Consider the following 138,019-nt stretch of genomic DNA (forward strand, 5'->3'; position numbering starts at 1 on the left):
GTCAGACACACACACACTTTCTCACAGAAATGGAGTCCTTCTCAGGAATTAATACAATAGTCAAGGCTCTACCTTGTGGGAGACCTCTGAGGGCATAAATGCCCGTCCTGTGTTCTACTGTGTGAGACCTGGGTACAGATACTTCTCTGTTACCACTCTGGGACGGAGCAAGGGACAGAAAATGAGACACACAGACACTCAACTCCAGCATCAGATTACTGAGCAATTTTTTGGGATTTCTAAAGATTTTTCAACGCCCATAATTGGTCATTGAGCTGATGAGCACCCAGATAGCTCTATAATCAGGAGGCCTGACTCGTCTGAAGCGTTTAGAAATGTAAATGTTGTATATAGATTCCAACAGATTCAGATTCTATCACCAAAACCTCTGTGTATACATGGGTGCAGGATTTATTGGTACTGTCTGCAGGTAGAATCCAACAAGATGCACCTTTCATAAATCATTTATTTTCTTTCTTTTTCCTTGTGCACATTTACTTTTTATCTTAACCGTCTAATATCCACTATACTAACCACTATATATACTAATAGTGTATATATAGTGTATATAGTACATCACATATTACATAAGTATATAATGTTTTTCTATGAATTGGCACTGTCGTGTCCGTCCAACCTAATTATTTTATGTGCTGCAAGGGCCATGTTTTGTGGAGAGATAATACGATAGTTCCCTTTGTTGCATATTAGACCCACAGTGGTGTTGATATTGTCTTACCAGATACACTGAAGCTGACCTGCTGGCACCTTCCATCTGCTGCAGGGAGGAGAGATCTTGGCAGGATGGTGACTCTGGCCATTTTCAACTGCAGGACATCTGCAACTCTCATACGGAAGTCATATCTAAGCGAAGATACATACAGTTTAAAACTTTGTATTCAGACAAAATAGACTTATGTGCATAATTCATTTCCAGTACAATTAGAAGCATTGGATGTTTATTTACTATTACCTAATGATAACTTCCCTCTTGCTGCGTTAATGTCAAAATGTCCCCCTTTGTGGGACAGATAAAAGAATTATCTAATCTTATTTTATCTTATCCTTTTATTATGACTCCGGATGGAGAGCTATCGAAGAAATCACTGAGTTATTATCACTAAGGGAGAGGCCCTTTCTGTCAGGGAACATTGTAGGCTTATTGGATGTTTCACTCATGTGGCTAAAAGTTGTGCTATGCTAATGGTTTAGATATTTTTTGAATGGTGAGGGAAATATTCCTTAATAAATTAGATCGAAAACAAGGATGGGACCATGACATTATTTCCTTTTTTATGTTTGTCCATTATTCATATTATATCTTTTTTAATTCTTTTGTTTTATGGACTCACAGTGGTGGAATTTTACTTAGTGAATATAATTTTAATTAGTATCCTGATTACACTTTTCCTACTTCCTCAATTTGTTATATCAGTGACAGTCATAGTTTGATGTTATTTAAAATTTAGGATTTATAAAAATATAAACTGTAAGGTGAGAAAAACTCTACACTCATAATGGAAAATGGGCTATACCTAAAAAATGCTGTCCCAAGAGATAATATAAATTATTTGGGGTCACTGGAGTATAGGTATAGAACCAATGTATGAAGCTAAAAAGTATTTAAAGGAAAACAGAGGACAAATGTAATCATAAATATAGACATCTTATGTTAAAGCCATCAAGCCTGAGTTCAAACAATATAAAGCAAGTTTTGTTCAGACAATTTAGTTGAAATCAAATTCTGGTGAGTTGATCGTTATTCCACTCACCTGCTGAAGACAGTCACTTTGGGAAAGATCTGCTCTGCTGCAGGGGATTCTGGGAGGATATCCGTGCATGCGATGGTGCTGTCTCCACTCTTCAGCACCAGAGATCTGTGGACCACTAAAAACAACAAAAACTCTACTAAAGCAGGAGCTTCTACAGCACATTTGTCATCGTGTCACGAGAAACAGCTCTCTTAGTGTGGTACCTGTGTTGTCTCCATGGAGCTGGATGATACTGTCTGTGAAGAGCTGACTCTCAGTCAGCCGGACTGGGCCGTGCCTTGCGGATATCTCCCCTACCACACAGCTCAGAGGGTTTTCTAATGAACATCTGGAGTCCTGAAGAGCACAAAAGAGAAGTGATTGTGGTTATGCATATTTCCTAATAATCAAAAGGTTTCTGTGAGAAATGCATCTCTCTTCCTGAAATGCTTGAAATGTTATCCTATTGTATGTATTAAACTTTAATACATATGCCAACTAAGTACTTGTAAATCCTTTAATTATTAAAAGATTTTCAAGAATTTGTACAAATTCTTACTTTGGAATAAGGTGTTTCATTTCTAAACCACATAATAATTTATAAAACTCTTTGTAGAAGTGCAAGTACATTTATAAATAACATTACCATGAGAGTCTTGTGCACTGCAAGAAAAAACATTTCTGTTAAGAAACTTCTGTCAAGTTCTCCGGGTGATGAAAGCACTTAATATTATAAACTGTAAATTGCTTTAATGGTGAATTAGGTAATAAGGCCTTCACATACAGTTAGTCATGTTCCAAGAGCTGCTATTTAAGTTTAGCACTTTTATCGTAGATTTTTTTTTGTTTAAGATCACTGGAAGAAATATATTGGTACACAAAAACTAAATAGTTTCGTAAATATTCCCCCAGATGTATAGAACAACAATAATCATCTCTGATTAAGATTTATTGAGCAGCTTCGGTAGGAAAATGTCTGTATCAGTCACTTCTAGAGTCCGATAATGAAAGAGGAGCAGATCTAGAAGTGTGTGGACTCACCATTGATGTCATGTTGAAGGGATTGTAAGTGTCCCCCACATCTCTGCACTGGCTCCCTGAACGGTGACTTGTGATAAACAGGGAGGCCACAGTCGTCTGCAGGAAGGGTTAAAGTGTTAGGGTTTGTTACTTGGCACTGGACCTCAAACACTCATTTTGAATCCACTCTAAATCCTGTTCTCGTTGTCCAAAACAAGGGAATCAAATTTCAGGAAACATCAATCAACCTGCAACATATTATTTGTCCACCCACATGCATGATCTCTTGTCCTCAGATTTCAGGGCACTAGTTACACACTTTGTCCTAAAGTACGCAAACTCAACACCTTTCTTTTGTCACTCCCTGGCACTATAGATGTGGATTTTTTTGTGTTGTGAGAGTTTCTCTTCTCCTGAGACAGCATGGCGTCTACATGGCAGCAGTTCTGGGTGCCAAATGAATGTCACATGATCTCTCTACCTGATCACTTTCCATGTAATTCCTTTCCAAGCTTTTATTTTTCAAATGGGTTTAGGCTGCTAGTTCTACATGCTAATGTAGTTTTATAGTGAATTTTGACTTTTGACATTAGTCTGTATGTCTTTATGACTCTGTACCCACATCTCGTCTTGATGATTGAAGGGTCACATCCAGAGTGATATCACTGCTACTCCCATCAGGAAACATCTGCTGGCGCTGAAAGTGACAAACATATATATTAGCAGGCGAATAGAAGGATTCAAATGAAAGTTGATCGCAATATCCTCATAGAAAAGAACTCAGAAATGGATCAATGTTTCCACTGAAATATGTGTGTTGCGTACTTCCAGCATTACTACACTCCCCCTGTGACTTTCTGCTTTATCTGATTGAGCAAAATCACGATTATATATTTTTTCCCCAAATAAAATGGCTCTTTTTTTAGATATCATGAGCTCTCCACTACATCTATATCCATAGATGTAGTGGAGAGCTCAGTATGGGGCATCTGGAGGGCAGCTGACGAAGACAGCTGTTCCCCGGTGAGCCTCCTAGTTCAGGCAGCCTGGAGGGTTCACTAGCCGTAGCAGACATACGCTCTGCCAAATTAATGATCTCTCCCATGCTAAACGTAGCTCTCTGATGCAAGCTGCCATGGCCATAAATATTCACTGCCTGTCCAGTACAAAGAAAATACTCTGTCATGTTTTTGTGGCAGCTTGACCCCCAGTTAGTTAGTAGGAAAGAAAACCTTGTAAGTTGAGGTGATGAATACACAACCTTTCAAATTTCATTGCATAATGTCAGAAGTGAATTGTCACCATTTACGCACAAATAAAAAAGCTTCAGTGGCCAATTTCAGTTATAAAATGGACATTTTTGTCAAACCAGAAATCAGTGAAGCACAACTAAATCAACTGGGAATGGGGAAACCTTGGGGCCTTTTGAAAGACATTCCATCCATGAAGGAATCTACCTAACTGACAATGGAAGAGAGAAAGTGGCAGATGACAGACAGAGGGCACAGCTAATGGTGTGCGAAAGCCGCGTCAGAGGACGAAGAAAAGTTCGAGGTCAAGTGTGGAAAAGGGGACATTTGGCACGAAACTGCCCTGAGAACAGGCTGACTGACCAGTGGAGGAGCTGAGGAAAAGGAAAGACTCATCTAGGTTTGACGCAGGAACGGACGTGAGAGATCACCCATAGATCAGGCATGTGAGACCCCTGACACACACACACACACACACACACACACACACACAAACACACAAAGCTCTGACCCAACAAAGGGTTTCATAAGGTTGTGAGCATCTTGAATATGCTTATCAGTGAAGAAATCAAAAACCCACTGCCCTTAAATCTATAAACAACAATCCCATAAAGGAAGCTAGGACACACAGCACAGATATACATCTCACGTTGCAGACTTTGACTTTAAAAACAGGTTTGACAGGTTGCACAGGGCTGATAGTATAATATATAATTATTAAATATGCATTCCATACTTTTGATTTGCCCGCTAATGGCCTGGATTTAAAATTGCCACGATTTTTGCCTCCACATGATGAAATTTCCAGATCTTTAATTATGTACTTATTCCACACATTTGTCAGATGTGTCTAAACAGACAGACACACAAAAGGACACAATCTCTTGTCTGAAGTGCCAGCTATAGGCTTGCGTACCTCAGTCCGCTGTGAAGGCCATCATCATTTACCCCTGAACCGGCACGCAGAAATGCACTTCCTGTGTGAACAGCCAGGTGTATGCTCAAACGAGAATTGCACTACAACCTCCTTTTGGTTCATGTATAAAAGTAGATGTCAAGACACTACCGTATGAAGATGCGCATCTTTCGGTCTTTTTGATAACAATCAAAAACCCGTTGAAAAAAATTAGTGGATTCAGAAGTTGAAACGCTGGAGTGGTTTTACTTTGATACGGGTTTGGGAACTGATGTAAATCAATTGTGTCATAGAGAGATAAACGTTGTGGTTCACAGCAGAATAAACAGAGCAAAGGATCTGTATAGTAAAGTGTGTTTATATTTCTTTTGTAAATGTAAACATAAATGTACCCATTGCAATTAGTGGAAAATACTTCTTACCAGTCGGACTGTCCCTGTTACTGCACCGTTAAATACAGCCTTGGCAGTAGTCCATTGTCCTTCTGTGTCTCTTTCAGCTGAGATGTCAGCACACCTCATTCTGCAGAGGGAGAATAGATTCATGCACACGAACAGGGAAAGACAAAAAAAAACACTAAAAGGTAAGCAAAACACATTCAAATCCTGCAGGGTTAACCATGAGGATTTTCTTTAAGTCACAATATTTTGTTGAATCATTAATGAATGGGAAGACTATCTAACATGAGGGTGATGTGACTCATTGTCTGTGATAACTTACACCTGAAAGGCCCTCAGCAGACTGGCCAAGTCTGCTACTGTGCCAGTGGGTCCCTCAGGATGGTGAATGTTGGCTAGAATTATGCAATTTTTTGTATGTTGTTCTCATCTTATTTAAGGCACATTGAATTAACAAAATCGAAATGTATGTTCTAGGGAAGGTCTAGTCAGTGGCTACAGCATGTTAGTCGCATTTCTTACCCTTTAATCTTACAATATGACTTCTGGTCATCCTGTATGTCTTTCCCCATCTATTTTACCACCTTCTTCTCATTTTGACTGACTTTGTTTCTTTCTTTCCAGCACAAACAAGTTCTCACCTTGATCCATTGGCATAGTGAACCACCAGTGACCTTCCAACTATGCTGTAGGGTCCACTTAATTGCACATCAGGGTCCTCATATAGAGCCTCAGACTGGCTGAGACCATTCAGCATCCCAAACTTCCCACTGATGTCCCCAACTTCATATTGGTCAATAGTTCCAGTTCCTGGTGTGGGAGAGTTTGATACATTCCAAGCTAATGGGTTGAAGTGGCCCATGATGTTTGCATTGGAGCAGGGCTGTGAACTGCCAGGTTTGATGGGCAGTATATGAACATGGTAGCCCCCAGCTAAGGAGTTCAGGCTCATCAGGGATACATTGATAGTCGTGGGGCCCTGTGGGACAGCTTGAGAGAACTGAACCTGGCCGCTGGACATCCCCGGGCCAAACCAGCCATCCAAACTAGCTTTGTGTACCCGCACCATTGTAACGTTAGTGCAAGCAATCCTTGGCCCTCCTCTCTCTGCTTGATGGATGACTACAGAACGACCAATCATGCCTGATCTAGACAACCAGGAGGTGACATCAGTGAAGAAGTTTTTTGCTTCCACTCCACCCACTCTGGTGCTGAGGTTGATGGGGCTGTGTTTGTTAGAAAAGTCTGCCACCTCACAGGAGAAAGGATTGGATGGGGAGCAGTGGAATCTATAACTGCCGTCTCCTGTGTTGATGTTAAAGGGGTTCCAGTGTCCTTCTGTTGTGCTGCAATGCCTTTCGTCATCATCCCTCTCTGAGCTAATTGGGTAGGTGTGAACATGCCAATTATGGTTCCTGGTTGGTGTCAGTGTTTGATTTCCATACGACACATCCACAAAGATGGATACGTCAGACAGGGGGTTGTTCTTCAGTTGGGTGAACAAGATCTCACCAATCACAGGGCCCTGAAATCTGGCTCTGGCAATTGTCACAGCGCCAGGATAGCTGACGCTGGCGCAAACATACCTGGCACCATCTGTTTGGTGAATTACAACAGAGCGACCTACAATACTGTTCTGTCCAAACAGAGGGAGGTTGAAGTCTGTGAAAACCACATTTGTCTCATTTTTACCTGCAAGGGACATGTGCTTGGCGCTTAGGTCACCAATCTCATACTTATCATGTGTGGACCCAGGAACTTTGGGGTATGTTGGGTCATTAGTCTTGACTTTAAATGGGTTCCAGTGGCCACCCACATTATAATTCGAACACAGCCTCGGTGAGGGGACAGGAAAAAGGTGGACATGGTAAGGGCCAACTCTGCTCTGTAAGTTAGTCAGGTTCACCCTCAGCTCTGTCGCATCAAAACAGGAAGACTGGCGGAAGCTGAAGTATCCTTTGATTCCTCTCATATTTACAACAGCAGTCACCTGTTTCTCTGGCACATCATAAATAGGAGCACACTCGTAACTTGATCCCATTCGGAGGAGAAGAAAGCCAGGTCTGTTTTTGAGGCTGGTCTCATTCAGACGGGACTTCTCTGATTGCAAAGGCGTCCCGACCTTTACTACACCCAAATTGGTCAAAGTCGAGGCCTCTAAGCTTCCTAGTAGAACATTGCAGGTTGCAGCGGTGCTTGTAGATCCAAAGAGAGTTATGGTGGTTTTTGAGGCATTGACCTGTCCGATTGTAACAAGGTCTGCAAGAAGCCTTGGGTTGGTCTCTCCTTTGTTGAGGCGGATGTACACATTACCAGCAATAGGTCCAGAGAACCTTGCCTGACGAGTCAAGAATGTTTGCCCTTGACTTACAACTGTGCATACTTTAGTGCCGTTACATGTCTGCAATGTCAAGGAGTGGTCATCCAGATTTGGACTTTGTTCAAAGAGTTGTGACACATTAATGGTGGAGCTTGAGGCAGGATCAGCGGTGAAGGTAAAAATGCTGGAGCCGATATTTGCCTCAGAGCAAGGCTGAGCAAAATGTCCGTACATGACAGGGAACTCACTGAGGGAAAAGTTAATTGTACCACAGGATCCAGCTCCAGACACAGTGACAGTGGCTGTCTGGGAGGTGGAGTTAAACTGAACCAGTCCTGTGACTCCTCGCATGTTCAGAGGGGCCCGAAACTGAACACAGGAGATGGAATCTGAAAAGGACAACAAGGAGTAGGTGATGATAATCATATGTTCTTACACTGCTTAATGCACATTCCACCTCAACAAACACAGCTGATACTTAATATGTTCACATTACAAAATAGTTAAATAACTAGAGCAGTTGTTTCTGTTAAGGAAAGGTTCTCGTATTGAGTGAAAAAGACATTCACAAGTCCCCTGTAGACGTGATTCAAATATATTTCAAATAACAAAATGACAAACTTACAAATATAATTTGTGTCCAACAGAGATTTTACACCAAAACTAATGAATTGACTATGGTTAAAAATATGTTAATAGATCAACTCTTTCTCCCCCATATTTTTCCTGTCAAAAGTTTGATATTGGACACAACTCATTAAACTGAAAAGTCCATTCTTAGTGTGTTTGTACTGGATGATTAAAGTTTTCCAGATTATGAATTTTGGACCCTCCTTCAGTACATACATTTTAACATCAAAATATAAGCAAAACAAATTTTTGAGTCAAGAATACTTCAGAGGTTGGAGATATTTACATGGACTCTCAGTCTCCACTTTAACTCTTTGTTACAGTGCATAAATGTCACACTGCATCAAGGGTGGATGTTAATCATATCAATCAGCGTGATCATAATTTCTTCGGAAGTGTTTTTCCTCTGAGAGAAAAGCAAACTCCAACGCCCTAACACACACAAACAAACATACAAATGCTTGCGTACACACAGACTCTCACAAACCCACACACACAAGTACAGATTATATGTTTAAGGAAGTATCTTTAATTCCCTTTTAACTAGTGCTCCATAAATGAAATTAATGCAAACAACTATGTTTTTAATTCAGGTTGTGACTTGTCATGCAGACACTGAGTAAGCCCTTCTTTGGAACAGAAAATCCTGCGACTGATTGGTTGGTTATTACCCTGTTATTCAAATGTGACAGATTCTGAAAGCATGATTGGCATGGCAGTTTTATCCATGTAGTTCTGAAATGGTGTACAACCATATTGGCTGGTTATTAACCTTTAATTAAAATGTGACAGATTCTGAAAGCATGATTATCATGGCAGTTCTGTCCATGCAGTTCTGGGCATGGGTGTGGTTTCTCCTCTGCTGTCCGTCCTGCCTGAAATATTTTGCCGATCCGATCATCATTTATCTTGCCAATCTGTTCAATAGCAAACCCGCTTAACTTATTAACCTGGGTTTCGTTCTCAGCTAATTGCTAGCTGATCCCTCAGGGAGAGCACTAACATGACGCTGTGTCTTGAGACTACCACCTGGACAACCAGACACTCTGCCTAGCCCTCAGAAGCCAGGGAGATATATGCTTGGTCAACACGAGTAATCCTTCAGAGAGGTAAACAAAGTCACTTCCCTGTCTCATAAATCGACTATGATGTGGTATTACATTACATTACATTATTACATTACTTTTCATTTAGCCGACGCTTTTATCCAAAGCGACTTACAATAAGTGCATTCAAACCCGAAGGTACATACCTAGGACGACAAGAATAAAGAAAGTACAATTTCTACAAAATAAAGCAAAACTACAAAGTGCTATAAGTAAGTGCCATTTAAGTGCTACTAAAGTGTTAGTTTCAAAAGTTGTTAGTTTTTTTTTTTTTTATTCAAGGTAAAGTCGGAAGAGGTATGTTTTTAGTTTTCGACAGAAGATTTGTAGACTTTCAGATGTCAGGATGTCAATGGGGAGCTCATTCCACCATTTAGGAGCCAGGACGGCAAACAGTCGTGTTTTTGATGAGTGTTTAGCTCGCAGTGAAGGAGCAACGAGCCGATTAGCCGAAGCAGAGCGGAGTGAACGGGGTGGGGTGTAACGTTTGACCATGTCCTGGATGTAGACTGGACCTGATCCATTCACAGCATGGTACACAAGTACTAGTGTTTTGAACTGGATGCGTGCAGCCACTGGTAACCAGTGAAGGGAGCGGAGGAGAGGAGGAGAGGAGTAGTGTGAGTGAATTTCGGTTGGTTAAAAACCAGTCGAGCTGCTGCATTCTGGATGAGCTGCAAAGGTCGGATGGCAGTAGCAGGTAGATCACAAGCCAAGTCACTAGACAAGTTATTTTCACTCTTGATTACACTTAACGTTAGGTTCCAGGAGAGACTGCAGCAGTGAAAGATAAGATCTTTCGGTATCTCGAAATCTCCCCAGCTCTGCCAGACCCTCACCGGTACTGCCCTTTCCTCAGCTTCTCCATCTCCAGCTGCTGCTCCAATGGAGCTCATGCAGCTGAACAGACCCGCAGACTCGAGGAGGGCCTGTGTTTCCACTGTGGTGGTTCTGGTCATGTACTGTTAAACTGAACACTTCGTTTACACTCCCAGCTTCACCAGTCTCAGTTGGCCTTCTGTTTCAGACATCCGTACACTTGTTCAGTTTCCAGGCTGAATAATTGCAAATGTCCAGTCTCTGGTGCTCATGAAAGCTTTTTAGATCTCAAGCTAGTCAGGCAGTCTGCCTTTAAGACCCCCCCGCTTTCCACCCCCACAAAGGCAAGCTTAAATGTCTCACAACCATCAACCCGAACTGAGCCTCTCCATGTTTTATAAACTCAGTATCATCATGAAAAAAAAAAAATTCCACATCATGCTGTCCTGAATCTTCCTTGGCTTCAGACCCACAACCCAGTTGAAAATTAACAGACCGGTAAGGCAGGAGCTCCTTCTGTTCTACACTCAGCAAATCCTCGTTCTCCATTCAGCACACGGCAGCACCAGAACCTTACAGTGCTACTACGAGATAGTATTTGATAGTTTTGGCTCAATACATTTTTGTACGTTGTCTATGCCTTTTTTCTGTCTGCTGACCTCCAGTGTTTTCGCCTGCCTGTATGCCCTGCCTTAATAAACCTGTTGTCTGTCAACCTCCTGTTATATAAATGTTTTTCCTGCCAATTTTTCCATCATCAAACATGCTGTACCTGTTTTAACTTATTACACATTACAGCGTTTTCTTAGTCGTGCGTTTGGGTCCAGTCCCTGTACAGACCATAATAGATAGTTGTCATTCTTGCACACAACCTTAATCCATCTTGATTCCCAACAAGGTAAAGATGGTAAGATTTACTTACATTTAATCCAGGGAATTACAGATGCAGAAGAAATGGTGTACTACCGGATTGGCTTGATATTGCCCATAACCAGGCCATGCTAATTCATTCTTTCAGATAGTTGTAAGCCTTCTCACAACAGAGTTAGATTCTCAGAGGGAGATGTAAACCATTAAGGTTTCAACCCTAACACTGATCTGCTGGTGTTAGCTCTGTCAAATCTGTCTCAGAACTAGTTAAACATTGCAAAAAAAACTATCAGCCATTGTCCAAGTGCTATTGAGTAAGTTAGAGTCCACTGGTTTTCCCCTTCAGACATAAAACAAGAGAGAGTAGCTGGTGGCACTAACAAACACAACACTGGACGGAGCAATAATTGTGGAAATAACTGCTGGGAGAAGAAAACCTACACACTCTCTGTCCTCTGTGGCACATGGTTAAATATGGGTACATGCATAAATAATGACACGTGAATCATCCTTGCTGTCAACGTGGCACCATCAGCAAAGTAAAAGTTTGCAAAATACTCACGTAGTAAAGGAAACACCAGGGCAGTTGTCAGAAGGCACATGTTGCAGATGTGTGTGTGTGTGTGTGGGGGGGAAGAATCAAAACCTCACTGCAGGCATGTAAATCCGGACTGATGGCGAAGGTGAGGGAAAAAACACAGCTGAGATGCAGAAGCCTGTTTGCTCTCAGTGAAGAAGTTCAATGACGGCAAAAGGACGGTGTGTGTGTGAGGTTGTTTCTGTGTCCTTGGTTTTCAAATGTGTGCAGCCTCCCCTGTGCCTCTGTTTGTCAGCTGCACTCTGTCTGTGTCTGGCTGTGATTGGTTAAAAGGGCCAGTCTGAGTCATGTGCCAGAGCAGGAGGGAGGCAGGAGGAATATTTGGGTGCCCCAGATGAGTGGCGGTGGTCTGCCGGCCTCCGGTGTGGTTTTAGTGTTAATGTATTCTGCTGGGCTCAGTCACAGCACTATGCAGAGGAAGCATTTGGTGGTCGTGCTCAGAGAACACATGTAGCATATTCAATAGAAATTGACAAGTTTTAATTCATATTTTTGGGCGATCAAGATAAAAGTAAACTTCCTTAGTTGTTGGCATTACTTTATGCTTTATGCTTAGTAAGATAGTATTTGAATTATCTAATCGTATTCATACAATAAAGACGAAAGTGAGATGGACTCCATGCAGCTCAATATTGCTAAAATGCATTGGTAATATTTTTTATTCAATGCTTTATATGATTCAATTTCAATGTCTTTTAATCCTATTTACTATCCTATTTTTGGTGTGCACTTAATACAGATTACAGAACAATAAACAGAGGAAATCTAGACATAAAATCACAATCAAATGTTCATTGAAAACATGAAAATATTATAAATAGATAAACCTATTCAAAACTGCAATGGCACTCAGCAAAACGCATATCTCCACCCGGGATGAACAGTCCCTTAAATTCCATCTATTCACCCAATTGCTCACCCAATAAAGATCTTTACATTATTTATAGAGAATTTCCATTAAATGTTATTAAATATTTAAAAAGCGCCCCTACCTTCGATACTTAAGAAATTGTGAAATAACATTCCTGGATGCTGCAAAAAATTAACTGATTCCTCATTTGCCTATACCCCACCCCTCCACCAAGTTTCTCGACACACAAAGATCTTGATGCAACTTGTTGCCGCTTGATCGAATTTAAGGGGACTTTGCTCTGAGGTATGCCCTCTGCTGAATGCCGTCCTAGTTTTAGCATAGTCCTGCTAACAGAAAAACAACCTAACAGACAAACAGCAAAGAAAACATAACCTCCTTGGTGGGGGTCATAGAAAAACAGCAGTCAATCATTGTGTGTACATATGGGTGTCCTTGGTGCTATCAAGAAGAAATAAGGTGACCAGAATGAACCTTGTAGCCTCACAGCTGCATGTTTCAGCTGCATGTTGTGGCTCTTAGAAAATCATTGTGCTTCCGAGATCCATTTACTTTCTCCCTTTTCGACCCTGTTTAAACCTCTTTCTATTCTTAGAGTATCCCTCAACAGCCCTTGTGACAGAGGTGAGGAAAATGGAGGAGTAAAAATAGTAACTTATCCAAGAATAGCCGCCCAATGGCCCATCACTGTGAGCTATTTGTTGCAGGCCACGCAGCTATTTACACATATTGGAGGACCAGCGAAGTGGGTGGAGTGCTTCACTTGGCTCCTTTAGATCTGATTGCGGCAGGAGCTGGAATCATGACGTAGCTGTGTCTCTGTCCGTGCAAGTGCACACAAGTTTGCCATTTGCACACATATAAATGCAGACAACTGGTGGTGACTGCTTAACACTGGGACCAGTAGAAACAGAGCAGAGACATTATATAGTAGGCTGTTTTCTCACTGAGGGGGACTGCTCATTACGCAGGGTTAGCTTGAGTGTCTTAGAATTCAAAGATTTTATATAATAACTTTTAAATAACCAGTATATTTTATAAAAAATAAACACATACTGGAAGAACTAACGGAAATACTTTGAAAATCTGACGTATCGCCTTGATTGACACCAGTCACTGTATTGCCATGTATCTTGAATTAAGGGTTAACAGGTTAACATTCCCAGTCCTTGCGTTACAAGCGTATTTGGGCCAGATACTGAACCTGAAATGCATTACGTTGTGGACCATCCTCAGGTCATCTCAAACAGCCCCCCCTTCTGTCACCAGAATCAAAACTAAACACGGAGAAGCCCCGGTCAATTTCTATGCACCACATTTGTTTGAATAAACCTCCGTAGAACTACAAGTCCACCAGAAATGATAGTTCATTCAAATAAACTCTGAAGAGTTTCCTGTTTGCCATTGCCTTTTATTAGATAAGGAAACAACTAATTCTATTCTGAGTTTAAACAATGACTGTTCACTTGGGTCGTTTGAATCGCTCCTGTTGTCTGCAGTCTGCCTTATCAGCACCAGAGGGAGCTCCTGCTCTATCATTTCCAGGCCTTTCCACCACATTATTGTGTTATTGAGTTACTTCCTGGGGTGCCCTCTGACCACATGTTATCCATACAACCTGTTGCGTCCTGAGAAATAAGCTGGCAACATGTATAATCCTTCTTCTCGGTGCTGGGATCTTCTTTGAATGCAGGGAAAATCAAAATAAGTCATTTCAGATGTCTTAGCAAGCCAGATTTATTGAAGGCCTCAGGAACAAGCCAGATTCTCTCATACTCAATTGTTCTCCTCCCAGCATCTCATTCATATGAAGCAGACTCTGCTGATCAGGCCTCCTGGCAGCTTAAGTGTCTGTTCTTCACTTCAAAGTTTTGACAGTTTGCTTCTGCCGCTGGGGTGGGGACAGTGCTTTTCCTGTGATCAGGCCCAGACCTACAATTTTTCTTGCAAACATTCCACAGCTGGGCAAAATGTATGATGCTGAAAAAATGCAACTACAATGTTTGTTGCACTTGTAGATGACTATGTTTTCACTATTTTAACCTGTTCATTCCAGACAAGCCCTGTACAGTACTCAGTACCGTCCTATTATTCAGTATTAATAATGAATGCCTTTTATACAGACTGTCTGTATTTTCGATCATGTACACTAAAGCCAAGCCCCAAATGTATTTCTGTAAAATCTGATGCACACAGATTAACACAGTTCCAGTTCAGACTAAAGAACAAGGAAATTGTCAGAATAAAATTATTCAATGAACAAAAAAGTTTTCCACAACACAATTAAAGCAATAAGCGTCATTAAAGGGCCGTTGCACCTTTCAGGAGGGATGGTGTGCATTTTACACAAGCACCTTTAAGGACACCAGATGGAGGCAGAGCAGCACATATGCACAAGTCATATTTGACATTTCTCTTCATACTACACTTACATTGAGCCTGAACCGAATAAGTCTGAGCACAAATCTACAATAGCGTGTTACACTTGCTATGACAATAAACAACCTATAGATTATACTAAGCAGTGACCAGTACTATTTAGGTTGGGGCCTGTTTGGACATTTAGTCTCATTTTATATTATTGCATGCATTGTTCTGTTAATAATATAAAGGACATCATGTAAAGTACTTTATTGTACATGTAGGCTGCATGTTGATTGATAGATGTCGCAGCTGTACAGTGAAATATAGAATGAGCTATGTGCGGTGAACCCGTTGGATCATGTGTGATCCTTCTCTCAGAATTAGGACAATCATAAATAAAACACATGACGTGCAACCAGCCTGAGTCACGTGTGCCCAGCCTGAAGCAGCGAGGGATTTGGTAAATGGTGAGCCTCCGGTTTCAGTGAAGGGGATCGCATTTCCTGCCACATTGTGAGCCACTTGTCAACCCCCCTCAGTAGATCTACACAGCATGCGCTCTGCTGAGCCAGCCTGCAGGGGGCGAGTGAGCACCGTCAGCAGCGTGTGTGCATCAGCGAAAGTGTCCGGACACACCGGAACCATTGAGTTCAGAGGGACAGACGCGGTCCGGGGACACCTGTGTGTCTGCAGGTCATTCAGCGCCTCACTCGGATCATCCTCCCTCCAGGTATCTATCTTCGTCTTTACATGTCACAGCCTGTAGTTGTTGTTGTTGTTGTTGTTGTTTCACAGACACGTCTCGTCGGTGTGTTGCTCTGAGGCTGCTGCGCAGCATGGTCTGCAGAGAATGGGATCTCCCGTGCTTCACGCGGTAAATGTAATGTGACGTTGTAGCCATGTGACCAGAAACCCCGCCACACATCCAAGCTGATGGGATCTTACTAAGATGTTTAGATTATTGTGGATGTGAAGTTATGTGCACATTGCACGAGTTAGTAACGACATGTAAACAACAAACATATCAGACAAATGCTTTTGCTCTCATATTTAATCATATTGGGTCATTTACAACGTAATACTACTACTGTAGGTGTAGGCTACAGCAGCATATTCACTTTCACTCATTTAGTTTTAATTATTTATGTTGTTTTTGTCTTTAATATGCTATAGGGTTAGGTCCCTTGGCAGGAGGTCAAAGTTCAAGTTCACTTACCGCAGAGCAGGCGCTGCATCTGATCACGTTGGTCACATATTCTGGCTACCCTGCGAGAAATGGATTCTCAATCTGTCTTATTTAACAGATCTTTAATGTCTTACTGAACCCTACGTTTATTTTAAATTTAATTTTTAGATCAGATAAGATAATCCTTTATTAGTCCCACAGTGGGTTGGCTGGTTACTGTAACAATAATTAATACAGTTAACTCAAAATATATGAACGCATAACCTTAAGGATATATCTTGATTTAGATCTTACTTTTTGCAGCTGCTTGTCATAATAATATGTAGTAAATTCAACAGAACATTTTTTTCTGTGTATGTATTGCAGCAGGTTTTAGTGCTCTCATGACCTGTGGAGAAAAAGCACACAGTTTTATTAATGTGTTTGACTTTATTGTGTTGTTTTACTCATGCAGTTTCTCACACAATTTAATGCGATTCATATTTTTAAAGAAGATCTCCAAGTCTAACTCAAAGAGGCTCTTAAAAACATGAGTTGAAAATTATAGAAAAGGATTTTAGTTGAGGGTTTCTTTTATGAACTGTAGCCTGAAAAACGATGCAGGTTAATTAGTTCTCTGGCAAAAGTGCCCAAGTGACAAATTATATATAATCATTAATTTTAATTATTTGTATTGTGGAGTGTCAGCTGATGCTGCTTACATATGGATGGCAACAGAAAACTGAAGTAAGCAGCAGTTATAATAATCACTGGGATTATAATAACTTCACTTAGTAAAACTTGTGCCAGATCAATGAGGAAAGCTGGAGTGAAACTACATTTCATTATTTTAGCTGGATGACTCCTTCCCCTGCTAATAACTGGCTTAAGTGTTTTTAGCTGGTTTATTCAGTTGCAGTGGTTCTTGCTCAGTGTGTGTAAATAGCTCTGTCCTTAATAAAACTTGAACTGTTAAATGGACTACAGCTGCTTTACACTTCTCACTTCCTGCCAGTCTCTGAAATGTTCCTTTTTTTCCTTTCTTTCCTTCAGGTTCTGCAGGTCAGAACTCTGGTAGACATTGTATTAGAGATTGGAATTGCACATGACAGGCCCTTTGGATTGCCCTTAAAAGCTTTACAAGCTCTGTTCCCTGCCTTGCCCTTTTCAGTTTATCTCCTCTTGTGTGCAATATAAGGTTTTTGTGTGTGTAAAAGGTCTGCAAATGTCTAACATCTGCAGTAATAAGTAGTTCCTCTCAGCCACAGAAATCACTGGTCCTGAAGTTCCTGAACCGCCTCTTCAGTAATCCGGGGACTATACTTCTGATTCGTGAAGTCATTTGTCATCAGAATGCTCAACATTTGCACGAATTATGTCACCTCCCGACAAAATTCTAGTACAGTGGAATCGGCTTATATTGATCATCTTTGTCCACGGATGAAATTTATCACTGTAAGCTTCTGTATGATAGTCCTGGAACTTGAGGAAAAGGTAACAGCGCTGCACACAGCTGGAGGAGATGCTGGGGCACAGAATTCAATTTAGATAGGGCTGAGCAGATGCTAATCTGTGGTTTCGACTCACTCTGTCTCTCCGAGCAGTTCTCTCTCTTCTCTTTTCTCTCCCCTAACGAATGGTTTCATAATAACGACCCAAAGCACGATTGAGCCCAGTCAATATTAAGATGGGTGCCAAGACACAGCAAGTATATAGTCCTTTTTGGTCGGGGAGTAGATTGACGGTCTCATAACGGAGCTGCAGTGACCCGTTGAGTGGCTCTGTCTGCATGGACTGTTAATGAGGCGTGTCCATAGTAGGACGTGATTGCCTGAAAAACTTCTCAACAATATAATATTTGAGGACATTTTTTTTGCAATGATAGAGGAGCTTCTTCTGTTGCAAGTGTGTTAAAGGCAGCTCACAACTTGTAGCTTCTTAATTAATGGTTTTTATACGAAAAGTAAAATAAGATGTTTCTTACACTAACTTTTTATTACATAGCACACAACACGCATATTGAAATGGACGTGTGTGTGTGTGTGTGAGAGCCTGAAGCCATTCAACACACAGTGAAGTTGAACCTGTCCAGAGGACAGAGATGACTTCATCATTACCTCACCCTGCTCTGCTAGAGGACTTAAAAACATGTGGCTCCACTCTCCCTGCACACGGCAGATTGATTGAGCCTTGGATTCCAATGTTTTCCCTTTGTTAGAGGAGGACGTGTGTGTTTGTGCGCAACCAGGCTTGATTTTATTATGCTGGATTTTCTCGTCTCTCCCCGGGCTTTGGCCTCATCTGTCATTTATTTAGTTTGCCTCTGCATGTAGCTCTGGGGTTTGGTCAGACAGGACCGAGGGCCTGTTGAGCTGAACGGGATTGTACCCATCAGCTTGTGTGTACCTGTCTGTTCCACCCAACGACACCAGATGAAAAACTCAACAGGAATAAAGATTTTATTTACTGTGATTTATGCAACTATATGATCCAGTGGGACACAGGCTCTCCTATTGAGAGTTGAGAATGATCAGAAGACTAATTCCACTCGCATGCCTAAGGGCCGCTGCCAGAATTGAGATTTTATTACCCTTGTAGAAAGTCAGGCCAGTCAAACTAGCTGGCCGCTTGCTGTAGCTTCACATTAACGTAGCCGAGTGTGACATCAATATTCTCATTTAACTCGGGACGAGAAACCGAGTAAGCATTTCTTTCAAAATGTCAACTTAAACGTAATCTCGAAATTCAAGTTTGCCTTGAGGAAATTAGAAAGACAAACGATTCAAGTTGGATGTTTTTCCAGGAAGTGATACCGAAGCAAATTAAATGAAATCCTCCTCCTGTTTTCTGATACGCCCATTGAGCTGAAATAAAAAAAAAAAGCTTTCTAACTATAGACCTGAGGTTTGGGTATCTAATGGCAAATGTAAGGCAATTTGTTAGGAGCTGAGGCATGGTCACACATTGCAGCAAATTGAATCACTGTGCTTTATAAATATTTAGGTTTGGTTGCTTGTTGATGTAGAGTCTCAAAGGGCTAGTTGGATTTTTGCCAAAATGCTACCCGGACGGGATCATGCCTGTGTTAGTCAGCCCCGATCATGAGAGGTATATAAAAGATGGGCAACATGACGGCTCCCTAAAGTGAAGTAAAATGTCTTGATCCCCCCCCGGGTGGCTGACGCTACTAGACTGACTCTGGTTGGTATCGGGGACATTTGGGCTGGAAGTGGAGACGTGTCGTCCATCTTATTTACAGTCTGTGCTCACAATTCTTCTATAGCTTCATTAAAAGATTTTGGACTGAGCTTTTTACTCCTTCTGGTAGTGTAGGGATCTTTTAGGGATTGTACATCATTTCAATAAATTAAAGCTTTCTGTTAAGTTTCCTAACTGCTTTATAGCTGTTGGGAAACACGCTTGTTAGCAGGGGCGGTAATGGAGCAATTTCTTTTTAGAGTTTATGCATCATCAACTCCGGTCCTTAATATAAAAGTTTTATTCTCCAACAGAGGAGTTCAAATTGAAATACAACGCACAATTACAATGCGGCAAATTAGTTACAGTAGCTTCCTGGCTTTTTTAATGACGGTTCTGTTAAAGGTCAGCACTGTCATACCAGCTTGATCAGGACAACAGTGCAGATTACAATTGACCAAGTTTGAACTCAACACCAAGCACCGAATTTAGATTGAACTTTTACATGATTCCTCCTGTTTATGTGCTTTGTCTGTTTGGCTCTATCCAGTTCGGTTTGCCCCCACATTCTGACAACGTGCCATTGAGCTGTGCGGCTGATCTCCAACTTCAGCGTTTCATTTTTTGATGCTCTGACTGATGGAGTCAGATGAAACTGAAGTGTCTATTGTGCACGCACAGTCATGCTGCTGTTGGATGCGATACATGTGTGGGCCGAGTGTTTAGATTCCACAGTTGTTTGGTTGTCAGAGCCAGACGCCCCAGCCGGGTGGGGTTAGAATAACTTTATAATACACTTGTGGGTGGATGTATTACTGAAAGCATCCGGCCCCACATGGAGCACAGCTGACTGTCCAGCCGTCCATATGTGTGTCCATACGCCATCCATACGTGTGTCTGTTTGAGCTCATAACATGTTTGTGTTGACACAGGCCTTTCTGTGTTTGTGCATGAGGGGGCAGTCCCTGGCGGAGCATCAGCCCCGTCCAGCAGGGGGGCGTCCCCTTGCAGCGAGAAGGCGTTTGCATAGATATTAAGAGTGGTGTAGCCATGGTAACGGGGTCAGCCTCTGACCATGGGAGGAGGAGAGGAGCCAAGTTTTGGGCCAAATGAGCTTTTGAGGCAGACAGCGCCTCTTTGATCCCCGTGGTCGGCACCTTATTAAACTGTCGCTCTGAGAGTTAAACGTTAGAGATGGTGAAAGTTCAGAGCAGACATGGGAACATGGACTCCCCCGGACAATTACACCTCTAATGTTGGGGAGCGTTCGTGAATGATGAGACAGAATCGGTTTCGGGTTTATGAACTTGATAAGGAAATTCTGTCGTGTGAGACGACAAATGATCTCGTCTTTTAGCATTAGATAGCTATGATCCAAAATGCAGCAGATACATGAAGCTTTAAATCCCTGTTCAGTCATCACAGTTAATTGTGAATCTTACAGTGGACCGACTGATGAAATGCTGCCGTTGTGACCGGAGAACGGCTCTGATTTGGAATGCTATTCTGCCTGGGCTGAGTGCCAGTCATGAGAGCGAGTGTGCAGCCACTGTTTGTGAATTGGGGGGGGTGGGGGGGGGGGGGGGGGCTTCCCGACACTCTGCCCCGAGGGTCTGCATTAATATGGAGATTATATTAGAAATCTTCCAGGTCACCTCATCTGTCCAATTAACAGACTGTCATTTTGAATATTCCCTGTCAAAGTGCAAATGCCATTGGGGTTTGGATTCATTAGACAGTGTTTAAATCATTGTTCTTGGAACAGTGTGTTCATGTATGGTTCAATTATAGCTGTGTGTGTGTGTGTGTGTGTCTGTGTGTGTTTGTGTACACGTGTTTATGTGTGAGTGGCCATGTGAGCAGATTCCTATGGATTCCTTTATCATAAGTGTTGATCCCCTTCCTGTTTGGGTGGGGATCTGCAAAGGACGTACTGGCTATTTCTGAACGTGTGTGTGTGTGTGTGTGTGTGTGTGTGTTGTGGGGACCTAAATCTGCTTAGGCCCTCACATTTGGGGATTTGTCTGTCTTATGTGGACAAAAAGCAAGTCCCCAGAAGTTGAAGACGTGTTTTAAGGTTAGAGAATGAACCAGTTATTGGTGCGTGCATGTGCATGCCCTCGTGGGCACCACAGCTGAATACATTCTCTCCTTTCCTCACTATTGCTCTGCTGTTTTATTACCCTGCTATAAAAGTCCTACTTAAAAACGTAACTCTTCCATACATGCACACACAGACACATTAAACCTCACGGTTGGGCTCTGAATCCTGCTGTGACATTCAGCTCTGACGCTGAGCTTTGTTAACTCCCTGTGACTTTCACTGAGGACCTCCTTTGTTTTGTAATTGTTTAGAAAGATATACATCACTCTGTAACCAACCTTCTGTGTAATCATCATGCTGGTTTGCGTTGTGCGTTTTCTAAAGGGAGACACACACACTGGAGTTCGACTTCACCAACTATGGACACAACATGATGGTGGCCGTACTGGGCTAGTGAAAAGCATTCTGGGTAATGACATTTAAATTGTAGTATAACCAAAGTTTTGCACCGATTACTTACTTGGTAGGTCAACCACCAGCGGGGTTATTTTTTTATTTCTCTCAGTTTGCAACAGTTTTAACTTCTGTATTTGACTGTAGATGTTTAATTGTTTGTATATCAAATACCTACTGAGGTGTTTGAGGTCACAGAATGTGTCGTGGAGAAACAAGGTCAGAATAATACGACACAAATGTATGAAGATTTGACCTCAGTAATAATAATTGTCACATTATTTTACATCAGTGGATGCATTTCCTTTATTAACTCACCTTTCATACGGTGGCAGCAGTAATTTAACCCTGAGTAATTATAGATTAGATTCATACTGTCTATAATTCAATAGAAACGGTTTATTGTTCTGCTCTATGACAGAGTCTTGTGGTTGTACTGGAGAGGAGAAAACCTTATCATCAAAATATAAAGTCTCCTTATATTTAGGTCTCTAACTAATGATCGTTATCAATTATTAGGTTTGTAAAACACCAGAAAATGAAATGAGAAGTGTAGAACACCGACCACAAGCAGAAGCAAGATGATTGTGATTAAATGTCTCATTTTGTTGGTGAAAAAGTTAAAATACCAAATATCTTATATTTACTACAATGTAAAACCAAGGAAAACATGGTTAATTGTCTCATTTAAAAACCTGGATCATGGAAAGTTCGGCCTATTTGCCTTGAAAAAATACTTTGAAAATAGTAGGAGCAGATTAATTTTATTTTTACATGTTCATCGTTGCAATTCTACTTGCATACACATACCATTTTACTTACACACGGGACTAAGTGTAAGTTATAGTTGAATCCAGCGAATGTAAATGTGTGTGTGTTTGTGTATATGTGCATATATGATCTGTTGTTGGCCTTGTGTCCCCAGGAAACGCACTTTATTGCCTCACTGACCAAACACTTACATTTACCACATCATCTGCCACTGTTTTAACAGGCACACCCATGCCTCGGTTCCTGTTTGTGGACACGCAAACACACACACACACACACACACACACACACACACAAATATACGCCGTGGCATTGTCACATCACACACCCAGTAACAAATCACAGTTGGCTGCCCTGAGGCTCGCTGACTGTGTCCTGGTGTTAATGTGGGAATGTACTGTGCTGGGCTCCTCTGTTGTCTCGTCTCTAACTGGGTCAACTTGTGAAGTAAACATCTACTCTCCTCCTCGATTCGGCTCGGATAAAACGCTGAGTCAGCACTGCTGAGTGTTGTTGTGTTTTGGTGGTTATTTGTTGTTCTGAGTTATGGTTTCTTATTGATTGACCAAGCTTTACTTAAATATATGGTGTTGAAGGTGTTGATTTGATATAATGCGGAATTTCTTTTTATAAATCAGTGCAGCTGTTTACATCGGAGACAATTGAAGTAGATTGGACTGTGGTGTTTTGGTTCTTGGGCTTACCAGAGGTAACTTTTCAGTCAGTCGTGTGTTATGTGTCTATAACGTGTGTGTGTCTGTGTTTTTAGCATGGTGACTGGTCATGGTAACAGGATGTATTTAAAGCCACAGTACATGGGTAAATGGTTGGGGAGAGGGAGCTATGTGTGTGGGGACATTAGAGCCACTGGGCCAACATCGAGCTAATCCACAGTTTGTTTACGTCTTCGTCCTGCTGGATCCGGAATAGTCTTGTTGTCCTTTTATGCTGTTATTGAGTTACAAATGTGACCTCTTATCTATGCATCCAGAAATACCACTCCCCACACGATGCATACAAGAAGGCTCCAGAGTAAACCTGTAAGATATGAGGAATATCTATAACTGTCACACGGCGAAACGGCCCTGCCTTTAAAGGAAAGCTTCTCCCTCAAATATTTGAGTCCTGTGAAAAATCCAAACGTATTCTACCAATCAGCTCATTAGATTCATCATAGCTTTAATTCCAAGTTCCTATTTAAGTCTTAAGGCATAGTGGGAGAAAGATGTGTTCTGATGTGATGATGATTTATTTATACTAAATCCAAATAGGTTATTCTGGTAGAAAAGGTAGATGTGAGTGTGAATATCAGGCCGATTTGACAGGCGTGAGTTCATTCACTTGAACTCAATTTTAGTCACAGTGGGGGTTTCCCATTTCTTACACATTTCAGAGAGGGACATTTTTGAACTCATGTTCCAGTTCTGAACTCCTGACATCAGCTGCTTCTATACTTCATCAAGTGGAAATTCAATCCATTTTCCCTTCAAGCCAATAAATAGATTCTCATGACAAATACAGTCTCCACCTTATCAGTTCCCCCTCTTGAATGGACGCCTACATGCAGGCACTCACCGAGTTTCCACTGAGGATGTATCTGGTCGGAGCCAGGGAGAGATACCGTGTCAGTTGTGTGTGTAGTGTCGTGCCACACGTCTCGGACTCATGTCGCAGGATGGGAAGTATGGGACGGCCATATTTCCTTTAACTCAGCAGAGGAAATCACTGGATCGGACCCCATCTGTTGTTCTGTCCCTCCAGGACGGTCACTGATTCACTCTGAGTGGGAAGTTAGACAAACACAGCATGCAGCACAAGGTCATGTGATATGGCAGCCAGGCATGTTTCTGTGGCCTTCATGGGCCAATGACACAATGTGGTGCTTCAAGAACAATTGTTTACGACTCTGACAAGTGATGTCAGTCATCTTGTTGGTAAAGGGCGTGTTATGGTGTTTCCTAAAGATTAAGTCATGGGTTTGGGACATAACAACAAGAGGAGAACATTACACACTCTATTTGTTCTTGCTTGAAAGTTCGATTGTGGACGCCTTAAAACTCATCAGCTTGCCCACCCCCACTTGTGGTATCACTTTATAACCCATCTCTTCACATTCAGCTATTTATTGATACATCTCTTTTTCATTGATTTTGAACATCATGTTACTATTTTCATTAGCAGAGCAAAACTGTAGCACTCGATTAATAGACTTACATTGTAGTGATAAACATGTAGAGTTTCTGTGATGGTGTTGAGGTTCTTCTGGTTTCTGGTTCGTTTATTTACAAATTCTCTGGCATCTCTGTTTACTTCGGAACAATGGCGAGGAATGTGTTGGACGCTGATAGACAATAAAGACGTTGTCCGTCGTACTTATTATTTCTTGAAAAGAGTCATGAGACTTGTTAACTGTGACTTTTCAGCAAGCAGTTCTCTTAATTCATACTTTATGATTCCCGAGATTGAAATTAAACTGTATTCTCCGATACTTTGCCATGAGCACCAAATGCTGGTCAGACCTGCCAGTTTGTGGGCTGGAAAACAATGGTCCACATTTAAAGATACATTAGTCTCACATTAGCCTTTTTCAGTTGTTTGGATTGACCAAAATCCATTCAAACAGATTAAGTCTTATCTTACTTTCCCCTTTTCTCTGAAATATCTTAATTCAGGGAATTTTAAAAAGTGTCATAGTTGGAATAGCTGTGTATGTAGTAGATATTATATTTTTCCAACCATTTTGGCAGCATAGTTTGATTTTGCATGTTTCAACTACAGCATTTGGCTAATATCACATTGTTAAACACCTTGTATCTTCACAAGACCCTGACTCTGTAACAGCTCCCGAGACGCTGCTGTACGGCTCAGCCTGACTAATAACCTCCCCAAAGAGGAGTGTGCCTGTTGGGCTTAATAGTGTATCACATTTTTAAAGTTGTTATTAGTAATGAAAACAAAAGTGAGTGGGGATGTGTCTAGGCTAGTTATGTCAGATACTCTGCTTAAACTCATCCTTCAGCGGCCCTGTTAATTCAGCTGTGTGGTTGATATGTTCAGAAAGGCTTTCTAGAGAGCGGCCTGCTGCCAAAAATGAACACAGATCAACCTAAGAGAAAGTGACTCATCTCAAAAGAACAATTTATATCTTTCTTGACTGTTGAATGCTTGTCTTGTCTTGTGTTATGATTGTCTGTATATTGGTGATCAAATGAAGCTGTAAACTCTTACAAAACATGGAGTTTAATTGCTCTCCCCAAGTCCTGCAGGTTACGTTGATTGGTAACTCTGAATTTGAATGTAAGCATAGAGGGACATTTGTTTTCTTTTTGCGTCTTTTCGTGTGTTAGAAGTGTCATCATCCCCCTCAAACATTTGATTCAACAGTTACACTTTGGAAAAATATCTGGATACATGTAGTGCTGCAAATGGTTTTGTGTGGGTTTTAATGGGTGGGATTCGCCTTCTTAAATGAGATTGTTTGTAATATGAAGTGTTCACTGCTATTTTGTTTTGTGTAATGGATAAGTCACTTCCCCAAAAATCTAGTTTGAACGAATTTGACCCGACACGCAGTTCATTCTAATAAACTCAAATGCCACAACTCAACTCAGGAAGAGATAATTATGATTGAATACTAAAGAAATGAAACAAATTATCTCTCAAACTGAAATGAGAATATTGTGCATCAAGGCTTCTCTAGATCAGTTTTCTGTTCACATAATTGAATTATATCAATAGCGGAATATTTAAAAATATATTTAACACAGGGTTCTGTCACCTCTGTGAGTGTGATGATACTGGTTCCATGTGTGATTACTTGGATAAATAGGTTCATTTTCACACCTGACTAACATTTTACAAAATGACATCTGCAGATGTTTCCAGCTCAATGAGCACAGTCGGCCATCTGCTCTGATGCTGATGTATAACAGATTTTAACACATGCCAGCATGTTCTTTAGGACGAATCATTTATTTTGCGTCTCTGGCTACAGTTTGACCTCTCATGTTAACTTGGCCTTCCTATCCCTGCCTTCCCCCGGGTCTCGGCCATCTCAAATAACTGACATCCACTAATTCAGTTCCAAAGGCACAAATCAGCTCAGCAGCACTGAAAGGACCAGCTATTATCCCCTTAATAACTCTGAGTTAAGTGAATCTCCAAACACTCAAACCATCAGAGAACGACTGGACACTGCAGCTCTCACGTTGTCTCACTTAACCTGTTTGACAGAATCACAGTAATGAAATGTCGGGATTGTTTTGTAACTGTGGCAAAATAAGCAAAGTCAACTCTTATTTTGTCCTAGGGCTTTTCTTTTATAATGTTACACATCAAGCCAAAAGTCAAAGACTTTGAGGTGCTGCCTTTTCATTTAAAGTGACCTCCCCTCCCCTGGTAAGGCTAACGTGATGAGGCTAAAGGGGGACGTGTTATGTGACTGGAGAAGTCACATCCACTGAGTCAATTCACCGAGGCCACCGCAGCGGTCAGCTCAAAGGTTGTTATGTAACTGTGCTGGTTTTCCTTGTCTCTCTGCATCTCGCCCAAAGTAAAAATTATCACTGTGTCAAGTCCAGTGTCCAACTTAGTAAATGACTTGAGGTGCAGTTCATTTTGGTGGTTCCCATTGCTCTGGTTAGAGGTGTTGCTGACAGTGAGCTCGGTCTTTAGACCAAATTTCAGGGTAGGTAATGACACTGCCCTTGACTTTTGTCCCAGTGCCTGCTGATCTTGGAATGTCTCCATCTTTCTGTGCGTATTCTGCTTAATGTAAATGCTTTATTTCCTACACTAAGGCAATTTTTAAAAGAGTGATTTTATTCTATGACACTCAGAGATTTTATTCTATTTATACTAAATAAGTATAATTACAGCTGAAAGTATTAGAAGTTTCAGGGAGAGGTAGGGACTGAATCATAGAACCATTTGATAATTGAAACACATCTGAAATCAAGGCTCCATTTCTACTTGATCAAAGGACAGTTTTGATAATGTAATGGTTCCAGGAAAAAGGTTTTATTTTCTTTCTTTGTTCAAAAGTGTAGTCTTCCATTAAAAGGGATAATTTCTTCATTCCATGATCTGACTGCAGCAGCTGCACTCAAATGTCCATTGAGGCTGGTTTAATAGTAAAAGGACTCTGTAAGAAGTAAAGCAAAAATACAATACCTGATGTTGTATTGTTTTCTGAGTTCATCATGTCACTGAAGTCTTAGAGCAGAAATCAGAGAGAAGAGGTTTCGCGATCACACAGACTCGACCTGAAGCACAGGACATTTGTGCAGCAACAGTATCTGAGTGCAAACAGTTTTCAGTAGGGGCAGAGTGAGTTTTTCACATGAGCGGGGGCTACTTGATAGAGAGGGCCAGGATTTGAGGGAAAGCTTTTACAAAATCTGTACGTGAAGTAAAGACAAAATGAAAGACAGTTCTCTCGGTAGGAAATGGGCAACACTCCTGAGATAGAAACCTAAAGCTGAGATTTGAGTATATTTGTTGTCACTAAAATGAATCACTGGATTTCTCTCCCAGGCCTTCACAGATGAGCATGAACAGTGATCTGCAGCTTCTTATTGCTTTATATATGGCTAGACAGGTCTGTGCTGTGGAAGAATGCAGACTTTCTGTCAACAAGCTTTTCTCATTGTCATTGCACACCAGAGAACTCAAGGGAATTTCATTTCTCTTTCTCCACTAAGAAAACATTCCCGGCAGATTCAGCAGGTAGTTTTAATTTCCTTTTTATTCAGTCAACCCGGACAGAGACGTGTTTCCAGAACGGCTGGTTCTGGGGTTTTTCACAATTCAGGTGTTCTACAACCTCTCGCACAACTCCCAGAGGTAGAACACTTACAATTGTACCTGCTGTTACATAAGGTATCAGCTTTTTACCGTTCTACTAATTACAAACCAATGTGTCCGGTGGTTTCAAACTAGGTATACATCTCATACAAACCGGTTCTGACTGGGCATAACCGAACCCTCACATTCATGGTTGCGCCGGTTGTTCTCTCAACATATTGTTCAATAATTGATTTAGAGGTAAATTTGGAATATTTTGACGTGCTATTCTGGGCCAATCTCAAAATTCCCGGTGGCCAATAACAATGGAATGCAGGCGTAGCACCCTCAGCAATAACACACATCACATGCTATCAATAGCCCTCATGTTCTCCTACACTGAGCTGTGCTCCCTGGTGTTGACACAGTTGGTGTTTGTGCGGATGACATAGATGGCTGTCAAGGGCAGATCGCCTGCTGCGCCGTGTAGCCGCTAGTACAGTGTATCCACTAGATTGAGGCCCAGCTCAATCTCAAACTGCAGACCGCTGTGACCAAGAACACACATGTAGAGGCCTCAAGAGAATTCACCCAGTGCGAATACACACACACGTACTAGGTAGTAATTGAACCACATCCAGAGATGTCAGAGGCTCCTGTATTATGGGGACCGTAGGGACATCATAATGAAAACATATGCACCACTTGAGGTTTTCTCCCTGAAAATGGTTCATAGCAAATGTAGAGGGGCATTTAACATGTCCTTTTGTAAGGATCTGGTAAGTTCCAAGGTCTACTGTATCTCAAAATAGGGCAGCTGGTTTGTAATTTGGGCTGCGTACTCAAAAAAAGATGTAAAGTAACATAAATCCATGTTAGGCACCTCTTAGAAATGAAGCCTGTCCTAACCCTAATCCTATAAATGAAACAGACCCCAAAAGTCAGCTTATAACGAACCACAGTTATGGTTACATATAATTGTGAAGCAACCTCAAACTGTGACCGATTTCTTCACCTAAGACACTTAATATGGCAGAGAGCTGTCCTGGTGAGCTGCTGCAGGCCTCAGAAGACTTGGATGCAGAGAGTAACAACATGTTTGTGTCTGTTTTTGTCCTAGTTGTCGAGACATCATTAACTCAAACAGTCCCTCGGGAGGTAAGACTTTTGCATCAACAAGCACCATTTCAGCTCTTGCTCAAGCTATTGAAACACCTGCTCATTGCATCAGTAGAATATTTCTGTCTGGAGTATTATTTATGCCGTAACACTCATAGTAGATGGGAATGAAAATAAAAAAAGATCTGCAATGTAGTGTCGACTGAAGTGGAAAGTTTTGGGCTGCCAAGCGATCGCCTCCACCTCCACACTCCTTATGGGTTTTTTCAAGGACTCAAAATGTACATGGTCAGTGCTACGCTCACAAACAGCCTCTGGCCAGACTTCCTAATGTCTTATATATATATATAATATGTATTTTTTATACTTTAAAAAGACAAGAGTGACAGCACTCAATCTATAGTTCCATCTGTTTGTCAATCTGTAGAAAAGGCTGAGATCACTTTCCTATTCATTTTAATGGAGAAAAAACAACAAGTCACCTTTCTTCTACCCAGAAAATTGGGACTATCCCTTTCTCCACCTTCCAAGTCTTTGTAGTCACACATCACTGTTTTCAGCTTTGCTTTATGTCAATTGTTCCAGCGCTGGTTCATGTGAAGAGCTTTTTGCTGAACGGGCCACAGCTGCCAGACGTTATTTCCACTTTTTGATAAATGGATCTCCTCTTCTTTCTTGCACATTATTTTGAAAACCTATACCAACTAAACAGAGATAATCTAATTTGCTGCAGCAGTTTCTGCTCTATGTAACAGTCATGCATTCGTGAGTTTGGCAACTTTCGAGGTGTGGTTCTGATTTCTTCTTTCTTTTCCCCTCTTTAATACGTCACTGCTTGACTGTCCGTTCTTGTTGTGTTTCATATTTTGTGTCTCAACCGTGTCAGTATGTTAACTTTTAGCTGTCAAGGAGTTTTAAACTTTTCAAATATCAAAGTAAATTGCAAATTAGATTAATTTTCAAAAAGAAAAACAGATTCTTGTTTTGCGCATTTTGTCAGTTTTTCTTCAGTGATTTGGATATATATGTTGAAAGACAGCATTTTTGATATATATGGTCAACAGACATATTGTGTGACATGTGTGACAAATGGTACAGATATTTCATTTCCAAGATACATATGACTCATTGTATTGCTGTTTGTAGTGTCTTGCTTTGTAGTGCCTTGCTTATACATGTTAAGAAGTTAGTTTCCTGCTTCTGTTTAGAGTCATAATCCAAAACTCATCTAAAGATACCTGGTGGAAGCTTGTTTCTTCTTCATCTTTCTTGAGGACCATCATAACCAAAAAGCACAAAAAACGTCTTGAAGCGAGTGAATGTCTCCAGAAGGCAGGGTACAGCACCATTTTGAGCTTTTCTATTCTCCTTTAAGTTCATTTTAGAGTTTTTAGAGTATGCAGGAGGCATACTCAGATGCCAAGTAAAGTATCTTTGCAGTATTTTGCTTTGGATGTTGTGAAATGTGTTGTAAGACGCAAGAATGCACATTGAGGAGGGTCGTCTCTGTCGATCCATCCTCTCTTTTCCATCTCTGTTACTTGTTATCTGCCTCCTCTCACAGGTCTTATCTTTCCCTCCCACTCTCCCTCGCTCCCTGTCAGATACTTTCAGTGCATCTCTCTCATCCGCTCAGTCCCAGTTTGGCAAATCACCGAGGTCCAGAGCTCGTGAGGTCATGGAGGGGAAACATTGCAGCTGTGCTCGCTGACGTGTCTCATAATGTGTCAAATACCTCTCGCAGTCCTGCTGCAGTCTGAGCGGGGCGACAGTCCTTCTCATATCTGGGCTCTTCATCACTGCATGGGACCATTTGAGCATTAACCGGGTTTGTCTTCTTTATTACTGCAGCTTTGGCTGGTAGGTAATATTGTGCTTTCTATCTAGATCAGTATGTTGAACAATGGTACTGCTGCAGCCTTATTAGGAATTTCGGACTTATTAGTCTTTAAAGGGACAGTTCACTGAAAAATGAAAATTCACTCATTATTTACTCAGCACGATGACGATGGAGGGGCGGTTGTCTTTGAGTCCACAAGACACTTGAGGAGTATCAGGGGTAAACGGTGTTGCAGCCAAGATGACCCTTCTTCTAAAATAATGTAAAAAAACACAACTTGCCTCATACTGTTCGTTTGGTGTGATCCAAGTGTCTGCAAGCCCCGACATTCATATTTGGCTCGGAACGGCGTCATTTACACCATGTTTTAAGTAGGGTTGGGTACCGAGAAACCTCTGGGTCGGCTTGGAAAGACTGGGGGCGAAGGTGGCACGATGACCACGCCGAGAAAGGTTTCACAAAAGCGTTTGCTTTTGGAGGGGACTAAGGCGGGCCGAAGCCTTGCCTGCGACAGCCCCAGCCGCGGAGATACGGGGGGTCTCCGTGTGATGGAAGCGAACCTCAGTCTTCGATTGGCTCAGGCACCGAAGTCAGAGTCACGAGTCAGCGTGTGTGTGTTTTGTATTTATTTTTATTTATTTAAGTATAGTGTCAACTTTTGTTAACAGTTCATATATTATTCATAGTTTTAAGGTAAAAAGTGTTTTGTATTTATTATATCATAATCTTCTTCTATCAAAACAGGTCATATATTAGGCAATGAAAAAAAAAAGGCTTTCTTAAATGTCGTCAAGCATCGTTTCTTTTTAGTAAAGTATCGGATCAGGCACCGGTATCGTTTTTAAAGTATCGGTTTAGGCACCGGTATCGGATAAAAACCAAACGATACCCATCCCTAGTTTTAAGCCTAAATGTCCTCTGATGTCCTCCTCGGAGGCACCTTCACGTTCTCATGGACACACCAGAAAACTGCACACACATCCAATGGCATGCTTGGAGTTTGCATCCCTACGTCTGCTAGCATCGCTACTTCCGGTAGTGGACTTTATATAGTGGTGAGTAGATAATAGTGGTAACGATATAAATAGCTGCGTCTTTTCATTTAACATCGAGGACCGAAAACTGATAAACATTGGCTCCATTAAGTATTTGCTCTAAAATGTTCTTATGCACTCAACATCTGCCCTGATCAACAAATTTGAACTTTGTGTTTTTATTATATTGTATATCGTAATTGTTTATTGACGTAGTAAATCAGACAATTTCTTAAAGGGTGAGTTTAGATTTTATTACACTCAGTCTAAGCTTGTTTGAAAACTGTCAGGGATCTGCCGCAGGATTCCTACTTGAGCTGTCAGCTTTGTTTGGATGTGTTTGCCATTTAGAGTGCAAACGACGGCAATGACATCTGGATAATCTCCTAGTGGTCCATTTATAGATTACACCATAATAGAAAGTGGATTAACAGCTGCTGATGTGAATCCCTTAATGAGTTTCATGGTGCTTTCTGTTATTTCATTTGTGCTGGTAGCAGGAGTACAGAAGTGAGGTGCACTGTTGAAATGAATTAGTCATATTAAGCCTTTTGATTTGTGTGGACTTTTAATAGTTATATTGAAACACAAGCGGTTTTCGGATATTAACTCCGGAAAATGTGTTACTGGACATTTGGGAAACAGGTTGACATCTTTGTGTTTGTCTTCTACGTGTATCACAGCTCGGTTTTATCTTGAGATATTCGTACTCAGTTTCAAATATGTCATATGTTAGAAACAAATTCAATAAGTCCTCTCTGTTGCTGTGATTTTCCAGACCTTTTCCAGCTGTAGTCTCACATGCGCTCACTTGGACATTTTCTGGATATTTAACTTGGGGCCTGGCAGGAAAAGAAAAGTTTAAAAAAATTGTCCAGACCAATAGATTCAGACGTTTACATTCTCACATTCCCAATAATACTGGTTAGGCTGAACCAAACACTAAACGTGAGCCACAAAACCAAAAAACTGCAATGTTCTATAGCGCTGAGGGGAACGGGTGATCATTCTGTAGGTTTGTCTCTAGAAGTGACTCCTTCACATCATACAGTCAACAATATAGTTTAAAAAGATCTCAAAACATAACAAGTCACTTTACTTTCTCTTTCTGTCCAGCAGGCTAACAATTCCTGTAAACGTGTCTCATGTGATTTAAGTCGGGGAGAGTTGTCGAAGGTCAGGGAGTGAAACGCTTGGCGTCTCATGAAGTGTGTCCATGTAACCAGATAACGAAGACAGAAGCCGAGGGAGGAAAGTAGAGGAGGTGTTCCTGAGGCTTTTGATGGTGTCAGCACGAGGAGATCTGAAAGAAAAGTTGAGAAGAATCCAGAAATACAAGAGAGGAGACCAGAGGTTTAAAGCACATATGACTGCAAAACCATTTACTGGAGTCAGAAAGCTCGGGTCAAAACTTTCCATTGGTCATTTTCCTTTTTTTTTTCTTTTTCTTCTGTACAACGTCTGTTCTCCTCCTGCTTTCCTCTGCCCATCTTTTTCAACTCTTTTACATTTCCTTTGCCCAGCAAGGCTGTAAGGAGCCTGGTCCTGATCTCATGCACCTTGTTGAAATCAGTGTTAATTTTGGCAGCTATTTTTGATTTAGTCTTAGTCTTTTGACGAAAATCCATATTAGTTTTAGTCACATTTAGTCATTTTTATCCTTCTTAGTTTTAGTCTAGTTTTCGTCGACGAAAACTCAGAACATTTTAGTCTAGTTTTAGTCACATTTAATAGCCACATTAAACTCCTTTTCTATAAAAAACATATAACTGCAGCCTAATAGCTTAAAAATATATATTTAATTTTAAATGTGAAAATAAAAAGGGAGAGCAGGTAAGACTGGAGGCGAACAAAGAAACTGCAGCTCGGTAGAAACCAACTGCAGCTTCTGCTCTGATCAAGAAGCTGCGGCTGATCTCTTTGAAGTTTTTATACTAAAAAATTGTAACATATTTAGTAGACTTGTACACTTACATCATCCCCAATTTTTTCAACAATGCTCAAACTCCGCTTTGCTCGTCTCTACTAGAACCTCTGGAACAAGTGACGGCTCTCGAAGGAAAAACCAGTTATCCAGGCTGGTCCGGCTGTTTTTTCCCTCCACTCTATTTTTTTATTGGTCACTTTTATTGGAATAATATTATTTATTTCCGTTTGCTATGCAACCTATATGAAAAACTTAAATACATGACATCAACATCATTTACTTCTTAGTCACGTCTGGTAGATTTTCAATGGCAATGGTGGTGAAGACAAAAAACTCCCATGATCCCACGCTGCTTCATGATGTCATCAATCTAGATTGTATTACATTTTTTCGAGAGAGGCATAAAAGTTAATAAAAGGATTGACACATTTTTGGGGATTTTCTAAATCCTGCTTGTTATTCTGGCAGTTGAAATTGAATGCAACGTTTAAATGTCCATCTCAGTCTGGCAGGAAATAACAGCAGATTACAAAAGAGATCTTCTCTTGTTCAGCCTTTTATATTGTTGTACACAACAATCAAATAATATCTTAATGATTTCAAAGGTTGACGTGATCAATCCATCCTCTTTTTATTACACCACCCTCTGAGAACCTGCATCATTTATCTGAACAAGTTTTCCGACTGGTCCATTTCCTTTTATGATGGTCTGGAGACTCAGACCTGCCACCAGTCTCTTCCCTGTGAAAATGCAGCTTTTCAAACCCCCAGGCGGCCATCAGCTTCTCTGTGTTCGATACTTGGTGCAGTTAATCGACTCTGTGATCGTAGACACTGCACTGACTCTGCACTTGACTTGCCGTCTGCCGTCTATGCCGCTTTCATTCGGATGACATCACAGTTGCTCTTATCTCAATGCTAATCCAGAACAAACGTCGGCTGCCCACAGATCAGCCTCTATATAAACACACATGTCACTTCAAAATGACACTCATTTTCTATTCAAGTATTTTTCCAGTTAGTTTACATTGTGGTGGCATTGTAATCGCTGGCAGGATAAGGTTTTTCTCTCCGTGAACAAAATGCTACATTTGATAATGGTTGTGTGGTTTTCAAGAAGGTTTTGGAAACGATGCAAAACACACAATTTTCACACCAGAGCCCGGGGTTTGCATCCAGATTACCATCAGTGGTTGGATTGATGTAACAAAAGCACTGTGGTTAAAGGGGAAAGTCGTGCTCTGTTCATTGTGCTTGAAGTCACTGTGAAAGTTCTTCTCTATTAAACAAGTGAACACTCTTAGCCAAACCTTAACCATGTACCGTTAGTGCCTAAACATCACCTTGAAAAACTTTTATACTTCAACATTTGATGTTTTGGGAGGAAAACAAATACGTTGTCGGTGGTCATTATCTTCTTTATCAAAGATTTTTGAACTTTAACAACATAACATCTTTACTATAGTAGAAAACATAATGCAGTCGCAATTTCATGACCTGTATTTGTACACAAGCGTAGTTTTCATGAGACAGGGTAGCACACAATAGTGGAGCTTTTTGACATCCCCCAGAAACGGGGATGGGGGAACTTACTTTGGTCTTTGGTTTGAAATCGACCAGCGTGAAGATGATATTTCAATTCAATTGCACTAAATCACCAAAGACATAATCTCAATGTACTTAACATAGAGTGGAGAATAGTTAATGATTACTGTCCTCTTCAGTCAGCATTTTTTTTAATCTTACTGTAAATGTATAAGAACTGAAATAAAAATACAAAGTCTACAAATGCACAGACAATATCGACCTAACCTGATTGAAGAGCTATTATCCACCACCATTAAAAATAACGTCAGTGGTTGTTGTTTTAACCACATGATATTTTGATGCAGAGACATAAGATAATCAGTATCTTTGTTTCTGTAAACCCTGTTTAATTCCAGACAGAGAGTAGCCTGAGCAGAACTGATACTTAATGACCCTCTATCCCAGTTTGATGACTCTCAGTCTGCAGGCACTCTCTGTCCATTTGAATGTTTCCTCCTTCTTCCTGGGAAGCCACAGAGCAGTTGGATTTCTTCTGGGGTTTTTTGGACATTTTTAATCGTTTGTGTAGATATGTTTCTTTTGGATACATTTGGAAGGGAGGGTCCTCCAAAACTTGAAAGACGGCTGCATACCTCGTTTATACAGTAACGGCCATTCATCTCTGAGTCTGACAGGTATTTGTCTTTGTCAAACACAAGTCACTGTGATGACGTGCAAACTGGCGCCAGCTTAGAGACGACCCTGCAGGGCAAAGAAGATTTGAATAAGAAAACCTTTTACTGCAGAGATGAGGAGCTGGTGGCGGATACAGTTATAGAAACATAACAAGTCCTGGAGGCGTACACGCACAGAGATGGATCGTATAAAGGGTGGAAACAATAAAAGGCCTGCAGTTCTCCGACTTTCAGGGAGATGTCTTTGTTGTAAATCATAGACACTCCTGTGCACATCCACCGTGCAATGACGTCCAGCCCAACCCTGCTGCATGACATGGGTTGAGTTAATTACAAGTTTGTTCCTGTTACTCCTGTCGGTCTTGTCAAATCTATTGATTCAAGTCTTAACATCTTGACGGAACAAACCTGGTGAAGCTGATTTAATTGAGATATTTGGTTCGGTCGGTATAAAAAAACAAAACATTGTGGTTAGACCGAGATGATAATGGAAAGGTTCCCACTCTCTCTCTCTCTCTCTCTCTCTCTCTCTCTCTCTCTCTCTCTCTCTCTCTCTCTCTCTCTCTCTCTCTCTCTCTCTCTCTCTCTCTCTCTCTCTCTCTCTCTCTCTCTCTCTCTCTCTCTCTCTGCAGACCTGGAAATACACACACATATACACACACACATGCGCACACACATTAATCAAAAAGGGTCTTTCCAACATCTGTCGTCTACTTATTTGTAGTTATAAAACAGTTTTTATTATAATCAGTGTGGGTGTGTCCCTGATTAATAACAGCCGTCTCGTCTGTGACTCATCAACAGCTGGAGGAGGGGTTTTGTTTATGTACGTTTGTGTGGGTGTGGGTGTGGGTGTGTGTGTGTGTGTGTGTGTGTGTGTGTGTGTAAGACTGATTGCAGATGTTGTGTATGTGTTTTGTGTTTTACGGCCGTATCTGATGAGAGTTGCTGGACTTTGTTTATAGTTGTGTCAGGATGGAAGCGAGCGCTCTGGTCTAGTCGGTGAGATCGTATATCTTTAGCGTTCTGGCTGTATGCTTTTGCGGTGGAGGTCGTGCTCGACTCTGGTTCTGAGCCACATGATGGGTCTTTTAATGGTTTGGTGCATCCCAGCCAACTGCAGAGTGGCTGCTGTCTGTGGCCACAGGTTGACCACGTACACACATGTACAGTATTTAAAGAGACTGCACTCATGTAGACGATCTCTTCACTTTCCCTACTTTTACATATTTAGTCAAGTGCACATGACATATAGACACCGAAGACTCAACTCACTCAACAGCTCAAACACGTTTCACTTTCAGCTCTGGTGGCCTGTGGGCCTTTGTAGTGCTGCGAGGCCACAAAGGACAGCTTTGTGTTCTGGGAGGCTGGGAAAGTTGGACTGAAACACGCCGCACACACACATGCCCTGTTGCTCTCTCTCACTCACGTGCACGGACACGCACACTTTGGCACTGTCAAAGCCAGTGCACAGTTCTGCCCGGCTCAATAGGCTGATTCATTTGAGCCTCCTCATGACACCAGAAGAGAAAATGCAGTTGCAGTTGAGGGAGGACGAGGAGATGAGGAGGAGCGTTGCAGCTCAGGGATCTGCAACTCAAGTCTGACGTGACCTGACACTGGTCGGGTCAGTCTTAAAGGAAAACACCCACCTGAATTTTTTTTTTCATTTTCTCCTCTCCTGATTTTATATGAATGTCCATCAAGGCATCTGGGCTGAAACAGTAGAACTAACAGCATTAGTGTCATCTGTGGATAAAGTACAAGTGGCTTTTTGCTTGATCAGGAAAATAAAGCTGGTAACTTTACTCATATGTAAGTTAGAGCCCAATTGATAAGGATGATACTAAAGCTTGATATTTTACAGTTTAACCATAAACTTAATGATAAATAACTTCTTATAAATAAAACACGACCAAATGCTTAGGCCTTTAATAAAGAAAATACACTTTTTGATGTGAATTGTAAACATAACCCAACAGATCTTTCTTGCATTTCTTTAAAATAAGTTTTCCTCTCGGCAAACAAATACCAAAACCGATATATATGTGGTAACTCATTCCAGAGTGAATCAATCTGACTCTACTTGTTTTAATCATCTCATGTTTTCATTTTATAAATGTTGATAAATGATTCACACACCTGGAACTCTAGGAATCCCGAACCAGGGCTAAGTATTTATCTCCATTGTGGCTCAGTTCTGGTCAGAGGATCTCCATTTATAATTTCATTAGTGTCATCATAGTCGCCATAAAAGTCCACAATACAAACATAGTAACTCATTGACTCTCTGCTTCGTCCCAAAAACTGAAAACTTAGAGGGGTCTGACAGCCTGCATTACACAGAGTTATTCAAAATGGAGCCACACAGTGATGTCAAAATATTTTCACTCTTTAGTCATTCTGTCCCGATGCAGAAAAACACTCCAAAAGTGTCCATACCCCTTTTGTTTCCAATAGCACATCCCACATTAAATGGATTTTCTCTGTGGGAGAGATTTGCAGTTATTTTTTTAGCAGATTGTTTTTATGTAATGTCACCGTCACTGGGTCTGGCAGCCGGCAGTGGAAATGTGCGCTGGTGTGCAGTGGGTGTTGTAAGTAACGATGCTTGGCAGCGACCTGTGTTTGTCTGGGTCTCTCGCTCCGTGTGGAAGAGGTGCACTCCTCCCCCCCCCCCCACCCCCGAATATGTCTAAGATTTACTGCATGTTTTAACTGCTCCCTCCGGAACGCACTGGGAGATTAGGTTGGATGTTCATACTGTCGAAAGCAGATGACTCTTTGTTCCCGCTAACCCCGATTCAATTATCGCAGGAGCTGCCGTCTTGTTCTTCTAGGGGGATGGTTTACACGTGTTCAGCTGATCTCAAGTCACTTTCAAACAACGTGCCCTTGTCACCGTTCTCCCAGTTTAGATTATTCAATTTAAGGTAGCCCTGGAAACACGCTCTCAGTCCCAGTGTGCATCTTGACCGTAATGAGCACCTCCTGACCTCGCTCCAGACACCGACTCATTAGCTGAAACACTATGTTTATCTCTTGTCACATGGGGTTACAGTCAACAAGGGGAGTTGCAGACCACCCCCACCACACCCCACACACGTAGGCTCTGAGTCGCGACACCCCCTTGACTCTTGGCGCGTTGGGTTGGGGGGGGGGGGGGGGTGTCGCCCCAGGACACGAGTCGACTGAAATCAGGGACCAAACAATGGAAAAACAAGGCCATTTGTCAGGTTCACTTATCACAGTTACTCATGCTTGTTCAGTAAATTGCTGTGAACCTATCACAGGCTCCTCAGAAGGTCCAATCTCCAGAGTTGTGAAGTGAGTTTTTCCAACATTAAAGTGTTAAAAAAAAACATGGACCCTGTCAGACCTTCACTTCTCTCTACTCCTCTGCAGGTGAATCCCAGCTCTTCCTCTGGGGTTTTCAGGGGATTTGAACTCGCGTCAGCAGCTACGTCTTCTGCTCTTTGCAGGGGGTAGAATGGGCTTATTTACTCTGCATGCAGAGGGTTGGAGCCACAGCAGAGAGCTTTTGTTTTGCACCATTTAATCTGTTTTTTAGGCACATTATGGTCTTTTTCATTATAATATATGCAGGCAAATTAAAAGACAGTTCTTGTATTGTTGTTTTATTGTTGATGCTCCAGTTGTGTGGTTATTGTGTTATTTTTTTAGGTTCCTTGTTGTGTACTTTGTTGTTTTTGATTAAGGAAAGCTGCATTTTTGTCAGTTGGATCAGAGAGAAGAGCATTTTTTGTGGTTTGAGAGGAGACACACGACAATTAAAATGGACGCAGTGTCAGCATGAACTTGGTCCAAATAGTCAGGATCAAAAACACTCTGCCGACTCAATGCTTAATAAAACGCTGCTCTTGCATCTCTGAACTTAGTGTTGACAGGGAAAATTGTGTGTCTGCTTGGGCACTGTCAGCTGTTTTGTTGAATTAGTGTTAAGATGCCAACTTTGTGTTGCCTCGAACTCTCTTTGAGATCTCTCATTGTAAATGTCAGTATAACATGTCAGACAGTTACAGCATTCTATTTTCATGTCGCAGTGGATGTTTAATCCTCTCTGACGTAACTGTCCCCCCCCCCCCCACCGTCCCCTTCTTTACCGAACGGTTGCTCTGATGACACTTGGTCAAACATGAGAGGAGAGAGAAGAATGTCTGTTGTTGTTTTGTGGTTAATATCCACACCACTACATTTAGTTTTAAAATGCATCACTGTTTACACCCGCTGTCCACACGACTCCAGACTTTGTGAGCACCTAAAATGGAGATGTTTTATTTTGAACCCTGAGAAAACAAAAGCCCCTTTTCCACTTATCAAAAAACTCCCACTAACACCCGGCGTGGGAATGGATAAATTCAACATGCACTCTCAGGTCTAATGACTTTGCTGTAAACACAGGTTCTTATCGCCTCCGGCTCAGATCAGCATAGTGATGGTAACATGACCCCCGGCTGAATTTACTACTTTCCTCTTCTCTATCTTGATTGTCTTGACACTGCACCTTTCCCGCTGCAGAATGATTTTCTCAGTTTCAGGCGCTTCATGTTCAATGTCACAAAAGCACCAGGGTGAAAAAGGGGGAACTCTTCAAAAAGGAGTTAATCCCCTTTTTTGCAGGTTTACCAGCATTTAAAGAATATCCTGTTTATACCTGCAGATTTTGGTTTAAATATGTTTAAGTAATATTCCACCTAATAGCTGGTCCAAGGAAATAACCCCCTGATCTTATTTGTCACCATTGTTGATGAAGTCATATCTACAGCTGCTGATATTCAGCCTCAGCTCGTGTCAGTGTCCATCACATCATACATGCAAACTCGTTGCTGTGCAGTTGCTTAGTCTGTGGTTTTGAGATGACCAACATTATGTCTGAATCTATTAGTGGAAGGAGACTGCATGGCACACAAGCACGTGATGATTTGTTGATTCATGTGTACACACACAGAATTAACAAGCTGCAGATTCACATCTCTACACTGACTTTAAGACCCACTCTGCTCCACACACACCATATAATTACCCACCGGCGTGGGTGCTTTTTAACATGCACTATACATGCAGCATTTACCATTCACAAAGTGCACTCCGCCATCTTTATCTGCTTAAAGGTGGCATTGTAGAAAGTTACATCTAGCAGTCTCACTCATAAATAATCTAGACATGCATCCCTTTTTAACCCGTGGTGAGTGCCGGGCCCCTGCACATTTCACTCAGATATGTGCTAATGTTAGACCGGGCCTCCAGATCCAGCTCTGCTGCAGGAGGCCAGAGGTCGAGGTTTATTCTGGGACAGGTATGAACTGTCGCCGGGAGCTGGAGGGATGAGGTCCTGGTTCCTATGTGTGTAATGAATGCATGTGTGCGGTGTTTGCATCTGAAGTGGCATCATGACGGTGAGCTCCATGCAGGAGGACTACAGAGGTTTGTGGTTTTTCTGCAAGCTCGGGACATTAAATCTTGTTTTTGTAGGGCTGCAATAATTGATTATATTGATTTACTAGTGAAGCCAAAGATGGTTTGCCCGTGTGTTCTTGTAGTACATATTCTGTAACTTTAAAGTCACAAAAAAGCTGCAAAATAATGTCATCACCTCCTTTCTTTCTTTGTTTTGGGTAACCCTCCATGTTCAATGGTCACAGGTTTGTGATTTTTCAATTTCAAATGACTCTGGAAAACGCAAAAACTTCACAGTTTCCAATGTGAGAGACTCACTGTCCCCTGACCTGATGAGGGATTGTTGCTGTCATCATGTATACCCAAATGCAATATTCACGAACTTTATTGACATTGTGGAAGCGCAACAAAATGTCTGGAGTTTAGCTTTCACACATGAACAATGCAGCAGGAGATTCTCCGCTCAGCCACGTCCACAACAAGACAGAAATCCCTAGTGGACTCAGGTGAGGGACAGAAGGCAGACGCGAGCTAGCATATTGATTTCAGCGATGGCTTGTTTTTGTTTATGGCACATCAACTTTGGTGTTGGGCCCGTACTACCAGATGCTCTCTTAACATCATTGTTAGTGTTTTCTACGTGTGTGGCTCTGTGTTGTCGGAGGATCTCCTGCTGTGTTCTCACTGGCTCCTTCGGACATTCTGCAGAGTTTTGTACCTGAGCGATGGCCAGAGAAACTCCGAAGAAACTCTGGAGGCGCTCACTGTCGGACATTTCCAAATGTCTCCAAGGGTGTTCTGGAGTTCAGTGCATGTCTGACAGCAGCTTTAGAAATCCACAGCCGGGGAGACGGTAGTTTGGCTGAACTGCATATCCCCATAATCCCTCTCTCTGAGCTTGAATAATTGATTCTGAATTGATTTGGGCTCAGCTGGCTCACTTGCTTTTGGGCAGTACCATGTGTTTTTGCATCCTGTAATTGTTGACAGCCTTGTTTCTCTGCTGGTCAGCAATAAAGCCAAGCTTTAATCCTTCACATGGAAACATTTTTCAAGAAAGTGGCAATTAAAATTTCATTTGGATTTTTTTTTTTGCCCTCACTGACCATAAATTGCAGACACAAGTTATGTCATCCGATGCCCCATTTTTAATTCCTCTAAACATGTCTCTGTGAAAACTGAGGCCTCTTGCAAAATCTTCTTACAAGCCGCTTAAAACCCGCCACTTAAATAATGTCCATAAAACACTTCAGTGAGGCAGCATGGCTTTCAATAAAGCTGCTTTCGGACATGCACTGAATGTGTAACCGCAAATGTCCGAGTGAGACTCTCCACAGGTTCTGCAGACTTTCTCAGAAAGCGGCTGCTCCACATTTAGCCTGAATAATGTAGATGATTTGAGGCTGAAAGCGTCTGTGCAGAGAATCTCCTGCTGCGTTGTGCATGTGTGAAAGAAAAACTCTGGTGAAACTCCATAGCCAAATATTCCGGATTTTACCTGCAGGTCAACGGCTTAAGAAGTCATGAAGGGAAGGAGGCGAGCCGATGACCCTCTTGTCAGACCCAGTTACATCAAGTGAAATTTAGCAACAACAATTTTAAGTGTAGGCGATTTGGGATTAGAATTAAAAGTTTGGTCTCAAAACGAAAGGAGGAAGAGGGGTGGTGGTGGCTGAAAGGGTTTGAGGAGAGATTGGGTGGAGGAAAAGAAAGTAAAAGACAGTGACGGAGGGAGTAAGTCCAGAAAGCTTCAGTCGAGGAGACTTTTTCTTCTACCCCGAGTCGTCACTTTGCTGTGAAGGATGAGCCAATCAATAAGCTGTTTGTTAACATAATATCACTGAAGCTCTCGGGGGGGGCAAAAGACCCTGTCATCTCACCCCTGCGTGTGTGAATTTAAATTAGGTTCACCCCTCCCCCTTCCCCCCTTCAACCCTCCACCACCACAATCAGCAGCCAGTGAGTTCACAGTTCCCTCTCTCTCTCTCTCTCTGTCTCTCTGTCTCTCTCTCTGTCTCTCTCTCTCTCTCTCTCTCTCTCTCTCTCTGCGGGCTGTTGGTCTGCGTCCCCTGCTGCAGATAAGTTGTGCTCTCTCTGTCAGTGTTGCTTCGCCCCTCGTTCTGCACAGACGAAGCACAGCGGCTCCTCCTGATTCAGTGAGTGAAAGAGAGAGCAAAGAGGAGGAGCGTGGAGGAAGGAGGGCAGCGACAGTTTTCACACTGCTCCAGTGAGAGAGGCGTGTTAGAGCGAGGGCGACGGACGGAGGGGCAGAGGAGCTCGCTGCAGTGCAGGTGGATCTCAGCCGTGTGGTGGAGAGGACGACTCAGAGGCTCGCAGTCTGACTCGGATCGTCGGTTCAGCAGGTTTGTGCTGCGGCTTATTTAATAAGGAGAGCTGATTGTTTGATTATTGTGCGTGCGTGTGTGTGTGACTGATATAATGGATGCAGTGTTCTCCACAATCCAGACTGTTATCTCACTACTTTCATTGCCTCTGTGCAGCTGCCACATTTTCCCGGAGCTGCAACACTAAGTAAAAGTACACAAATCTGTGGGGATCACATGCATGTTCTCCAGGCCGAGGCATAGATTGGGTTATTTCTTTTTTGGGGTGGTTTTATTTGCTGCATGTGCAAAATGTTCAGGCCAAATGAGAAAGTTTTACGCCGCGAATAGGGAACGGAAGACTTTCTTCTTTTGGTTTGCTTCGTGCTAAATGAAATACCAGAGGCCCTTTTCCCTCCTTTCAGATCAAGGGTTCTTTTACCATGGAGAAGAATAGAGCTGGGAGCCGTGAATGGGCCCGGGATGGCTCTCTGTGTGCAGAGGAGAGGTGCCGCCCTCTCAAGTGTCAGGCATGCTCGGTGGGGAGGGGGTGGGGTATTGCGGCGGGGGTGTGTGCTAGGTTTATTTCATGCGTCTGGGCCACATCAATGTGTGACGTGCTACCTGCGTTTAATTCTCCCCATGTTTTAAAATGAGCGTTAAGAGTTAAGTATTTTAGTTTCTCCCCCGTCCAGTGACTCCTGTTCCACTATTTACCCCCCTGAGGGAAGGGAGGATACGTCAGGCACTTTAGTCGATCTGTCTTTTCACAGGTGTCTGTTTACTCAGGACGGACCACAGAGAGGAGACGATTCTATTTCTGACCGTTGTTTTCTGGGTGTTCCTATCGAAGGCCTCCTCTCATGGCATGCTGATAGGAAACTGTGGTTGGGTTACTTGTTTGATTCTGCTGCTCACAGTTCATTTCGTTTTTATGCTGCTTGAAGGGTTTTGCATAATCAAGGATATGGGTTCCATTTCTCGAAGGTTTTCCTTTACTTCTTTAATCTTGGTGCAAGATCTAGAGCAGAAGTTTACACCATTGCAGCCAAATCAGCTGCGATCTCAACAGAATCTTGGTGCCCATCAGCCATTGTCTGAAGACGGATAAGGCTCTGTGGACAACGGGTAACTCAGTCCTCCGCCTCACACTGTGTACAGTCGGACGAGTCCAGCCAGGTTGATGTTTGACCACAGAAAACACATCAGCGATACTCTTTGTAGGTGTTTTAGCTCTACGGTGACATTTTGGCTAATCTCTTTCAACATCTATCTCTATATGCACGCAGATATAAACATGACTCACTGTTTCTCTGACAGCAAATGTTTGAATCATCTGTTCGATCAGGATTGTAATAGGAAGGAGATATGAGTTAAAGCTTAATCTGGTTTTTTCAAGCAGAGCCTGCAGTCCTAGGGTGCAGTAACAACACAGAACACTGGGCTGTAATTAGTAAACAAAGCTTCAAAATGTCTGTTTTTGGTCCATATAGAAATAACTCTCATATAATATAACAATTGTTGTTTTGGTGTCGTCTCCCTCCCTGTCCTCTGACTTTATCTACTGATGAGATCAGCTACACAACCTTTTAGCCACAGGCGAACAGATCCTGACTTGCTGTCACGTTGGTTTTCTCTGTGCTGACGGATTCACCGCGGTGACACCTGCGTCCATGCTGCTGTCCCCTGAGGACAGTGACCCCCTTAAATCCGTCCCCCTGTGTTGTGGCAGTACATTTTCCTTTGTCTTTACCAAGCTACACTTTCCTCTCCTGTTTGTTTCCTCATTACAGCTGTACGTTGGAGGACATTGGATCTAGTCACCAGCCAATAGTTCATTGCTCACTAATTCTGATGAGTTAATGAAATGCACCACCTGTACTTTCGCTATGTGTTACTCTTGCGCTGCAGATGTGAAACCAAAGAGCATTCTGTGTTGTAACTCAGCAGTGCAGTACGCTGATTCCATGGTGCTGGTTGACATGGTGATGGCCTTGGTCCTCTAACAGATCCTGAAATGGCTCATGGCAAATATTTGTCCCGAGATCTTTAACAGAGAGATCTCTTGCAGAGAAGCAATAAAGCGGGGGGACTTTTGCAGAGAGCCTTGTTTGGTCTTCATCTTTTTGGCCATTCTCTGAGGTTTTCTCATTGTTTCAGGAATGACTCAGTGGGCCGGCTCCTCGGAGAGAATTGCTGCTTCCAGCCGAATGATTTGCAGCCCTGCTGGCCTCGATTTCCTCTCCCAGGGAGATGTTTGTATCTCTCTGAATTCAACACCGCATGCCCGCCCTCGGGGTCAAGGTCTGAGATGCATCGTTGTGGCGAATGAAGATAGATTTCTCAGCGTCACATGTGACTTATCGCTCATCGAACTTGCACGCGTAATTCGATAACATTTTAGAAGTGGCCAAAGGAAGTAAGTTTCCCCCACATGCAGAGTCTGAGGAGGGGAGCACAGAGCACTTCCATGGTGAAGTATGGTCCCTCTTTCTCAATCAACCCCAGTGACCTAAGCACCTCTCCAACTCTTCTCCTTATGTTTCCACTTAAGGAGGGATGATGGACTGTGCAGCAACTTTCAAACAGAGATCCTTCTCCACTGCAGTTTAGAAAAAACTCTCATTTGGCCAGCTCTGCTTGTTAATACTTAAGCAGACAAAACAGGTGTGTGTGTGTGTGTGTGTGTGTGTGTGTGTGTGTGTGTGTGTGTGTGTGTGTGTGTGTGTGTGTGTGTGTGTGTGTGTGTGTGTGTGTGTGTGTGTGTGTGTGTGTGTGTGTGTGTGTGTGTGTGTGTGTGTGTGTGTGTGTGTGTATTATAAAAAGACAGCAAGGGGTGTGTCTTATCATCCAAGAAAGGGGTGTTGTCTCCTCATGCTAACTTGTGTTGTAAATCACTGTTTTATGTAATGGTACTCTTGGTGTGTGTGTGTGTGTGTGTGTGTGTGTGTGTGTGTGTGTGTGTGTGTGTGTGTGTGTGTGTGTGTGTGTGTGTGTGTGTGTGTGTGTGTGTGTGTGTGTGTGTGTGTGTGTGTGTGTGTGTGTGTGTGTGTGTGTGTGTGTGTGTGTGTGTGTGTGTGTGTGTGTGTGAGTGAGTGAGTGAAATAGCTTGGCTAGCCTGCTTGCGATTATGTCATTCAACATGGTTACCAGCTGTCCGAGTCAGCTGCATTTAATTTAGCTTTCAAGAGAGTCATCCCCAAGTTGTCTGTGTGTCTCTTTAAAATTGGTCCTAAATCGTTTGCATAAAAATGCACACTCAAAGTCTGTAGTCATAGAGTGAAGAAATTATAGCCGTCACTTACTGGCTGATAAAAGCTCGGACTTTCTTTTTTTCATCCCTCTTTCATGATTGGGATTTGGGTCTGACAGAGCGCTGTGGTCCAACTCTTAAGTTAAACCAAATGTCTTTGGGCCGGGTCCCACTGAGCGGCTTAAACGTGAGTTTTGACCAAAGGACGGCACACATTGCAGATTTAATGCAGGTGCACACATGGGGCCCCAAACTCTCCACGATCAGGTTTCTTGTCAAACTTTGAACTCGCAGTGTTGAAGTGGATGATGACGCGCTGCAGTCATGATCATTTTGTTTAGTAAGCAATGAGTTCTTTAAAAGTTTGGTAGATGGTTCTGGGCAGGTCAGAGTTCATGGGAAACCTCTGCTGAACTTGTCTTGACCAAGTGACTGGATCAGCTTACATGTTTCTCATGACATGTTTCTAAATTGGATCTCACAGTTATTTTTTTAAAGAGAAGACTCAAAATACACCTGTTTGACTGTGCTAATAGAAGGTGAGTAATACGTTTTAGTTTCTGGTCGGCTACCAGGACAAGATAGCAATTCTTTTAATGTTCTCTTAAATTTGTATCTGAATAAAAGACAGTATTTCGGTGGCTAGGTGATGCCTCTGCCTGCTGCACCCGGCTGCTCCACCTCTCACCTGAATGACGGGAGTATTTGATGTGAACGTGTCAGTACAGAAAACCTCCCGCTGTGTTGTACATTTGTGAAGGGCAGACTGCGGGTAAACTCCATTGCCAATTTTCCGAATTTTACTCAGAGGTCAAGTCTGGAAACCGCCTATGAAATTAAAGTTTCCACCAAAATTAAATAGTTAGCAGTGTTTACAGAAACCACCAGATGACTCAGGCGGTGCAACAGGACATTTCTCCCCAGCAGTTATGAACAACCTTTACTTTCCATTATGCCGAAGTTCCTTTTGGTCACTTTTCATCTGTAAATATCACTGTACACTCATTTACTACAATTGGCCATGAAACTTAAAAGTTGTATGTCACCTTTAGCCTGAGACACCGAATGAAAAATGTAATCTCTTCATAAATCTCGTAGTGGGAATTTCAACGAAAAATATGATTCAACATTTATTTGGATGCAGCTTCCCTCCTTTTCTTTTCATTGAGAATATCAGAATGTTGCTGAGTCACAGACATAATCTTGTGTCTCACACCAGATCAGCTGGATTTAGGGGGAAAGGTTTTCTTTGTACAGAACCTGAAAAAAGACGTTTGTTAGCATTAGTTATCAATGTTGACGGAATCCACTCAAATAAGTATCTACTCGGCAAGTGATTCAAATTGAAGACACTTTAGTTTTTCTTGTCGAAGTGTTTGGTGAGCTACGGTGTTTTATGAGTTTTTTATTGCAATGGTAAAGGCCCCATTGACTTTCACAGTTGCTATAAAATGCCATATTAAGCGCTAATTTCTCAATAATAAAAACTTGTACTTTGAGCTTTGCGAAGAAAGTGAGAATTTCAGAGAAAGGAGGAATGTTTTCAGTGTCTTCCAGATGTCAAATTTTGTCTGGAGGGATTTGAAACTGATCTGATGTGTGGCAGGTTAACGGATTGCAAAAGGGAGGATGGAGATAATGCTTTAATTTATCTGACCTCGTCAGTTCCTGCATAACTGAGAATCATGCAAACCAGCTAGAAGCACACAGGTGCAAGCTTACAGTTCATCCATGGGAAACGCTGCATAACCCCTTCACGGAACCTTGTTATTAGAAGTTCAAAAACTATGATTTCATATTTCACTGGTAAAGATTGACTCTGGTGGCAAAGAGGCTGAGAACACACCCATCCAATTTCCCCCGGAATCTCTTTCTCTTTTTTATTCATCATTCCTTTCTTCCTTCCCTCCCCCTTCCTTAACTAAAACCTGGAGGTAATTTATGAAGTCAGGATGGGGTTTCTCCCGTCCAGAAGGGGATATGTGAGTAGACCTCAGTGAGTAGGGACTTCAGTTTGACATCCCACACCTCCCATCAAGGGGATTGCATCAGAGTGGAGCTGAAGATCTCAGAGCTGGAACCAGCTGTGGTTTGATGTTTGGCTTTAACCAAACAGTTACTAAAGCAGAGGCTCTGCCACAGTCTTTTTAACAGAGTTTCCCGTAGGTCATTAAAAAGAAAATGTGCAGTTTAGGTCAGTGGTGTTGGCTTTAAGTCCAACTGGATGTTACAATAAATATGGGGGGCGGGGTTGGTAAACATACTGTTCACTGCTAACTTAAATGTTCAGGCTTTATTGTGTTGTATTTTAAATAATTAATAAGGTGATTCTTTATGGCTTTACTGTAGATTTGGTCTTTTGTCTTTTTGATACACTTTCAAATGGTTTGTACTACTTCCATGTATATTTCAAATGGTTTCACCTGCTGTTTCTAGTCTGGGCCTAGCTAGAATATATAAATCACCAATTCACTATTGAGGAAATCAAATCCAACATTTCATTCAAAGTTCTCCCCAAATTTCAGTTCAAAGCTTCATCCTCATTTAGTTTCCGTTGGTTCCCCCTCACTGTGAATCCTTGTATTCTTTAATTCGTATCTCGGCTGTAAAAGAAGCTTCCTCTTCTTCCTGTCTGGATCGGAGCCAGGAGATGATCAGTTTGTTCTCTCGTTCTCACTTATCTTAGGCTCTGTTATCAGGTTTGCTGGAAACACTGCGGGGGGAAGTTGGAGAACACCTCCCAGATGCCTTATGAATGACAGAGGACGGGGTCCAAAGGGGGAGCGAAAACAGAATTTTTGTGAGTGTGAGTTTCAATCGTTTTGGCAAGACGGAATGACGTATCGATTTCATGGGCTGTGGGTCACAACCCTGTAGCTGGAGGTGCGGATTGAGAGGGGTGGGGAAAAGACCAGTGAATGAAGGGAGAAATGAGTGATTGAATTGGGAGCGATAGTAGATATTATTAATCTCTGTTGCTTTTCCCTTACATTGTCATATCCTCTGCAGCTGGCCCCGCGTAACTGAGGAGATCGGAAATCTGAACAGCGCTCCTGCCAGCGGGTTCCCCACCTCTGACACGTTTAGTATAGCAGATGTCTAATGTTGTAATGGGGCGCTAATGAAGGTGATGGGAAGTTCAAGCCGTAGAAAACTGCACAGATGTAACGCAGCCTCGTGTTAAAAGGATTTGTGTGTTGAGTAATTATTCCATTCACATCAAAAGTTAGAAACTGTGGAATTAACTAGCTACTGAATGCATTGGCTCGTCTTTTGTTCCTCGCTCTTTTAAAACGGTTTCAATATGTAGCCTGACTCACTAAGTCCACAGATTTATTGCCCTGCCTCAAGCCCAGACAGACGCCTCCATCAACCCCTTGTCTCCCCTCGGGTCAGGTCACTGGAGTATGACCTGACAGCCAACGGGTCATGGGCCTATTTAAATACACTCCCAACAAGGGTTTCCTCACCTGACAGCCGGTCGGCCTCCCAAGCTCCTCAGTCAGTGCAGATTGGTGGTGTCTCTTACTCACACACAACGAAATCGTGTGTGGATATCTTATACACACACCGGACACCGCCTTGCCCCGGAAAAGATTCCCTTATGCGTTATGCTTTCCATATGGTTGTGATATCCGCCCCATGTCGTGCTTTACTCAACAGTTATCAGAGCCCTTACTGCTTCACAATACAAGTCTAATGGAGGTTTGCCATTGGAAACCTTAGAATAGCAGAGGCACAGCAGAAGTCTATGTAAAGCCGTCTGTGCATCTAGTGGAATCTGAAACCCCCTTTCCATGGTAGTGTTTGTAACTTTAACAGCGAAAGAGCTAAAGAGCTACTATGTTAAGCATAGTTTTATAGATGGTGATTCCTTTTGTGGTTTCCTGTCAAATGGCAAACCAATTAAGTGCAGTGACATAGCTCAGCTGAAGACAAAGACAGTCATCGTTTGGGCCTCCTGCAGTGGTCCTCCTCTATACGGGTGAAATTATCATGACGCCGCACAACACTACACATCTAATGCATGCTCTAGCAGGACAACACAACAGGGCATTTCATTTCCCCCTCTTCCCTGGGGTGTTATCGAAAGTAGTGTTTCTGCATGAATGAGAGAGAACTCTGTCATCTGCATGTTACTGTTGATATTTTTATATTACATTCTATTTTTATTAAACACTAAGATGGGTGTTTCAGTTGAAACTTTAATTCTGCATTTTTACATCATAAATTTGTCTATATGGCTTCTTGTATGAGAGCCCATTTGAATCCTGCTTAGCGCTGTTTCAAAGGATGTTACTTGGCCCAGTCCCCAACGCTCGTCATCCGTGCTGCTAAACTGACTTGTTTGGAGGCCGCTGCTTCCCTCACACTGCCTGGGGTTTGGCAGGTAAAGAACCCCGAGTTATGGAAGTCATTAAAATTCCTTGAGAACATGTGGACACTTGTTTATTTTTCCACCCAGCCTGGGAGGGTGGAGAGCTGCCAGGACGCTGCACTGTCCTCTCAGCAAGTAAAGAGCGTGGACAGTGTGTGAGCGCGGAGGAAGGAGATGAAAGACAGATGAGGGGAGAGGGTTGGAACGAGTGGGGCGGAGGACAGGCGGATTGAGGGACCGGGGGGATGGAGGGAGAGCGGAAGTGGTTGAAAGACGGAAATGGAGGATGCAGGGATCAATGGAGAGTATAACTGAGAGGAGGGAGAGAGACCAGACAACCTCAACTGGATGCCAAACGAAGAGTTGCAAAATGAACGTTGAGGTTTCAGTGAGCCATACAAGAGGAGGATTAGAGACGGATGGGTTCACACACAGGCTGGAGGCGAGAGAGGGAGAGAGGGAGGGATGCAGAGAGGGACAGAGAGCTGTAGATAGATGAGGACAGCTTCAGCTTGTCAAAATCAAAAGCCCACTTTATACAAACTTTTAAGACATCTCGTAAGATAAAGTGCTAATGGCTCCAAAGAGCCTTAAAATCACAGAGATAGCAACCATTTGAAATACAATTTCACCTGCAACATTTTTGGTACAAGATGACACTATTTTACTTATCTAGTTCTGTTCAAAATATTTTGTTGTTACTGTTGCAGTAAACTAAGATATCAAATTATTTTTTAGGCGCAGCTAACTGGACAATCAGACTGTTGAAGCCATTCAGCATTGTTGGCCGTTCATGAGACCTCCGATGTCATCATGGCAAGTTAGTTCCTCCATGTGCAGCTCACAGTCGTAATGCACATCGCCCACCAACTACTCATAATTCCTCCTTGCCTTCATTTTAAATGTGGAAAGATCCCTTCATGCTTCTTTTTGAACACCAGACCCATGGACGTCTTGCTGAGATGGTGGGCGTTTTTATTTGATTGGTTAAACAGAAGGTACGACTTTAATGGAATATCGGTGTGGGATGTTAACCCAGGGAGAAAACTTTTTTCTGTATGAGTGTGTGTGTCGCTGACAAAAACCGAAGCCCCTGGTCTGTGAGGGTTTGCCAAGAAAACATCTGTTGCCAGGGGAAGGGGCCTCACAGTGTTCCATCAGATACCTCTGTCACCGCCTCAAGTTGAAAGATTTTAAGTCTCCATTTCTTTGTATCTAGTGACCCCCTCCACCATCTGACTTTATAGTTGCTGGATTACCTACAGTCAGGCCAACTGCTGTGTTGTGCTTCCCACTCTGTCCCCAATTTTCTGTCATATTCATCTCTAATAACCAGGGATAATGGATGAGGAGATAGTAAGGACTACTCCGGGGGAGGGGAAGGAGGGACCAAGATGGTGCTGTCAGCTCTGGAGGATGGAGAGCCTGAGGGAGAAAAAAGGGAGTTGTGGAATTTCATGCTGCATAGTTGTGGTATCGCCTCGCGCAGATGAATTTTGTATCAAAGTGATCTTTCTTGTTACTGATACTCCCCACATCGTAAACCAGGAGACAGTGATTGCGGTAACAGGCCTTCAGTGAGGTCATTCTCCATCTCTCTTATTCCCCCTTTTTCCTTTCATTTTCTCTGCGTTTCCCTGCGTTTGATCATTTCTAGTTGAAACTGACACTGCACCGTGGACTCTTTTGGGGGGGGGGGTCAAAGAGTTTTTCAATGTGTAGTCCAGGAGATGAGGCATTCCATTCAAGGTTTTGACTTTTTTATTTTAAATGAATAGGTCAAGGAAAAAGATTATACATATTTGTATCAAGAGTTCCAGCTTGAACTGTAAAGGCATCAGTGTGTGAAATGTCTAATCCAATTGGTGAATTGTCAGAGACAGTGAATCCAACAATCTTTCCCTCGGTTCAGACTAAATAGATCTGCAAAACAGTTATTGAATATATATATATATATATATAGGGGAGGCAGTAAAACAAGTTTTTAGCTACCTTAGTTTAAAATGTGCCCATTTAGAGGAAGTATGGGTATGTTATCATTAATTCACAGTACTTAAAGTCACAGTACCACAAGATACTTTAAATCGTACATTGAAGTATCTAGGCCTTTTACCATAGGAAGTGATTGCCTCAACTGTTGGCGCTGAGCAGAACGATTATCTTATAACTAAAACCCCAGGTACATGCTACCAACATTGATGATATGCAAATTTGAACTGTTCCTTCTGTGGTACTCACTGCATGAGCTTGAGCCTTAGTTTGACCCAGGTGGAATTTTGTCTCTATAAAATGTGTTTGTCTCTTGATTCATCTCAGTTTTAGAAATGAGAAATTCTCAGACAACTGAGCAGAGCCAATTTGAGTTGACAATAACGCACAGTGACAAGCTGTACAAGTTCATAGAAACCATTAGCCTGGAGGAGTATTTCTTGAATTAACATCTGAGTAATCTTTATCCCAGCGTGAAAAAGATCAGACTTCTAAGCCTGAAAGTTGAAAAGATAATCCCTAGTGCTTTATGATCCTCCATCAATTGTGTAATCCTTTCTTTGCCTGCGTTGCTCTTATTCTACTTTTTTAAAGGCCTCCCTTTCTACAGTGGCTTTGAGATATCTGTCCTTAGGTGACCTGTCCTTTAGACGAGTCAGGTGAACATCATGAGTTACCACTGATGTGCTTTGTACAAGTTCAGAGCTGGAACATGTCCTGTAGCCTTAAAATGAGGATTCAGTATTTTTCTTCCGTTAACAAAAATTTGTGTGAAGCTCCTGAATGTTACACCAAAGCTCCATTGACATTTGATGCATGGTATCAAATTATGACTGTAGAGAGATGAAGAGATGATGCAACAGAGATCCATCACCATCACCGTGCCTAACAAGATCATCCATCTTGTTAGGCACTTCAAGGTTAGGGCCTTATAACTTTGATAGCTTGGAATTGAGTTAACTGTGTTTTTAAGCAGTTTAAGCTTAGCAGGCTTAGCAGACAGGTTCCAAAGTTACATCAACATAAAATCTTAGGCTATCACTGCATATACAATTGAAGAGGAATTTGGAGTTTCACCTAGAAACTTGTATGAGGAACAGACGTTTTGAGCACATTTAATGCCGCACTCAGCTGTTGAGGTTGTCACTTGGTTCAGCCTTGCCTCAAAGTTGTCCTTCCTGATTGCATCACTAGGTCTCATTGGTGTCTCTGAGTCATACGACAGACTGCTGGTCAGGAACAATACGTTGCCTCAATAATACGCTGCTTCTCTTTGGATATCCTTTAAGCTCTTCCTGATCAGGAAGGATGGTAGTTAGTGTTTGTGCTGGTGTGCGAGCGTGAAGGATATGTTAGGAAACAGCTGGACATGCTTGCACATGTACATATTCACACAAATCACTCATCCACATCTGGACAGCTGGTAATGAAGATATATTTATTTACAGAATTACAAAAGAAAGAAGTACGATTATGCCCCTGAAAGCAGGAGTCTGCTTGGGACAACATGTGATAGTGGAAATTTTGCAATGTTTCCCCATACACCCGACAGCCACAGACACTGAGTTGCTCTGAGAAGATTGTGATTTCACAGTATTTGACCCGGTAAAACTTATGACCCTGGTGTGCTATGTAAATAGTTACAGCTACAATCGTTTTCTCTGTGAATAAAGTTGGAATGTCTTCCAAAAAGTATGTTTTTAATATGTTATCACCATTGACAATCTGAACTGCAATCTTTCTTCTTGCAGAATTTGTAACGCGACAAGACACAGACAGATCAAACATTTCAAATTATCCATTGCTTTTAATGGCACCATATCCTTTTTACAATAGAATGAAACCTCTTAAGTTAGCTCTATCCACCGTTGGCAGATTTTAGATTTCGGGTCCTCGTGTGAGACAGATGAGTCTGATTCTACAAACCTGAGTGAATTACTACTCTGGTTATAAGATAAAAGAACATGAACAATGGTGACATGCGAGGGGAATCTAGAGTTTCGTGAGATGGACGTAGAGAGTAGATGTGCTGTAAGAGAGTAGAGAGGCCGATCTTGAGTCATTTCCTCCTCCATGGTGGTCTAATTATCTGGAGATCTTATAGACTATTGAAGCCTTCTATCATGATTTTGTTGCAGAAGAGATGGTGATAATTGGCCTTGTTCGGGTTCATCTGGAGATCGGCTGTTTCTATGTCCACGGAAGAAAAAAGAATAGAGCACGAGTCTGAAATGTCTCTGATGTTAGCAAAGAATTTCCCCAAGTTGACGAAACCACCAAAGTATAATCATCCAATGGTCAGAGCAATCAGGACATGGGCAATTGCACATTAATGCAGGCACGACAAACACACAAACATACACACACACAGGCACGCGCGCACGCACACACACACACACAAACACACACACACACACACACACACTTAACTCTGGCACAATAGATTTAAGACAAAAGTTCTGACCTCTGGCGTTATGCCACTGTCCCACTGCTGGACCCCACATCCTGACAGGAAGCTTGTCCTTCCTTCACACACATTTGTACAGTCAGAAAATAACAGTGATAAGGAGACAGCGATTAAAACAGATGAATAGAACTCATTAAATAGACCACAAATTGGTGAAATGATGCCTAAATTACACCAGGACCACGTGTTGAGGTCCCGGTTTCCCAAAGTGCCTCTGCACAATAATCTCTTTTAGGACTGTGCCCATGCTGGTAATAATATTGATGCATTCTTTTTTTATAATTTTGTAGGCTATTGGGGTTATGTATGTATAATGATTTAAAAATTTGAATCCTGATTCCGACATTGATGAAAATGGTAATGCTTAAGGCACTTAGGTCACTACTCATTGTTATGTGCTGGCCTCATGCAGACTTTGTGTGTTCCAAGATGACTTTGGGGATTGGACTTACAAAGCTAGAAGTCAGTTTAACAAGATTTACACAATCCACAAGACTTTTCTTCTGAGTACTTAATACATGCTAGAAATCCTGCTTTAGCGTAATGGTGTTCCATTGTTCCATGCTCTAAGTACAGTTAAAGTTGGTCATTAAACTTTGTTGGCTGTTGTAACAACTACAATACAGCAAGTGCAACACATTTGACCCGTTCAGAAAAGGTCAGTGGTTTAGTTTCACTTAAATTCAGCCATGTTTGTTGACCTCTCCCTGACAGCGATGGTCAGTGAGTGAATAGGAAAGAGAGAACCCCAGGGGCCTATGCAGCAAGATGGCAAACCTTCTGGATGTCAACATCATCGGTTGCTGCCACTTTCCTTTCAATGATGAATGCTTTGTATGGATTTGTGTCGCAACCCTCAAGCCCTAGCTCGGCAGTCCCGGAAACACACACATACACACACATACACACACACACATACACACACTCTGGCGGCTCTCTTTTCACTCTGTTCTGACAGCCTGCCATTGAACGGTCAGATGTGATACCAGGGGTCAAAGCACAGCTCAGTGACAGTAACTCTCTGAGAAGAGCTCTGCTTGTTTCCTTTCCTGTTGTGGTAGAGACATGCTGAGATTTCCTTTCAAATAAAGCAAGAACTCATCAAAGCACCCCTGGATGAGTTCCAGTCTTTGGCGACCACCCATTTGATCCACAGCTGGCTCTGGTCCACAAAGTCTTGCCCTATGAGCAGCTTTTGGAACTTGAAAACAACTCAGTATTTTGCTTTTGTATGATTTTTATCCCCTTATATCTTAAATGTCTAAGCTTCTTAAACCAGTTTTTGCTTCCTTCAGTAATCAGCTTAATCCGCATTTTGATTGTTCAATAATCGGTTTCACTGCTGTTTTGAATAGCAACTTTCTTTTGGCTTCTTTTCATCAAGAAGAGAAAGGATGAATCTTATCACTGTTTTGCTGCTTTAAAAACACATCGTTGGTCCAAATCACATTGTTTTACTGTCTGACAATTCACAGAACTGAATATGGATAATATGACCGACCCCACCGTCCTAGTACCATGTATACCATGGACTTCCGATTGTGGATTAAGCTACAGCTGAAAAATAGTCCCCATCAGATGCACCATTTATGCCTGTTTAAGTTAAGTTTGCTCAAAACTATGGTGCAGAGATTATATTATATCAGTGCATTATTCATGACCCATCAAAGAGACTGTGCACATTTCCAGTAGTCTGGGGGATGAGAGGAATATACAGACATCAGAGTATCATGAGACAGACTCAAAGATGGTTGGTTTTGTTATTTGTGTAGGATTTGTTGACAATAAGTACAGCAAGGAATCCCCAGCTTCAATCCTTTAACTACGCAGCTGTGAAAGTTCATTTATTGGAGTTTCAATGGCTCATAAGATGCTAGTTGGCCCTTTAGTGCTTTCAAAAAATAGGCCGTTCATCAATGCAAGCAACAGCTGTTGGCAGGAACTTTACTAAATAGGAAGAATACAATGTTTAGTAGTAGTATCATAATTCCTGAAATACCTATTTGTTAGAAGTAGCAATTTTCTAAACAGAATAGACTTGCAAAACACAAGGAAAAATGCCAATCTTCCAAGCGGTCAGATATTTGTTCAACAAACAAAACATCTAAATACCAGGGTCCCTTTCATGTGCGGATGTGGGCGTCTTCAGCCTCGATTGAACTTGGAAGTTGCTAAGCCTCAATAATCGACCCTGACTTTGATACAAGCTGCACATCTATTGTTGGTTTGCTCCTTTTGGTTTCTGGAGCTCTAAGGTGATTTAAAAGGCCGTTTGGGCGGGGGCACTGGTTGATGTGTGGTTGTTCTCTGTTCAGGCTCTAAACTGGGTGGTGAGAGAGGCCCATGAGACGCTCGGGGGATGAGGTTATTTCACAATTCCTCTGCCTTCTTGTGAAATCAAGTCTTTCCAAGTGACTGAACGAGCAAATCTAAGCCGTGGAGATTTTATCTTTAAGAAAGATAGATTATGAATGCATGGTTTAGCTGAAGGTTCATGATCGTTATGTGGTTGAAACACTTGCATATGGTAAAGTTTCTTGTGATCTTTTATTTAATGTCTCAGCTATGATTAAGGCACAGAGCATGCATCAAATGAATCATGTGGTGTTACAGAATCCTCCTAATGTCCTTTTCTGTTCTTTTATTTCTGTTTTTGTCTCGGTGTCTTGGTTTCGCTGTTTTTTCTCTCTCTCCCGGGGCGGGGGGGCGGGGTCACCACATGCTCGGACTGTTTGTTTGGAGTTGCCATAGGAACTAGTGAGTGTGTGACTGTTAATGTGCTCATGCTCCTCTGTGTGTGTGTGTGTGTTTGCGCTTGTGTGATAGGACCACAGTTCTGCCTCATGCATGATGACCTCATCCACACACAGACCCTGACATATCGAATCCGTCTGCTTCCTCAGGATTGTGTAATGGATAGTCCCCAAACACAGGCCAGCCCTCTAGCCGACGCCCCGTCACCAGTCAAGAGTAGTACAACACCATATGACAACAAGAACCATGTGTGACTGCTTCATAATTTGATTTCTTATAGTGTATAAATGTAGAATTAGATTTATTTCAATGGAATTATGTTGCATGTCTCAGAAACTGGAAAGGAAGTTAGTGAACTGACAAAGAGCCCTTGACCTTGACAGCTCTTCACGTAGCGCTTGTGCTGTTTCAGGGTTTCATGTTGTTACAAAGCTGTTGCTACTCCCACCTCATCACCCGGGGTCACACACTAGACGCTTCTCAGCTGCTAATCCCGTACAGTGTTAAAAACCGTGGAGCACAGCCCAGCTATTGTGTGTATTTATTACAGCGGAGATTCAAGTCGGCGCTAAGAGATCCTTTCTGTGAGATAAAGAATGTCGCTCGGTCTTAGCGGGGGAATTTCTGCTTCATTTCACAGAGGTTTCTCAAAGATGCACTTCCCCCAAAGCATAATTGTACACAGTTATTAAAAGCCCAATTATTGATTTGCCTTGTGACTGTGGCTTTCAATGAAAAGGCGATAGTTACTGCAAAAAGGCCCCATTCAGAGACATTGCCTCAGTGCTTGAGGTGATAGATCATTGCTGCTGCTGCTGCTGATGCAGTCGTCTTGTTTGTTGTCAGTTGCATAACTGTTCAAAGCCCAGAAAAGTAAATCAGTTACATATGGATTCACATGACCACTGGTCCTTTTATATGCAGTTTTTATAAGTTTGACTCAAAATCAAACAAAATCTTAATATTTAAGTAAATCTGTATGAATAAAAACTGAATAACAACTGACTTGCTTATTTCATTAGCCAGTCCCTTCTGCAAGGTTGTTGCATCAAGTCAGGGATTTCAACCAACATGTATCAACTCCAGCCGAGTAGCACAGAAATCCCCTGGTGCTGGATGGGTAGTTTGTTCCCACATGTCAGTTCAGGCAAAGTGTGTGTTCACACTGGTGCAGACAGACGCTCAGGTTGTTATGGAGGGATTGTCAAAGAAACCATTTTCCCGCGAAATTTGCCTCTGAGCTTTACGGTGTAACACCCTTGCTTTAAAATGCTGTATTTTGGGATGTTTTTCATGTGGCACCAAAGACAAAGTCTCTTTTATCATTCTTCATAATTCTTCATAATGATTTATTCCTGAAAATGAAACATGTAACTTTTCATTCCCATATGACATCAACTGTCACTGGAATAGGGACAAAGTATTTGCCCTTGAGATGAAAAAATAGCTTCTCCATTTTGTGTAAATCCAGGACAGCAGTGTATTCTTGGCTCTACTGCAGAGTCTGTATGAGCTATTGTGATAAATACAAAAAGTTTTATGTAAATTGTTAAAGTTTCTTCTGTACAAACTTTAATACAACCAAAGGGAAACTGCAGTTTTAGTACATGGAAACTGAATATTGATTTCTTTGACATACCAGATAAATAAGTCATACATGACTTGGGGAAAAAAAAGAAATCACATCTCTCCTCCAAAGCTATCACTCCGCCTTAGACTGTGACTGTTTGGATCGACTGTAAATGCTTCCAACATGCTCGGACAACACGTAGTTTGAAGTAGCTCCCATCAAGCATAACCCGAACCTAATGTAAGTGTGCAAGGGAGAAGAAGTGCAAGTCCAAAGCTGACCAGCGTGAAAAATGTTATTTACAGAGTTAACATGGTGATACCTCTGATTTGAATCCAATTCATCGGAGGCCAGTAGGGCCGGACCTGGAGCTGAGGCTTGGTGTACAGAGACCTGCAGTGATTTGAATCTCAAACTAGTGCCATGAAGGGTTTTTGTTAACAGGAACCATCAGGGCTTAGTAACGGCAGCAAGAATCAACATGTTTTTCACCGTCTCCCTCAATCAGGCATTGATCTCAATAAGAGCTTTGACAAGTAATTCAGCCCAACGCTAATTCAGCACAGGTCTGTAAAAAGACCTTGTGCTGTGTAGCCATGGAGCCGCTTAGGGCGCTCTGCTGTTTAGCTGCAGCCCGACTCAAAAGCCCAGTGTCTGGACGAGAGGACACACGGTAGCAGTTTGCAGCTGCAACACTTGGAAATGGATTGTTTTTGTTTGCGTGGTTGAGGCAACAGGAGCCTGTTAAGCTCTGTCTGTGGCTCTGTCATTGCCTGCTATAATTACAGTGTGATTAGCAGCCAACTTTGTGGGTGTCACAGTGGTAGCCTTTATTCCTGTGTTTCACATGGGTTTTATTGTGTGATCCTTCAGAAAGACTTCACTGAGCAGCCCCAATTAACCTAAATGTTAAATAGTAATTTCCCTTATCCTGGTGAGATTACTGCAAACGCTCAGTTACAGTTTCGGGATAGTTTGTTTGAGTACAAGTCCACAGCTAAACTATCCAGCTGGAAACTATACATTCTTTTTATATTTGGCGTATGGACATGAGAATGTTCTCACCTGACTCTTGTAATATGTTTATTGCCCAAAGCGTAGAACCACTTCTTGCCTGCTATAATGCCTGCTATAATTACAGTGTGATTAGCAGCCAACTTTGTGGGTGTCACAGTGGTAGCCTTTATTTCTGTGTTTCACATGGGTTTTATTGTGTGATCCTTCAGAAAGACTTCACTGAGCAGCCCCAATTAACCTAAATGTTAAATAGTAATTTCCCTTATCCTGGTGAGATTACTGCAAACGCTCAGTTACAGTTTCGGGATAGTTTGTTTGAGTACAAGTCCACAGCTAAACTATCCAGCTGGAAACTATACATTCTTTTTATATTTGGCGTATGGACATGAGAATGTTCTCACCTGACTCTTGTAATATGTTTATTGCCCAAAGCGTAGAACCACTTCTTAATAGAGGGCATCAGACAACAGTGTATAACAGTTTTAACATAGCCCTACAGTTATTGATTATGTAGGCAGCAATTCATTTAAATTTTTGGCTTTGCAGTTAATTATCATCTTGCTGTTATGCTCATATTCTGCCCTAGTTTTAAAGTATATTTACAGGAAATCAATGCTGGTGTCAATGGCACCTCTCTCATCCTGAGATATTTGTATACTTCAAGCTTTGCATGAGTTACATGGGCTAACTCTGAGATTTTCTAAACATCTTAGGACTCGAGGACTGGCAAGAAAAAGCTTTGCATAATGTCCGCAGCAACCTGCTTGGACATTTGAGTTCTCGTATATAGCTCCTCCAGATATTTTCAGGTAAATGTCAGGACTTCGGTGCCTGTCTGAAAGAAGCATCCGACACATGCAAGCATACATATTCTCCTGTTTTGAAGGTGACTGGGTTCTTTCATGCTCCATGAACAGTAACTTTCATTGCAACAGATAAAAGTGGACAATCTCTCCCCTTCACGGCTCTGATTCACAGGAATTGGCCTAGATGTGAAGCTACAAAGCACTTTTTTGTTTCGTGAAGGTTTGTGTGCATGGCAGTACTTTGGCTTTCATGTCCTTGTTGCAGTGAGTAGTCATGCACTGTGTGGAATTTGCGGTAGACTTGGTTCTCGTTTGACCAAACGCCAAATGTGCCACACTCGTTTACAGTTTTGGCTCCAATGTGTCTGGTCATTATGGGCTGAACGGTCACAGGAAATGTCTTTTGACATGTTGATGTGTTAACTTTGGTCCCAATGGCTCCTTCGAAATCTGACAACAGCAAGTCAACCGAGGACTAAAGGAAATGTAGGAGAGCTACCTCTGGAACTATCTCTTTTTAAGTTTTTCATACTAATATTACATTTCTTTTAAGTTAAACTCAAAGTATCAACAGGAAACCAGTTTTTACACCCACAGTTGGTTATGCTTTTGTCAACTATTGTCCTCTTGTCGTGTTGATTCAAGGTGTGTGTGGTTTTCTGTTGTGAACAGGGAGTGGAAAAGGTGCATGCAAGTGTGTAGGAGGTTATCTGATATGCTGTGGGAGTGATGGCGGTTGAAAAGGGTCCAGGGCCTCCACATACAATATACACCATAGATAAATACATTGTTGAGCGCCTGAATGAACTTGTCTTACACTCTTTGCCAACATCATAAATCAGATGGATGAACTTCATTCTTTCATTGTACAGTTTTGACAGGATCAAAAATAATTCAACTTACTATTTGATGACCATTTTTAAACGAGATAGAAAAGACGAGCATCATTAAATCACTAAAAAAGATTAAAGATTTAATCAATATTCTTTGCTGTTTTGTCATAGCTTTAATTATGAGCGCTTGGAGATGAGGCAAAAGTTCCTGTTTGTGTTTTAAATTTCCTGCAGGGAAACTCTTTGTCTCCTAAGCAATTTGTCACAGAAGTGGTTGTCAGCCGTTGTTCAACTTGACCTGGAATAGCACACTTGACCCAGGTAACCAGTGGGCGGTGACTTCCCATTGTCCTCGCCATGGCTCGTTTCATCTGCTCCATCAGGAGGAAATGAAGTATTATCCACAACTCTGTGGAAATACACAAATGCGCGCACACACATCAAGGACGCCGATACTTGCTGGATTTTTTTTTGTTATCTCTCTACCTGAGGCTTGAGTCAGACTTCCCCTGGTCATACTCCAGTAACCCCCTTTTAATGGTGTGTGTGTGTGTGTGTGTGTTTGCTAAGTGAGACAGCTGCTCAGACAGTGACAGCATTCTTCCCAGTGAGTGTTCCAGGAAGTGAATCTGAACGCGTCTCAATGCGTTAAACATTAGCTGCTCTCAAACACGGATTAGTGGATACTTAGGATCACTCCCTTACAAGCGTAAAACTAGACAGGCTGTTAAGAGACAGCTCTACACTCAGTGGGTGTGTGCACGTCTGTGTGTGTCTGCATCTGTACACCGGGTGATGGGATCTCTTTTTCAGCCCCTGTAGGGTTAAAAAATGATGATGGCCTGATCTTCCCGCCACCCACTACATGAGAGTCATAAAGGCTGATAACAAGAACTCAACAAGAACCTGTGAACCTTATTGTTTGTTTTTCCTCTATTTCTCTGTTACTCATTAACATGATTTTTTTTTTTTTTAGACCTCATAAAGAAATATATTGAATCCTGCTATTGAACCAAAGAACAAGGAGCTGCCTCCCAATGTATGGGTCGTAACGCACAGTGAACTCCGTCTACCAAGATGTGGCATTCGAAAAACTAGAGTCTGCTCGAAGGAGGATTTACATCAACGGCTTGTCCCACTCTTACCATTGCATCCTTATCTACTTTGAGTGGCTGCACGTACTTCTGCTCAGTCACCAGAATAGCTAGCTGGTTAGCAGTATCAACAGTTCTCGATTAAACCTGGGTTAGGTCAGCCCAAGGTGGAGCTACCTGTTTGACCCTTCATTGCTCAGGAATGGATGGACACATTTGTTTTTGCATCTGAAGGAGCATTCGGAATTATGCGTCATAAACAGTTTATTTGAAGAATACAAATATGCTGCTAGTTGTGGTTACACACAAGCTGTCAGACAGCCTGTTTGGGCTTTATTAACTAAAATAGGAGCAAATCTCCTCTTTTAAAGTGGTCAGAGAACGGACACGTGGTCTTTCAATGAAGACATGCTGTTAAAGTCAGCGCCACTTATTGTATGTTGGCAATAACATGTCTTGACTGGTTTTAGATTAGTTTTCAGGTCCTGATATCCTGCATGCTTGCTCACTGTCGTTGACGACTGGGACACTTCATGGACTGGGGCCATGACTGTCTGGTACCATTGGTGAAAACCAGTTGAAGTCGCTCTTGACGCTTGGTTATCCTAAATGTCTCCCGCAGGTTCAACTCGTGATGTCGAGGATGTTATGTATAAATTGACAAGCGGTTTCTCAGGGTTAATTTCGAGGCCAGGGTGTGACTTTATAGCATCCTCCAGGGATCAACTTGAACTCTGCGTCATGCAGGAAAATGGTGTTTGAAGTAAGACTAGTCAAAACAACTTAGTCTAAAAAAAATACTCTCAGATGTCGAAGGTTCGGCCTGACAGCCATTAACCGAGCACGTTTTATTTTCTTAAGAATTACCACATCTGTCCATTTCCCACTGTGGGGTCCCCACCTTTGTCGGTCAGTTTTTCTCTCGAATTTCTGTACTAAGGCAGAAAAGCCCAGAATTGCCATTATTGAACTCAAGTGTTTGAACATTCCTGAACAGTTAGCATCAGTGAACGTGCCCCCTCGCTCTTCTCCTGTTACCGCTCGCCACTTGGTGGGAAACGCTGACAGAACGCTGATAGCAGGGCTTTGGCAGTAAATGGATACGAGCGTACGTCCAGCCCAGCTGACGCTCAGGTCTGCCTCTCTTCTGGGTTTTTCCTTTTGTCCACAGCTTATCATCGGGGTCAAGGAGGGGCTGACTTCCACAGAAATATGGGATTACTTAAGAGCACTGTGGTTAGCAAAGGACTTATCAATCATCAGACTCAATAACGGTTGCACGGACACAGTAGAGTATCGAGCACGCACTCGTCTGTCTGGGTTTAGTCTATCTTTGTCTCTTATATGTCACACAAGTCAACTTAAAGCAATAACAGGCATTTGGGTTTCCACAGGCTCATGATTACCTGTTGTTAAGAGACAAGCCTGCTGTTATCAACCAGTGAGACGCAGCAGCCTGGACACTGTCCCGGGACCGAATGTCTCAGTTCGATGGGTTCCCTGTGCTTTAGCCCCCCCCTCCGCTTAGACAGCTTGTAACCGCTTTCAAACAAACAATTGAAATAGTATTGACATTTCATTATGGCAGAGTGTAAAATCCAAATCACAGGAGAAATGCACTTTTTATGATATATTAACACAAATAACCTGTGGCTGTAGTCTGTGCATTCAGTGCTATGCAGGTTTGTTTGAGTGCGTCCAGGAGTTTGACATAAAGTTATGAACCAACATCAAACTATAACTGAGTCTGGAACATATTAAACGGGCACATTGAAGGAGACAAACAGCTTCTTCAAATAAACATTAGCTGTTTTTGTCAGATGTGATTTTACCAGAAATTTCTAAAAGTACGTTAACATTTTGTCATTAATTTAAACAGATATATTTCTTATGTTAACAGAAACCAATTACAGTTGTCCAACATGATAAAGATATTAAATTACCTCAGTCCATTGCAAGAGTGAAAATACCATATCAAATATTGCAGCATTTAGAAATATGTTCCCTGTTACTGTTTAGGTAACAATAACATGACCTGTTTCGATGTTTGTTACCACACATAACCAAATAAAAAAATACTGATAAATCTTTGTAAGTTGCATTCTATTGTATTGTATAAAGCGTAGTGAAGCACAAAGTTGTCCTTGTCCCACAGTGGAATTGGCGGATTTGATCGAAACCAATTGATACTCCAATGTGTATCTGCGTCTTGATTGGATAAACAAATGAGGAAGATCTGCTCCGTCAGCATTAGGTGGCACTGAAAATCTGCAGACTCCATCGCGTGTGTATTTTTGTTCCACAGTGCTCACCACCAGGCTCTGAATATCTGCAGCACTGGTGAAGAATACTATTCTCTTTAAGACATTATACTGCGGAGGACGGCGCTCTATACGCTTTTACTCATAATGAAATTTCATAGAGTGCAAGCATTTCCTATTATTCAGATTTTGTGCAAAGGGCTCAGTGTGTGGGTGAAGAAATTAAGTCATGTGGCGACAGCAGGATGGTCCTTCTTGTTTGTTGGAACAAACCAGCTGCAGCCCCCAGAGCGATCACTCCGCTTATTTCCTCCACGTGCATCTGATACCACTTAGAGGAGTCATCGCCTGCAGCTTTCAGATCATGTCTGCGAAATGTATATCAGCGTGAGTGTGTGTGTGTATGTGTGTGCGTGTGTTAGTGTGACAGGGGGCTGTGTCCCAAATCACTCACTAATCACTAAATAGATAAGTTTCCCATTTTGTAGTGCTGTCAGAATGTTAAGTGAAGTTCATACCCTATATAGTGCACTCATTGTTACCCACAATGCATCATGAACAGTAGTGTTCAACCGATGGCTGCTAACTGAGCAATGTATACCATCATGTGTTGCGCTCGTGGCAGAGCGACCAGAGGAGCGAGGGAGGCAGGACCTGTCGTTTGAATGTGAATGGAAGCAGAGCAGCACATCACAGCACAACGTTTAGTTCTACATTTAAAGATAATCATTCAACATGTTTTTCACCTCATTCTTTTTGTTCAAGGTCACAATCCTGTAACAATGCTGTCATTACCGGCGCAGAGAATATGCATCGAGAAGTGTTTGAAAGCATTTTTTTTTCTTTTCCAGATGAGCTTGCTATGTAGTGCTCTATATAGTCTATATAGTTATCGCTATACTGTGAAGTATAGTGAGTGAGTGGCTGACACACATAGCACACTGATAGCACATGACTCTTTCTTGAAAAGGTCCTTTCGTTGATGTATGTGATCTGCCATTGCAGTCTGGTGAAGACACTGAACAAAACATTTACACAGCAAACAATAGTAAATGACATGTAGTATCTTTATTGTGAAATAGGCTCAGTCTCAGTGTCAACACTCAAGGACTCACAGCGATGAGGTGCGTTCCAGTCGTAAATTGCAGCAGAAGACTTTGAGCACTTTAAACACACTTATAAGTCTGCATTTTGCAGACTTTGCCAATGGGACTTGCCCAAAAGTCATAGTCAGACATGGTTAAACTTATCCTACTGTTTTTATAATGATCCAAAAAGAGTAAGCAAATTTTTTTTGATAACCTCCCTTCCTCTCTGTAAGACTTGAACCAGGGACATGGTGGTACCAGGCATTCAGTCCCTCGAGCAACTTGGCTGTGAAGAAAGTAAACAACTTACAATAAAAAGCCCCAAACTTATGTAATATGGTGCAGTGTGCTATTCCAGTCCTATTTATACCACTTCAAGCTTTTGCTGCGTGTCACACTCAATCACTTATCAACTGAAGTCAATTAAGTCTGTGAGGGTAGAGGGTGTGTGTCCTAAGAGAAAAAGAGTTTTAAAAACACAATAAATCTCATTTTAATTTGTTTAAACCATTAAAAACTTTAGTATTTAATCTGCACCTAAGGTTTTGCATTGTTTTGCAGATTCACCCTGAGTTGTTAACTGTCATAACTCAGTCCCTCTCATTTTCACTGTTGGCTTAGATGCACACACACACACACACACACACACACCTTACCATGAATGAATGCTTTGTGTGGGCAATAATCTTCGCTTAATCATTCTCTCACCACCAATTTAATCCATCGTGACGTACAATCAGCACATTTATGTTCCCCACTCGTCTGCCAAAACTCTCACCACCTTGTGTTTTTAACATGAAATCTAACTTTACACAGTCGTAGAAGCGGAAGGAGAAAATTCGGAGTCTGATTTCTCAAACCAGCGCAGGACTAAAGTTTAATTTTGGCTAAAGTTCAGCATCAGCTCAGATCATCTGATGGCAGTGGCGTCTGCCGTCGCTGTGTTTTTACAGTTTCTCTTGCGGGAGCCTAAATGAAAGCTCCTTATTATCTGAGCCGTCAGGTGCTGACAGTAAACACCAGCAGGTTCGTTACCTGGGAGCTCAGAGCCGAAATCCTTTTGGCTCGAATCTGCAGCTCCTCTTAGATAAATTAAAAAGTTATATTTTTACATATGGTTCAGTGCCAAAGTAATATTGTGATACAGATTTTTCTTTATCAAAGTAGAACCAGTTGTAGCTGACTTCAAACCTATACACATCCAACCTATGTGCAGCTTGTTCTCAGGTTTAAATCAAGTCTAATATAAATGACTATGAGGTAAGCTGTTTTCAGACATGAACTCTGGCCATTTTCAGAGTTTGCCTTTCATAAACTAAGAATGCTGATAGTCGGGTCAGACATTTTTACAACTATTGCAACATTTCCAAAAGGTTCAGATAAGGGGCTTCGCCTGGACAGACCCTGTGTCTGAAGTGTCTCTGCGGTCCCAGCAACTTAAATAAATAATAAATGTAATGTCTGCCCTTATCGCCAAAACCTCTCAGATCTTGTCTTCTTTCTAAGTTGGTGTCATTGTCGGCGGGTTCTACTTAGGGGAGCTGCATTCTCCCGTGTAGCCCTTCCAGAAAATCACAGGAAAACATCCAGAGTTAGAGCATGTCTCAAAGCAGCGTCGGTAAGTGAAAGACATCCACATGTAAATTTGCAGAACAATCAAGGTGAAGTATGATGCAGTGAAAATGAAGCAGTGTCACCTCAGGCCTGGCTGACAGGTGTTTGACATTGTGTTGCTTTATATCACAGCAGAGAATATGTGGTGTTACTGCTGTGGTTCCTTGGTGTGTGGCTCAGGTTGGTCTCCCCGCGGGCTGGGTTCAGACAATCGTCTTTGTTTTATAGCCGGTGAATCCTCACGTAAAGGACTTTGTCTTCACTGTCCGTCCTGTCCTCAAGTGGCCAGAAGGTTTTTGGTTTTCGCTCATATTCGACCAAAATCTCTCTGCAGTTGCTTTTGGGACAGTTAAAGAATCAAAGGTCTACTTGACAACATGTGGCAGCATGTCTTAGATTAGTTCTATAGTCAGTGGGGCTGGGTAATAATTCTCTATTGTAGTTTACAGATGCAGTTTAAACAAAAAATTGGAATTCTCCTGCAGGCAAGACACTGCCAGCAGCAGTTCTGGGGACCGACCCCGACCCCTGACCTGGGATCATTAAATTGGGACGTATCCATTTTAAAGTCGTTCCGTCAGGGTCCTCTTGACTTTTTATGGCATCTGGTGTTTCAGTTCAACGCAGCGACAGGTTACATTGATACACAGCAGCCGGAGCGGCAGTGTGGGCAGGTTGTGCGGCTCACAAGTGAGACAAACTCATAAACACTGACCTTTAGTACAGTCGCCTGGAGGGGGTGGCGAGGGGTGTGTGAAAGAAAGGCATAAAGAGAAGAAAAAGAGAGAGGGTTGTGGAATGCGGGAGAGAGAGCAGAAAGTGAATGGATCAGAGGAAAAGAGTGATGAGGAAAAAAAGACGAGTCGACCAGACAGAGCGAGAGAGAAGGAGAGGAAGAGAGCGGGAGTAGGCAGGGAGGAGGAGGAGGGGTGATTAGTGTGCGTGAGCCAGAGCTCTGATTGGTCCAGCAGCTTGTGTGTGTGTCTGCATGCATGTGTGTTTGCATGAATCATTCTGTGTGTTTGTGTGTGTGCCTGTGCTTCTAGCCAGTGGGCGGGGGATTAAGCCTGCATCACGTGGTCCCTTTAGCTTCTTTACCACACAAACACACACCCTCATTCTCTGAAGGCACACACACACACACACACATACCCTCACAGCTGTTGATTCTTCTCTCACTGATGAACACCGGCACAGACGTGGAGAGGGGCCGGCAGGAATCCGAGCGAATCTGCTCTCTGCTGGAACAACCTGGAGGGACAAGTGGACCGACTGGTTCCCAGTGATCGCCGCCTGCCTCTTCTCACTTTCTGTCCCGCTCTTTCTCTCTGACTCTCTCTCGTCTTCTCTCCGGGACCCAGTGTTGGAATTTTGAGCGCAGCCGGCGAGCAGCAGAAGGGAAATAGAGACATGTGTTTTGCCTCAGCCGCCTCCTACCACTGCCTGTGCTCTCCCATTCAGTGACCGCGGAGGAAACACAAGGTTGGTTGGTCTCGGGCTTATTCTCTTGTTCTCTTGTGTCATTACCTGGTTGGACATTTGGAATGTTGTTTGGGAATTTGATCCCTCTGGTTCTCAGACCTTTATAGTATTTTAATCCCATTCATTTCTGGTTATTATGTGCCGCCTACAGATTGCCATCCATAAAATTGACTTGTAGTTTTAGGGGAATTCAAAGTTAGTGCGGCCGCCTGGGCACTGACACAGGCGAGTGCACACTCCTGCACTATAAACACGCTTGGCAGAAACACTGCAGGGAGTGTGAGCCCCAGAGAAGATTAGCTGTGGCTATTAACTCTGATGTGTGCAACACTGGGCACTGAAGGCATGTGGAGATGCAACACATTCCTTTGGGTGATTGTCTGCAGCAACCAAAATAATCCAGATAAGACTTTTGTGTGTTCTCTAACCTGCACAAGAAGCAGCTGCTGCCACTGACAAAAGAGTTGCACAATAAAGAAACAGCCCAAACTACAATCAGATGTTTCCATGTGTCAGTCAGACAAAACACGGGCTGTGGAGCCGGCACGTTGTCAGGCGCAGGAGGAGAAGTCTTCCTCCTCTCATAGTAAAGCCGCTGGATGATCTGTAAGCTGCTGAGCATGTGGCTCCAGTTTCACTGCTAGGTCTATCATGCAGTCGTGTTTAGACACGTACACACCTGCTCCTCTGTTTGTGTGTGTGTCTGCATGTGTGAGTGGCTCTCACAGGGTTAACACTGCAGGTCACAGTGTGTGGTTTTGTGCGCGTGTGCTCAGTCTGCCATTTACAGTGTGTATGGATATAATTAGCACATATACGGATTCTTTCCTGGTATTGTTGCCGTCAGGTTGAAACACAACCCAAAAGGCCGTTTGCTTATTTTGAGTGGTGGCAGCTCGTGGAGGTGAAGCATGCATGCTTTGAAGCGCCCCCCCCCCCCCCCCCCAGGGCCAGATGACGATATGTGGGTTCACCGTGTGGCTGAGTGTTGGTGGCTGCTGCCTGTTGATAAACTGTGGTTGTTGTACCTTTCCACTAAGTTAATATGTAATCTACTGCATGCCATCGAAAGTGACAAACAATGTCAGCAAAGGGGGGGTCGGAGAGAGATGTAGGAAACCAGAAAGAAGGCGCCGCACAGAGAGATGCTGCGACTGACAAATTAACAGTGATTGGCTTCCAGATTATCCGCCTGTCATCAGGTGAAGATAGAGAGTTGTGTACTGAGTTGTGTGCTGCCTTTGTCGCTGGCTCTAATGCAGCTCCATATGTCAGAGGACGACTGAGGCCTGATGGGAGATCACTCTGTCTCTGGGGTAAAACACACAGAGCGGAGATGATGGAGGGAAACTAACGGGTGAAATGTGAGAGACTGCAGCAGTGTTGCTTCACAGATTTTTTACCTTAATTTTAAAGCACACAAATGTTTGTTTATATCACTAAACAATTACAAGTACTCGATAGTGCATATTTATCAAATAATTTTTTGACAGGAACTAAATTAATATCCTTTCAATTGCTTAGTTTCTTTTTCAAACAAATATCTTTGACATCTCTCTTTCTAGCATGTTAATTGTGAGCTGTGCTGCCTGTCTTCATTTTATGTGACATTAAATTAAATATTTTAAACTACTGATCTGTAGGTTGAAGACATCACAAAGGGCTTCAACAAATGGAATCACTGTTTTCTGACATTTATAGACCAAATAATGAATTATCTATATTTTTATTACATGATGACAGATTCACCAATAATTAAAATATATAAAAACATTAAGGAATCTAACGCTGTATTTTATAAACCTGTACCACTCATGCAGTAACGTCCTGTTTTTCCCTGAGTTTAAATCCAGACTAGATGGAGGTTTAGTGTCTGTGACTCACACTATTCCTCAGTTACTCCTAGTAACCAAAAACACGTTAGCGCTCTTTGGTTTACAGCAGTGATTGGTTTTATGGCCCTCTTTAAATAACTGTTTATAGATGAGAAAGTTGTCATAGACAGCCTCCCAAAAATGACGGTGGATTACAGCTGCAGAGCTGCCAAGCACGGGTGAGGTGGAGGGAAGGATGTAGGAAGGGTCAGTAAAGGTCACGGGGTGAGAGGTCACGGTCACCTTGCCTCAGGCTGCGGTCGCAGTCTAGCGCCCCTCGCTAAAACACAGCCCGCCTCGTCTATCTGCCACAGAATAATGGCGCTTAAATCAATGGCAGCACAGCACAGTCCTCCAATGCCACTTCTCTAAAGGGCAGCAGTGTTGCAAGTTTCCGGTTTGGCCGCTGACCTCAAACTTCTGGAACTGTCGTGGATTTTTTAATTTGTTTCATTCAAGAAGCATTTTAATCGAATCACAAGCGCGCATCTGCCATCACGCTTGAGATTTGAATTGTAAACATTGATACTGTAATGTGAGGATCAGATTCCATTCTTACTCAGTTTAGTCGTGCGCTCTCGGACATGCACACAGACACACACCCACACAACTACCACCCCTCAGCCCCTCACCCTATCATTCCTCCCAACCGCCGACCCCTCTGGATGAGACCAGGCCAGGAGGTTTCGGGACGGGACAATGATCTATTGACAGAGACAGAGGGTTTTTTTTTGGGGGGGGGGGGGCTCATGCTGGGTACTGCTGGAGTTGTGTGTCTTGTGACAGAGCAGTGATTGGGTGGTGAACTGAGAGGCTGGGTTTGGAGCTGGGAGGGGAGGGCGGGGTGGGGTGGGGGTGTTACTGTATTTCGGTGAGGCTCCAGCTGGCCATGCAGAATTCCACTCATACACAAAATTTCAGGCAGGAGCTCAAACTGTCAGTCACAGATTCTCAGATGTACTTTTGATTTGATGCTCCGAAGTTTAATTTACGTTAAAGATCCTGGCACCGGATCATCAAGTTAGTGCAGCCACATGTCTGCCTTCTTTGTAATAATGCACTCTGCCCTCAGATTTACATCACATCTCAATACAACTTCCAATTACTGTGACTATGGTCGAGAAAAAAAAAACAAAGCAGAATAGATCAGAGGTGCAGGCGGACGGATTCGATCTCGGGTTACATAACTCTGTGCTGCCCAGCTGCCTTCAATTAAAGAGGATTCTTCATGCGGCTTTTATTCATTTCCACAATATAAATCAAAGCTTTAGTGGCGGGATCAGGTCGAGAAGGAGAGGCTTCCTGTTTCCAGATAGGCACCATAGAGAAAGAGCTGGTAGTCCGAAGGAATACTTTAGCATTTTAAAGTAAGTTTTACATAAGGTTTCATTTTGTATAAAATGTTTAACTATTTCTGTGACTTGCAACATCTTAAGAATACAAACTCAAAGAGGGGTTGCCGGAGGGTCGGCAGTTCAAATTCCCGGTGGAAATGGGGAAAATATAGTTGTGGAAAAGTGATAGATGAACACACTGAACTAGCACTGAACTCTGAGCAAGGCACTAAACACCAGAGGAAGCAGCAGTGGTCGTATATGAGTTCAACTAAGGTCTGAATGTTTTACTCCTCATCATCTGAGAAATATCATAAAAAAACATCTAATAAATTACATCACGTTTAGGTTTAAGTTAGGCAATATAGTCAAAAATGAGCCATTTGTAATAGTAAGTGTTGAAAGTTTTTTTTTTTTTACATATTTACTACAGGAGCAGTACTGTACATATATCTAGTCTCAACAAGGTAGTTTTTATTGCACTGGAGCACGTAAAGAGAAACCCCCCCCAAAAACTCCTCATGCCCGTGTTCGGCCACTAAGAAGGATTTCTTTAAACTGGTTGTTTGGTCTGAGGATGTCTCTTCTCCTCACTTATCGGTGTGCCGCTCCTCTAATCTCCGCCATCTTTCTGAGTGCCATTTGACCTGCCTGAGTAGCTTAGCAGCATGTGTCAAACCAAATCACCTCTCACGCCCCCTGTTTCCCACCACACCAAGTAAACAGCAGCGAAGGTTATAAGTAGAGAGGGGGCTGATTCTGTAACCCCAACATTTTTCGAGCCGCCTCCTGTCATATGACTACTGAAAGCTGTGGGGATCCCTTGTTCTTAAATTATCTTTTTCTCTCTCTCTCTCTCTCTCTCTCTCTCTCTCTCTCTCTCTCTCTCTCTCTCTCTCTCTCTCTCTCTCTCTCTCATTCCTCTAAGAGACACCATCTGGTGGAGATCCCATAAGTCCCGCCTCTCCCTAATACATCACCAGCTTATGGTCCACTACCACAACTTCAGCCGCACTGCAAAGAATCCTGAAAACTACAGTTTTATAGGTTCTGTCTTTCTCTCCCTGTGAATCAATCTGTGTTTCATTCACATGGGAGGGTTAGAGCTTGTACCATGGGTTTCGTTTGCAGATGAAAACAGAACCTTCTTGGAGGTTGTTGTGTTCTTTATCCACTGAAAAGAAAAATAGTGTTTCCCAGTTTGTGTTGATGTTGTGTGTTTCATTGTCAGATTCCTCTTAAATTTATTTAGCCTCACGTTTCTTCTCCCCCTCTTCCTAGTCTTTCAAAAACATAATAAACTTGATGTATTTCCTTCATTTAGTTATTGGCTGTGTCCCTTGGCAGGACAACAAGGCGTTGAAAGGGTCCGGTCACGATCCTTGATTTTACTCTAACAATCTGCGTCCTGAGAAATGTCTGTTGCTCTGCCAGCTGACCTGAGAATGACCAGTGGGAGTAAACCAGCTCACCAGTCAAGGCCTGTTCCATGTTCCACACAAAACCTCCTGTCATTCTTCTCCGCTTTGTTGGGAGGTGTGTCACAGTGACCTGGCTAATGCCTGTGTGCAGTGTGGGGGTACACAATGTGCATATGGAGCAAAACGTTGAAGCCAGGACAGTATAGAAACGTGGTTTAATATATATATATATATATATATCTCAAACCAAAGTGCAGCACTTCCGTCATGTCCACTAATGAAACTAATATCCTTTTCCTTATTTGTCAGTTGATTACAAATGCAGGTCTTCTTTACTTTTGTTAAAGCAGTGACCAAATCTTTTTCTTATTCTATATATCAGGGCTGTGTTCGTCAGTGAAGACACTTAAGTTGAAATACGGCAGAAATCTAATTATACTATACTATAAAATACACGTTTTTTTCTTTAGCATTTTGCCTCTACAAGCAAATTTGTGTTGCATCTCGGTCGCTGCTTTATGTGCTGTGAGTTTGAATCCTTGTCCATGCTGTTTTGTGCTGCTCTCAACACCCATGTCTTTGTGCTAGAAAAACATCTCAGCACATGTTCTTTTTAAAAGGTCGATACAACCCTTTTTCCTCTTTCAAATGAAATGATTCACGTTCTAACATGTACACCTCCCTGCTTTCTTTCTTTCACCTCAGGTAGAGTCAGAGCCATTGACTGAGTGAGCGAGGTGAAGCAGGCATGAGTGCGGACAGCCATCAGGAGGTGGTGACCACTCCCCCTCCGCCGGGCGGAGGGACCAAGGAGCGCTACTTCGACCGGGTCAACGTCAATGATCCCGAATACATCAGGGCCAGGAACATGTCGCCCGACCTGCGGCAGGACTTCAACGTTCTGGAGCAGAAGAAACGTGTCACACAGATTCTACAGAGCCCCGTAAGTGAAAAGACAGAAAAGAGAAAATGCACAGGCCAGAGAATATTCATTAAAACCTGTATACAGAGATGAACACCGATTACTTCTGTTGAGCCGTCGAGTCGTCCAGCTCTTTATACCTCACTGGTCCTGAGAGGTGGATGGGACCGATCACAGATGGCTCTTCTTACAGAATGTTCATCACAGATCAAATATGTGGATAATAAGGGTTTTTTTCAATGGGCAAACCAGCTAAAAAGGCTATTAACTCCTCTCCCTTTGCTGTGGTAGTACATTGCAGTGGAGAAGTTTGCCTCTCAGCTTTTTTGTTCGACATCATGAAAGCACCGACAACTGAGGTGCTCGTTCACGCCACATAAGCATGTTCACCTGGACGTGTGGTTTCCATCACTGCTGATAGGAGCCGACGCCAATTAAAACCTGTGTTTGCTTATTAGTCATTTGACCTGGAAGTGAATGAAGATTTAAGTTATTCCCATTACAGTCAGACGTTAGCAAATGTCAGTGGGTTTAATGGCTTAAGACTGGCATTGTATCCAGTGTTCCACAACTGTCACTGAATACATACTGGCGGTGGCACTAGTTTCCCACAGCTCTGAGCAGGATCAACTGATTCATTATTCAAAAGCAGCCGATACTTTTGCAAGAGAAGTTTAAGAGGAACACTATCAAGATTACACAAGACCCGATGGAGACCGTTTCACCTTACCGTTTAACAATTTGTGAAATCACTTCCCGCTTTTCTCTTTCCGACGGTTGTTATTCCCCAATCAAGTGATTTCTAAAAAAGCCACAGCAGTGAGTGCATCACACGTGCTTGTGTTGATGTTGTGACACTGGCCACAGAAACTCACCATCCTGATATAACCACCAGGTGCCGCGCCCTGCCTCAGGCTTACTGCCGGTGCTCTCCCAGTGCCCCCCCTAGGCCAGCAGTTCCCATGCTCGGTCGGGTTTTGCTGAAGTAAACAGCTCGGCGTGCATGGGGCCAATTTCAGCCAACACAAGTACTGCTGTTGTTTGATTCTCTTTGCCCGGAGGTCTGAATTCTTGAGAATTACTGTTGCTTCACCAGCCAAGTCTGATAGAAGTTTTGAAGGTACAGTTACTGGTCCGCTGGGGTGACACATACTAACTGTTTAGGCACTTGAGGTATTGGACAACAAAAGGGCATATTGTGTCCTTGCTGTGGGTTTGTTGATCGCTCCTACCTCTGCCAGGATCTGAATGTCGTGCAAAGGTTGTGATTAGAACCGGGAGAAGCTCAGAGAGAGGCCGAGCTAAATCAACACTTCAACATCAAACTACACACAACAATATTGGACTTCACAAAGAAACTCATCATGTAACATATAGATGTTTTACTTCTGGATCAATTAGTTTCCATCTACCACCTAAATGCATTTCCTCCCCATCTGGCAGTTAGCGCAGAACTGTGCAACTGTGGTAATCATAGTCTTGCTTTTTTCTTGCTTGTGTCCTCTGAGCAGTTGCGTCACCTTGTGTGGATATTTGACAACAAGCCCTCCACTTACACAGTATGAGGAGTATTTACTCTGCACTATTGGCACAGGGCTGGTCTCTTGACTGAGGGAGTGCTTCTCACCGTTAATTATGGTGTCTCACGTTTCTAGATACAGCGTGTGTTTGTGTGTCTGTATTTGTCCGTATGCATTTGTAGGTTGATTTACGCTGAAGTGACAAAAACACTTTGATGGCTTTAGAGTCAGCAGTGACATTTATTAGGGCTTATTAGGATTCTCGAACCGAAAAAAAAAATCACGGTCCCAAAGACCCCAGTTTCGGTTCTCAATAGACAAAGACGGAACCGCGAAACACCTCCCTGCCCAATCCCACTCGCTGCCACTGCAGCTTGTGCGGCCTGTTGTGTGCGCGCTTGTGTCCATTCACAGTACAATCCAACCACATCCACTCGTAACCTGAAGTAACACAAAGAAGATTAAGATTAAGATATGTTTATTTATACCAAACACATGCACAGACATGCACAACCTCTGCATTTAACCAATCTGTGTGCAGGACACACAGAGCAGTGAGCGACCATGTACGGCATTCAGGGAGCAGATGATGGGGGAGTAAGGTGCCTTGCTCATGGGCACTAGACAGGGTAGGGAGACTCTTGGATTTTTGGACTGATCAATCCAGGTTCGTCTTTTGTTGTCTCTCCGTGGAGTCGAACCATAGACGAACCAGAGACCTTCTCTGCCCATAGTCCAAGTTTCTGCCACTAGACCACCGCCTCTCCTGAAGAAGTGACTAGTAGCTTCAGAACAATAAGTGGGAAGGTCCAAGAGGATCGTTTGTTTTACCTTTTAAAAGCATGGAAAGGATTATTTTTGTTTATGTATTTTTATGTTCTATAAACCGTTTTCAGACATGACATCCTGGTAAAATCTGGAGAATTTGGCTACATGTAGTTTGCCTTCCATACATGCACAACACAGCGGGAGGTTTTCTGCACAATCGCGTTGACAACAGCATCAAATCCTGGATCAGCAGGGTGCAGCAGACAGAGGCAGGAAGTGACGTAGTAACTCCGCTGTGTAGATCACTCAATAATGTTTACAGCGCCTGGCACGGTTGTCAGCGCTACGTGTCTGTCACAGCTTTTTTAACAGGAGAATAACCCTATTTTTTTTTTTTTTTTCATTTTTGTGTCGTCTGTTAGAAGCGTCATCAAACAACACCCACCCAGTCACGGTAAATCCATACACTCTATGGGTAAATCCTGCGGGGGATCCCCTGCTGTGTTCCCACATTGACTTCTCCTGGATTTATACAGCCTTTATACAAGGAGGTCAGGCGGATAAAGTCTGTAGGAACTGTGGAGCGTCTCACTCTGAGATTTGCTTTCTCTCATGCGACTGCAGAGGAGAAAATACAGAGGATCTGCAGAGTCCAGTGCCTGTCTGAAAACAGCTGTATGTTGTTGTCTTAACTGTTCCAAATGTTGGTGTTTTAATAAAACCCACACATCCCCCCTCAACCCAACCCGCGCATTTTCTTACGCACCCACTTTTCAACCCCATAAAATAAAATCGAGGTATGACGAAACCAGGGATCAAAACCAAGATCCAAACTGAACCGTGGATTGGGAGAATCGTTACAGCTCTAATACTTGTGGTACAGTCTGGTAACGGATAAGGTCAGGTGCTGCTGCAGCAATGAATGTCATGAATGAAATGTTCCTCACAAGTACAGTAACACAAGTCTGTATCGTGTGTGTGTGCGTGTGTGTGTGTGTGTGTGTGTGGTATTTGTTAGTGGCAGCGCTGTGTTTTTTTTTTTTTAGCTTTAAATGTGATCCACATTCTGCACATGCCCAGTGTGGTTTCCTTGGCACACAACGTTTTTGCACCAGATGTCTGGAGGGGCAGGAGCTTGGTGCTGCTGATGCAGGTTTCCACTTGATCCTCTGTGTGTATGTGTGTGTGTCCTTGTGTGTTTGTGTGTGATTAAGTACCACAAGTGCTGTTCGGGGTGAGCAAATGAATGAGCACATTAAAGGGCTCTGCTCTATGTAGACTGCAGTGCACTGCTGCCCCCCCCCCCGTTGGAGCGTCTGGACCCGACCATCACTGGTGTGTTCTGCGGTGTGTCTCACACAGCTGGCTGCAGTTTGTCCTTATCAGCTGCAGTATATTTTGAAAAGAAGCAGAGGCAGTCAGTGGGAGAGAGAGAGAGAGAGAGAGAGAGAGAAAGCTGTCTGACTGTTCAGCCTCACTCACGTTCCCCCGCAGCTCCACTAAATGCTTTAGCGTCTTTCAGCTCGTTCAATGGTTTTGGTTTTGAGACCTGCAATTTGGGTCCAGTGTCACGGATCTAGACAGCTTATTTCCAAGACGCATAAGGCAGCTGTTGTCCGAAAAAAATTGATCTCAGTAGAGTGCATCCAGGCTAGATCTAAATCTTCACTTGGAACTTCACCAAATTGTGCTCACTCATCAGCCCCCCTGAACATATTGTCTTCATCAACATCCATGAATTAATATCAGGGAAATAAGGGAAAATGTCAATAACCCTGCCCTATCTTGCAAATTTAAAGAAAGTGATTAAAATATTCCAGGATCCTCCCCTTTCTCCAGATCCACGCCAGAATGTAACACGTCCCATCCTTCCACCAAGTTTAATGGAAATCTGTTCAGTAGTTATTGTGTAATCCTGCTGACAAAGAAACAAAGCAATTTAAGGGGCAAAACCTGAATCTCATTGGCGGAGGTAAAAACCTCTAATGACCCACTGGACATGATCTGCCTGACAACTGATTAAAGACTAACTGGGACCAAACAGAGCTAAAAGAGGAAAGGAACATTGGAATCAACACCTTATCCATGTATGGTTGAAATGTGTCTGCCTGACGTGTAGGCAGCTGCTTGCCGCCGCTAGCTCCACAAATATTGATGAATTTGATGAGATGTCAAATTCTGGCATCAGGACAGTCGGCCGCTGGAAGACGCTGCCTGTGTCTCGCCCAACATCACGTTTATCAGAAGCTCAATGTGGTTTTGAACGCGGGCCAAGCGGCTCTCTGTCAGCAGGAACAGGTGGCTCCCCGCGTGCCGCAGATTGTTTTGCAGCCCTCTCATCAGGACAGTCGGTTTACTCACATTCAACTGCAACAACAACAATAATAAGCGTCACCAGCTGAGCAGGACACGTGCGCTGGATCCACCCCGTCTCTCTCTCTCTCTCTCTCTCTCTCTCTCTCTCTCTCTCTCTCTCTCTCTCTCTCTCTCTCTCTCCCTCTCTCTCTCCCTCTCTGTCCTCCTCTCCCATCGTTTCTATTTCCTGCCGCTCTACCGAGTTCAACCGCACACAACACAAACAACACAGCTGGAAGTCCACACATGTGCCTCTCTCTCTCTCTCTCTCTCTCTCTCTCTCTCTCTCTCTCTCTCTCTCTCTCTCTCTCTCTCTCTCTCTCTCTCTCGCTCTCTCTCTCTCTTTCTCTAGCCCCCTCCCCCCCTCTGTTTGTTTTGATTCCAGTGTTATGGGACTAGCGACGGCTCCAGATTACATGGTTTACAGCGCTCAGATGGCAGGTTGTATTTAAAGTCGGACCAATATAGAGCAGGCGGGACTGAGTCAACTGAGCTGACTTCATCCACTGGCCTCGTTCTTGCAGCTGTGTTTAACTTCAAAAGTCCAAGGACAGCTCAAGGTTGAGGCCTTAAGTCTTTTCGTCCATCGAGGCTGCATGGGCAGAGTCTCAGCTCACATAAAACATAATAAATACATGTTCGGCACAGTCGCTCTATCTAGCACAAGAACACGACCACGTCTTTTTTATAGGAATTATACAAACAAAATCCTCAAGGTTCTTGATGCAGTTAGTGACCATTAAACACTTGTAGAGGGAAGTTGTCATGTTTTTAAAAAGAAATCGAATGTATGGTTCCTTTAAAAAATACAGAACATTAATTTGCTGTACTTCATTTTTTGTATTTGTATTACTTTAATTCACGTGACGAAGGAGGAGGAGAGGAGACAGGGTCATTTTTAAGTCAGCGATCATAACGAGTCTTTTGTATTGACATTCGAGGACTGGAAATTGCCTTCAGCTGATGTGGGAGCTGCTTTTCTTTTGCACTTTCTTCTAGAGACTGAGCTCTGGTTCAGCTCTCGCCTGAAAAGCCAAGTCTCATGATGACACGGTTTGAAATTGTGATGTGGAGTTCTGCGTGTCTCTATTGCCCCAAAGGGTCAAAAGGTCAAAAGCTATCTGAGGCTTGAGATTCAATCAGATGAAATTAAATTTCTGTTTCACTTCCACATGCTCAGTCTACCAGTCTCCTGTGCTTCTCCGTTCCTTCTCCAGCATGTGACGCATTTTGTTCATCATCCAGTGAAATGATTTACCGATACCAAGTGGCACATTTGCTCAGTTTCATTTGCACTTAAGGCCTGCGGGTCTCCTCTTCCCTCTCAGTTGCCAGAAATCACCAGTGGATAATTGATGGTGCAGTGGCGGCTTCTGTCGAGGACCCTCTGGTGTCGGGTAAATGTCAGGGCTGCTCTCTGCTATGTTTTCCTTTTTTTTCTTTCTAAAAGCCCTTTTGGTCCATTTGATGGAACATTAGAGGCTGAACTCCCTCCAGAGGCTCTTTAATACCACCGCCTTTCCTCTCAGAGCTATGTCTCTGTTTAACTTTGGCATTTCACGACATATCTTGCGAGCTGAATTTAGCAGAACCACCGGCAGTGCTCTCAGGGTTAGAGGTCAACACTGAAACGTTACCGAGGTCCTACTCCCCTCAAGAGGAGAGCCCAGGAGTCCGAGGAATGCCCTTTGTACGGGGGTTATAAGCTTTAAACTATTCTCCATCTGTCTCCAAAGACATAAATGCTTTACAGGGGGGGGGGAGTGTGGCATGACTCCAGCTGATCTGACAGGTGCTCTTTAGTGGTCTGCTAATTTGCCTTCATGCTTAAGGAATAAACTAAAATCATTATTACAGATCAACCTAGTGTTTCTTCCGCTGGATGTCGGATCTATTCAACACTTGTGACTTTTATTTTATACTTCAACCAGAGATGAAACTGTTTAGTCAATAAGAAAAATAAATGGATTGAAAGACTTCTTGTTGAAACTGGTACATGAAAATATTTGCAATATTTGCTGGTCTCAAATGTTGTATCAGTATTCGAGCATAACGTGACCAAACCACAGGAGATACAGATACACTTTCTTATCACTTTTAAAGAAAGCTATCGTTGTAAATTATCTTTTGGTTCAATCTGTTCTGTCATGGTGAACAAGTGCAGGCAGGGTAGGGAGTTTATGCAGAGCAGGGAGACATTGCAGTCGGGGCAGGGGGCCAATTTTACTGTTGCACCCTCTGAGGATCAGTGGGTGGGGGTCAACAGCACTCGGAGGCTTGCAGACAGGCACTCTGCTTCTTTGTAGCACTGTCACGTGGGCTGCTTGAAAGAAAAGCATGGTGATGACATAACTGTGGGGAGGCTGAAATTACAGGCCTCATCTGGTGTGTATCTTTTTCTTTTAGAATAACATGAGTGTGTATTTGCCTTTTATCGTTTATCTTCTGTTCTGTGTATGTTTCAGTCGTTTCTGACAGAGTATGTTTGAAGAGGTTGTATTCAATTCATTTATTTTATTTGACCAGTAGAGGTGAATGGAATTCATCACTAAGACGACCTAATGATGCAGGTCACCATGTGAACAGAGTTTTGTGTGTTGTAGGACTGAGAAAAGATCCTAACCTGTTAGAGGTAATGACAACAAAACACAAACACTTAACTGAAATCTGCTGTAATGAGACAGTGGACATCATTTATGTGAGCTTGTGATGCAATGATGAAACTGGGAGTGACCCACAATTGATGATGCGTGATCAGGCAAAACGAACAAATGTGTAGAATCGTCCTTGGCCCAACAAAGATATAAAAAGTGCTGCCTTCCTTTCCCACAGGATGACGTGCAGCAGTGTGAGCGTCACCTCAATGTGCAACAATAACTGCAGCAGAAACAAGGGAATCACAACAAAAGGAAACTTCTCTGGAAGTGCGGTGATGACACCAGTTCTTGGAATACTAGAAACTTCCTGTTATAGTAAGAGGGTGGAGGAAACTCCCTATTGTCCCTCAGAGAGAGAATCCAGTGACCTATAAGACGCATGTGAAAAAGTATTTTTGTTCACCATGCACCAAGCATTGAGGTGATGATGAAACACTTGTATCAGGTCACCTGATTAAATGACCTGAAGTGAGACATGAATCCTGGAGCTTGTCTAATCACTCAGATTGCCCATTGGAGGAAACACGAAATTTAGTTATCCCCACAAGAGCCAATAATGTAACAAGGACCTAGATTTAAGATAACGGATGTCTGAAACCTTTCTGTTGAACTGTGTTGGGCTTCAGAATGATCAGTGTTAGATTTCTCATGGTAAAATTGTATTACTGTGCATAGGCACGTCTCTATTCTCTCTCCAGTCTCAGGCTCTGACTTCTCCCCTGAGTAGTCGGACAAGCTCCAGACAGCAGGTCGACTTAATACATAAATAAAAGATAAGCTTTTGTCATTTCAGAGCAGCCATGGACATATTTCCTCTATTATCTGATTGGACAATCCTTTTTTTCCGGCGCTAAGTGGATAGCGCTGCTCTACCTGGTTGTCAGTCATTATAATCTGTCAGGGCAGAAGATATTTGTGTTTTTCATACCAGAGGTCATTGAGCTGTAACAATGTAATGTCCTTTTTTTTGTATTACCAGACTTCCTGTCTCCGTTGCAGTGGGACTGTGATTTTGAAAAGTCAAGAAGCCACGCCCCGCAGCAGCTAAAAAACAAACTGGACACGTGATGTTGTTGTCACTGCTGCAGATGTGCCGGGTTTCATCAATGACACGATCCACTTTAGGTCCCAGGATTAATCTTTTTTTGATGATGGGAATCAAATCCCTGCTGTCATAATCTTCTTGGGAACACACACACGTACTGTAGAGCAGATGCCTGCTTTGTGTGTGTGTGGGTGGGTGTGTTTGTGTGTTTTTGTGGGTGATGGGCTCATGTGCTCTTTTGCTTTTTAATAGGTTTTATTCCAAAACGTGTGATTCAACCAATGTGTGAATAAAGGCGGCCATTGTCCAGAGAATTGCAGCGAGCGTGTGGGCCGTATTTATAGCATTTCTATACTGCTGCCTCTAGTCCAGTAGGTTGTTACACGTCTAACACACATGATCTACAGCTGTGTGCTGCATGTGATGTGATAAAGGGCCTGATTCTATAGACACTGCTGGGACCTCCTATGTCCAAATGTTTCAGTCAAGTCAGTGTCACAGTTTGGTAAAGTGGGTCCAATGTCAGGGTGATGGAACAAGAACCTTGACCTCCGCCGTCTGACATCCGCACAGGCCAGTTTCCAGAGGAAAATGGCCATTAGGGATAGAGGAAAGTCTGACCTGGGTTCAGAACCAGCAGCCCCACGAACTGTATGTGTCCTGACACAGGGGGTGGAGTCACGGGTTGCTCCAGTTTTATCAAAACACCCCCACATGGGCATAAAACCAAAGGCCCCCCACGCCATTCGGGTAACACTAATGGACCGTCCCTTGGGAGGCTTGAGGGAACATTAGGGCCAAAGACGAGAGGCAGTTATGGGTCAGAGATGTTTTTGTGCAGACACAGCTCTATTGGGAATGTGTTGACTGGTGCATGAGCACTGAGATGAAGTAAACGGATGAATATTTGATGTCGCCCTGTTAGAGGAGTCATCACATGGAAACAATGTCATGGCCTGTTTTCACTCTCGATTTGTTGGCGATGGAAAACAGAAAGTTTGACCAGATGGTGAAAACGTCATTAAACTGGAAAGATGAGTCATTGTTGCTTGAGACAAAAAGAAGTCTGAGTCATGAATATAAGACCGAAAATATAAGTTTCAGATGAGCAGGTTATAAGTGAGAGAATATTAACACCAACATGGAATGTTTGATGATGATATGAATGATTTTTTTGGGCACTTTGAGTTTCAATGATGACAGAAATCAAGCATGTAAGGGAAGAGAACTTAATGGGTTTTCACTGAGATTTGTATTAATAGGGCTCTTTCAATGATCTGATTGTCCACAAGTCGCAAGTTACATTACATTACATTACATTACTACATTACTAATGTAATGTAAAGTCGCAAGTTGAGGTCCTCCTATGTCCCAGCTTCGAATCAGGCTGTGGACATTCCTTTCTCTTCATCATGTCCCATCAGTGTCACTTTTACACCATAAGTAGCAGATATATGCAGGTTTTTGAACAGCTGGTAAATCCACTGAAAAGAGCCGATTGACACCTTTGCCATTGCCAGCAGGGGAGTCTGCCTCTTGTTTTTTTTTCCCAGTTTGACATCACAAGTGCACCAAAAACTGAGGCAATCTCACCCATTTTGCCAAATTCCCAAGTTCACCTTGGTGTCACGTTTCCATCACTTCCGATGGGAGCTGATTAAATCCCGTGTCTACAGCAGAGAAATTCAATTTAGGACTGGATGCTGATTGCGTCCATTCCCATTGCAAACAATGCAGCCAGATGTTACTGGGTAAAATATGCTTTCTGTTGCTGTAATGAGAACATCTCCAGCTTTCAAAATGTGGCTTGTGTCTTCATACATGCAGTGTATACAGTATATACATGCACAGTATGTGTCTGTCTGCGTATTGAAATCCTCTGCACTGGTCACAGCTTTAATTGCATTAGCCGGCAGAGAGAGGTGAGTGTGCCCCCTGAGATTATCAGGACACTCAGTATAACCTGGTCTCCTGTTACCTGCTGCAGTGTGTGTATATCATGTCTGCACTAGTTGCACAGCCTGGCATTGCTGTTTGAACATTTGCTTTATGGGCTGCGACCTGAGCGTGAACAATTTCTTTGAAGGAAAGTGAAAGCTCCAAATCATACAGGGCTTGACGTGACATAACACATCCAGCTGGGTGAGTGTATCTGGTCCTCTATTAGAGCTTGTCAGCACATGCTGTATTATTGTGTCTGTGGATTCAGCTGATGACTGTGGTCTGGACGTGGACGGGATTATCCACACTCTCTCCCAGTCACTTCCAGTAGCCAATCACAGGGCAGACTGTGAGCTCGACAGACAGCCAGTCCTGACTCAGCTTCTTGTGCAGCGGGCCTACCGCGATCCAGTTTCATCTAGTGCCCTGTTGGGACGAGTCACTCCGACACCAGAGGAGCGCGTATAATCTGTGATTAACATGTCCTCCTCGTTCTTCCTCTTTATTCACACTCATCCCGTCCCTCTACATGTTCCCACATCTTTTCACTCTGTCATCGCCGTCACCACTAATCCCCATTTGAAGTTGAAGAAATCTTTTCCTCCTGCATTGATGGAAATCCATCCAGCCATTATCTGTACTGCTTTTCCTGTGAGTGGGGGCGCTGGAGGCAATCCTAGTTGTTTGAGAGTGGGGGTACTATCTGGACAGGTCGATACCATTCAGACCCGCTGTTATCATCTGTCCAGAGCGATCTGATCAGAAGTGTGTAAGTCTGAATGTGTGTCCTGAGATCAGTGCACTCCAGCAGCATGCGTGGTCTGATTGAATAAGGCCATGTTCTTTTCGCTGTATGAACGTCCTCCTTCTACCGTTAAAAACATATTTTGATGTCTCTGAGGGTCCATATATTTATTTGTTTGGAATCATAGCCCCGATGTATACATTGATGCCCACATAACGATGGATACATTTTTTATATTGGTTAAATCCCATCTTCATAACTGTGCACATTTATTCATTAAGCCCCCATGACTCAGCTCACTTTCTTTCTCTCCGTCTCTCACTCGCGCCAACACACACACACGCACAAACATCTGCAAACTCAGACTGGATAAAAACAACATCATTTGGTTTTAGTGAACACAAAGGACATACTTGATTATTTGCATATGAAGCGGGGAAGTGAGATCAGATCACGAGGCATCACAGGACACACATTCAGGATCGATTTTAATCGGAGGCATATATTTCTAGCTTCTGACACATTGCATCGAGTCTTGTTATTTTCTCTCAACTCTTTCTCTCCTCTCTTTTATTCCAGGCCTTCAAGGAGGAGCTGGAGGGTCTGATCCAGGAGCAGCAGAGGAAGGGGAACAACCCCTCCGGCCTGCTCGCCCTCAGACAGATCGCAGACTTCTTCATGGCCAGCTCAGTGGCTGGTTTCAACACCTCCTCCCTCAGTGAGTGCACACAGTGCTGCATCCCACCACCCGGGGCAACCGAACTGGGCACTGACATTTAGTAGGAGCGTACCACCCTTGCCCAGGGTGACGCCGTTTTGATCTGCCCTGAAAAACAAAAGCCTCAGCATCACTATTTGAACAGAGAAGATATGCAAACATGAGATTTGTGCGCTTAAAGGCAAGAATACCCAAAGACAACCCAGCCCCAGACTCCGGAAGAGCCGCGCATTTTTCTCGAAGTTTTGATCCTTCGTGAGTTCTATCCAGGAGTCCACATGTGAAGTCTGCTTCCAATCACAGGGCTGGAATGCACAACTAATGCTGAAGTACATGTCAAAGGCAATAGAATAGTTCAGCTCACCTCTTCCTCAAAAATACCACTGTAATGAGGGAGTCCGAGGAGGCGTGGCAGTGAACCCACTTTCAAAGGAAGGACTGTTGTTAGAAACATGTCGGTGTGTAAATTAGTAAAAATGTTTGATATGGAGCCAGATGTGTCGCATACAGGAAATTGTTAAATCGAAATCCAGATGTTGTACACTGGTTCTGTGGCAGTCCTGAGCCCTCTGTAATTTGAAACATTACTAGTGGAAAATGTAATGTGCAACTATAAAAGTGTCTATACTTACACAAAAGAGATGATATTGTTTAAACTCCACCCAATTGGAAAACACTGAAAACCTTTTTTTGTGTTCTCTTTTGTAACTCTATTCATTCCTGTCTTTCTTTCCTCCAGGTCTGGGGATGGTCACGCCCATCAACGACATGTACGGAGTGGAATCCAGCACCATGGTGAAAGGCGAGAGGCTGACGCGCTGTAAACTGGCCAGCCTCTACAGACTGATGGACCTGTTCAGCTGGGCACACTCCGCCAACTCTTATATCACAGTGAGTCAACACAGGAGGAGCCGCAGAGGATTAGCAGAGAGATCATTTAAGTGTGGACTGTTGTGATTTATGAAAACAGTATGAATAGATTATATGATTAGTATATGATTTTGATTTAATGAGATTTCATTACAGATTTCTCTTGAACTTTTACGTTAGACCTACCATGTTATTTGCTTTTGACTCATATAGTTACAATAGAACTAGACATTAGACATGTTTACACAGACTACAATGTTCTAATATTAGGACAATAGTCTGAATAAGACACTGTAAATAGGATTTTCTGATTAAGGTCATAGTCTGAATATACAATAATCGAATTAAGATATGAGGAGTATTCTAATCAGTCGCATTATATAGACGTGTATATGATTAAATCGCTTTTTCACGTCCCATTCGAATTGTCACTGTTTTTCGGGGACATCGACTCACGATGGTGAAGAACTCTTAACGACACATGGCCTGGGTTCGAGTGTTATCATTAAGTTGGGATCAGACCATGCCCTGTAACGATTAACAGGATTATGAATGGAATATTCTATCAGCAACTCACACAAGCACCATAATCAATTCAATGTCTAATTCAAAATAAGTTCAGTAGTCGGCATATTGGTGTTCATGTAAACACAGTCACTGCCTCCTCTTCAAAAACTATTCTCCCTCAGGTCAGTTACAATTATTCTAACAAACATTTCATTTAAATGTTTTCCTCTCTCTCTCTCTAAGGCCCGAGTCAGTAAAGAGCAAGACCACATCCTTATCCTCCCGAGAGGTCTTTCATTCGCTGAGAGCTCTGCATCAAACCTGGTAAGTTTTATACCCAGCCTTTGAAAATATCATTTTACTTCAGAAGTGCAACAGAAACATAAGCACATAAAGTGAGATCATTTAACCTACCTAGGTAAAGAGACGATAATTGACGTGAAGTTGATTTTATTTATTTAGATTTGCAATAAGTGAAAGATTCTGAGTTATGGGATGAATCTCTATATGTAGAAGAAGAAAAGACTGACGTGTTCATGTAAGTGTGGTGTAGCAAAGGAATTGAACACATAGTGCAGGATTATTTAGAACCGTATTTTCTTCATAGTCTGAGATTAATATAGTCCAGCGATCGCGTGGTTAAACTGAATCAAATGGAATAGGTTGTTAATATCCTTGACTGTGCATGATGTCTGCCAACAGCACTTAGCATATTAAAGGTTTGGCCTTCAGTGGACAATGCTAATGCTTTTCCACTTTGCTTAATCAGCCATATACTTCCTTCAATTATCTTCCTTGAATTTTAATAAAGAGGACAGATAGTAGAAACAGCAGAGTTCAGTGTTTTGCTTTTCTATAAGCACAAAAGGAAAATCTCCCTCCATCTCTCCCTCCTCCTCTCTGAATCCCACTCTGTTTAGGAGTTTGTTATGTTCAGTGTCACTGACTGGTCTCATATTGACATTAGTCTGACGTGAGCAAATACTTTGGGTGGGTCCGGCTGTTGGTCTCCAGCTTAGGTTCAAAGAGTGCATATGTCGTCACAGCCCTGGGCCTGCCGTGCTGATAGATGTGTAACAACGTGTGTAATAATCTGTTGACAACCTCATTTCCTTCTGCCTTGCATTTGAACTCCCTCTAATTCAGTTCCTGTTTCCATCTGTTTATCTGTTTGTCTCTTTATCTTTCCCTCGCTCTACTTTCTCTCCCTGGTTTCCATCTCTGCGTGTTCCAATGAGTTCAAAATGGTGAAATGACAGAAATCCCAGTGTTAAAACAAGATTTAATACCCTTTTGTGGATGTTAATAAAATAATTATATAAGCAATACAGAAGATATAGTATAGACATCCTTAATTTCCTGATTAAAATTGTTGCAAATGCTTGCAATGACCAGGCAGGTTAATAGTTATTTTAAAATACTTTAATTGATTAATATAATCCATGTAATCAGAAATAAAGAAAGCATGACAGGACACTAAAATAATCAATTTAACTTGCCCTGTAGTAATAGCATTCTTTGAATGTTCCCTGTGTTACTTGCAAATGATAGTTAAAAGGCATTTTTATTTCATCCACCAAACTAAGCTAAATAACTTCCGCATAATCCACTTTTTATGATTTGTGACATTGCTAAAGTTTACATAAAAGTTACTTAGATCATATCTTTAGTCTTTTTCTAATTTCTGTTCTGTTTGCTTTGTTCTACTTAATCTGCAACACATGTACAAACACACATGTTTGTACATCTATCTTAGTGAGGACACTCATTAGCATAATGCATTCCCTAGCCCATAATTCTCACTCTAAAACCAAGTCTATTAAAATTGGTTTAGAAATTGAGGACCGGACAAAATGTCCTCACTCTGTATGTCCAGGTTGTAGGCTCAAAATGGTCCTCACAAAGATATCTGTACAGTGCCCACCCACACACACACCTGTGTAGTGTTGCTGCAGGTGTTGGCTGACAGTGGATGTAGTAGCCATGCTGCTGACACACACATTTTACTGTTCGATCTTCCAGATGTTGTTGGCAGGAACGAGATATTGAAAGAAACTCGGCTGAAGTTCAGCGGGTAACTTGTCTGACAACGAAGCCTCATAAAAGTGAATATGATTAGTAGAGATAAATGTTATGTTTCTATCTTCCAAATAAACTAAAGCAATAATGTGTATAACAATTTGGCTCAAAAGCACAGACCAAAATATATGCTAGTAGCTGCTTAATAGCACATTTTCACCACCCGGTTATTGTATCTAAAATTACTTAAAGTAGTCTAATAGTATTTACTATTGTGGGGGAAAAAACTGATCTAGAGCTTGTGTTGCTTCGTTGAGTACGTAGAGTAAGTTGACCAGTTCAGAAGTATTTTTACTGAACTCTTTTATGTGTCTTAGTGTCTTAAAGAATTACTCATCTAGAGCCTTCAATGTTTTAACTACAATATACACTCATAGTCCGAGTTTAATTACTCAAAAACAAACATTTTTGCAAACAGCCACTTAAAGAACAAACTAGAAGGGTTCTCAGAGAGCGTCACTCAAACAGGGCTAACACCCTACATGCCATGTTAAAGATAGAGACAAAATTCGGAATCTGCCAGTTTGTAAGAATCCGCTCCCGAAATGAACGGTTTCTTTCTTGGGATCAACCTCCACCCTTCCACTAAGTTTAATGGAAATGGGTTCAGTTGTTTTTTGAGCCACCCTGCTGACTGACAGACACCCGGCAATGAAACATAATCTCCTCGGTGGAGTAAATTATACAGTAGATGACAGCAAGGTTTGCGCTCAGGTTTAGAATCTTACAGCAACATTATTTAGGAGTATTTATAGTTTGTGCGTCTGGACCGCGTCCATCTTTGCTGTGGTTGTCTGTATAAGTGCGATCACCACAAACACAGTCGCTGCCGGCAGACGGAACAGAACGACGTGGTGTGCGTAGATGTGTCCGATCTCTCTGACTGTGTTTTGGTTGGTTTGCATCGTGATGCCGGTCCGTCGCCGCTGTTTCTCTCTCATCTCCAGCGGCCTCTTCAGTCACATGGCTCGTAGCTCAAGTGTTTGGAGACACATTGATTAACATGAGGCCGTCCAGAATAAAGAGTGTTGGAGGTCGTGCCGGGGTCAGCTCGGTGGAGGCTCTGGAGGACCTGAGGAGGGCCCAAGTGCAGTTGTGTTTGGTCAGTTTCCATCTGCCTCTCCCTCTCTCTGTCTCTGTGTGAGCTCGGAGGTTAAGGTGGGGTCATTTGAGTTCACAGGGAAACTCGGTTTTGGAGAATTTTGTAGTTTGAGCTTAGTTTTAGTCCAGGTTGCCATCAGTCTTTGGCTTTTAACATTATCTGAGTAGTGACAGAGCGGGACTGTGCATCAGAAGTGAATCTTTAAATTATACTTAAGGAATTCAGGGATTTCCTGTTCCAAGTTTCATTTACTTCATCAGGCCATCTCTCTCTAGGAAGGACCTTTTTTTCTTAGAGATTTCTTATCACTAAATCAAACCAAGTCACGTTGCAGATTCTCTCGGACGTGTGTCTTGCATTGTTTTTTTAATATATATATTTAATATATCAGATAGGCCTCTCAGATGTAGGGCTGTGTGACTGACAGGCTGCTGTTGGGTGAGGCAGCAGCATTTTGAAGGACGTGACAGGGTGAACTAATACTGTATTAGACATGTGATGTAACCCAATCAATGTTCGATCCTCTGACCGCTGGCTTTCACAAAGATGGCAGCGTTTAATTACGCTCGGTTGGTGTCATCCTCTTTCCTGTGGTTGGTTGGAGATCAATATATACAGTCATTCATGCACACATCCATATGGCTGTTAAAAGCAGTACTCCTGGGTTATTAATAGTTTATAACTGAACATGAATTTATTTTTTAGAAAACAAGAAACATATTAATTAATCATGTGGTTTTAATGAGTGATAATTATTATTCTTGAGTTTGAATACCATTTGTGTATATGCTAATTCATATGCAGTCCGATGACTATTATTAAACAACATTCAGAAAAGGGCACTTCATATTTTAAGATCTTCCCAGAAATGCCATTTCTCCATATTTTTCATCTGCCAGATAATTCTAGTGGAGCTGATGCACTAGTTTCATGGGATGCAGACTGGTGAGGGAATCGGGATGCACAAACTCGGGTACATCTTCTAATTTAAAAGTTATTACTGGAACACAAAACTGGTCTCACGGAGCAGAAGAAAGGCTGTAAGTAAAAAAATGAGGGTCTAATATCATATTTTCCAGGCTGCAGCTGTAATGGGTGTATTTTATTAGCCTCCGACTCCATGATGGATGCCTCTTCCTGTTGCGATAGCACAGACTTGTACTTTATATTATGAAAGAGAAATGCAAGCTTGTAGGTTCTGGTTCATATCACAGAACATGTGGTTACAGTGACGTAAATCTTGTAGGAGGTCTGCAGGCCAAGATGGATTTTCTGTTAGTTATTTGTTTTTTTCTGCCAGGACTGACATCTGCACTGGGTTTTGTTATTGCTCTTGCTCCGGGTGTTATGCCTCAGTCTCTTTGTCCAGTTCTCTGTCTTCATTCTCTCTGGATATCCGACTCTCTTCGCTCCAGGTCTTGACCTCCATTTTTCTCTCTCCTCTCTCCTGTCGCTTAATCTAATAACAGGCTGGTAATGAAGTACTCAAAGTAGAGGACTCCATGTCCATGTCTCTAACAGTATTATGTTCATCTCCAGTAGGGAAGCAGACAGAGGAGAGGAATGTTTGTTAATGTGATTTGCGTCTTAACGTGCACTGGTTCTAAATTGTATTTGTGTTTTCCGAGTCAATGTTGGAGGTTATCATGTCTTTGCTTGTGTCTGAGGGGGTGGATCTTGTTATGTGTCAGTCTCTGGACATCCTTTATTGCCTAGGTGCATTTGATGAGACTGTTATGGGCCTGGCCTGCTTTCAGTACGTCTCCCTGTGTGCTCTTTCATTCTCGTTATGTTCCTCCTCCTGCCTTCTCACGAGAGCCCTCTGATGTATGCTGTTGTAAAACTGCATTAATCCCGTAAAGCTTATGTGTGATTGCTTTTGTGTCAAAACTGTTCGGAGGTTTACATCCTCCACCTCCAGAAATGCTCAGAACTGACTCCATCTCCTCTCGTTGTTTCCCCAGGTGAAGGTCAACATCATCGGGGATGTGATCGAGCAGGGCTCCACCAACCTGAGGGTCGACCCTGCAGGGTTCAGCCCCCACGCCGCCATCTACTCAATGCGTCCAGACATACGCTGCATCATACATGTGCACACTCCTGCCACCGCTGCAGTAAGTTCCCGTAACACTAGGAATTATTTTTTAGAATGCACTGCAAGCAAATGTTCAATCCAACCTGTTTATATAAAGGCCTTTAATTAATTTTATTTTAAAGCTTCTCGTAGATTCCCAGATCAGACACTGCATATCTCTTCAGGAAATGTAAAAATTAGATTAGGGAATGTATATTACTGAACTAGAAGGATACTCGACAGGTGCCTTACTGCTCTAAAACTGATTGGCCATTTGTCATGAGTTGAGCTAAGATTCATCCGCCCAAATTTTCACCAGATCATAGATATAAAAACCTTTTCAACCTGCATTATATCTTGAGAAACTCACATACATGTTGAAAAATGTCCTACCACGCAATATGAAGGAAAGTGAAACATTTCCTGGATCCACCCCCTGAAAATTCAGGGCTACAAACCTGGAGGAATGAAACGGCTACAATGCAGCTCTCAAAGCCTCTAAACCTCCGATTTGTCTACTCCCCTTTTCTCACCTTTTTCTCAAACTCATTTAGGTTTCATCTATGAAGTGTGGAATCCTGCCCATTTCCCAGGAGGCATTGATCCTGGGTGACATCGCATACTACAACTACCAGGGCAGCCTGGATGACCAGGAGGAGCGCCGAGACCTGCAGAAGGCCCTGGGGCCGACAACAAAGGTAGGGAAATGAAGAAAAACTTGCCTTTAGTAAGAGTAATGATCTTATCATCAGGTTGTTGTGTATTTGGAAGGCAGCAGTGGCAAGACAGTCAAACCAGCACGTCCTGTTGAAATGTTACCTCCTCATGGTTTGTCCCTGCCTGTGCTTCACTCTGCGATTATCTCGGCGTTCGGCTTATTTTAAAATAATCAATGATGAGTCAGCGATCAACAGAATTTTGATTGGCAGGAATTCAGGGAATTGAAGGGAATTTCCATCACCGGCCTGTTGCCAGGTCCTGTCTCAGTCATCCAGTCGCCCAGCCCGTGTTGATAGGATCTATCCAAACAGTTGTTTTGGTTACTAATATATTAAAAGGCTTGGGGCAAAGTTGTTCGGTCACATTAAACCCAGGTTTGGCAGACGGTTGATGTGCTGCTGCATGTATATCACTGTTTCTGTGTGTGTGTTGCAGGTGCTGGTGCTGAGGAATCATGGCGCGGTAGCTCTTGGGGAAACCGTTGAAGAGGCCTTTCATGTCATCTACAATGTCCAGTATGCCTGTGAAATCCAGGTACATCACTCACACACACACACACACACATACAAACACACACACACACACACACCAACATAAACTCAAACTGCATGCTGCTGTTTTTGGGAATCAAGCACATTCCAGCACCTCTCAGTTTCCCCTACACATGTATTAGACCGGCAGGGTGGCAGCTTGCCCTCCAAAATATAATCACCCCACAGCCGCTGTTTCACTCTTTTTTTTTTAACAAAGCTCTAATAGTCATAATCTCCTGTCATGTAGAAAGTGTTGTCTAAACACAGTCTTATAAACAGTCTATTAGGAGGCTGGAGAGGGGAGTAAGAAGCTGATGTTGTTGTTGACGATGGATTATGGCATTTCAAGAAGCCTGGATCAGGGGGGAGAAACAAAAATGAGACCGCTTAATTATTCAGAATGAATTATTTGTTAGCATTAAAGTTGCAGTGTGTAGAATTTAGTGACAAAGTGGTGAAGTGTCATGCTGCAGCTGAATCATCTTCCCCTTTCAAACATGAAAGAGAACCTGTGGCAACCTTCTGTTTTCAGAAATTCACAAAGGGAGTTTAGTTTGTCGAGTCTGGGCTACCACGAGAAACATGGCGGCCTCCATAGACGCATTACCTCTTAAAGTTAGCATTAGATCCCTCTGCGTCGGATTCTTGTGCGTCCTTGTGTTCACTTGTAGATGTGTTGGGTTTTAGGGATCTTGTTGTGTTGCCCTCCCTCCCCTCTCTCAGCTGAAATCGGCAAAACCAAATCTCCTGATTGATGGTCAAGCAAAGGAAAACATTAATCCATCCTGCAAAGCCCAGCTTAATTTCTATAAATAAATCCCCCAACCATGGGTGTTACATGCCATGAACTGTATATTCCTTGATGCTGTGGTGGGTTCAGATTGGGGGGGGGGGGGGGGGGTTTGTCTCATTCCGGTTCTGCTAAATAACATCTTTCTTGTGTGCCTGGCGGTTTGCCCCTTTGTGTTGTTCATAAAGGTGGATGATCTCATACCAAATATGCTTGGTTATTTATACAGGAAAAAGGACTTTCCATTTTATTTATGCTACATACGTCACCAGTCTCCATCAGAGGTTCACATGCTCTGTCCCATCCTCCTCACTGTGTGGCTTTAGGTGCATGCCATCTCCTGTGCCGGCAGCGTGGACAACCTGATCGTGCTGGACCGGGAGAAGTACAAATCGCGAACGGCCGACATGGCCACTGCAGGTCACATCAACATGGCCAGCCAGATCAAGTGGAAGGCCGGGGAGCTGGAGTTTGAGTCCCTGATGAGGATGCTGGATAACCTGGTGAGTCCACGGACATCAGAGTGAGAATCTCTGTTTATATATACTGTGTATTTTAAGGCCTAAGGCTCACTGGGTAATTACAGATTATATAAACACCGTCAACTTTTAATTTCGCTACTGTGAAGGCTACTCTGAAGATTCCATTCAGTTCCTCAATCATTGTGTTTAGGTGTATTCATCGGGCCATTTTCACATAACTGAATATCTGTTTGATTTTACTTTGTCGCTGGTTGATAAAATACAATAGAGCAATCCTCTGTGGTCAGCTCTGCAGTCCTGTCGGTTTCCATTTCTTTGTTAAGAATGAAGTCAGTCTAAATCACACTGCTCATGGTAACTACTCGGATGCACTGGCCTCCGTAAATGAACCAAATTAGATCTTTTACAGAAAGCTAAGATGCTTCAACAGTCTCGAAGGCAATTCACAAGAGCGCACACATCCGCCAAGGACCAACAGTTCCCTTAGGAAAACCACATTTCTTCACTAGATCCAGATTTACATTTAATTCTGCACCGAATTGGACACACTCATAAATATCAGTGTCCTAAACATGTCAGTTAATTTTCATCACAATTAATGAATAATTTTTTGAGAAATCATCAAAAATGTGGAAAATGCCCTACCACGCGATGTTAAAGAAAGTGAAACAGAATGCCTTGATCTGGTAATCCATCCAGTAGGTTTTGCATAATCCTGCAAACGAACAGACAGAAAGACAAACAAACAAACAAACGGATACAAAACCAAATCTCCTTGGTGGAGGTCAAAATCCAAGCAAATCAAAAAGTGAATTTAAAAAGACACAACTAGTATTTTGGGGTTGAAGGAAAAGGGAAAGGAAATTTGGAGAGGCATGAAAAGTGTGTCACCACAAAGAGCCTCCTTTTAATCCTTGGAGGCTGCGCTTCATGACAAGTGTCGCCTCTTTCACGTCACACTCCATGCGTCTGCCTATTCCCTCTCTTCCTTCTCTCTTTCTATGCTCTTCCCCCTCTCGTCAAATCAGCCCGCCAAGCCTCGGAACAGCTCGCCTCTGTGTCTCCGGACCTTTCCAACCATCCCACGCTTCTCACACACTTCACGAACACAACATTTGCCTCAGATAAGAGCTCAGTTTTGCAAAACCCAGATACAGTGAGGAGAAAGACGTGGGAGGGAAAGAAAGATCCACAAACTTTAATCTCCTCTAACAGCCAGAATAGTGGAGCAAGGATGTGCAGCAAGCTTCCAGCTGTGATTGTGTAGAAATCTCTGAATATCAGGATTTTTGCAGGAAAGGATTAGGCCGCCTCGGTTGACTGTTTCCAGATCCAAACTGATGAATGAAAGATGAAAGGTCAGTTTTGACCGTGCAGCTCCGACGAGGAGGAAGAGGACCAAAGAGAAAAGAACGGATCTGAGCTGTCAGCCCAGTGTGGAAAAAACATCTGAAAACCAGTGAGACCATGTGAGAGGATGGCGACAGACAGAGAGAGAAGAGGAAAAAGGGACAATGAGGATAAAAGGGGGAGAAGGGGGGGATGGAGGGAGAATTGCGAGAGAGAAAGGGTCAGGCAGGAAATGACACTGTGACTCTGTTCACTGCGCTGCCAGAAACCCTGCGGTCACAGTGCTGTTTCTGTCTCTCTTTTCCATTTACTAACTGGGAAACTGGCGGCTCGGCCAGCGTCACAGGAAGGAAACGTCACAGAATAATAAGAGCTCATTTCTGTTGTGCTGCTGCAGTGTGTAGAAGCTGCAATAGAGCAGGGGGGGGGGGGGCTACATAAACATACACCATGTACAAATAAATGAATCCGCTTCCTCCGAGGCCTCGCGGTTTTGTTCCCTTGTCGTTGCTCGTTGTGAACCCAAACAGACCAAATCATTACAGAACAAAGAAACCCCCACTGAAGGATTGACCTTGTTTCCTGCCACAGGGCTACCGGACCGGCTACACCTACAGACACCCCATCGTCCGGGAGAAGCCGCGGCACAAGAGCGATGTGGAGATCCCCGCCACCGTCAGCGCGTTCCTGTTCGAGGAGGAGGAGGACTGCAGTGCCACGCGCCTGCCCTACAAGTTCCTGCAGCAGCGGCAGCAGAGGGAGAAGACGCGCTGGCTCAACTCGCCGAACAGCTACACCAAGGTCAACGTGGAGGGCGGCGACGAGCGCTACAACAGCCGGACAACCACGGTGAGCTGTTTGGGGTGTTATGGTGTTTTGTGGGGACATAAATCTGCTGACACACTCACCTAATGGGGACAGAGAGCAAGTGCCTTTAACATAAAACATAAGATTTTAAGGTACAAACAGGGTTAAACTTGTTCGACTCATCAGACGTACACTGTGGGTATACTCCTGTTCAGTGGTGTGTATCTCAGGCGGGGGGGCTCTCCTCCACTTCTGCTTCCTGCTTGTGCTCAAAATTCCCCCCACAACGGGGAAATAAAGACCCCCATGTTCAAAAACCTACATGAGGAAAATCAACACATGTCTTGTACTGTTTGCAGTCGTCCTTCCCCTCGTGCAAATGTTCCACCAAAACAAGTTTTGAAAATGTAGGAGGACCTGACAGTTGTTCCCAGTGTTTTTCATAGACTGCATGTATATTTGTGAATTTATGTAATAAGTCAAAACATAAAAAACTGCAAAGAGTAAGTCATGGACTGAAATATCATTCATTTCATTCAAAATCACAGACCTGAGTTTTGACACTTGCTATCCCCCCAGTGTTTTAAACTTGATACTTGACCGCCACCTACTGGCGGAACAGAGACCCCGCGTGAATCAGTTGCACAGATTGGTGTCACTATTGAAGCAGTCGGCTTGCTGCACTAATTTTTTAACTTCTACAATTTTGTCAAGCTCACATGAGATATATTTACAACAAAATATCAAATTTAAACTAAATATGATGAAAGATATGGACTTTTCAGCTGTAGTGACAGTGACTACTACAATTCACATAATTCATCTTAGTGGCCTCTTTCATTTGAGAAACTCTCCATGGTAAGAATATGTTGACTAGACAGATTACAGTAGAGAAATGTTATTTTCAGTTAACAGACTGTTGTAATTAAAAAGGCTTTATAAATTAGTTTGTATACAATAGTTATATAGAGTGTTTATGCAAGTGCTTGGTTGCAGTTTATATGTTCTGTTTTTAACCTGTTTTGACCTTTTACAGTGGTTGAAGGCGGAGGAGACAGGAACCCCGATCAGGATCGAGGACCCCAATCAGTTTGTCCCTCTCAACACGGACCCCACTGAGGTTCAGCAGAAGAGGAACAAAGTGAGTTTAACTCTTTCCTCTCGGCCAGGATGACATTTTACACGTACAGTTGTAGTTAGCTGCCATTTAACATTTAAAATGGTTAATCGCTAAATTTTCCTGTGACCATAGTTTTTGAATTAACTCCCAGTCAGTTGTGGTGCTCCCTGCTTCCCGGTAACATCCTGGTGTGTTTTGTCCTGCCGCAGATCAGAGAGCAGAACCGGTTTGATGTGATGACGTCAGGTCCACGCTCTCAACACCTCGCAGGAATCCCTGTCGACGCACCACGACAGGTGAGGATGAGCTTTGTGATGCTATGTATTTAGGGAACATTCTCCACTCTTACGACCTCATTTCTAAAATCGTGAGTGTGATACTAAAGCATGTTTGTTTTAGATTGACTTTCAACTTAACTGCGGTGATGCCACAAATTATCTAATGTCTATTATTGGTCATTTACATGAATAGGAAGAGTAGGAAGGGGAACTAGCAGTGCCATTTGAGATTGCTTTTAACCATGTTTTATTTGATGACAGAAGTTTGACAAAAATGCAAAAGAGCTGCTGATTATAATATAGATTTCTGTCACTTCTGGATTTTCAAATAAACTGGGGAATTACAAAATCAGAATTTTATCCAGAGTTTTTATGCATTTTTACCCTTTTTAAATTTTCTATTTTCCTAATGGGCAGAGTCAGAGACTTTTACTTCCTATTGATGTATCAGCTTTTTATAGAAACATCAGTATGTGTCATTTTATAGACATGCAGTGTTTTTTGCAGGATTCAAAGCTGTCCTGCTGCACTGAAGCAATAATAACAGAGGTTCCTATTTACTTCAGTTCTGAGCAGTAACCTAGATGGGTTAACTGATGATTGGAAATCTGCTCAGGCTGCATTTTGGTCGAGTTGTGCTGGAAATGACCTGAGGGTCGAGATAAGAATCATAACCCAGGTCAAGAAAGAGTCATTCAAGAGCTGCTACAGTCATGAGGAGAGACGTAAACAGTCAAACGAGAGAAAGCAGAGGTTACATCATTGTGCTCAGGTACTTCAGGACCTCACCAGATAGCACTGCCAGTATAATGACACATCCTGACCACTAGGGGGAGTCGAGTGAGCACATTATGCAAAGACGAAGGGCCTCGTTTATGCGGATAGTAGCAACTAGTTAACTCCACATATCAAAAGAAAATAACAGATAGAGTGAAGTCAAATGTACTCCTGCTGGTGTTGATGGTTTTGTCGTTGGTATCTTGTCCTGAAGGATCTGGTGCAGATTAACGTTCTGGTAAATATCCGCAAGAGTTCTGTAATTGTTCATGTTAGCTGTCACATTTTCATTTCACTCTTTCTTGTAATTATTTGACACTGTTTGCCTGCTCAGAAGTAAATGACTGCATGTGTGGGTTGTGTTATTTAGACTGACACCGATTTCAATTGATGTGTCCACGTGTTTGTTTTTGCATAAGATGAATTTGCACCCTCGAAAGCCTGAGCCCACATGTTGAAAAAGAGTGTGTGTTTTCGTTTGCATGTGTGTGACTTGTTTTGTGGGTTTCGATTGTCTTCATGTGTCTGTTGTAAAGATGTCTGGGTCTGCAGTGATTGGATGAAAGACTCAGTGCAGAGCTGGTGATTACATGAATTCTGTGTGATGTGGTCAACACCCATGTTTTATCTTTATACAAGAAGCCTGTAATGAAGTGTGTGTGTGTGTGTGTGTGTGTTTCTGTTTTTTGAGGTTGTGTATTTTATTTATTGTTAGTGTTTGTGTGCGTGCGGGTGCGTGTGTGTGTGTGTGATCCCATGCTTACCCTTCTCCGTGTCTCCACCCCAGCCATACGTGCCCACAGAGGAGGAGCAGATGGTTCCCCAGCCTCCGAACCCCTTCAGTGAGCTGTTGGACAAGGACCAAGAGCAGTTCCGCAAAAAAGCCGAGCGAGGGCAACTGGGACTCAGTGGTACGACACACACACACACGCACAGAAATGCACACACACTTAAACAGGCTGCAAACCCATACCAACCAGTCCATAACTGTGTGAACATTCATGGGTGTGTGGGCATCATGAATTCATTCAGGTTCCCCCTGCAAATACAGCAAGAGCCCAGTCCCCCTCAGAGACATATGGACTGCACATGCTCACACAAACACACACAGTGTCACGCTCAATGACCTGGACTCTGAGCCAAAAACATATCCCTCTTTGTCAGCAACAAGCCCTATCAATGTGAATGTTCATTTCACAACAAACTATTGACCAGGCTTAATATCGGATCAATAATCAATCTGTACGGCTCAATCTGAAGCACCCATGAAATGAATTTGAGCCATCAGGATGAATTGTGTCACTAGATTTGATCGAGCAGCTTATCTTCAAATAAAATGTGTACTTTCAGACTTGGCCGTTTGTGCTAGAGCACAACTGATGTATCAGCAGGGCCACTGTAAGCAGCCAATACTTTATCTGTGTGTACGTCAGCAGAAAGCAATGTTAGTGCAGTTTCACATAGTTTAACATATTGGGTTTTAGATTCATAGTTATCTTAATAATTATATTTTGTACTGTTTAAATAGATGTCCAATTAGAAAGAGGATTTTTGCGACTGTCATCTTGAAATCGTAATTTAATTTAAATATGTAGACATTTCAGTTCCTAATAAAAAAATATGTGCATCGCAACCCCTCACTATTTGATATCTTATTAGTCAAATTACTAATGAGAATCGATACACTTCCTGGTGTGCACTACTAGACTTTTACCTGTAAGAAAAGACACAACCCTAACAGGCAGATATGTCCAGTGTCCCACAGAAGCCTGTTAACGGAAAGTCAGCTAAAACGGTCGGAGCAGTTTTCAAAATGAACTTAAACTAAATCAGAATAAAAAAAAAAAACGATTCTATATTCACACATCTGTGCCACCACCTCCTCAAACCATGACTTGCAGATTTATTACTGCACATCCTCAGTTGGCTGTGTTCTCTCTGTCAGCAGTTTTGTTTTTAAAAAACATCCATATAATCCAGGGTCTATAGCACAGTTGATGTAGCAGCAGTCCCTGTGGACCGTCCCATACTCTAACACACTGCCTGGTGTATCACCCACACACTCACCCACACAAACACACACACATACCTTTTAACACAAGGGTTTGTCCCCACGGGCTCTACCGATGCCTTCATCTGCTGCGTTAACGTAGTGTACACACACACACACACACACAAACACACACACACACACAGTCGCTGCTAATCATATTAGCCCTCTGTCCCACTGCCTTTCAGAGAGACGAGGGAGAAATCAATAGAACAGATAGTAAATTGGGTTACCCACCAGTCGTCATTGTGCAGAGAACTGCCTCCACGCTCAACCAGACGTGTGTGTGTGTGTGTGTGTGTGTGTGTGTGTGTGTGTGTGTGTGTGTGTGTGTGTGTGTGTGTGTGTGTGTGTGTGTGTGTGTGTGTGTGTGTGTGTGTGTGTGTGTGTGTGTGTGTGTGTGTGTGTGTGTGTGTGTGTGTGTGTGTACCCCACCATGCACACATGTTCATGCATTTTTATGGAACCATCCAAATGTTTTTGAAACACGGTGCACAGTGTAGATGTGTGTGAGTCAAGGGGCCGGTATGACTAAGACGGCAGCTCGAGCAGACAGCAGGCCTTAACACCCGCCACATGAGCACAGCCCGTTGCTATGACACTGATGTCCCCACAGCCCCATGAATCCCCGGTGACCAATCTGGATGCAAGCTGGAGACCGTCTGGAATGGCCTGATAGATGCCTGGGCTACACATACAAACACACACATACACACAGTGTTAAATAGGTGTGTGTATTGGGTTGAGTCATGTTTCACACCCAACACATTAAAAGCACAACTGTGAGTGAAATTCTCTCAAATCTCCTAATTTTTAATTCAGCGTCTTTTTACTTGCACACTTTCTACATCCACAACCTATAAAGACATCGACAGCACAGAATCTTATGTAATCGTGCGCGACACACTCTCCGTGAAGGAGTTGTGACTTGTGACATCTCAGCCAGTGTGTAACCGATGTGTAACCCTGAATGTGCTCATGAATGTGTCACAGTGAAATGGGAATGCCACTCACTCACACTGTTTAACTAATGAAGCCGCTAATGCCGGACTGGTCTATAACATTTACTGCACTTACATTTACTGGGCTGCTAACTGGTTTTTAATATGCAAGAAGAGCTCAATGAGCTTTTCCCACATCAAGAGTCAGGAACCACAATGTGATGGTTCTCTTGAAAATCCAAAAATTGTGACAGGAAGGGAAATAAAAAAAGAACTCATCTTCATGTAGAGAAAGGAGAAGGAGGCTTTAAACATGTTTCATTTCAGGCTTTAATCAAATCGAAATTGCCACAGCCTCATGCTAATATTGATTCTCTCAATGACACCATTTTATGAGAGGACCTTCTGATAACAGTCGTGGCATCATGATGTGTATTCAGACTTTGTGGTGCGCTTCTTTATCTCATCCACCACACTTTGTCATGTTGAACAGATTTAGCACATACAAGGTCTCCTGCTGTACTTGGGTTGAGAGTTGTCCCTCTGGATTAAAGATAAAAATCGACAAACTACTCGAATACATTTTGAAATAGCAATGTGGACAACCTAATGTGCTTTAGATTTTTGTGCTTAAGTTACTTTTCAGAACATCTGTCCCAGCTCCGGGTTATTACAGCTCAACGAAAGGTTGCAGGGCACAAACCAGTGATGGCTCTCAGAGGGCCTGACCGTCATCGGAGGGATTTGGGAACATTTTGTGGAAAAGCAGCTGTGCATGGCCTGATTCTAACATGTGTGTTACCACTAATCTCTCACCCCCCTCTGACCCATCATCCAAAATCCTTCCATAACCACCACCCCTCCCCAACCTCTCATCCCACTCACCCGTGCTGTCGTCCCTCCTCTTCAATCCCCTGCACCGCCCCTCAACCCCCCTCTACCCTCGACCCCCCCCCCTCCCACCCCCCGCAGATGGCGAGCACGAGCTAACCTCCGACGACGGCTCCACTCTCTCTCAGTCTCTGTCTCTCACCCAGTCCCCGCACAGCACTCCGGCTAAAGAAGGTATCGCTCACTCACAGAGAGACTGAGAGACACTTGTCTGAATGATCCTCACTGTCATGTTGTGTTTGTCTTTGAGCTCTGACGTGTGTGCATGACAAGTGAACGTCTAACTGAATGAAATCAACTAAAAGCTCAGACTCGAATGCACTGCGCCGCACACTGATCTGCGCTATAGGTTCGTTCTGCATTAATGATTTGTCGTGACAACAAATTCTCAGAGCAGTGCCCCCTCTCCACTATAGATACCTCCTTTGTCCTTTTTTCACATCTCTGTTGTTGATGAGGAAAACCAGTCCGCCCAGTGGGACTGTAGAGATGTTGATGAGCTCACACTCCACTCAGATCGTCTGACACAACCTAGCCACTCACACAGGGCATTGACGTCACCTCCTCCGGACCAGTTTCAGGCTGGTGTTTGTGTCAAATTTCGGACATGTCATTCTAAGTCCTCAATGAGTCAGGCCACTCAGAGATCCTTCAAAAATCAGCCTCTGCACAAACCAGGATGTCAAAATGGCAATTTGTCGTTACAGAGTCAGTCACATGTTCTAACTTTTTAATGACCAACAGCAGTTTTCCAGTCTTAATGCTAAGCTAAGCTAAGTCCCTCCTGGCTCCAGTTCCACACCTGAGGCTCAGACATGAAAATGGGATCGACCTTCTCTCCCAGCTCTCGCCAAGAAACCAAAAATAGTCAATTCAAAGTTAATTTACTTGTTTAAAACAACCACATTGGACTAAAGTGCTAAACAAGCCAAACATATGAAAGAATATATATAAATATATATAAAATCTAGGAATAATTAGAAAATACAAAAGGCAATAAAATGTGAAACATCACAGACATCAGTAGGATTTAAATATCACATAACAGTTTACTAATTGTATTCCCTATATATCAAACTATGACTCTGGAAGAACAGATATCTAAAAAAACAAAGTCTAGAACTTACATCTATTACACAGAAATTCTTGTGTCTGACGTACGAACCTCCAAGAAAGACAGAGATCACAGCGACCCCGGTGCAGGTTGTAAATAACGACACTATGGGATTGACTTCCTGTCAGCCTCCCCCCAGCACACACACGCAAAAACCACACAATGAGAAACAATTAACCAGGACAGCACACTGGCTCAGGGGACCCATATTTTCTGACACCGCCGCCGTGAGGTCAGTGAGTCGCTGTGTTTGAATCCAGGTCAATTATTGTAAAAGGTTTCTTTTTCTTTTTGCTGTTTTGTGCTGAGATGAAAATAAGTCAAGAAGTCGTCAGTGGCTTTGTGTTTCAGTGTAGCAACACAACGCCGCTGCCCTGCATTCCCAGTGTAACTCCCATTCACAAGCCAGAGAAAAGGATGCCCCACCAGTAAGCCTGTTTCGTGAGGAGCCGTTAAGACTGTGTGGGTGTAGTCCACTGTTCAAAGCCTATTCGAGGTGAAAGGAGGACAGGCTCTGAGCTATTAGGTCACTGGGGCCTTTACGCAGGCATGTTACGAAATATGTAGAGCACGGGGACTGCACGTCTCCGTGTGAGCGGAAGCTGAAAACGCATTTGGAATAGAACTAGTGTGACAGGGACAGAGGGGCCTCATATCAGGAGGCTGAGAGACATTCAACCACTTCAACACTTGTAGGATTTAATAGAGCCCAATGCACTGTCCTGCAGTAAATCCAAATTGTATTGCTCTGCTGAAGCTTGTAATGCTCCGCTCTATTAGAAACTGTCTTACAGGTGTTGACACGAGTATGACAAGACATGAACCCAATATATGCTAATGATTTACTAGGAGTGTAAATATTAAGACGTTTACCGAAATGATTTGCTAAATATTTTAATTTTGTAAAAAAATTAAAGTTTTATGCATTTTTAAGTAGTATAGGATTTTATGAAAAACTAGTCCTGTGCTTGTTGTAAACCTGTCGGTTTGGAATGGGCTGATGGTTTGGCCCTGTGGTGATCCTGGTTGCAGCTTTTCTTTCTGAAACTGTACAAAGGACCTGCAGCCAGTAAAGACCAGCTGCAAGACTCAGTCCACAGAGCCGTGAAGCTGCCCCCCCCCCACCCCCCCCCCCCCCGCTTCTGCACAAAAAGCCGTTCAAAGTTCAGTGAAAAGTCCCTGTTGTCATGAACGCGCAGTTACACACGTTGATGAGTCCCAGCCGCCGCTGCTACAGAGCACTGATCACCAGATTCTCAAATTATATGAATGATTAAATGTTTTGCACGGCCAAATCGCACAAAATTCCACACTTCACTTCCTTGGGTCCTTAACAACACACAAGCCAAGTCTTAGGCGTCATCAAACATTTTAACACGTTGTGCGCTTCCACTGTCGTTCATTTATTGTAAAAGTACATCTCTCCCTTAACTGCTGAAATTAAAAGCACTTCTATGTTAAAAACAAACTACATTTTGAATTTATTAAACAATTTGATTAGAAAATGCTTTTGATTTGTTTCCTGTGAGCTCCAGACTGTAATGTCTCGCTGTTTTCCACAGTAACAAGTGATCAGCCCTTGTTATCTCGTTATCAGTAAGTCAGAAGATTCCTGTGTGATTGTGCTTGCTGTCTGTTAACAGGGTGTGGTTTGCAGAATGAAGGGATCAGCCCTTCTTGTGTTTTCTTGCCCCTCGCCCTCACCTAACCTGTGTCTCTCTCCTCCCTCAGACAACCACGGGGGCCTGATGAACGGCAAAGACAACCACAGGGACGTGGACGAGGAGCTGTCCAAGCGCGTCAGCCAGCTGACCACCAGCGTGGAGAGCGTGGAGATCACGGTGCGCTCCGGCGAGAAGATCGAGGAGGCGCTGTCTCCCGAGAGCTCGCCCTCCAAGTCCCCCAACACCAAGAAGAAGAAGAAGTTCCGCACCCCTTCCTTCCTGAAGAAGAACAAAAAGAAAGAGAAGACGGAGGCCTGAGATGAAACGAGCGTCAGGGGCGAGGCGGGCGGGGGAATCCTTCTGTGTAGAGGAGTGGGGGGGCGGCAGTCCCCGCTTCTGTTAAAGCGTCTGTGTTTTTATCTTGTCTCTGTGTTAAATGTCCTTTTATGTTTTTAATTTTATTAGGTTTTTTTAACAAAAGGTTTTATGTGCAAACGGCAAAAGAAAGGATTACAGAAAAAAAAGAAAAGAATTGATTTGTAACAACAAGAGTATGTTGAGTGTGGGGGGGCACATATTCAAACTGCAGTGGTCAGGTGTCTGGTGTCCACACACCTGACCACCATGCAGGTCTGTAACTGGGCTCCATAGAAGCCAGCAAGTGCCATTCAAGGCCATTGAGCTCCTGAGTCTCTGGCTCCTCCTGAGTCGTCTCCCCTCGGCTGATAATCCCAACTTGAAACCACAGAGCGTATTTCTTGCGTCAAAATCCAATTTTATGAAATGATTGGATCGCAACCTGAATGTTGTAAAACTGCACAAACTAAAACCTCTTGTTCGTTATTGAACCTGTCGAGACTTCCGGGTCTTTTCGGGGTTTTCGTCTTTTTCTCACATTCTGGTCACCTGACACATTGGGGAACCGAGAGGCCACATGAAACCTGAGGTCACACTGGAATGAGTTTGTGTTGACTCCTCTGCTGTGAGGGACGTTTCTCTCTCACACTCTTCGGGCTTCTTTGCGGCGCAAGGCATCCGATACAACCCTTCTCCGCGGCCGGTTGTGTCGGACGAGTTACCGGGTTAACAAACTGGACTAGAGGGTCAGGATGAGGCTGGTGGTCCGTCAGAGCCGAGTCCACCTTATCTCACGAGAGCTGCCGACATATTAAATATATTTATGTAGCATTTTCATGTCTTTTTCTTCATCTCAGTGTTTTTTGCCAAACTAAATGAAAGAATGGAAAAAAAAAACAATCTCATTTGAGAAAGGGTCACTGTCCGCGTCTAGTTTGTCATCTCATGAAATTTTAACTTTTTTATTGAAACAGATTCGGTATCAGTCGACTATGTTTTGTACTCGTTTCTAAGCTTTTCCAGAGAATACGGATGTTACGCATGTCTTCTCTTTTGCGAGAGCTGAATTTCTACGGCTGACTATGTTCTGTAGTGATGCCCGATTGCTCAAATTATATTTTAGTCTTCAGAGTACACAAATTTACTATATAACATGAAAACTGGATATGTTGGCTATAGATTTTTAACTATATATTTTTTATTCTATCGTGCTGCACTTTTCTCGTCGTATATAACACATTTTAGTTGCAGGTGGTTTCACCAGTGAAGGAGATTGTGAAGTATTTGGTAAAAGTAGCAAAGCAAGGCACGGGGCTGGGGAAAAATACAAAGTAGTCCGGGGCCCAGAAAGTGAGTCGCATGGAGACAGAAAGAAAAGTCGTTCATTGGTGTCGCACATGAGAAGTGATCAACACGTCTCGAGTCAACAGAAATGACAGAAAACAGGAAGTGTAGCATTGAACTCTCCGCAGTCGTTTGCTGTTATGAGAATCTTGGGTCGTGGAGTGTGGAGCGGTGACGTATTTGTTTTTGGTGTGTTTGTGCGTTTGTTTTTAAAGCCATATTGTAATTATTTTCCTCCATAAATTTGCTTTTTTTTAACGATGAGACAAGGGTTGCGATTCTCGTCTGCCTGCGCAGCCGTCGAGGACCCTCATAAGACTTATATGAAATCACCCCAGTGACTGCATCGACTCCTCTCAGGCTTCCTCCCCCCAAAAAACTCCTAATCTCCGTAGCTACATTCACAGTAGCTACGCTTCCCCTCTGAATTTTGTCATTTACTTCCTACTGGTACTGGAACCATTTGAGGGAGGTTGTATGGACAGTTGTTTTATTATTTTATCATCTTTGATCATCCTGCAAGCCCCGGTCGTCATTTTAGTTTCTAAAGCCTCCCCTCGTGTAATTTTCCCGGCAAACACGATTTTGGCGTAACCGTCAGATGACCCACAGTTGAACTCTGCAAAAGCCAAAGTGTGATGGGTTGCCACCCCCCCCCCCCCCCCCCCCCTGGAGTTTAACCAGATATACCAATATCCCAGTTAGCAATGTGAAGTATTGGATTTGGAGGGAGAGAAGCAGGGAGGGTTAGGGGACACATCTTTAGCCATGCTGGAGGCGTTCGGCTCCGGGCGGAGAGCTGAGGTCGCACAAGTGAGTGACGGAAAAAGGGAGGTGTGAGTTTGGAAATGAAAAGTGCACATGTCTGCGTGTGTTTGTGTGTGTGTGTGTGTGTGCGCGCACGTGCAAGAGAAGTAGAGATGGGGCGGGGGGGGGGGGGGGTAAACACAACCTGACACTAACGCACCATGTTGTCATCACGCAGACTTGTCTATTTTTTGTTTTTCTTTCATACCATCTCTCCTGAAAATGTTTTTTTTTTTCATCCTCCATTTGTATCGCAGTACGCTTTCTTTTCCTTCTTTCAGTTTGCAGAGAGCACATGGCTTCTTTTTTTTTTAAATCAGCCATTTTATGAGCATCCGTCGCTCCCAGATGAACTGAATGTGCATTGCATCCTTTTTGTTTCCTCCTCTTCTGTTTCCAGCTGTTTGCACCTTGCTTTACTAATTTACACCTTTTTTTTTCTGTTTAAAAAAAAACAAACAAAAAAAAGAAAAGATGGAGTTCTGCTTTGGCATGCCAGAATGAGCCAAGCTACTTTGTGACCTGTGAAAAATCCTATATACATGGTTATCTAATGGAGTTGCTTTTAGATGTATTGCTAATCAGTGTACATTCACAAATAAAACTGTATTTTAAGAAACGGAAGCTCATTTTTTTTTTCATGTTTGTGCATGACAATCCACGTCATCCCTCAAGCTGTCTCTCAGTTCCAGATCATTCATACACACTCATTTCACTTTATACCATGATCATGACTTGAGCATTTAAAATGCAAAGAGCTTAATGCTGCTGATGATAACAGTTTCATACAGAAGAACTGATGCTACAGTACTTTAGTTTTGACTGAGCAGGAAAAACAGTGACTGGTGCCTTTTTTTGTCTGTTTTTCGCGACAATGAAAGATAATAGTGAGTGTACTGTATGTGTGAACAGTTTAATCAGGAAGCTGTGACGCAAAGAGGGCATGAATGCAAATGAGAAAGAACAGGAAATGTGGAAGCACTGGACAGAAATGTCAAGCGGAGAGGGAGCACAATGACTCCTTTGACACAAAAGTTATGCATCGCTCTGTTTGAGCAAATTGTACCTTTAAGGCCATAACAAGGGAGGGTTGGGTCTCGGGAACATAGAGAGACATGGAGGAGAAGATCTTTGTTTGCATTTTCATTATGAAAATACACACATGACGACAGTGTTTCTCCTTAATATCTTAAAAAATATGTATTTTGTTATTAAAGCGCTATAAATACAGATTGACGTTTTGTTTACATGTCAACTCGTGGTTAAGCCAGTTTCCAGAGTTCTACGAGTGAAATAATGATTCACAAGAAACAAGAAAAAAAGCTGAATTGTGCTACCCCAAATTATTTGTATTGTTCTAACTGTTCTCTAACTGTTGCTCGTTACTGTATAGTTGTTTCCTCTTAAAAAAGTCAAACAATCTGTCGAGAGAAAAATACTCTGCTCACAGTTGATAGATTGCATGAGGGATGTCAACAGCAAATTTATCTTAAATGGGTTCTCCACCAATTTATCACAGCACTGCAAGATTTAACCAAAAAGAATAAAATGACACAAAACTGAATTTTCTTTTGTAATTCCAGTAAATGGGGTCGTGTTAACCGTGTCCACTTGAAGCCTCCTTCTCTTGTGGTATTTACAACTTTGGATCTCTCAGATTTCAAATGGCTCACAAGCTTGAATGTGTTTGCAAACATTTCCAGAAATGGCAGGGGCTGCGGAAGTTCATTTTCATTGGATGATAAATTCATATTATGTCATTTAATTTGGCGGCCACTGAAAGTAAGTGAGTGCTAGATTAAACCATCAAATTACTTGAAATTTGAATTATGAAATTCTTGTATTCAGGAGCTAAATTTAAGTGACAAAATATCTTCAAATGAGAAAGGATGACATTTTTTTACATTACAAACTAAGAGAAAATAGCACTTTCATGTTCATACAAAGATTCTGCATGGTACCGTTTTTCAAAAACGAGAGTGAAATTTCTATATTCTTCATCTTTTCTCTCTGTTGTTATTGTATTTCCTACACTGTGTTAACTGTGGCACACCGTGTATCACAACTCCAAACTCACAAGTTCTGTTTGAAGTCAGCTTTCTTCCAACCAGTCCTCTTGTGACAGCTATTACCCACAATGCAACTCAGCGGGCAGATAGTTCAGTCAGAGAATTTGTTGTGTCAGAGTCCGATGTAGCCTGGAGCAGGGATGAGAAGCAGGTTACTGGTTAACTCATCTCTTCCAGTATGACAGTGACATTAAGTGATCGCACATAAAGCTCAGAATACTTCACACGACTTGTGTTTTACACAATCTGTAAAGAGACTTGAATAAATTGATGGAGTTCCCTTTCAACGGGCAAAAACCAAGAAAGGTTGGGTTAGCTGCCACAAAGCATGGACAGTGGGTGTGGACTGTACAGTAGAGTATCCAGGCAACCTTTGTGTGCAGGAGAGCAGCCAACGTGCCTTGACTGCATTTATATCCAAAGATACAAAAGAAAATATGCAAAACACACATCAGGACAGTGTGTGCTAACCTCCATGTAAGATGTCGCTCTCTCTTTCTGGCAATATTTACGTTTTGACCACAAACTAATGGTTAGAATATTTTTTTGCTCCCTCTCTTGCCCTTTTGATGTAGCCTCAAAAATATATTTGTAATGCTACGCTGCTGCAGATATTGATAAATACGTCCGCTGTCTAGATTATTATGATTAACTTTTTAGATGAGATGAGAAGTTTCAACAGCGATGATGATTTTCTTTTCTTTCTGCGGTCTATCTGTTAAGTCGCTATCGGCAACATGTACTCCTCTGGGGAAAATGATATGATTCAGCCACTGTCAAGAATTTATACACCCGATGATGTAGTTTGAGATTTTCAGGAATGTTTGAATAATTTTAGCGAAAGGAAACTTCTGACATCCCTGTGGTGATCGAAGGAGAATGATAACGACAGCAAAAAAAACAATCAATCACCATCAACTTCCATTTGACCGAGGCCCAATGAGAGGGGGTTTGTGTGTGGAGAGAAACTGGACTTGGATCATTTAAGTTTTACATATCGCTCAGTGAAGCTTCCATATAAAGTATTTACAGCGTTGTTATCCTGTCCTGGCGTCAGTGAATGTGATACAGTACTTTATTTGGCAACGTTCCTGATATATAAACAATAAAAGCCTATGAGTGATCCTGTGACTCAGTGCTTTTTGTGTGGAAGTGAGGAAGCCTCTAACTGGCTCCAGAAACCTTTGCTACAGATGAGGATTCTGAGGTAGCTTGACTTGTTGTTCATTGTTTAACTGTATTATATTAAAACACAAGTGACTACACAGGATATGAAACTGCTTCTGCTGTCATCCTTCAGGTCTGCACAGAATCTACAGCCGTGGAAATCTGACTCCACCTCTGCAGATTTTACACAAAACGACATGTTGCTTATAAAACTCACAATGATGCCTTCTAAAACAGAGTGAAATTAAAAAAAGTATGTATCTGTAATTAAACTCTGTTCATTGTAAGTGGTCCTGCAGTAGGAATGTATTGGATTTTAATCCCTCTTGTAACTTTACATCGCACCAATAAACCTTTCCATTGGAAAATGCACAGAAGTTAAAGACACTAACTTTGTTTATATTATTTCATTGGGACTTTAAGATCAAGGCAAATAACTGTAATAAAATTAAAGATTTTCCTTTTGTTCAAACTCTAAAAATAGGGTTAGGGTTAAAAAAAAAAGACACAAAGGTTTGAGTCTGCTCATCATCAAGAAGAAGTTAAAAAAAAATTGAAAATGTACAATAATTAAGCCTAATATTAATAAAAATAATTGAATAAATTCTTTTTAAGTACCTCAAAAACCACAGTTACAAGGTGCTACCTCAAGAGGAGTACACGTATAGAAATACGAATGTTACAGATTGTTCCACAGAGTTGGGACCCCGACAGAAAAGGCCAGGTCCCCTCTGGTCCACTGATGGGACTGTAGGAATGGTATCACCTCATTTCCGTTGATACAACAAAACAAATGAGGTTCATCATTCACCTTAGTCAAAAAAAACACAAGGTTTATTACAACTGATTGATTGAAACACTTCAAACTGACCACAAAGCGACACAGATACACACACTCATGCATTATACACACACATCCGTCCCATTGCATCATGTACAGCACAATTACGGAGGTGATCTCCAGACAGCACCACACTGTGAGTGTCAAAACAATCAGCCTACTTGTGTCCAGATGGATGCTCTGTTAGGGGAGAGGGGAAAATCATGATAGGCCATTTTAGGGTGGGGGACAATACCCCACCCCTGTAAACACAGACACACACACACACATGGATATGTCCGTGCCCCACCCAAACACAGCCGGCTAGACACCCCACTACTGTGCCTCACAGCTCCCAGCGACTGCAGTGATGCCCAGATGCCACTGGGCTGAAGTAGGGACTGAATAACAACATAAGGGGTCAGTTAGGTCTGAGCCCAAACGCACACCCCATGGGACCACACACACACACCCACACACCCACACACCCACAGACACACACACAAGCTTGTGCTGGTACATTTTGTTCCTCCAAACTGCCTCCTGTGTGAGAAAGAACACGATTGGTGAAGAGTGAAGGCCTCATATGTAAACGAATAAATTAAACGTTGTCAGATTACCACCTAAGTTCATGTGTCTGATAAACTGAGCAAAGAGGGTACAGCTGGGGAATTAGTTATTTGCCTTCTGACAGAGCCTGGCCAACGACTTTTCTTCCGTTTCCACTCGTCATTGCAACTAGTGCACTGTCATTTCTAAACCTGTCTGTTTGGAATGAGCTGTTCGCCCGGCCTGTGGTGACGCTGCGTAAAGAGCGTCTGCAGGACTCAGTCGGCAGAGCCCGGAAGCCGCTGCTGCTCAAAGAGCTGTTCACCTGTTTATTCAAAGTTCCATTATGCTTGACTCACAGAATCTGATCTACGGAATCTCGAGGTAATGTAGTTGTCTTTGTCTCTCAAGCTGCTGCTGCTCAAGAAGTTGTGCCGCTCGCCTGTTTGTTCAAAGCTTAATGTTAAATGTATCACATGTCCAAATCATACCAAATTCTTCTTCTTCTTCTTATGAGACGATGATAAAATTAGCAGTTCTGTGAGCCAGATATACATACACAGTATATGCAATCGACCCAGCTGCTGACCGTAGCCCCATCACAGAGTTAAACTGACCTAATCTTAAACTATGTATGACCTCAACTCCCCTCCTTCCAAAGGCACACTCTACACACGCTGTCATATTAAAGGTCCCAGTGTCCTGTAAGCAACACAACTAATGAAGTCAAATTTGCACAGCAGACACGGGATAGATAACTAATTAAAACTCCAGCAGCACAGTTTGTAATGGGGCAACAGATAATAGAATGCAGTACACTGGGATTTTAATGCAGCTGTTATTGGCTTTATTGGCCTGAGAACATAATGGTCTCCTCATAACTCTGTGCTCCATCAATGAGGAGGAGGAGGAGAAAGTGCAAGTCAGTGTGTGTGTCTGTGTGTGTGTTTGTGTGTGTGTTAGATTATTTTGTGGAGTCACCGTTATTGATCAACTGTTTTATCAAATCCTTGAAGATGAATTGAGTTCATTTGGTGCTATGGGGCAGGAAGGATCTCACTTATTGCCCTTTAATCTTGAATTCCTTGAAGGCTGTTGGACAGAGATTATAGATGTTGTTTGTGGAAACCAAGACAGGGAAGTGCGCTGGGCAGCATTATCTAAGTGTTTTATCATTCCTCTCCCAGTATGGAGCCCAGTGCCATTTTTTAAGCCTAGACATTCAAGGGCAGGGGACACAATGGAGCCCTCAACCATGGTCTGGTGGTTAGAGATGGAAGTTTGTGATTGATTGGTCAGTGGTCTGTGAAAGTCAGATTCTGCATTCAGCCTGAGCAACACAACGGACAAAATAGAGCTGATTTCTTTCATATTGAGCCGAACTACTGTACTGTACTGTCAGTAAGTTGTCCACAAGCCAGGGGGCGCTGGCTCCAGCTGAAATCTGATTGGCCCCTGAAGTGCCCTGTCCTGTCAGTAGTCTTTTTTTCCAGTAAAGTAATCACTTAGTGGCCCCTTTACAGCCCCTGATTTAGAAAGATCCACCACTGTACACCTACATTTACCAATAATTAAGGTCAGTCACTGACACTACTTGCAACACACATGTGAAAAAAACGTATCCACAATGAATGTGAACAATATAGGTCCCGAAGAATGGTGACACACATGCAATACATTGTAAAACTGGTCAAATTCGGATTACTTATGTGTTTTAATTTATACATAGCTTTTGAGCTGATAAAATAAGACCGGGTATCATATTTAGTTGAAATTCATAGTCCCATTTTGTACAGCTTTATACGTTGTTTTTTTTTTTTAAACCTGGTACAATCTCTTCATAATACAACACCCACAGTCTATAGGCGCTACCAATTAGGGGGGAAATGGCAGAAACTGGACAGAAAAACATGAAAACGTGAAATACTGTTGGTGCTGCTTGTTCAGAGTAGACAGGTTTACAACATAGAAAAACATAAATCCAGTATATGAAGCAGAACTGCAATTTAACAGTGCTATAAAGCATCGGGAACAGGAAATATGTGCATGGTATTCTCCAGTTGGCTCACAAAAAGGAGCTAGAATCAAAAAGGATGGCCATGAAGAGACCTTTAACAAAAACCACGCAGGAGATCCCACTGACTTCAGCTCTGGGAACAGATGGGAACCTGATTTGCACTCTCACCATTAAGAGATCCATGTGACAAATGCTGCAACTGCTGAGAGGAGCTAGTGGCATAGATTGCCTTGGGCCACAGAGTTATTTGTTTCCCTGGCTATTGACTCCCTGTTATGGGTTATATATAGGCCACTCTGTCATATGCTCCTCCCGCTGTACAATGAGACATGTATCCCTTTGCTATTGGAAATCTAATCCTCCATTGGAGATCAATAGCATCCAATTTCCCTTTTCACTTGTCAAGAATTCAGCATAGTACTAGTGTACACTGTGTACATGTGTACATTTGATTATACACAACAGAATATGTTGATTTTTTTTTTCATTGATTAAAAGCTTTCTTACAATAGAATGGATTAGCTATATATATTGTTTGCATGTAGGTGACATTGTGTTTCTTATGTCTAGTACACCGGACCATGTCACCTAAATCAACCTGACCTGATTATCTGTTAATATCGCTGTAAACTGCTGTAGGGATCAATGTAGTTTCACAAAGTGGATGATGGTAGTGTTTTTATGTGCATCCTCAGCTGGAAAAGGAAGAACTATGGCCCATCACTATGATCTACAGTCCCCCCCCCACACACACACACACGCCGCCCTTTAACCTCCTTATCACCAGAAACCAGGGATCCAGGAAGGAAGAGACAGAGAAGAGCCTGCAGTGTGCTGATCCGAGCTGGGTCCGATGCCGGCGTCACACTGTTCAGTCATGAAGGTCGAGACGACAGGCGTGAACTGGCGAGAAGAACAAGGCTTAACTTGGTCCGACTGCTGGGCCGGGCTGAAGTAGGTTATGCTATGGTGGACTAAATCGAGCAGGATTTGATCGCCCTGGGGATGACTCCACTCTGTGACACTGAGCTGAGTCGCTCTGGATTGGACTGGAGTGAATTAACAGGACTAATCTCGTCTAAATTGAGTGTGATTAAGATGAAATGTACTTGACTGGAATTAAACACAGAAATAATTCAAGTTGTATTAATTTAGGATTAGCTAGATTAAATTTTTAACATCCCTCCACAGCTATGGTTGGATATCAGCACGTTAAATTTATAATCCGTATAGAATTTCCATTAAACCATTGTTTGACTTCATGGTGGCTATTTCGTCCCCAATTATGTTTTGTAATTATCTCTCTATATAGAGGGGACACCAGCCCACAAACATTAAAATACAAATCGGAAGAATAGAATAACTTCACAAAGACAGGATTGGGGGGGATCAGATGTTTCAATGTTATTATTTGTAAAATCTATAGAAATTACAGAAAGTCAAGATGCTCAGGTTTACTGTAAGTCATCTAGACTCTAACTAGAAGTATTTAGATATAATATACCAGATATTGATGCCGTAATGCCTCTAAAAGAGCTCAACAGTGATTGAAGAAAAAATACCATTCATTTTCTGAATAGAGATTTCAATTATCAGCCATAAACTCACCACAAGATATAAAATCATGAAACAATATTATATGCTCCTGTAGAAACTACAAGTCTGTATGATATCAAATGCTTTTAAGAAAAAAAACTGTTTTATATTATTGTATTTATTTTACATTATTTGTACTACACTACCCACAATCCTCAGGTGTAATAGAGTCTCTGATTGGTGGAGCTTGCTGTTACCATGGAAATGTCAACCACAAACGCAAACATGGCTAAGATAAGATCATTCATTTTTACAATTGTTTACACACATAAAGGAGACAAACTACAATATATTCAACTCTATATTAACTAGCTAGTCAACCTTTTTCCAGCCTTAAAGCTCTTTCTTTGAGGACTTCCTGAAATGTCGATGGAGAAATGAATCTTAACACCACTGTTACTCTCTGTACTACCTCTTAAACCAGGACATTAATCCTCAGTAAAATGTCACTTAAGGAAAGCTGAAAATGTCACATAATGCAAAACACGTCATCACTGCACGTTGTTGTTCCATGGCAGCTTTTCAAACTAAGTCGGCCCACGGGCTTTATGTCACGGGACGTATGTTGCACTGGGCTGAGTGAGCCGCTCCTCTTCCCTGACCACCAGGAATTTCAGCAATTGTCCGACTGCTGCTGGACAAATACTGCGCACATGTGTGGTGAGTGTGTATATATGCCACTGCTGTGCTAAATGCTCGGGTCACGAGGCATCCTGAAAAGGGGGTGATGTACATGTTTACTGACAATTACTTAATAGAGACACTGTATCGTTTTCTTTTTGCCTCTTTCCCTCCTTTTTTTTGTTCCTTTCTCTCTATCCACCACACCCTGTATAAGAAAGGAGGTGGGGGAGGAGAGGAAGACAGCCAAGACAGATGCCTAGCTCCTAGATGAAAGGGGTGCATCTGCCATAAAGGGGGTCAATAAGGTACAACCAGGCTACTGTGAGCTGTGTCTTGTGGGATGATCCTCCTCTTTTGTGTCAGCCACTATCTCTACAATGGAACGCTAATGGGAGACTGAGATTTCCCTAAGTGACACTGATTAATGACTGACAGAGAAGGCAGGTCCTTCTCTCCCTTATCAGTGTGAACCCGTACTGATCTGGCCCTAAGTATTCAGAGAAGTGTGTCTTTGATGGAATGTTTCGACTTTCTGGAAGTTGAATAAAGTTTATTCAAAGCGTCGTCGCTGGTTTAAAGCGTGTTGTGGGAGCACAACAAGCTGCAAACACAACATGTTCCTTATTTGAAGCTTTATTTAAATCGGTCGTCTCATAGAGAATGAGAAGTTTTGTTCACAAGGAAACAAACATGACACAACTAAGGAACGACTAGTAGAAATGAGAGTTGGAAAAAAAGCCAGCAGATAATGACGTTTTACAATTAATTGAATTGAGCGGTACAAAGTACCTGAGACCACTTCAGCCAAGATTAGTGGGGATATAAGGGATATATAAGGTTAAGTGGTTATTGGATCATGGTCTGCACTTATAAGATTTAAATGTAAGAAAGAAATGTGAGGTAGTTAAGCTTCTTAACATCATTAGATCATTACTTTTTTGTGTCTGTAAGGGCCCGACTTATACGTAGAACACTGATGAATACCACATTTGTCATTAGAGCATAAACCCTGTGATAAACAGGATTTAGCTGATGCAGCACTGAACAGTATGACAGTAAGAACATTTCTCTTTCATACAGGAAACTCAGTTTAAATATTTGAATCAAATGTTGAACACGTATCTTTAATGACGGATCCTACAAAGTATTTATATGACTCAGCAAGAGTGATGTCATGTTTCACCACTTCATGTCAAGTTATTCTGGCAAAAGTGAGAGCAGACAGCTGCCTGTTTACACATCAAGCAGACATGGAGCAGCAGCAGCTTCCATTTGAAATCATTTCTCTGGTCAAAGGTCCAATATTCATTCTCCTTTCAATTCAGTGTGTTCTCCTTGCACCAACTCCTGGGGTCAATATCTTGCTCTTTAGCAGATAAAGTTAATGTTGCACTATTTTCATAAGCTCATCAAAAACAGCACAGTTACTGATGAGTGAAGGTAAAAAAAGCTCATTGGGTTTTTATATTTGTTTTTTGAATGAAATTAAAAAGCTAAAGATCAATTTCATGGCTTTTTGCTTGTTCTAAGACGTGTTTAGTCACTTGGAGGTAGAGGTATCACCGAAGCTGAAGACACTTTGACATATTGTCATATTACATAGAGGCTATGGCAAGTTCCCTCTTTAGTCTCCCTATTTAACCATCCAGAAGGGACAGAGCAACAACAGCATTCATTTAAAGTCATGTTTCTGGCATAGAAGTTACTACTTTAATCTTAGTATAGCTCTGTTTTGGTCACTATTTTCTGTTTGAACTAAAATTGTTAGGATCTTTAGCTACAAAAGGTAAACTCTTTAGACCAGTCAGCTGATAATACGTTTATCTGCTTTGTGATTGGTCCAGAGAGGCTACAGCTGGCTCAGCTTTTTTGCTGAAAAAAGTCGTCTACTGGGCGGGTGTATGAACAAGGTGGATGGGGACACAAGTGATAATGTGACATCTTTGAAATCATACATAAGGTTCCTATTAGTGATATAAACCATTGATTGATGCAACGTTAAACTTTTGTACCAAAGTTAAATTGTTAAATACTGAAAATAATATGGAAAATTATGTCTCAAACATTATTGTCAACGAGGAAAGCTACTTTAAAGGCCTCCCACAGTATGTCACTCAATAATGTATTAGTCTTTGTGGCAAAGGAGCTTTGTGGATGTCAAAGGAAACAAATTATCAAAAGAAATAAACTTAAAAGGTCATTGTTGTTATTCATTGCAGTTATATTACTGAGCAGCAAAGACATACTGTGTGAATCCCATAATGCTATTCATTTCCAACACTTGAGATGTGTGTTATGTACACACAGACACCATATCGTCCCCCTGGGAGCCGGCAATCGTTTTGTCTGGCCTGGATCCCTCTTTTGTCTCACTCCCCACTCCTGCCTTCTTATCCTCTCGCACCCCCACGGTCTCAGAACCTGATATTAAAAAAGGATTACCAAAAAAAAAAAACCATCATGGGTTATTTCCTGCCGTCCTGAGAACTATCCCCCTGTTGCGAAGACTCACAAACCTCCACCTTCCCTGGCTGTCTCTCTCTCTCTGGCTCTCTGCAGCCCGCCTGCAGACATTTGAAGGGGACGACAACAGTAGCAACAGTGGGGGATGGTGAGGGGAGGGGGGTGGCTGAAGTCTGCCTCTCCTCCTCTCTCTCTCTAGACAGTCTGCCAGCAGAGATTTGGAGGGCAACACGAGTGTCCCCCCACCCTCTCTCTTTTTCTCTATCTCTGTGCTGACGTGAGAAAAGGAAAAAGAAAAAGAGGCAGAGGTGGACGGAGGGGATGAAGGGCACAGAGGAGAGATGTGAGAGGCGGAGATGAGCTGGAAACGGCAGAGAGGGGGGAGAATATGGATCAGGATAAACTTTCTGCCGGGGCTATCTTGGTGCTTTTGAGGAAATTGAGCTGCTGCTTGCTTGTGAGTGGCATCGGACCAGAGCAAGAGAAGAGATGGGATCAGAGCAGAGACACCAACATGATAAATAGGTTAAGGCATTTTCATGAGAAGAAAAATGCACTTTTAAATCAAAAATGATAACAGCCATCCAATGCAAACCCAGATAATAATAATTTGAGTGGTTTACAAAAACATGTCTCGCAATTGTCGCTTTTCAAATTGTGGATATCTCTTTTGACAGCCGAACGAAAATGAATATTACTACTATTATATACACTGATCTCTGGCTGACGTGGAGAGACTCATGACATAAGAAATATATGAATAAATATACAGGCCGACGTTCCAATGACTAAAAGACATAAAGTATATAAAATATAAATATAGATATAAAATTTGGTTTAAGAAAAAAGTGGACCATGTTTTAATGACCAAATATACTATAAGAATAATATAGGTAACATCTATTGTGGATTATATAAAAACAGGGGTAAAATATAATAATCACATTTGGTCGCAGCATTGGCCAAATTTCATGTTCCTCACAGGGGAAATCATCCAAACTGGCTGATAGGACCAGCACCACTTTCAACCCACACCACGTGGCGTCTGAAGTGGGATTCTGCACAGGCATTCCAACCTGTGTCTGTTCGCCCGGTCATCCCAGGGCTGAGCAGCTTGTGACCCACATCAAACACAGGTGTGAGGCAGGGTCATGGGTCAGTTCAGTTGTTGACCCGTTAACACCTGCGCCAAACATGCAGGGTCACCGCCGGGGCCTGAAAGAGTCGATTACGTCTGTGTTGACTGACCTGAAAGTTGTCGTCAAGATTTGTTGGAACAGAGTTTAAATAAAAAAAAACTCCCCTGACCCCGTGGTGGCTACGTTTTCTCTCTGTACACCCTGAACTGCAGTCTCTCTATTGTCTCTTTCACTGTCAGATTGTGTCTAAGAGGTGGAAAGCAATTTTCTGCTTCACTTTTGTGAAGATACACGCAGTCATATGTGGTAGCGACACGGTCATTGAGTTACAGGGCAGTTCCCCTGCTTTGAACATGACTGAGACTGGGGATGAAGGGAGGAGCGAGTCAAACTGGCCAAAGGAGAAGAGAAGTGGAAAGGCAGAGGGAAAGAAAGAGAGGGACGAGGAGAAGTTGTTGATTTATCCTCTATCTGTCATGTTTTCCTTTCTCATCCCTGCTATCCAGGAGTCACACTGACCTCCATTCATGAGATACTAACAAGGGCTCCACCCCTATGCACTGTAACGCTACACTCTGGGACTCTACACAGACACACACACACACATAAACACTCACACTCACACTCACATTTACTCGGCGACTGTAACACAAAACCTTTTCTTACTCACTTCATCTCCCTCATTCCAGTTACACACAGTGTTTTCATGCTCATAGCCTTGACAACAATCTGTCCTTTATCCCTCTCAAACCCAACACATACTCACACCAACCCAAACCCACCCACACACACACACACACACCACACTCACTGAATACTACATACTCGGAATTGCAAACAATCTTCTGCTGGATGTACATATTCATAAATGTTTAATATGTATGTGCATGTCCTCTTCTCGCCCCAGCAGGAATTGGTTTGTAGAACACACACAAACACAAACACACACACACATACACACACAAAAGCTGATGCCCACATAGGCACACGCTAACAAGATAAATATCACACAATACTTGCCCCCTTCAACATGGCAAACAATATTCTCCTGCCTTTTCAATCTTTATTTGAAAACACCCCCCCCCCCTCCCTTCGTTCTCCTTTAACACACACACCCAGCAATACTTTCTGTACAGTGTATGGGGCAGCTGCTAGTGCCTACATGTATCCCACTGCCCATTATAATGCACACATTGTGGTCAAATCCCCCTGGATCAGGAGTGGGTTGACAAGCGCCTCACTGTGCCTGAGGTCCCTCCACATAAGCCATTGTAAGCCTTTCAGTATCACAATATAGGCTCCCCCTTCTACAAGACAGGATATAGGGCATTGGGTCAAAGGGACTAAGTGCTGTGTATTACATAGGAATTATGAATGTGCATCCCGGCTCCTCTTCCCTGTCTACCACAGATAATCACCTGCAGATTATCCCTGGACGAACGCTGCCCTTAATCAAACTCCGCTTAGAGAAAGTCGACAGGGTGTTTTGACTTGTTTTGGCGCCGGCTAAACATGCGTGGGATTGGCTCACCGCTAATCAGGCAAGTTGGAACAGTTTGACCATGATGGCGCCGTGGAGCTGAGAGATCTTCTGAAACAAGAACGAGCTATCCGAAGAAGGTTATACAGAGAAGTTAGGGAGGGATGATTGGGACATGAACATAACACACTGGTAAAAAAACTCCTCAAAAGTATTTCAGATAGGTGGAGGGGACTGATAATTCTGGGTCAGTGTCAGTCTTCTAATAATTTCCCTCACTGTTTTCTCCCTGATGTGCTTCCTTTACTGTCTCAAGTTTCTTCCAGACATGAACTGAAGTCTGAACATGCAAATGTCCGAGAATGTTGTTCCAGATATTTTCCAGAACTCTTTCTTTTCTAGGAACCCCCAGTCAAATTTCAAATACAGGCCATGTGATAATGCCGTAGGAAAATATCACAGCCAGCAACTGTTGATAATGCTTCTAACATTCAACGGATGCAAAACTTAAAAAAATTATACAAATATCTCTTCACACAGAAGATTTTGACAAGGATGTCAACTTGGGAAGACAATGAGATTCAGAGCTTTTGGTTCGAAGGGCCGAGGCTGGTGCTGAAACAAAAACACAGTGGTTTCCGCAACAGAATTTAAACGTTGTATAACGTGTAAATACGGCTTTCGGCTTTCGCTTCCACCCTCGCCTGAATTGTCTGGCTATTTACCTTCTGTTGTGAACATGTCTGACTTGCTATTTAGCTTCTTTAAGCTTTGCCATTTATCTTGTATATAAACTATACTAGGCTGAGAAAAATGTGCTTGATTTAAATTGAACAATTGCAATTGTCCCAATCCGGTTATTTCAGAATTGAAAGTATTTTTGTATTGAAGTTTTATGCCTAATACTTTTACATTTACATTGAAGTGGAACAACATTGTCAAAGTTGGCAGCTAAACTGACATTGCACTTAATGTTGCCATGTTAAATAACTTGAAACATATAGTATGTTTTTCTCCTTCGGTCAGGATCTCATCTCTCTTACAGCTCAGTAAAATGAGTTCCTGTTTCATCTTAAACTGTCCAGTTTTTATTACTCGGCTGTGTCTCTGTCTGACTCTCTCCCTCCTCTGCTGTGGCATTCCTCCCACTTTCGTAACTGTGTATGTGACCTGGTGAGGAGCAAGGGTCACGGGCCAGGGGTGAGGGTGCTTCGGGGTGTTGACGGGGGTTTCTAAGTCTGGTTGTTATAAGCAGGGCCCCCCTGTCTGCCGTCTCTTTCAGTGGGGAACTGAAATGAACTCCATGGGAGGGCACGGCGCTCCGTCGCAGGCGTCTGCCCACACCGCCCCACCCCGAAGCTGAGGAGGGCTAGCCATCTGCGCCCTTTGTCTAAGGAGGGGGATATAGCCTCCTCGTTTCTTTTCTACGCACCCCTACACACACAAACACACACACACACACACACACACAAAGGAAACCCTGCAAGAGAGGGTCAGAATTAAAGATTTTCTTCAAGCTTGAAGAGACCTCACCCCTATAAGTACCTATTTCCCCAAATCTTTCTCCATTTTGAGGAAGAAAAAGAAAGAAAGAAAAAAAGAAAGAAAGAAAGAAAGAAAGAAAAAATGATTCCTATTTAGACAGGTGCCTTAGTTCTGCTCTGCTCCTCCTCTCAACTATTCAGTATGAAATATCAACTTTTCCCTCTTCTTTCTTCTCCTCCGTCTCTTGCCCCATCTCACTACCACACAATGACCGGCTGTGTTTGCATGGGAGTTGCCGATTGACTCGCCGAATTTGTTCCCATAGCTCATTGTTTCTGCCCAGACTTTTGGGGGAAATAAAAACCAGGCACCCCCCCCCTTCTGAACGTTTACGTATGAATTATTCAACAGAGAAATAACTTCACACCCAAGTCATTTTCACTAAACAGTGGGTTAAGATTTTGCACATTTGAATTTCAAACATGATGCAAAGGAAAAACAGAAAAGAAAAGAGAGAAATGTCTCCCAGCCAAAGCTTGACTCATAACTCATTTTAATGCGTGGTGAGAATCAGAATGGATAAAGGAGTGAAGAAAGTCACATCTGACACGTAATCAGCCATGGAAATTGGAAAATAAAGGACCATTCCACTTCCACAATCTCCCTGGGAGTAAAATATCACAGAGCAGGGTTCATGACCAGAGGGACGACCAAGACACATCAAATCCCCATTCACAAGCTATAAGAGTGTGAGATTAATAAAGGAGAGCCCTTCACTTTGGATAGAGCACAGATGTTCAATAGGGAGACATATTTAGACTGCAGAGGAGCCGTGACCGGGTAGCAAGGCGCGGCTATAGGGGCTTCTTCTATCTGTGTTTGTGTGCATGAGTGTGTATATAGCTTATGTAGATCCAGGAAAAAAAGACACGCGTATACTTGCCATTGTCAATTTCAACGTGCTGACTCACTCACTCAGTCACTCACTCGGGTCTCATTGTCTGCGGAGAACAGCTCAGTGAATAGAAGACCTAGTTTTGGTCGTAGAGGCTGGAGGACCCTCACTACCACTCTTTCTCCTCGGCTCCTATTGTTTGGCCAGGCCTCTGCCTCACTGGTGGCCCCAACACAGTGCCTTATTGATCAAGTCCATCTTGTATGTTTGTGTGAAAACTGCTGTTGAGTTGATCTAACTTATGGCTGTTACAACAAATGTTAAGAACTTGGTGTGCTGAAGGCAGTGGCACAGTGTTATACAATGCAAGTTAATTTACTTTACACCAGAACACAAAAAATTACATATTTTAATTTGTAAAGAACTAATGAATATAGTATGTAAGGGCTCTCATCTCAATACATGAGACCGGTTGCAGCCATTTTTAGTGGTTCATTCATTGGCTCCAATAAGCCTAGTTTATGTGCATCATACTTGTCCTTGCGAGGATGAATTGAGCTGAGGCCAAGAGTCTGTCTCTACAGACATCGCTAAGCTCCCTCATTAATGTCATTATTGAAGGAGATGTACAGATCCACAGATGGTTCGTGGAGGGAGAAATCGAGTCATTCTCCTGGAAACTGAGGAAAAACCTTCACAAACAAAGCAAACACAGCAAAGAAGCAAGCCTTGCTCTTGGGGAACCATTGTGTTTGTGTTTCTTCTTCTTCTCCTTCTTCTTCTTCTTCCTTGCCTTACACGTGTATGAACGCACAAGGATACAATATAGTTAATGACAGAATTTTCACATCAGTGATTTTGTTTTGCAAATAAATCAAGCATTAGTGTAACTGCAATAAAATAGGTATTGCAGCGGATGGCATTTCCTTCATTCACTTCTCCTCATCAAATGGGCTCAAATGGGAACGTGGTGGTTCACACAGAGCAGAGGCTTTGACATGACCTAGACTTGACGTCACCAACCGCTGAACACAATTAGTCATTTTCCTGCCTCAACAGTCGCGCAATAGCAGTGGGCGTTTTTAATTGGATTGAGGTGTAATTAGTTGACTTTGTTCATGTATTGGATTGGTTAGTGTTGCTTCATTATAACAAATCCAAGGTTTGTACAACATGCAATAATAAACATTGTTTCTCCCGACAATTCACATTCAGCTGTTGAAGAGCAACCCTCAACTGCACTGTAGACTTTCAATTGTTTGTTCGTTTAGAAAAAACAGATTGAGTCACCTGGCAATGGTGAGTTGTTTTTTCCACCGTTGTGAGGATCTATTGGTGATTTAAGTCTTCAGTGTGCAATTTTGTGTGAAGAGACATGATTCTGCTTATTGCTATGACTCACCTCTTCAGCAGTTCATCTGCATTTAGGATTTATGTTTACGATTAAGTTTAAAGTCCTCATGAATATAGTGTCCAAGAGTGTGTGTTGGTGTGTTTGTGTGTGTGGGTGTAGCGGTGACACCTGATCATTATCATCATGGTTACCAAGAGGATAACAAACAGGGAGTTGCAGTCTCCACCCATCATTAAGCTTTCATCTGCGTACAACCTCCCCTTATCTTTTCAATCCTATTTGAATGTTTTCCATATATTATATTGGAAGTTGAGTCAGGTCATTTGTTGTAATAAAGACATTTAAAAATAAGATCACCATGCTTCAACTTTCATCTTGGAGCAACTTAAAAAAAGTAGCCAGCAGACCTGAGTAACCGTGCTGGGACACGTGGTTCTAAAGGTCAGAGACATAGGTCGGGGCTGGCCCACTTAATGATTTGTAGGCAAACAATACAATCAAACAATCAATCCTAAATCGTTCAGGGAGCCAGTGAGGGGGGGCATTTAGGGGGGAAAATATTCTTAGTCCTGTTTTCCTGTTAGAAGACGAGAAGCAGCACAGCATTTTGGACAACTGCTAGACTGGAGACCTGGTTAACAATGATGTCAAGGGCATTACAGCAGTCAAGTCAAGACCTGATCCTGTAAAACCTTTAAAAATCATTAAACAATCAAGGCGTTTGAACTTACCTCTTCCGACTATACCTTGACTTTGTTTAAACTAACAAGTTAGTAGCACTCAAATGGCACTTACTTAAAGCACTTAGTAGTTTTGCTTTATTTTTTAAGACATTTTACTTTCTTGATTCTTGTTGTTCTGGGTTTGTACCCTTGGCGTTGAATGCACTTATTGTAAGTCTCTTTGGATAAAAGCATCTGCTAAATTAAATTAAATGTAACGTAAAGTGACTTAGAGCCTCAGCTGGAAAAAGGCCATCATTGTTGGACCTTCAGTTTTTTTTTTCAAAGATTTTAAAGAATGTACATCTTTCTGTTTCAAAGGCAGGTACGTGATCTTCAAAACAGTGGAACAAAATTCAAAATTTTTGAGACTGGACCATTTGGGCAGCGTGTTAATTAAAAAAGGATTGGTGCGAGAACAGAGCCCTGAGGGACTTGGGGTTGGAGAGGTGCTGTTGAGAGATCAGGGTCACATCTGTTAGACAAGTAAGACCAAATCCATTCCACAGCAGTAGCATACACTCAATGATCCAGGTGAGCAATGAGGATACTATAGTATCCTCAAGGTGTTGAATACAGCTGTGAGATCTAAATCCATAAGACTGGTGGGATCCCTGGAGGCAGTACCTCACAAAAGATTGTTAAAATTGTTAAAAGTGCAGATTCAGTGGTAAATGTTAAAAGTGATTGTAATTATATTGATAGAAAAAAGAGTTTGGAAATTGCAGACAACGGATGAGTGGTTGTACTAATCCATGCTTAGAATTTGCCAGTGCAACACCATTTTCACACTTATTAGAATGTTTGGTCCAACAGTCTTGAAAACATCTTTTAAGGGTTAAGGAGGAAAAAATCTGTGAGACAAAGTGGAGATTTCATAGGCACAATCATATCCTTTAGAAGAAAAGGTTCTAACTGGTTCAAAATAGCAAAACAAGTAACAGTGATGTATGGACCATAGGAAGGGGGTTAGATATGTGTTCTATTGATCACAATCTTGTCAACAAAAACACTTTACATTCCTTTGGTCATGCATGACCCAGGCATCCTGTAAATCCAAAGTCGTGGCACGAAAGTCATTTATTTTGCTGACAGCCACATTGAAGTATTAGATTTATAAGGCTTAAGCAGCTCCAGTCATGTGTTTAGGGAGCATGGGTTTGTTTGTGCCAAAGGCCGTTAGTGGGTGGGGTGGCTGTGTGAGTATGCATTTGTAGTAGTGTGGCCAGTAGTATGTGGATGTTTCTTGTCTGTTTGAATGTATACATGTGTCTGTGTGTGTCTGCACTCCCTTAGGTAGAAAACGAGGCCCATCAGCTATTCACCCACTCCTGCTGCCCTCCTACACACACACACACACACACACACACACACACACACAGAAAGGATGTTAAATGGGGCATTTAAATGGTGAGCGCATTTGGAGTACGGCTCCAAATGATGATGTTATAAGGAGGCCACAGAGGGTCACACCCCCTCAGTTTCATGATGATTCATTGGCAGCTACACTCCTCTGCTCCCTCTGAGCCTCATCAGAGATGCAAGTGAGCAAAGGGAGGTGGCTGTAAATGATAGCTAAGTGAGGTATTAGCATGAAAATAATAATAAACTGCCCCCTGATAGATTCATTTTGAGCACTGCAGTTATCACACGAAAACACAGCTCTGAGAAAAAGAAAGGGAACATGGACCAGCAGGAGGGTTTATCGGAAGATGTAGTTAATTGAACAGGACTTCCTGAGCACGAAACAAGGAACATACACGTAATCGTACGTCTCCAGGTGAAAGTTCATCCGTGTTAACTGGATTATATTTGACACCTGGTTACAAACATTAAGACCATTCTGATCCACTTTACGCAAATGCTTCTTAAAGGGATACTAGTATATATGAACTGTCTGTGCATGTTTCTGACATCTCCTTTTGTGCTCCTACTTGTATACCCCATAGAGATGCTTTGACGCAGATGGACAGCTTATATAGAGGATGTACCCCTGTCCGTGCTGTAATCCAAGCCTCTGCAAACATCAAGTCATACTTCAGACGCTGAAGCCGCCTGCACTGTCTCATAGTTGAAAGCAAACCTGATCCACAAAGCTCTAAAGGGGTTTCACCTGACGCACAGAGAAGCTGGACGGTGACAGAGAGAAACTCTGTTGTGTTTTCAGGTTGAAGTTAGCACTCAGGCCCTGTCCACAATTTTCTTCAGCCTGCATTTAGGCCTCTCATGAACATCTTTGTTAGGGTTAGGGTTAGGTTCAGGGTTAGGTTTAGGGTTAGGGTTAGGGTTAGGGTTAGGGAAACTGTGACATCAGAGCTTAGTTTGCGCATGCCCAGTCTTGGTTTGTGTAAGGAGCCTGCGTAAGAAACAATGTACCAGTTTCTCTACATCTGGTTAGTAAGGGTTAGTTACATCTGCTCCATCCAATGTAACTTGGACCACAACACCAAAAGAGAATAAGCTCGAGCAAACTCATAATATTCTTTACTGATATTTGAAGGATTGTTGGAATAGACATTATTGCCACCAACTTGTGTGTTTGAGGACTTTGTAGTAGTTTTTGTGTCATAGTCTGAGCAGAGCTACTTTGTAAAATGAAGGTCAAGGTGGATGGAGATGCTTTTTAGAATAGAGGGGGGGAAATCAGTTTGAAAAATATCCACAGTAGTGTCGACAAGGCCTTGATATGTTACGATGCAAACAAACCCCAGAAGGATCATCTTTGCCTGAGTTGAAACTCTTCAACTATTGTAGTGCTAGTGGAAACTCAAGGGCTGGAACCTCAATGTGTTGACAGGCATCACAGCTGGAGTGAAGTTGCATCTGCTCAAGGACTAATAAAGCTTGAAATCTAGTCGTATCTAACACCTGCATATGCTGCATTGGCTTCATGTTTATTTATTTTTGTTTTATTTAGATTTCCTACTAGTTCTTTTGCATCTTAGAACCCTTTTAACCAATCAGTTCGAAAACCCTAATTTTTCCAGCTGTTAAAGTTGAACATGGAGGCAAATATCATAACTGAGACATTACGAATTTAGAACCCCTGACAATCCGGGTAAATGCAGCCATGCTTAAGTCTAGTCTCTTATCCTGCGGGACAGCCTCGCCATGAACTCATGTACACACACACACACTCCCGACCCCCTTCCACAGACAGTGTGCCCTACCCCACTGGGCCCCGTCTTATACTAATGGGATTGCCATGGTGGAAGTCGCCCAATAATGAAAATAATGAAATCAGCCAGGAACCAAAGAAAGGTTACTGCTCCTCTAGCAGGCGAATCCCCACCCGAACTGCTTCCCTCCCTGCTACAGTAAACAGACATAAAACCACAGAGAGGAGGAGGAGGGGAGGAGGAGGAGATATGCAGACAGTCTGGTAGAGGAAGGTGGAGTGCAGAAGAGAGAAGTGACTGGGAAAATTAAAAAGAAAAACAGAGAGACACAGGCAGGTTTTTGTGGTGAGGATACGGTAGAGGGGGGAATGTGTGTTGTTCTCATCAGATCTCATCTGAATGATGGGGCCATTTGATCCGTAAACATAACAGGAATTAGCCTTACAGACAGCAGGGAAATAAAGGAAAAAACAACATGGACTCTAATCAGACCTGGTGATAATATTTGTCCAAAGTGATTCAATCACAGGTGATCAGCTCTAAGCATGTGTGAACAAACCCAAGATGCAAGAAGGACCCTTTTTTGACCCTGTTCAGACCCATGGGGTTAAATCCATCTTGAGAGATCCAATCCAAAGTGGTCAGCCCTAAGTACGCATCGGATCGGATCTCACTTCCTTCAATTAGATGCAATTTAACACATATTTCATTTGTGTTACTTGAGACATAATTATGTTTTTTTGACCCAGCCTGAGTTTACAGATGTGTCAGATGACAATGTTTGTGTGTGTGTCTGTATGTCGGCATGAGATAGGAGGCGCTTGATGAATCTCATGATGTTGTGGTCACAAACAAATCTTTGTATGGGCACAGATAAGAGTGAAAATAGGTTCAGCTCGTAATGAAACTGTGGGTCATAGGACATGAGCTGAGCAGATCCGATCACTATCTGATCTGAGTGCGTTCACACCTGTAGTTAGAGCTGTCCACTTGTGATAGGATCACAAAACCCACGTGTTAATACCAGATGTGGACCAGGTCTAAGATCTGACCACATTTCAAGGTGGTCCGGGCCACATTATAGCGGCCTACTCAACTGATCCACCACAATTTCCCTTTGAACCCAAGTATTTTTTCACTTCACCTGAGTGTTTCCCAGAGCCCCAATATTAACACTTGACTACTACATGTTGATTTTCTATTGTTTACAACTGGGTAAAATCTTGTTTCATTGTAATCTTACAGGCATGTTTATTTGCATATAGAGCTGGGAAGTGAAATCCCTTCACACCTGGTCATGGGATACACATTCAGGACCAATGTTAATACCAAGGCTGATCAAGGCCTAAGTAAGGTGTCGGCCGACCCCATTCCACGAGAGCAGCTATTGCACCCTTGCATTGATTCCACAATGAACCCTTGTAATAGATATTCACCCATTTGGTTTCATGATGATGATTTCGAACAAATCGGTCCAAAATCGTCCATAAGAGATTAAATGGGTTGAGATCTGGTGACTGTGGCGATCACTTCATATGATCACACCATTCCTATACCTATCAAACCATTCATGACCCCTCGTGCCCTATGGAGGAAATCCCTGTCATCCTGTTTATCCTCACATTTTTCAGCTTTGCATTTAAGTTTGTCCGTGTGTATCTAGTGGTCCGTGTGTACTTCTTCAGGACACAGTGTCCTTACAAAGATAACCGTCTATTTTCTACACATGAATTCAGACTGAAGTGCCACAGGTAGTCACTCCCCAAAGTAAAAAAATATGTTTACAAGACCAAGCTGCGAGATAAACACAAGCTAAGAGGAGAATTATTGGATGTGCGAGCAGAGTTCCTCTGGGACAGGAAATGGGAGCAGTGACAACAGGAAGCCAGGGTGAAAACAACAGCGCGAGGATTCCCACAGCATCTCCTCCCCTGTCTTCTCCTCTCCTCCATTTTCTTGTTGCTTTCTTCATCTCCTCTGGCTCCTCTTCACACCTGTCCATCAGCCCCTCTGGATGCACACAGTCATCGTGCTGTGGTGTCTCCAGGGTCTGAGGCATCTTGTCTACAGCTACAAGAAAATAAGAGCAGGAGTGTCTGTTACTGTCTGCATTTGTGTGTTCGTGTTTGTTTGTTTGTGTGTGTGTGTGTGTGTGTTTGTGTAAGTGTGTGGGTCTCTGAGCTGAAGATGAAAGCCATGCTTGTGGTTTGTGTGTTAGTGTTGGCCAGGCTCAATTCTTTCATTTGAAAAGGGAGAACAAAGAAATATACTCATGCTGTGTTTTAACATACAAACTAATGACCATGCAACCACAGCCAGCAGGTTATACTTGAAACTTCTCACATTTCTGGCTGACAGACATTTTTCAGACAGTCTTGCAACAAACCACTTCAGAACAAAGACATAGAGCTATTTTTCCTGCGGGTCATGCCAAACCTGCATGAGTATTTACTGTCCAAAAGCCACTCCAATGCTATTTATAGCATTATGCTTTCATCAGGGAGAAACAATTCTGCAATACTTTAATGATAATGATTAATGACCTCTTGGAAAGGCCAACAATTAATTTTTCATATTTACAATTATGAGTACAGCTGAAGCCTGACATATTTGATTTCCACTGTGCCATGTCTCCAAAAACTATATTTGACATATCATTGCACTGGGTAACATGTTCCATGTAGCTGCACCTTTATTCATTTAGATTCAATCCTACTTGCTAGGGCACCGAATTGTGTGTTGATCCACAGCTGAAAGTATTACCCAACAAGCATTAATATTTGTGTTTTGAAGATTTACTTCTTCAGATGGACCTAATAGATTTGTGGTTGAGTGCAGCGCACACAATGGGTCAGAGAGTCGGAAGATATTCCTAAAAGAGACCTGAGATCTACTCATGGGAATCACAGTGATCAGTAGATTAGCTCCCTGATGCGAAATCCATTCATGCACAATCTTGCTTAGTGGTAAAAATCTAGTTTTACACAAAATCCAAATGACAACTTTTCTGGGAAAGATTATCACACAGATTATCGAGGAAACAGACAAAATCCAAGTGTGCAATAATGGAGGAGGGTGTGATAGTGGCTGTGTCACATACTTCAAAGTAACATAGGCTTACTCTGCTGAAGTATGAACAGCTCCATGAAGAGATACAGTGGTTTATGTGAGGCAGGAGCAGATGACGCAAATGCATTTTCTCAAATGAACCCAGTGGACAGGAGCTTGTTGTCACAATATTGATACGTTTCCAGGACCATGGATGTTGTAAGAATGTGAAAATGGATGTCATTGTGGCACTTCCTGGTCTGATCGGGCTAAACAATCGAGAGAGATGAGGTAACGTCTCTTTCTTGTTGTATTTGTCTACACAACTGCCATTACAGTTCCCGCCTAGGCAGGTCATTGGTTCTTTGAACCTGCAACCTCCCTACCTCTCGTCATTGTCTTTCTTTCTCCCTGTCCTGTGCACACCCTCTCCCCCTCTCTGGGGTCTGCCTTTGCTCTCCTCTTTAATTTGCAAAGGAGACACGTTGCCTCGAGGCCCCCCGAGCTAATTTGGCAGCTCCCCACATCAGAGACACAGTGGAAGAGTTGGGTCGCTGCTAAGGGGTTTGTTTTGATGTTTTTCGCTGGGAGTGTGGCGCTGCGAAGACGTATAGAGACAGCAGTCTGAGACCCCCGTGGATAAATGACAAGTTTGCACGGCACCTGAAGCAAACAATGTTCTGACTGGTGTGTCGACGGTGGAGCCACTGAGGAGAGAGAGAGGGCCGAGCTGAATATGTGATTCCTCTTCTCTGCCTGAATTGTCTAACTTTCCCCGTTAATATGCGTGACTCTGCGTATTTCTGTGTGCTGATTTTGCGTGATCCTCTAAAACTCTTAATGAGCATCTAGACATCTGACTAATGTGTACATCACTTTGCAAGGCTCTCGTTCTACCCCTGTGTGTGTTTGTGTACATGTTTGTGTGTGTGTCACCCTCAGTCACTCTGTGTCTCGCCCCTCCCATGCCTTGGGCAGCGCGTGTTATCTGCAAATGTGAGTGTGTTTGTTTGTGTTGTCATTCATTTTAAGTTTAGCTCTTGCCTTTGAGTTCCTTTCCGGACTCAACATTTGTGCACATGTGCGTACGTGTTTCGTCACTCAGCTTTTGACTTTATTGTTTTTTTGTTCTGTGTGCACCCAAGTCTGTTTGTTTTTCTAGGGCTGCAAATGTATGCCTGTGTGTTTGTATGTATGAATTTTTGCATGTGTCCGCTCGCTTTCCTTTTTCCCGCGGTGGCCATTGTCACCAGATGTCAGTGCCTGGGAACGGAGGCAAACAATGGTCACCAAGAGCCAAAGGCCAATCGCCTGGGGAGGGGCGACACCAGTCTGTCGTCTAACAGGTTTATGTTTCATCCACCCTGTCGGTTCATCAGCATGCTTGCGAGCGAGTGGGTGCTGTGAGTGTTGCGGGTGTCTCTTCTCACCCCTGGACACTGGAGTGAAACTTAACATAAAGAAGTGATGAAAACATGCACCTGGGAGAGGGTTGAGACAGGAAGTGAGAATTGAGATTGAGAGGTGCACTAGCAGCCGAATCAGCACCACTGATTTAAGGAAGAGGGTGGGGTGCAGCTGTGTAATGTGTTGTTTTGATACTGTATCACAAGGAAGGGCTGAGAATATCCTGGAATGGGGATAATACCCAGGAAGCCTTTCCCCAGTGGCCGCGCGGTTTGAGTCAGACAAAAGAAAAGCCTGACTGCAATCTTGATGGAAGACAGATTAGTATCTTGGCTAGAAAGTCCTGACAAAGCAGACCACCACACAGCCTGGAAACCCTTGGGAAAGTAAGCGCACTGACAGTAGCATAGCCGGGTGGTGTCAACACGAGGTCAGTGGAAGAGGCTCCCATGAAAAAACTGCTTTGTCACCTCCACCCAGTCCTTTCCCTGGAACTAGTATTCCCTCTTTCTGATGGGCGGTGTTTTGAGCAGGGGGGATTACGCACAGACACCTGTGCTAGCTCGCCGACAGTTTGCACAGCGAGTTTAGTAAATAAGATGCGACTGAAAAACAGTGGTAGCTATTCATTGTGTAGCTGGGTCAATTCAACCTGGGATTTGCAGTTTTGTGTAGGTTTGTTTGTGTGTGCATTAGTGTGTGTGTGTGTGTGTGTGTGTGTGTGTGTGTGTGTGTGTGTGTTTGTGTGTGTGTGTGTGTGTTTGTGTGTGTGTGTGTCACATGTAAGCCAACAATTACAGTAATTGATCTCCTGGAAAGAAAACAGCAGGCAGGACACGTATTCAGTGTTTGTGTGATCAGGCTTGACCTCCCATGGAGAACAAACACCTATTGTGGCTGATAAGAAGAGGACATAAAGGTTCAGGATGAGGCTCTTTCAGAGGCCTAGTTAACCACGTCAGTTGACAGGGGCCAAAACAAAAGACAGAGGTTGATTTAGGATGGTGCAACCCTTCAGCTGAGGCACATGTTCTCTTTCTCCTCACATGGGAAATAACTAATGTACTTTGATATGCGTCATTTAATGTGATGTGCTTACAGTATTTTAGTATTTTAGAAATGCTCCTGTTGCTGTGTTTTAACTGTAATTTCATAACTAAAGTTCATACTCAAACTCATTCACCTCGTGGACATAGTGTAGGCTGAGGTCAAAAGGCCACTCGTGTGAATGGGAAGCAGGAGGGTGCTTCTGGTGTTTTGGAAAGCTCAACAGACAGAAATACAAGG

The 138,019-nt window shown here is 42.6% G+C and overlaps 2 protein-coding genes and 1 long non-coding RNA gene across 10 annotated transcripts in view; 1 reads left to right on the forward strand and 2 right to left on the reverse strand.

Moving 5' to 3' along the window:
* Positions 1-11,864, reverse strand: part of cusr (Copper-only SOD repeat protein) — a 13,295-nt gene extending 1,431 nt beyond the window's left edge. Inside the window, exons 1-8 of one of the 2 annotated variants that reach the window (XM_062388817.1) lie at positions 11,643-11,864; positions 5,977-8,044; positions 5,360-5,459; positions 3,394-3,468; positions 2,793-2,888; positions 1,976-2,108; positions 1,773-1,887; positions 740-838 (exon numbers count right to left, since the gene is read on the reverse strand). In XM_062388817.1, coding sequence (XP_062244801.1) covers positions 740-838; positions 1,773-1,887; positions 1,976-2,108; positions 2,793-2,888; positions 3,394-3,468; positions 5,360-5,459; positions 5,977-8,044; positions 11,643-11,682 — 2,726 coding nt within the window. In that variant the 5' untranslated portion in view covers positions 11,683-11,864. Of the gene's footprint in view, positions 1-739; positions 865-1,772; positions 1,888-1,975; positions 2,109-2,792; positions 2,889-3,393; positions 3,469-5,359; positions 5,460-5,976; positions 8,045-11,642 lie in introns of both variants that reach the window. The other variant, XM_062388816.1, reaches the window with a different exon arrangement.
* A 3,372-nt stretch (positions 11,865-15,236) lies between these two features.
* Positions 15,237-111,397, forward strand: add3a (adducin 3 (gamma) a). 7 transcript variants are annotated; one of them, XM_062386923.1, is made up of 16 exons: positions 15,562-15,643; positions 29,449-29,486; positions 76,156-76,393; positions 87,983-88,121; positions 88,861-89,012; positions 89,742-89,822; positions 94,644-94,793; positions 95,308-95,451; positions 95,909-96,007; positions 97,123-97,299; positions 99,220-99,477; positions 100,472-100,576; positions 100,765-100,851; positions 102,398-102,521; positions 105,574-105,666; positions 108,338-111,397. In XM_062386923.1, the coding sequence occupies exons 3-16, from the start codon at positions 76,199-76,201 to the stop codon at positions 108,586-108,588; spliced, it is 2,055 nt and encodes a 684-aa protein (XP_062242907.1). In that variant the 5' UTR covers positions 15,562-15,643; positions 29,449-29,486; positions 76,156-76,198; the 3' UTR covers positions 108,589-111,397. The 7 variants fall into 7 exon arrangements, with proteins under 7 accessions (XP_062242906.1, XP_062242907.1, XP_062242911.1 ...); XM_062386922.1 differs by lacking the exon at positions 29,449-29,486 and having other exon boundaries at positions 15,237-15,643; XM_062386920.1 differs by lacking the exons at positions 15,562-15,643; positions 29,449-29,486 and adding an exon at positions 44,005-44,254.
* On the reverse strand, positions 23,152-27,829 carry LOC133954207 (uncharacterized). Its single transcript, XR_009920760.1, has 3 exons — positions 27,717-27,829; positions 24,120-24,323; positions 23,152-23,582 (listed from the first exon to the last, which is right to left on the reverse strand). It is a non-coding gene; the product is annotated as an uncharacterized LOC133954207 (long non-coding RNA).
* Positions 111,398-138,019: the final 26,622 nt, after the last annotated feature.

The sequence above is a fragment of the Platichthys flesus genome, chromosome 5 (assembly GCF_949316205.1).
Source record: "Platichthys flesus chromosome 5, fPlaFle2.1, whole genome shotgun sequence".
NCBI classification, from domain to species: Eukaryota; Metazoa; Chordata; class Actinopteri; order Pleuronectiformes; family Pleuronectidae; genus Platichthys; species Platichthys flesus.

Coding starts and splice junctions, on each gene's coding strand:
- add3a (XM_062386922.1), top strand. CDS start 76,199: ATGAGTGCGGACAGCCATCAGGAGGTGGTGACCACTCCCCCTCCGCCG. Junction 89,013..89,741: donor CCGCCAACTCTTATATCACA/GTGAGTCAACAC, acceptor TCTCTCTCTAAG/GCCCGAGTCAGTAAAGAGCA. Junction 96,008..97,122: donor AGTATGCCTGTGAAATCCAG/GTACATCACTCA, acceptor GTGTGGCTTTAG/GTGCATGCCATCTCCTGTGC.